The 139,038-nt window shown below is 58.9% G+C and overlaps 1 protein-coding gene across 4 annotated transcripts; it reads left to right on the top strand.

The window, feature by feature from the left end:
• Positions 1-23,739: 23,739 nt before the first annotated feature.
• On the top strand, positions 23,740-130,048 carry GTF2IRD1 (GTF2I repeat domain containing 1). Of its 4 annotated transcripts, none has more exons than XM_069485657.1 (27): positions 23,740-24,001; positions 58,997-59,125; positions 61,642-61,783; positions 64,144-64,299; positions 66,175-66,358; positions 67,118-67,428; positions 68,461-68,550; positions 70,199-70,282; positions 73,976-74,159; positions 78,830-78,855; positions 79,833-79,941; positions 80,773-80,810; positions 81,238-81,318; positions 81,899-81,988; positions 88,242-88,289; positions 89,853-89,918; positions 90,964-91,147; positions 94,519-94,568; positions 94,773-94,829; positions 96,167-96,250; positions 100,101-100,284; positions 100,978-101,006; positions 123,799-123,876; positions 124,139-124,331; positions 126,412-126,449; positions 128,653-128,789; positions 129,823-130,048. In XM_069485657.1, exons 2-27 carry the CDS (start codon positions 59,003-59,005, stop codon positions 129,889-129,891), a joined length of 2,835 nt encoding a protein of 944 aa, XP_069341758.1. In that variant the 5' UTR covers positions 23,740-24,001; positions 58,997-59,002; the 3' UTR covers positions 129,892-130,048. The 4 variants fall into 4 exon arrangements, with proteins under 4 accessions (XP_069341758.1, XP_069341756.1, XP_069341759.1 ...); XM_069485655.1 differs by having other exon boundaries at positions 64,048-64,299; XM_069485656.1 differs by lacking the exon at positions 23,740-24,001 and having other exon boundaries at positions 59,003-59,125; positions 94,519-94,581; positions 94,735-94,829; positions 129,823-129,938.
• Positions 130,049-139,038: the final 8,990 nt, after the last annotated feature.

Raw genomic sequence — 139,038 nt, 5'->3', positions numbered from 1 at the left:
CAAAAAAGACCGGACTGGTTTGAAAAGATCTAACTAGAATGTCCAGCAATGAAAAATCTAATCACTGAAATTAAAATTTCAGTAGGCTTTTTAAACAAAAGATTGGACAAAGCTGATGGGGGAATTGGAGAACTAGAAAGTAGATCTGAAGAAGTTACCCAGAGATGGAAAATGTAAAACACCAGTTGGTAATGTAGAATGTGAGCTCTACGGGGAGCTCACATATGCCAAATGCCTAGAATTGTGTCTGGAGTAGTGCTCGACAAATATTTGTGGAATAAATAAGAGACAATGAAAATAAAATGTCTGGCTGGCCATGGTGGCTCACCAGTAATCCTAGCATTCTGGGAGGCCGAGACGGGAGGATGGCTTGAGGTCAGGAGATTGAAATCAGCCTGGGCAAGAGTGAGACCCTAATTCTATTCTCTACCAAAAATAGAAATATTAGCCAGGTGTGGTGGCGACACCTGTAGTCCCATCTACTTGGGAGGCTGAGGCAGGAGGATCTCTTGAGCCCAGGAATTTGAGGTTGCAGTGAGCTGTGATGACGCCACTGCACTCCAGCCTGGGTGACAGAGCAAGACTCTGTCTCAAAAATAAAAAAAAGAGGCCGGGCAGGTGAGGTGGCTCGCTCCTGTAATCCTAGCACTCTGGGAGGCCGAGGCAAGAGGATCGCTCGAGGTCAGGAGTTCGAGACCAGCCTAAGCAAGAGCGAGACCCTGTCTCTACTAAAAAAATAGAAAGAAATTAACCAGACAACTAAAAATATATATAGAAAAAATTAGCTGGGCATGGTGGTGCATGCCTGTAGTCCCAGCTATTCGGGAGGCTGAGGCAGGAGGATTGCTTGAGCCCAGGAGTTTGAAGTTGCTGTGAGCTAGGCTGACGCCACGGCACTCACTCTAGCCCGGGCAACAGAGCGAGACTCTGTCTCAAAATAAATAAATAAATAAATAATTAAAAAAGAGAGAAAATAAAAACTCTAATATATGTCTAATTGGGTTCCTAAAGAAAATAGAATTGAAGAAAAGCATTATTTAAAGGGGAACCAGCTGCAAATTGATGAAAGATATGAATGTGAAGTACATTACAAATAAGAAATCCACACCTAGGCGCGTTATATGAAATACGCAGAACACCAAAGACAAAGATCCAAGCAGGACTCACAGGGTATAATCATAACGACTTTACTTTTGTCTCCCAATTTGTCCTTAAACCTCTTCAGGAGGTGGTCTTGCCCCCGCACTGGGAGGAAAGCGTGGGCAGGCCCCTCCACCTCACCAGGCACCCAAAGGTAGGAGACCACCGAGGTCACGTCAATTGCAGAGGTAGCCTCAATGCAGGACTTAAAATCCTAGGCGCCAGGAAGGCACCACAAACTCTGCAAGGGGCCTTAGTTCAGAGACAGCAACCCCACTCTCGCCTGGAAGATGGGATTCACCACACAGCTCTCCCCAAGCCAGCAGTTCTCAACTGGGGGGAATTTTGCCCTCTAGGGGACATTTTCAAGTGTCTAAGGACACTTTTGGTGGTCACAACGAGGGCCTGCTATTGGCATGTATTGAGTAAAGACCGAGGATGCTGTCAAGTTCTTTTTTTTTTTTTTTTTTTTTTTGAGACAGAGTCTCACTCTGTTGCCCGGTTAGTGAGAGTGAGTGCTGTGGCGTCAGCCTAGTTCACAGCAACCTCAAACTCCTGGGCTCAAGCGATCCTCCGGCCTCAGCCTCCCGAGTAGCTGGGACTACAGACATGTGCCACCATGCCCGGCTAATTTTTTCTATATATATTTTTAGCTGTCCATATAATTTCTTTCTATTTTTAGTAGAGATGGGGTCTCGCTCTTGCTCAGGCTGGTCTCGAACTCCTGAGCTCAAACGATCCGCCCACCTCGGCCTCCCAGAGTGCTAGGATTACAGGCGTGAGCCACCGTGCCCCGGCCTCAAGTTCTTGACAATGCAAAGGACGCCCAAACCATCAGCAGTGCTGAGGTTGAGACGCTGCCCCAAAGCATCCTCCCCTGCGATTTTCTTCTCATGAGCACCGGCCGCGGCTCCAGCTGGGAGAGCTGCCTGAGGCTGCCCTGGACGTTGTGCTCAGTGGCTGAGACCCAGGTTCACCTCTGAACCTTCCCTCCCCGGCCTCAGTTTCCTCATCTGTACAGTGGGAGCATGGTCCCCAGACATGGCGGGTTTCAGAGGGAAATGTTGGGATTCGTGAGTTGGGCAGGGGCAGGGCGATCACCCTTCTTGGGGTCACTCCTGGGACGGGGCCTGGGGGCACCTGGGTCCTGCTTGGGGAGGAAGACGAGATAGGACTTGGAGCATCAGGGTCTGGGTTGGGGCTTGAGCCACTGCGGACTGAAGCAAGGGCTGGGGTGTCCTCGTGACACCTCCGCCCAGTGTGGCCTTTGGAGAGCAGCTCCCTGGCTTGGGGCTGCTGTGACCACCCAGTGCAGCCCCACCGTGTCTGGTACATGGCGGGGGCAGCTCAGGGACTGGAATTCTCTCTTCGCCTGCCTGGGAGGCACGGATCGGACCCTCCAGGTCTGATGGGGCGACATTTGCCTTCTCCGCCAAGGAACCTCAGGCTGAAGAGCAGGAGGAAGGCTGGAAGTTGGTGACACCACGCACCACTGGGCCGGGAGACCCGCCAGCCAAGTCTCACCTGTGATGCTTCCCACTCACCACCAGGTGGCACCCTCGGCCCTCCCTTCGCTGCATGTCACTTCCGTGCGGAGCGGGAGACAGGCAGGGCCAGGTTCACAAGCCAGAACAGGAGGCGTCGGGACATCCCAGCTTCTGGCCCCCGGGCGTTCTGTCCCCGTGGAGGCCCCGACTTGGTTCAGGCCTCTCCAGGGGATCCATCTGCGTCCACTCAGCCCTCTCGGGGACGGCGCTATGTCCCCGCACGCGGCCTCCCTCCCTGCAGGGCGATGCTGCGCTCCCGGATGAGGGCGCTGCCCGCCCGGCCGGGGTTCTCCGCCCTCAGCTCTGCCATCACTTCGCCCCCGCCGGCCTCGATTCTGGGTGCGGACCCTGGGCCCTCTCCCACCCCCCAGGAGTGGATGCAAAATGTCTGGAGACTGAAGTTTGGAGTCCAGTGTAAATTCAGGAGGCAACATGGTATAGGGCAAATAACTGGGAGGCGTAGTTCTAGAATCTTCTCTGGAACCTTGGGCAAGGCTTTCTGTTCTTTCCCTCCAGCCTAGCAGCAGAGGGAAGGACCTGCTGTGACACCCGTGCAGACGCCCTCACCGCCCCCCCCTCTGGCTGCAGCCCCCGCCCTGCCCCTCTGACACACATGGGCGGCTGGGCGAGGGACTTCCCAGGAGCATCTTGGGTTGCCCCTCGCCAGGTCTGCGTCCCTGGACTCCATGATGTTCGTCACTTTCTGTTGTTTATTCCACGTTCTTGTCCCAACTCCCTTCCAGTGCCACACCTCGCCCCGCTCAGTGCAGATCCCGGCTCACACCCCACACCCTCAGGTAAGCGACCACACACATGCATACACAAATGCACCTACACACGTACACACACAAATGCACCTATACCCACACACACATGCACCCACACACATACATGTACACACTCGTATATACACATGTGTGTGCATGCATGTACATGCACACGAGCACTCATACACGTATGTGCACACACATACTCAAATGTACCTACACACATACACACATGCATGCACCTGCACACTCACATACACACATACACATGTGTGCATGCATCCACATGCATGTAAGCACACACATATGCACGCACGCCTACATACACACAGTTTCCTGCCCTCCGCCCTCTCTCTCCCCTTCCCAGCACGTCCCATGGTCTGCAGAGACGCAGCCACAGGGGGCTGCTCCGCCCCTGTCTCTCCACAGGGGAGGGCCCTGTGTTTGTCTTACCCCTAAGCCCCCCCCTTTTAAATTGACACATACTAACTGTATACATTATATTTATGGTGTACAACATGAGGTTTGATATATGTGGACATTGTGGAATGGCTACAGCAAGCTAATAACACATGTTGCCCCACGGTTGTGTCTTTCCTGTGTGCGTGTGGTGAGATCTAAAATCTGCTCTCAGCAACGTTCATGTTCACAATACACAGTCGTTGACTACAGGCACCATGTTGTGGGATGAATCTTTTTTTTTTTTTTTTGAGACAGAGTCTTGCTTTGTTGCCCGGGCTAGAGTGAGTGCCGTGGCGTCAGCCTAGCTCACAGCAACCTCAAACTCCTGGGCTTAAGCGATCCTCCTGCCTCAGCCTCCCGAGTAGCTGGGACTACAGGCATGTGCCACCGTGCCCAGCTAATTTTTTCTGTATATATGTTTCAGTTGGCCAGATAATTTCTTTCTATTTTTAGTAGAGACGGGATCTCGCTCTTGCTCAGGCTGGTCTCGAACTCCTGAGCTCAAGTGATCCTCCTGCCTTGGCCTCCCAGAGTGCTAGGATTACAGGCGTGAGCCACTGCACCTGGCTGGTGCTAGTCTTTTATTTCTTTCATTTTAACTATTTTTCATGATTTAAAAAAAAATTCTTTTTTTTAAAGACAGGATCTTGCTCTGTCACCCAGTCTGGAGTGCAGTGGTGTCATTGTAGTTCACTGTAACCTCCAACTCCTGGGCTCAAGTGATCCTCCTGCCTCAGCCTCCTGAGCAATTGGGACTACAAGTGTGCACCACCACACCCAGCTAATTTTCATATAGAGACAGGGTCTTGCTATGTTACCAGGCTGGTCTCAAACTCCAGATCTCAAGCAATCCTTTCACCTCGGCCTCCCAAAGTGCTGGGACTCTGGGACTACCGATGTGAGCCACTGCGTCTAGGCTACAAAAGTTATTGGTTTTAAGTCTTTGCTGGCTTTTTCATTTTCTCAGCCTAAAATCCTTATTTTTCTCAGTGATTACTTCGTCTTAACCTTCCAGGCATTTAATCGTCACAAAACCCTAGTGCAGCGAGCGCGCGATGATGGTCATCGGGCCTATTTTGCAGATGGAGAAGCACTTGCCCGAGGTCACACTCGAGTTGGGGGGAGGCAAACCCACAGTGTGCTTGGGGCCCGCCCTCTGCTTCCTCTGCCGGTCCAGCCCGGAGCCCCCAGTGACCCCCCGCAGGGCCGGGTGCCTCAGTCCCCTGGCTCCCTGAAGAGTCTCTCAGGCTGCCCGTGGGCCTCCCTGCCTTTTCAGAACTGCTTTTCCCAAAATCCTCACTCCAAGGGACTCAAGGGGCCATGGCTCCCCTTCCCCTGGGCCATCATTGACCCCTCTGCACAAGCGTCACCTTTGATTTACCGAGGCATGTGGCTGCCTGGAATCTCATGCCTCCCGGGCTTCCTCTAAGGACTTGCATGTTTTCAAATCTGGGGTCTCTGACACCCATGGCCGTGGCCTCAGGGCAGGTTATGCCAGGAACTTAGAGGGTCCTGGGCAGGAGGTCCCATGGAGACAGCCCCCCTGCTGGTGACCCCCTGGTCTGGCCTGAGGCTGGAGTCCAGTGTTGGTGCGAGGGAAGACAGGGGAGGGACCGTGCCAGGCTGCCCTGCCACTCCGATTTGCTGGACAGACGAGCACTGTTTTCAGCAAGGCTGTGTGTGGCACGGCTCCGGGGGGTGCCGTTTACGTAGTACCCATAGATTCTACCGTGCAGGGGTCCTCCTGATGGGTCAGAGAATGTATCCCCAACAGTGATTATCTTCGGGGTCACCTGTGATTGGTTCACACGTGAGCTCATGACACAAGCCAGCCAGGTAGATTCCTCCCCAGCACCCTCCCGCCGTGACCAACCCCGGTCACCAGGACCCCCGGAAGGTCCATCTCTCAGGCTTGTCCTGCCTCCTTGCCACCCCTCACCCCCAGCTAGAAAGAACAGAAAAGTAGTAGTTAAAAAAAAAAAAAAGAAGAAGTAGATATGTTAAAATAAGAGATGCCAAACAAAATAATACATGCTCCAGGGGGCCATGTGTATATGGTCTGAAACAGGCAGCAGTAATCTATGCACTGGAAATCAGGGCAGCTGCCTCCTGGGGGCTGCTGAGGGACGACAAGAAGGTTCGAGAGGACGCCTGGGGACCCGGCATGTCCTGTTCCTGATCCAGGGGCTGGTTACATTGAAGTGTTCGGTTTATGACAATCCCACATGCTGTATGCTTATGCTGTGTCTATTTTTCTGTATATAATAGTATCTCAATAAAAAAGTAAAATGAACAAACAAAAACGTAAGCATTCTCCTGCAGACAGAGGATGTGGCTTGCCCAGGGCCTAGATGGGGTCTGGCCTGCCAGCCAATTAATGCCAGTAAAAGGACTCAGACCCACTCTTCCCCCCAAGTCACTATCCTGGGCAGTGCCCCCAGGCTGTTCCAGATTTTCAGTAAGTCACACCACTGAGTTTCCCAGGCCTAAGAGACGGTGTGTCCTAGAGGTATTGCCAGGAAGTTGCCCATCCTGTGGATGCCTTACTCTGTGTTCTTGTTCATTCCCCCTTTTTTTTTATTTTTTTAAACACCTGGGGCACTGGCTGAGGCCCTTTAATTCCTTTAACAGCTTTATTGAGATATAATTCACGTACCGTACAGTTCTCCCATTTACAGTGCAGAATCAGTGGTTTCCAGGATAGTCACAGACCTGTGCATCTATCACCACAATCAATTTTAGAGCATTTTCATCACCCCAAAAAGAAATCCAGTACTGCTTAGCCATCACCCCTCCCCCAGTCCCTCCACTCCTCCCAGGAACAGCTGTGTCTACCTGGACAATGTTTTGCTTCTATCTTTTGGATGAAAAACTGATCATGTTTTCCTCTATGTATCTGTTGCCAAAAATTTCAAAGAGAAATTTGTGGCCCACCTCTGATTTTATCGTATTTTCTTGACCTTATTTTCCCTAATTTCCTAACTTATTTTTCGTTTTATTTTATCTTTGCATACATAACTTTTAAAAAAATCATAATTGGATTGAGTGGCATTGAATTTATTGACTAATTTATGGGAAAATTACATTCCCATCCATGAGCATGGTATATCTTTTCATTTATCTAAGTGTTTAAAAAAATTTATGTTCCTAAGTTAATTTTACAATGTTATCTATAAAGGTCTTGAGCAACTTTTAGTAAATTTATTCCAAAACACCTCATATTTTGTTGTGGGCTATTCAATAAGTGGTGCTAGGACAATTAGCTGTCCATATGGAAAAAGAATAAAATTAGATTCCCACTTCCCACATACGCAAAAATCAACTCTAGATGGATTAAAGAGCTACATGTGAAAAGTAAAGCTGTAAAACTTGTAAAAGAAAATGTAAAGTTGGGAAATGTATCAGATTGGAAAAACCCAAAACAATAGTGGCTTAAACAAACTCTCTCTTATTTAACATTATTTCTGTCTCAGGTATAATCACTCTAGCGGTAGGCAAAAAAAACAAATGAAAACAAAACCAGAAAAATTGTTATTCAGAGTGATGTCAAGAATTAGTCTCTCCTGCTCGCTCTCTTATCCCCCCCCATCGCGCTCTCTCGCTCCCGCTCTCTCTCCCCACAGCCTATTTTTTTTAATAGTACAAACTTTATTCACAAACAAGACTCCATAAAGTTCAAAGCAGGGCAGCCCACAGCCTATTACTGGCTGTCCTCAGCATCTGTCTCGTGTCCTGGTATTCATTCCTGGGTGTGTCCCGCTCCCCAGCTACACCTGGGCTTCAAGGGAACAGGGACTGTCGGGTCTGTCTCCTCGGCCCCAGGGTCTGCCACCGTGCCCTGCACATAGCAGGTGTTCTGTAAATACTGGCAGAGAGGAGGAGACATGAACCTGAGAAGCGAAGTGACTTCAGATCCCAAATGCCTTCTGGAGCACTGGCGACAGCAACCTCGACCCCATACAAGGAAATCCTGGGATAGGAGCCATGGGCCAAGAAGGGGATACCCCATGATCCCTGCCTTCTGAGCGCGTCCAGCCCCGCTGAGTGAAGGGCGACCCATGACAGTGCCCAGTGGCCGGGCGCCATTCGTGTGTCCAGGGCATGTGGAGTTATTAAGGTCCTACCATGTGTTGGAGATGTAGGCATCTGGGGACAGACAGTCCTGTTTGGCCAGATCCATGCTAGGCCACACATTGGACTAGGAGGCAGGAAAGCCAACAAAGAAGGAGACACCATTCCTGCTCTTGAAGCCACAGTCCAGGAGGGAAACCAGAGCATCCTGGGTGAAGAGACCCACCTGAGATGTTTGGGTCAAGGTAGGCAGCATGGACAGTGAAGGATGAAGCAGCTCAGAGAAGCGAGAGATCTGGGAAGACTTCCTGGAGGAGGCAGGTTGGGGCTGAGACCTGGAGAACAGAGAAGTAGGGCCTTCCCGGTGGCCCAAGCCCTCAGAGACCCAGGCCCTGGCTCACCCCACTTTTCCTTTCATTGTATCCCCATGAGGGTCTGCTCTCCCCAAATGTCCTGGAAGCTCACAGAGCACAGGTGACCCTACCGTGTGGGATACAGGGATGGGGTCAATTCTGCCACTGGAGCCCTGAATGACCCTAGACAAATCCCTCCCTTTCTCTGGGTCTCAGTTTCCTCATCTGTGAAATGGGCTCTTCATACCCATCCCCCTTACACGTTTGCTCTGCGGAGAAGGAGATCATGTGCAGTTTCTAAGCTCCTTAGAGATCACACCACTCACCCTCCTTAAATCACAGATGGGGAAACTGAGACCCAGCGAGGCTCAGGGCCCACCCAGCGTTCAGTCAGGCTCCACAAGCCCCTGCCTGTGACTGAGGGATGAAGGGAGTGAAGCTGGGTTCCTCCCAGAGTGGGGGGGTCCCCGCTTGGAGAGGGGGTTTGCTGTCTTCTTTGGCACCTTGAAAATGTTAATTGGGGGAAATTATGCAAAGGAGCCCAGATTGGAGATGCTCATTTGAATCTCAACGGGGTGGCTACATTAAACATAGCAGAAAGAAGGAGTTCAGTTTGGGGTTGGAGGGAGGCTGCCAGGTGCCCTGCTCCTGGGCCCCTAGGGGGACACCAGACCTCACATCCTGAGCGTGGACCCTGTCTCTAACAGCCTGGGACCCCCACCGCTGTGCCCTCTAGTCCCTGGAGTACAATCTTTTCTCACGCTGGACACTCAAGCGATTAATCTAAAAACCAGTCGCTCCTCTGTATATAACCTGCTAAGGCTCCCTGTTGCCCTCAGGGTAAAGCCAGGCCTCTTAGTCCTGCACTCAAGGCCCTTCCTGCCTGAGCCCCCAGCCTCTCCCACCACATCCGCAGCCCCACCTGGTGCTCCAGCTGAGAGTCAGCCCAGCCACAGGGGTGACTCAGCCCTGCAGGGCCACTCCTGCTGCCTGGAGCAGCTCCCCTCTCCCGCCAGGAGGCTACGACATCCTTCAAGAGACGCCTCCTGTCACAACTGCTCTTGGGATTGGTGTGTCCCCAGGTCTGGCCGCCCTAGACCACAGGTTCCCTGAGACCGGGGCCGTGTTTGGGTCGTCACGTGGGCCTGGCCCAGCCGGGAGCCCGCTCCTCTTCCTGCACAGAGAATGTTCAGGGTGCGTGACAGCCAGTGGTCGCAGGGCTGCCTCTCTGTGCCCCCGCTGTGCCCCCTCCCTGCGGAGACGGCTGCGCCAGGCCTTGGTGACTCTAGGCCCCCACCCTCACCTCAGCCTGTCCTCAAGGGCAGCGGGGAGGTGGAGGGGAGCGTGGAGGGAGGCTGGTTATTAATTAAAAAGCAAGTCATGCGCGGGGCCTGCCAAGGGTGTTAATGACGAGATCCAGCGATAGACCCCGGTTAGGTTTACTCAGGCCGGGCAAGGCTCCTGGGTCGGAATATCAATGAGCCCCCGGCCTCCGGGGCTGTGGCCCTGCGCTGACAGGGGCTGGGAGGCGCAGGGCACCTTGGGGAGGAAGACGGCAATGAAATAACATTTGCCACCGGGTACCTCTCACCTGGCACTCCCGGTGTGCCAGGCGGGGCCACACCCTGCCCGTCCACTGCTCACATCATCTCACGCCCAGCAGCCTTGAAAGATGGTCCTGTTTTTATCCCCACTTTGCAGCGGGAGACATTAGGGCACAGAGAGGTTTTGTAACTTCATGAGGTCACACAGCTAGCAAGTGGCAGTGCTGGGACATCAGCCTGTGCTCTTAACCACAAGGGACACAGAGGACCCAGATGAAGTGGGTGGGGGGAGTCCTCGGCAGAAAGGGAGAGGGAAGGGGCCTCGGATGGGCCAGGATTTGGAGGCCAAAGCCACCTGCCACTTCCTGCCTCCCCCCTCACCTGCCTCCACCTCCCTATGTCCAGGCTTCCTCCCGGGACCCTCAGCAGCCCGGCTGGGCTGCACCAACCCAACTCTTCTCTGTGTCAACCCTGGAAGGCGGTCTCAGCCCAGCACTAGTCCCCAGCGAATTAAAATAGGCCTGACCTAAATACGAGCACAATGTCAGCGCTGAAAACACGGCTGTGTCAGCACAAACTCCAACCGGGAGGAAACAAGCGCACTTCGGGATTGACACCCGCACCCCGGGAAGGGGCCAGGCTGCCCCAGGCCCAGGCCGGTGCCACCAATGCGTGACTGTGAACACTGATCAGCCCCTAAAGTGTCCCCAGTGTGTGCAAAGAGGTAGATGCGAGAGAAGGACACTGGCTGATGGGGAGGGAGTCAGGAGGGGGTTGGGCAGCCCTCAGCACCGCCGCTGTCTCCCAGGGGAAACTGAGTCTCTGAGAGGGGAGGTACCCACCCACGGCAGCACGGCTCTTGAGTGGCAGGAGTGGGGAGGCAGGTCTCTTGGTTTCGGGGCAGGAAGAGGAGCTGAGGGACAGAGAACAGGTTCCTGAAGCAGGAGCTTAGGGCCGTGACCCGGGAGTCCACGCTGGTGGCAATGGCTTTGACTGGCTTTGGCCTGGGATGGGCCCCTAAGGTCCAGGCAGACTCCCTGTCTTGCACCGTGTGCACCAGTGATACGTGAGCTGTGCTCACCTTGGCAGGGATGGCTTCTCGGGCCCTGCGGGGCCCCGTACCCAGAAGAACTCCACGTTTGGTTAAATAATCTGCTGTTGCTGTCTTGAAATTCTTAATAATTTTATCTCGAGTGTGCATTTTGTAAGAGAAGCCCAGTGGGACGGCAAACGTGACCAGGAGGGAGGAGCTACTTGGGGTGGGCAGGCCCCAGCTCCTCACGGCCACGTCGCCACGCAGCCCTGGCCTTGCCCCCGGGCACGGGGCTCCAGTAGACCGTGACAGACAGGCGTGTTCAGAGGGGCTCAAAGCGAGGACGAGGCCAGCATGTCACATCAAGGGGCCGTCGACAGCCTTGAGAGCTTTGTGTTCAACCAGAACTTGCTTCCAATGCAGAAAGAAAGCAGGGGGTGCTGCAGACCCCCACAGGGCCACGAGACCCTCTCACGTCCTTTCTTACTCATCACTGCACGTAGTGGCCAACCACGTCCTCCGAATGTGGTGACACAGGAGGACAGGGGAAGACAGGACAACTCGAAGCCTCTTCGTTACGCATCATAAGCCAAAGGTGGAGAGTTGCTGTGTGTTTATGTATCGGGAGCAAAATACAAACAGCTGAGTTATTTTGTGCAGCGTTCCCACCGTCGTGGCGAGAACGCCATCGCTCTGTGCACACGAGCGCAACACTGATCGTGTCCAGTCAGCACTTCTGCTCACGAGTGAGATGCTCTTACAGCTGCGTTTAAAACTAGCATTGGACAGTATAAAGACGAACGGTAAACAATGAAACGGTAAAACGCTAACCATTTAAAATTTCAGTGTTTCCTTACTAAGAATGACATTAAATAGCAAATAAAAAAAAACACTGTGATAAGTCAAGAGAGACTACGGAAGAAAAGAAAAAGCTTTGTATTTTAGAACCTTTAAGGACACATTTTTGTGTGCTTTCTGAACCACGTACCCCACATTTTCATCCTACAATTATGTCACTGGCCCTGGCCCTGGGTCCGAACCATTCAGAGCAGGAAGAGTGAAGCATGTTTTCTGTGGTTTTTTTTTTTTTTTTTTTTTCCTTTATCCAGTTCTTGGATGAGGAGGGGCCTCCTGCCCCCAGACCCGCCCTGTCCCGGGCCTCGTGGTGGAGAGGCGGCACATTTTCCGCCGCAGTCCAGGCGGCCTGGGATCCCGGGCACCGGCAGGGCCAAGCTGGCTGGGGAGGGAAGGGCTCAGCCCTCTTCGCAGAGGAACCACACTCTCCTGGTGCTGTTCCTGGCCCACCTGTCACCCCAGGGATGGGACAACCATCCCCATCTACAGGATGAGAAACTGAGGCTGGGGAAGGGAAGGTGATAGGCAGAAAGTTCCATGACTGTGTCAGATACACAGATATATATCGGGCCCGTGGAGTGCACAGTAATGGGGCCCAGGCCAGGGTGACTCCAACCCAGCGCTCTGCCTGGTGGTGGCCCAGTCGGGGAGCCCAGCTGGTCAGCACGGAGCACTGTGAGGGCAGGGTGGCTGGAAGCCTGAGCCCGCAGAGCCTCTAGGCTTCCGTGAGGCCAGCCCAGGAAGGTAAGTGGCTATGATCACTCCCAGGGTGGTGGCTCCAGTGGAGGTGAGTTGTCTGAACTAAGGGGGTGACATCAGGTCCGTCCCCTGTCTCTGCATAGCTCCAGGTGGCCCTAAATTGTGGTCCCCCTGAAGGCCTGTGTCAGGCCCAGGCCAGAGAGGAGGCCCCGATCCACCTTGACCAGAGCTGGCCCCAAGGGACAGGAGGGACGCAGGCGGGGTGGGGGGTGAGCTCGGCTCAGCAGAGCCCCGTTGCAGACACGGTCCAGGGAAAGAGGCCGGAGGGGCCGATGGAGCTCAGCCCTCGGCTGATGAAACCCGAAGGCAGGAGGAGGCACCTCCTGCAAGGAGGGGGGCCCAGGAGCTGGCCTGCCTGTGGGTGCTCACTAAGAAAATGGGGCTGGCCAGCAGTGGGGACAGCTCCCGGGCAGGTGCCTCCCTCCAGGCCTGCTGGATTGACTCTCCCGAGGGGACAGCAGGAGCTCAGAGTCAGAGCCCAGTCCCGGTGTGCCTCCTGAAGCCCACCCCTGCCCCCTCCCTCCCAGCCCCAGCACAGCCCTGCCGGGCCCTGACTCGGGTGCAGAGACCTAGAGAACCCTCAGATGAGGCCCTAGCCGGTGGGAACCTCTGGTCCCAAGGGAAAGGCAGGTGGTTTCAAAGTGCCGTGGGCCCACGGAAGCCCGGACAGGAGCTGCCCAGCCTGAGATCGGGGCTCCTTCCCGGAGCCCGAGCGGTGAACAGGGCATCGGCAGGCAGACGAGGGGGCAGTGAGGACACTCCCCCAGGTGGCCACCATCCAGGAGCCTCGGGGCTCTCTGAGTGCCCGGCTGTGCCTGACACACGTGTTCTGACAGCAGCCCCAGGAGCCTGCAGGGCCCGCCCACTGCACACGCGGAAGATCCTGCCTCAGGAGCAAGAGGTCCCAGCACTCCAGGTCCAGCCCTCCTGTCTCAGCCTGTCGGTGCTGCTGTAACGCAATACCTGAGACCGGGACATTCATAAAGAATAGAAAAGTATTGTCGGCAGTTCTGGAGGCTGGGAAGTCCAAGGTCAAGGCGCCAGCAGGTTCAGTGTCTGGGGAGGGCCCAAGTCTCTGCTTCCAAGATGGTGCCTTGAACATTGTGTCCCCACGTGGTGAAACGGATGGAAGGGCAAGCGAAGAGCCTAAGCTAGTTCCCTCCGGCCCTGCACGGAGCACGGCTAGTCCATTCGTGAAGGCAGAGCCTTTAGCATGTCATCTCTTCCCATAAAGGCCCCCCCTCTTAATACCACTATCATGGGATAAACTTTCAGCATGAATTTCGGGGGGACACCACCATTCAAACCACAGCAAAGCACCAGGTAGGCCCACCCACCCCTCTTTCAATCAACAAAAAGCTGTCGTGCTTCCTCAGGCAGTGTTCTGGGTGCAAAACATAGAGCGGAGAACCAGATGGACCGGAACCCCCTCGTGGGGACAGCCAGCTGGAAGGGAGCAAGAGGCTGTCACAGGTGACAGGAAGCTCTAGGTCCCGCAGGGCTTCGGATGGAGTGGACCTGGACAGACTGCTTCTCAGAGCTGGATGTTGCTTTCGGGGGACCCTAAGTGGGAGAGAGGATGTCCAGGGCGTTGAGGAGCACCCTAAGGGGGTCCAGCCGGCAGGGGCTGAGGCCAGAGCAAACATCTGACCAAATTAGAGAGTGGCCGTGCTCTGAGCAGATGAGCTGACCTGTGGACGCAGCCCCGGGGCCCCTGAGCCCTGGTGAGCCGAATGTGGCCTGGACTTGAGTCTCCAGCTTGTCCCCGTGACACAGCCTACCCAACCCCTGAGGCCCCAAGGCTGAGTCTAGACATCTGGTGTGTCTGTCCTCCCAGGTTCCTGGCCTGCCTTCCCCCAGGGCCCCTTAGGCTGCAGGGGGCCGGGGCTGGGGCTTCATGGTGTGTGGGGGGCCCTTACAGCTAATGCCCTGGAGCCTTTTATGTGCCCTGCACGGTTCCAACCTGTTGGCACCGAAAACTCAATTCCCACGGTAAATTCCCTGGGACGGGCAATCTCTTCAAACCCATGTGATCCGTAAGGACACTTATAGCCTGAGCAAGAGTGAGACCCCATCTCTACTAAAAATAGAAAAACTAGCCAGGTGTGGTGGCGCGTGCTTGTAGTCCCAGCTACTCGGGAGGCTGAGGCAGAAGGATTGCTTGAGCCCAGGAGTTGGAGGTTGCTGTGAGCTAGGCTGACACCACGGCACTCTAGCCTGGGCAACAGAGTGAGACTCTGTCTCAAAAAAAAAAAAAAAAGAAGGAAGGGAAGGACACTTATGCACAGAGAGGTGAGATTATTTGCCCAAAGACACCAGCTAGCCAGGGGCAGAGCCGAGATTTGCACCCCTAACCACTAGGCTAAACCATCTCTTTATCTCTTGGTTCCCTTTGGCTTCAGCTTAGATGGCCTGGCCCCTTTTAGATACCATTTAGGACGAAGCCGAGAAAAATTCATTAGCACGTTCGATAACTCCTCTCATTTGACAAAAGAAAAAACTGAGGCTCAGAGAGGGAAAGGGACTTGCCTGCAGTTGCACAGCGACCCCTGATTCCCTGCGGAGTCTCTGGAGCAGGGTGAACTGTCCCATTCTGTCACCTGGACACTTCCCTTCTGAGATCTCAAAGGGCCCTGGCCCTCAGTCTCAGGGGACCTGCCAGGGCCGGCCTTGGTGATCGGGCAGTCTGTGCCACGAGGCAGGTGGGAGCTGACATGCATCTGTGGTTACAGGGATGTGGAGAGGAGACTGGGAGGGCGGGACCCTGGCTCCTCTTGTCGGTGTACTCCTCCCCTGTCGCCTGGGGACAAGAACACATGTCTGCCTTCCTCAGGGGCCAGAGCGGATGAATTTACTTTGGCTTCCACCTGGGTTCCTCCCCCTGTCCTTTTCTAAGCAGCCCAGCCCCGAGGGTGCAGCTCCCGGCCGGCCGTCACCCTTCCCTGACCACTGCCCCCCTCTCCTAAACTTCCAAATGGGCTGGCCTCAGTGTGTCCTCTTGCTGTTGGCACCAAGGCCATTGTCTGTGACCTTGATCCAGAGCAGCAGCCTTTTAAATCAACTTCAGTGTGGGTTCAAGTAAATTAACATTTCCATCTCGGATGCACCCTCGGGGCAGGGTTTGCAGGGTCTCATGGCCACGTGGGCACTCCCGAGACCCCTGACAAAAAGCTTCCTTTTTCCTTTCCATGTGAGCCCGTCTCATACCCGCTATGTCCGTGCATGAGGGTCCTGTGTGTGGCCGGACGCAGTAGCTCAAGGGGAGGGGAGGCTGCAGGGACACCTTCCAGGTCATGGGGACAGGAGTGTTGTGCCTCTTTTTAAAATTTTGCAAAGCTGGCTGGGTGCGGTGGCTGCACCTGCAGTCCCAGCTACCTGGGAGGTGGGCGGGAGGATCGCTTGAGCCCAGGAGTTCAAATGTAGCCTGGGCAACATAGTGAGACCCCTGTCTCAAAATAAAGATATAAATAAATAAATAAAACAAAACATTTTTAAATGTATGTCCACCCCTTCGAGGTGCTGAGGTGGTTCCTCTGGGCTCCACCAGCTTCCTAGTTCCTGGAGGGTCCCCAGGTTGTGCCACATCCCCAGGGCCAGGGTCACCCGGGAGGTTGGGGGGTGGGCTACCGCTGGCGGAGGCAGGGAGCACAGGCAGGGCAGGCCAGCCGGCCCCAAGCTCGTGGGTCTCAGGGCCCTGGTGGAGGGGACCGGACGGGCCATCTGTGAGCTTTCCCAGGGCTCTGAGGGTGTCTTGACCCCACCGCCTTGAAGTGCGCCTGCATTCTCTGCTCATTTATTTATTTTCAGAGCAGGAAAGTGGATTTGAAATGCTCCTTCTGAATGTTTACCCCTGGGGGAACGTCGGGCTAATGAATAATGCAGCGCAGCGAGGACTGGGGGCCTCGTGGGCTCCATCGTGTCCCAGGAAGGCGCCAAGTCACCGCAGACGCAGACTGCAGACAGGCCCTGGACAGATCCCTGCCCTGCCACTTGCTGCTCTGTGAGTTTGGGCAGGTGCCTCTGAGCCTCAGTGTCCCCAGCTATGAGATGGGGTCATCGAGCCCCTGCTCGGGGTCGTTGTGGTTCCGTTCGCCACTCCCGGAGCGGCCCCGTGGGGCGCTGGGCCTGTCCCCACAGCTGCCTCCCCTCTGTCTGGGCATCGCCGCTCTTCCTGCCAGAGCTCAGAGCCCAGCAGCCTTTTCTAAACACGCGCTGAAGATTAGCACAGACGGAAGGTGACTCCAGGCTGCCGAGGGCCCAGGCCGGGTGGGGCCCTGGCGGCTGAAGTGGGCTCTTCCTGTTCCTGTCCCCGGTGACCCTGGTGCGGCTGTCTTAAAGGGGCCATTTGAATGCCTGCTCCTGCTCTGGGCCTCCACCCTCCCTTCTGGGCAGAAAGGGGGGGCCTCTGGATGCCAAACGTGTCTCTTGTCCCCCAGCAGCTATGCCTGGGGCAGTGTCCTGTCCCTCCCAAAGCCCCCTGCCAAGGCCCCTCAGGATGCCCACAGCCTGCAGTCAAACCCAGCTGGGGCGCCCTCTGTTGGTGGGGTGAGAGAAGGCACAGCCCCACCCCGAGCAGGCTGCTGAGCACTGGGCCCGAAGCAGGGACATCTCAGGTTAGACACGGGAGGGTGGGCGTTCAGATGGCCGAGCCAGCAGTGGAGCATCAGGTTCTCTGGAGCTGGGGTGGAGGGCTGGGGGGCCTGGCTGGGCGCGGGGGAGGGGCCACAGATCTCGGGGCAGCACCCACCCCCTCCCTGCAGCGCTGGGAAGTGACCTCACGCTACTCTCTATCATAATATTTACCAACAGCGCTGCAATTGAGCCAGGCAGCTCGGCAATTATAATCATGTTATCATTATTGCTGATAATTCTGATCATAAGCATAAATTAGACACAGGAGCAAGGCGCAGCGGGTAGAGCAGGAGGCAGGGACACCTCTGGGAGGGGGGAGGTGAGACGGGCCTCCCGTCCCCTCAGCCCCTGCCGCCCGCCCCCTCCTGTCTCTGGCCTTGTCCCCTTCTGAGGCCTGGCTCGGGGACATTGGTGACTCCAGGTGGGTTCTTCCCGCCAGGGTCCCGGGGCTGTCCTGACCACCTTACATGGAGTCCCACTCCGCCTCGCACAAACTATTAAGGTGCAATTATTACGGAGACGGTCGTTCCAAATTGATCTTTCAGTTACTCCACAGCTGCAACCATGGCGACGGCCCCAGCTCAATTACATGCCTCTCTCTGTTCTTTAAAGATTCCAGAGGAGGAGAATTGGAGGAGAGCGCGGCACAGGCAGCGGGGGGCAGAGACGCCGAGAGGCAGAGACCACAGAGACAGAGCACGGGCCTACGGAGACCCCCAGAGATCGAGAGGTGGAAATGGGAGAACTGACTGAGACAGAGAGAGAAATACAGAGGCTCAGAGACACCCCGAGCGAGAGAGACGCAGAGACAGAGAGAGACGACAGATCCCAGATAGCTGGGAGAGAGAAAGGCTCAGAGATAGGAACAGAGGAAGGACAGCTGCCTGAGACAGACAAAGACGCGAGACCCAGGGAGAGAGAGCTGGGCAGCCAGGCTTGGACCCAGAGAGAAGCAAAGAGAGGGACAGACAGAGGCCTGGCAGAGACAAGGACTAGGGACAGACCACCCCTGCCATTTTGCTGGTGACAGCTACATAAAAGGACAAGCAACCAACAGATGGAGAGAAACAGAAAAATAGAGACCAACAAGTCACGCTGGCCAATGAAGCCCGTTTTCATTCATTCATTCACGCAGCAAATGTTTGCAGAGCCCTACTGTGTGCCGCACTCGGTGCCAGGTACTGGGACGACCCCCTTCTGCCCTCACACGGGGCTGAGAATTTAACGGGTGGGTCAGATCCAATAATCACCCAAGCCATGCAAGATTTCCACTGGGCCCAGCGCTCAGAGGAGCTGAGGGGCTCAAAGAGCCTTGGTGGGGTGGCCCGGCCAGGCGGTCAGGAAGGCTGAGCTCTGGAGAGTGAGGGGCTGACCTGGCAGAGCACCCGGGCAGAGGGACATGCCCACCTGCTAATGGAAAGCAAAGATTTGGGTCCAAGGCCTGGGCCAGACCCCTCCCTGCGGGGGTGGGGTGGTACAGAAGGCTGGTGGGCAGAAAGGGAGATCCCAGGTGACGCTTTTTCCTGGGGGTGAAGGGGTGCAGCAGCAGGGTCCTGGGTTTCCAGAAAATCCTGGGGCAGGAGAGAAATATTTTAGCAGGTGCTGAAACTCCTGGCCCGATGGGTCTTTGGTGTGGAGCGGAGGGCGGCGTCCAGTTGGCTCACCATTCCCCATGGAGCTGGTGGGGTGTGGCCCTGGCGACCCCCACTCCCTCCACAGGCTGAGTAGGGTGCCCTCTCTGGCTCCCACACCCAGGGCCCCTTCATCACTGCACACACCCCAACTGCTCCCAGGGACAGGGACTGGTTCTGTGTGACGCCTGGCCCAGAAAGGGTGCTTCAGTGGAATCGTGTCTCAGGGCTGGTCTAGCCCAGCCAGATGCCAGGCTGGCTGCTAGTCTGGGCATTGGCAGCTGTGACAGAGGAGCTGACAATGGGAGCCCGGTGGCACGGGGGACGTGGCCCCACTAGACATGGCTGCGGGCTGGTGCCGTGTCGCAGAGTGTGGTTAAACCACAGATGCCAGACCTTGAATGGTCCTCTGAGAACATGAAGGCTGGTGAGCCCCAAACTCGAACGGGCATTGGAAAAATTTGGGGACCGTGTTCTAAAATGGAGAGTCCTCGGCCTCTCCCCTAGCTCCCAGCGTCTGAGCCAACATGTCTCCCGGAAGCGGCTGGCCTGGACAGGTCCCCTGAAGTCAGTGGCTGAGCCGAGATGGAAGATGCTCCCATCTGACGCCCCGTCCTGGCTGGTCCACTGCCCATGCCTGGTCCCTGCTCTGTGCCAAGCCCTGGGCTGGCAGTGGGCTCACCACAAGCCTTGGGCTGCATTAGGAACCCCCTCTGCAGGAAAGACAGCCGAGGGTCAGAGAAAAGACATGTCCCCAGATGATGCAGCTGCATTTCAGGCCCAGACCGATGCTCTTCTTGCTGTGCCAGGCTTTGCAGGGAGCGGGTGCCTGGCGGCTGGCGTCCCCTCTCCCCATCATCCTTCCGCTGCCTGAGGAGCTGGCTGGGACAGGGACCCTGTCCACTCCAGGCAGTGCGAAGAGGCTGAGATACACAGAGTGGAACCCCCCCAGAGCTTTCCGAGTGACCTTGATTTTTTCCCACAGTGTCGGGGAAGTTGCTTTGAAGCACTTTCTCCTCCATGTTTCCTGTTCTAGCCCTGAAGTTGTTCTAAACGCTTGCTAATTTATCACTGAACTTGCTTAGCAGAGCAGCTGCCTGGGATTTGCTGGAAAACCAAGCCCGCTGGTTCCCCTTGGGCTGCGGGGCTGAGTGCCAGGATTCTGCAAGCGGGGGGCCCTCGTGTGGATGATGGGAGGGCAGTGACGTTGTTCCCCACTTGTCCCAGCTCCTCCCGGCTCAGGCACCTCTCTGAGACCCTTCATCCCCCAAATGGGCACGATGGACACTCTCACCTCCCTCCTTGGGGATTAACAGAGATGATGCACATAAGACGTTTAGCACCGATAAATTAGAAGCATTCAATAAATGCTAGCTGTTGTCACCATTCGCATTTCCAGTGGTTGCTATGCAGAGTAGGGGATGGGAGCGAGCAAGGTGAGGGGTGGGGGCCTCTCCAGGAGCCTCTCAGAGGAACCAGAGGATAAAGGGACCCGAGAGTGACCCCATGCCTGCTTTTACCCAGAGCAGCGCCACACTTATCTCGTGCGCGACTTGAGCTTCTATGTGAGAATTTATTGCAAAAGGGGTTTTGTGGCTTAAAAAGGGTCAGAACATGATCCCCTTAGACCTGCGCGGCCCACTATGTGGCCGCTGAACACGTGAAGTCCGTCTAGTCCAAATGAGAGGTGCTGTTAAGTGTGCACGAGACTCTGGTTTTCAAAGACTTAGTATAAGAAAAAGAATGTAAAAGAGCTCCATTTTTAAATATTATTTCACGTTGAAATGACAACATTTTGGATATCTTGGGCTAAATAAAATGTCTTATTAAAATTAATCACCCGTTTCTTTTGACTTTTTAAATGCAGCTACTGGGAAATTTTAAGTGTCCGATGTGGCATACATTTGTTTATTTCTGTGGGGCAGTGCTGAGCTAGACCACGAAAGGGGCTGGACCTCGGGACCTGGGAGGGGGAGGCTTCAGAACTGCCCACGTCCTAACCTGGTCCTCCTTGCTTCCCAGTGTCCCCACCCCAGCTTGCCAGGGTCCCTGAAATCCCAGCACCAGAGTGTTATTTTGGGGGTTCTGGAAGCCTTGGAGGACTCTAAGAAGTTGCTCTGGGGATCAGATACCCCAGTGAGGGAGGGGATTTCTGTTTTTAGCAGCCTGGAGGAGCCATGGGTACCAAGAGCTGGCAGGACAGGGCCCAGGCAGATGATGAGCGCAGACAGCTGGGGAGACAGCCCTTGCTGGGGTTGGAGGTTTGGGTCACAGACACAGGGGGCCCAGCAAGCCTGTCACCTTCCCCCGACCCCTGGCCTGGTCCCTATGCCACCTGAGCACTCGCTGTTAGGCGTAACAGGTATCAGTAACATCTAGGCTACAGACGGCACGGGCCCTCGTCTGACGCTGTTTTACGGATCCTGCACCTGCCTTGGAAACACATTCCCATACCTCGGATCTTACTTTCCCTTTGGCTTCCATGATGGGATAAGAGCTCTGTTCCTCTGAAGGGAAAGAGGAGTAGTTGATTCCAGAAGACATTCAAGCCTCATTTTTAAAGGATGAATAGCAATTATCAGACAAAATAATAGTCCTAAAAATATAAGGAAAGCCATGGAGATGGCAGAAAGGAGTGGCAGGAAGTGGACCCGGATCCCGAGGTCCCACCTGCTTCCACTCCCTCCTGGGTTGCTGTGGACCTGCCCGCCCTCAGGCACTGCAACTGCAGCACCTGTAAGGTGAGGCTGCTGGGGCAGGGCGCGGTGGCTCGCGCCTATAATCCCAGCACTTTCAGAGGCCGAGGCAGGAAGGTTGCTGGAGGCCAGGAGTTCGAGACCAGCCTGAGCAAGAGCGAGACCCTGTCTCTACAAAGAATAGAACATTAGCCGAGACAGGTGGGGAGTGGCGTGGCTGCCCTTCTCAGAAGGAGTTAAACATGACAGAAATGTGAATGTTCATGACCTTGTCCTTAGACTCCCACCTCCTCAGGAAGAGCAGTTCAGCCACAAACTCCTAGTCTGACTTAGTCACTAGATGAAACCAACAAATAAAACAATTGAGAACCATCTTTTATCAAGAACCTACTATGTGCCAGGCACCACACTAAACATTTTCCTCTATTATGTGTCACCGAAGCCTCACAGCAACCTTATGAAGAAAGACCTGTCTTAGCTCCATTTTACAGATGAGGAAGCTGAGGCCCAGAGTGGCCAGCTGACTTGGCCTACAACACACAGCACACGTAGAGCCATGCGTCATACCCAGCTCACATGTGGCTGAATGTGGCCTGGGCACGCCAGTGTTGTACCACACTGTCCCCTGGTCTCTGCTGGGGTGAGGCTGGGGTGAGCCTGGCTGTTTGGGTGTCAGGGAGGAAGGCCACACCCACCCTGGGCAGGCCACAGGCTGTTCTGCATTCTGCCTGCAGAGGGCATTACCAAGGTTCCTCCAGGCCCTGGGGCCCAGGACTTGGGGTGGGGGAAGCATTCTGCCCAGAAACCAGCAGCTCAGCCAGATGAGCTTCCCCCAGCTGGGCCCACCGAGGCCATGCCCTGCCCTGACTCCTCCTGGGCTGGTGCAGATGTAATGGGGGACACCATAGGTCAGCAGGCAGGAGAGGGCTTTAGGGACCCTAAACGCAGCATGCCCAGCACCCAGCAGATGTTAAACAAGTGGGGGGCCATCGCCAGTGCTGTCCACCATGGGGGCCACACTGTGGTGGACAGAGGGGCTGCAGGAAGGGAGAAGTGTAGACTCTAGAGAGGGAAACTGATTTGCCCAAGTTCACACCAGCGGTAAGAGGAAGAGCCGGGATTTGAAGCCACATGGACAGGTGGCTTTCTGTCTTAGCCATGCTGCTGAGCCAGGGCCAGCACACGGCACTAGGGATGAGGGTCTGAAGGGGCCGCATAGGAGGGTGCCTCAAAGTGTCCCCAGGCCCTGGTAGGGCAAGGGGGCAGCAGAGAAAGGAGGGCCTCATTCCCCACCCCTGCTGCTCTGCCAGCACCCACTGTGGGCAGCAGGGCCCCTCTGGGCTCTGCCTCGGGCTGGGCGCTGGGGACACGGCCTGGGGCGGGGGAGCCCTGGTCAGCCAAGGTTAACCCTGACCCAGCACCTGGTGTGTGGCCCGCAGGAGGCCACGGGGAGACCTTGTGGCCTTTGCTAGGACCTGGTGGACTCTCAGTCTACCTTTGGCTCTCCTGAGCCAGGAGCTCCCTGGGGTTGGGACCTGCCTCAGGTGTGTCCCTCCGGGCAGCCCAGCCTAGCACAGGGCTCAGGGCACCACGTGGCCAATGACTGTGTTCCTTGTGCTGAATTAGGATTTATGGCTTTGGGGAGGATGGGAAGTGTGCTCCCTGATTCAGTAGGGCGGCCCTCGGTATGGTGTCGGGGGGCCAGGGGTAAAAGCCTGAGTCGAGGGACCAGAAGGGCGGGCTGGGCAGGCAAGATGGGCTCCGGAGTCCAAGTGGATCTGCTGTGACCTTGGGCTTGTCACTGCCTTCCCACACGTCCCTGGGGACAAAGGCTGAAAGAGGCACCTGGGCCAAGCCCTGGGAACGAACCTGGGCCAGACGGGAGGGCCTCGGCTCCCTCCCTTGGGAATGCCCCCGCACCCCCTCCCCGCGCCCGCTGGGTGACCTTGACCCTGCGCCCCCGGCCCCGCGCCCGCTCTCCCGCAGCCGCCGCGCCAGGACTCTCTAATCCGGCGCCGGGGAGGCCGAGGGCGCCGCCGCCCCTGTCGCAGGCCGGGGGGCCGAGGGCGCGGCGCGCTCCCCCCGCGGTGCCCAGGCCGGGGCGCGGGGCGCGGGGCGGGCTAATCCCGTATGTAAATGGCAGCCAATGGAGGGTGGTGTTGCGCGGGGCTGGGATTAGGGCCGGGGCGAATGGCTGGCAATCTTACTGGGATTACAGAACAAAGAGCCTCCCTGCGCTCCCGCTCTCGGCTCCGCTCCCCGCGCCGCCCCGCCCTCCGCCGCAGCCCGCGCCGGGGGTGGGGGCCGCCGCGCGCCAGCCCCCCGGCCGGCCGACCCCCCCGCCCCCTCCCCGCCGCTCCCTCCCCGCCCCGCCGCGCCGCCGTCCTCGCCGCCTGCCTCTCCTTCCCCCATTCTCCCGGATTAATTAAGGAGGCAGCGGCAGGAGGCTGAGTCCTGGCCGCGGGCCGGGGCCGGGGCGCCGCTGGCAGGAGCGCTTGGGGATCCTCCAAGGTAGGAGAAACTTTTGCGGGGGGCGGGCGCCGAGGCCCTGCTCCCCTTCTCCCCGCCACCCCCCAGCTCCGGGGGCCCCCGCCCCTCCCCCTCAAGGTGTTACCGGATCTGAGTCCGGCTTTTGGGTGCACGGGGAGGCACGTGACTGGGATTATAATTCGGGCCGGGGGAGGGGAGGGACGGCCGCCCCCACCTGCCGGGAGGGGGTGGGAGCCGGGAGCTGTCACCCCCGGCCCTTCCCGAGGTGGGGGGCGTCCCGGGCCGGCGCCCGCAGGCTGCTGCAGTTGGCGAATGAGGTCAGTCGTGCTGCCCGCGGCGGCGGGCTCCAGTGTGGGAGCAGAGGGGGCTGGGAGGGCCGCGGCCCCCCGCCCCCCCTCACCTCCGCCCTCCCGGGCTGGGCCGGCCCCCTGCCCGCGCCCCGCACTCACCGGCTGTGTCCTACCCCGAGAGCACTGCCCCAGCACAGTGGTTCCTGCTGGGGTCCCCAGGGAGGGGGCTGGCCTGAGTGGTGGCAGCTGAACCCTGGAGTGGGGGCTGGGGGACAAAGGGTTCAGAGGAGCAAGTTGGGGGTGCCTGGTCTATGGGTGGTCTCTGAGTTCCTGCAGATGGGCAGAGAGGAGAGGAGAGGAGGAGGGCCCACCCCCCATCCTAAGTCCCTGGCAAAGACAGCCTTGAGCCCGGCCTGCAGCCAGGGCCAGGGGACCATGCCCTGGCCTGGGCCCAGCGCAGGGGGGCCCGTGCAGCTGAGAGTTCTGCCCTTCTGACAGTGCTGGAGAGGGCTGGAGCTCTGGCATCTGGCCTGGTGACCCTCCCTCCCAGGACCAGACTTGTGGTGGGAGGCTCCTGGGTCCCCATCACAGCTGAAGTGAGGGTGCTCGGCATGTAGGAGTCTACCTGCAGGGCATGTTGGGGGGGCGCTGGCTCTTGGACGGAGTGGGGACAGTGATGTGGGCTGTCCCAGGATGGGCCTGGGGGGCATGGGCGGAGGGCAGCCCTGGCAGCCTTTAGAGGAGTGGGCATTTGCAGGGGCTTCTCGTACTGCTGGGAGTACAGGGGAGGGGTGGCCACACCACCCTGGTCCCCTGTGGCCATCATCTGCCTCTGCCTCTGTTTGGTTGCCCTGTGGCCAGGACCGTTCGCTCCTTGGCACTGGCCTGGGGACTTGCCTGGGGCCTCGGGACTTGGGAGGTGTCTCGGAGCAGCCCATTTATTTCAGCAGCGTCATTCCAAAGGGAAAGGGCACTGGCATCGATTATTTATTCGGAGCAGGAGGAGGTGGGAGGCTGGTGGCTGCTGGCAGGGAGGGACTGGGCACGAGGATGGAGGGGGGCAGGTGGCCATCACAAACCACCTATTGGGGCCCAGGAGGGTGTGAGGTAGACTCTGACCCCTTCTCAACAGGCACCTGCGGATGAAGGGTCAGGCCTGGCCCCGGAGTGACAGGATGTCGTAACCCCCCACTTGCTCGTGTGTTGTGGCAGGCTCAAGTCCACACCCCATTCTGTAGCCTGCTCTGAGGATGACCTAGAAATTGGCAGTTGTGACTCAGAGGGTCCCAGAGGACCCCGGCAGAGGAAACGGAGAAGGGTCAGTGCTGTGCAGACACTCGTCACCCGCACACTTGAAACGTGGGGGAACTTAGGGCCGAGGGGTGCAAAACTGGGTCTTGAAGACAGCGTCGTAAAGGGCGTGCTTAACCTACTTAAGAGAACTCTCGGAGAAGGGTCATTTATTTGCAATGTGCTAATCACAAGCAATTTTTATCTGTTCATTTAAGGCAGCCTCCCAGGAGCCCGGCCAGCCTGCTGACGAGGTGGCAGTCGGCAATGCTTGGTGCTTGGAAACAGTCTGAAAGGCAGACGTGATGGGGGGTCTTGGAGCGGGCTGTTCTTGCAGCTCCCTGACTCCAGAGACCAGGGTGTCCACGGTTTGGTAATGACTCGGTTGTCGGAGACCCTGGCTTAGGAACTCAGGTTGACGGCTTGGGACACTCATGTCCTAAGCGTGACCTTGGAACCACAGACCGCAGCTCCCAGAACATTCTCGTTCCGGGTCTGGTCTCTCCCATCTGCCCAGCCACTGCTTCCTTGGCCCACTCGCTGAATCCTGTAATCTTGCCATTTTCCTGAATGGCCTGACTTCCTCCCACCCCTGGCCTCCACCTACATTGTTCCTCTTACCTCGAAGGTTCTCCCCACCTTTCCCGAAAGGTGGCTGGGGGGGCTTCCTTCAATGGCCCTGCCTGCCTAGGGTGGGGGTTGTAGAATCTGCCTCTCTCCTCTCCTCCTTCAGCACTTGGCTTAGCTGTTGTGTCCTCGGGCTGGAGCCTGCCTTGTTCCCAGGGCTGGCCAAGGTGCTACCTCTGTCCCTGGGACATCCTGTCCTTCCTCTGTCTCCACATTGATCTCACTCAGGTATTCACCTCTGACCTCACAGTTGCGCTGGGGACAGGCAGGGGTGAGGCCTGCTTCCCGGATGCTTGTTGAATGACTACTTGTCTGAGTGAGTGAATGAATGAAATCCTGCTAGTGAGCCTTGGCCCAAATTCCTGAGCAAACTCTGTCCTGTTGTTCCTAACTTCTCATCTCTGGGGCAGGTTCCCACTTGGTAGGAGTCCCAGGGTCTTGCCCTGAGCTTCCTGGGGCTCATTCTCTCCCTGTGACCCCAGACTGTGTCTTTCCCCAAACCTAAGCCTGGGGCTTTGCTCCCAAATGCCATCCTCCCTTTCTCTCAGTTCTCTGGCTCTGTTTGTGGGCATCTGTCTCTGACATGCCTGGCAGCCAGGGACATGGCCGGGTTCTTAGGGACAAGCCAGGAGTGTGTGCCCTGCAGAGGCCTCAGGGGGCAGCCAGGGAACAAGGCCTGCGCGGTTAATTCACAAACACCAGGGAGCACAGCGGGACCTGGGCCCAAGGGCTTGGAACCCAGGCTGGGGCCAGGTTTGACTGAGGGGCTTCCTGGAGAGTGTGGGACCTGTGGGACAGGGACCTGGGGAGACTGGAAGGGGATTCCCGGCAGGAATTCTCAGCAGAGGTGGAGCTGTGGTGGGGGATAGTTTTCTGGAGGAAACAAACCAACCTGGCCTGAAGACGGTGGGATGTGGCAGGTGGTTGTTGCTGGGGAGGTAACAGGGGGCTTCTGGTGTGGATGTGGGGGGCTCCAGGTGGGGCAGGAGGGGCCAGCCCAGGCCCCACACCCTGGAAGGGAGGCAGGACCCACTACTTTCTTGGCCTACTTTGGAGGTTCTAAGCCCAGGTGTCTCCAGGTGTGACCGAGGGTCTGTTGGCCCGTAGGGGGTTTAGGGGGCAGAGAACCATGCAGTAAGCCCCCTTCACCCACGCTAGTTTGACGTCTCTAACCCCACCTCCCTTCCTGCAGAATGTGTCCTCGGTCCCATTCCTGCCTCTCTGGGCTGATTTGGTCTCAGGCTTGTGGCTTCACGAGTGGAGGCTGAGCAGGGTGGGGCCTGGGTGCCTCCTGCCTGGGACCATTTGTGATTCTACTGTTCCCGGGGCGTGGGGGCTGGCGGGGAGGACATCCGGTCATTTCAGACTCAATGCCCTGGGTCACCGTTGATGACAGCAGGGGCCGCAGAGCCCTGTGCAGCTGGAGCTGAGTTAGGTTTCCGAGTGAGCTGGGTGAGGCTCTACTTACCCTGCACGGGCTTGGGGTGACCGAGGGGGTGTCTCGGGCAGCGAGCAGAACTCCCGTCGCAAACACCCTTCCTCTTGGCCCTGAGCTCGGCCTGGCTGACCCGGAGCTATTTGTGTGCCCACCTGTCTCCCTCCTTCAGGACCACCTGCTCTGGGTTGCCGGATTTAGCAAATGAAAAATACTGCTGGCTGGTTCAGTGTGGATTTGAGGCGGGCAGCACCTAGCGCGGTGTTTGGGACGCACTTCTGAAACTTACCCGTCATCGGTCTGCAGTGCAGGCTGAGCTGGGGGTCTTGCGTTTTATCCGGCAGCCCCACGGCTGCCGGCTCTGGGGTGGTGAGGCTGCTGGCGGCTGAGGGGGGCTCGAGGGTGGCTGACCCTGGAGCTGGGGTCGGGGCTCGAGGGAGGCTCGGATGGTCTGGAGCGAGGTTGAGTCAGGCGGAGCTGATGCCTGGTCCCTGTAATGTCCCTGGTCAGCTCTCTCCAGTCTGTGGCCCGAGGGTCCAGTTCTCCTGATAGCCCGGGTGGCATGGAGGGTGTAGTTGGGGTGGTCTTGGGGCGCTTAGCGACCCCCAGTCTGGGAAGCTGTGGTCTTCAGGGTCTTCCGGCCAAGGTGGTCTATACAGAGATGCTGGGAAGAGGGGGGAAATTGCAGGCAACACCCTGTTAGACACCAAATGAGGATTTTCGTAGGATTTGCAAAGAGGCCTGAGCTCTGGGAGACGGTGTCTCTGATGGTCCCTTTCCAGGCTGGGAGATGCCGCCTCTGGGGTGCTCACAGGCTTGAGGGGCTGCCCCCTGGGGGGCGTGAGGTGAGTACAATACGGTGGGAACCGTTAATTGCCTGCGCCCCTGCCTGCGCCTGTGCTGTGGCCCCTGGAGTGGGGGTGGCCTGGAGGTGAGGGGTGGGGTCTGTGGTGCCTGTTCCTGCCCCCCCAATCTGGGCAGCTGGCTCGACTGTGAAGTTCTGAATGTGATGGTTCTCCCCGGCCTGCCCGGGCCCTGGGTGGCACCATGGGGGTTCCACAGCATGGGTGTGTGGGACAACCTGGGTGCAGGTCTGGAGGGGGGACAGGGTGGGAGGCCAGAGGTGAGGGCCCCGCTTGGCGTCCTGGGCAGCTTGAGGATGCTGAGTGAGGCACGTGGGTGGGGAGGGCGGGTGAGCTGGGGGTCTGGGGCCTTTTCCCTCCCAGGCCCCGTGGCTGGGGGAGACCCGCTGGGCTGCTGCTCTCCTAGCGGGTTGGCCAAGGATAGGCCTGTTTGCTGGTTGGGGTCTGGGGGTCTCGAGGTGCGTTTTGTGGCTACTGCAGAGCCACTGTAAGAGGGAGCTGTGTCTGTGTGTCCGTCCGTCCTTCTCTCCACCAGCCAGGGAACAGCTTGGAGGGCACCAGTCTGCGGAGGTCTCATTAGCTCCTGGCCTCCACCCCCGGGCTGCACACGGCAGGGGCTCACTCTGCATTCTGTGACGAATATTGTCGAGCTGCGAGGGCTGTCCAGCCCCATGCCCACGTCATGGGGGCTGTACGAGGAATGTGTCCAGGGCACACCCGTGGGTCATCTAGCCCTGCGGTCCCCAATCCCCAGGCTTTGGACTAGTACCAGTCCGTGGCCTGTTAGGGACTGGGCCACAGAGCTCTACCGTCCCCCCCACCCCCATCTGTGGAAAAATTGTCTTCCATGAAACTGGTGCCTGGTGCCAAAGAGGTTGGGGACCGCTGATTCAACCCATGAAGACACAGAGCAATCCCATTGCCCCCAAAGTTCCCTTGAGCCCATTTGTATTCTGTCCCTTCCCCTTGCCCCAGCCCCCACTGATCTCTTCTCGCTAGGTTTGCATTTCCAGAGTGTCACATAAACGCACTAGTACAGTAGGCAGCCTCGCAGTCTGGCTTCACTCGGCACGATGCGTTTCTCCGTGTTGCCAGGTGCTCTGGGAGCTGGTCCCTTTTGGTTGCTCCGTAGTGTCCCATCGTGCGGATATGCCCCATGTGTCTGGCCACTCTCCTCTTGTGCACATCCAGGGAACCAGCTTGCAAGCCCTGCACCAGCTCGGGACCACCCGCAAGAAGGGTGCCTTTTGTTAATTTCACAAAGGCACTGTCTAGCTGGCAGGGGCCCTGCACCCCACACCCCGCACCCCATCCCTACGCCGGCCCCCACCACCATGGAGAGCTGACTCTGAGCCAGGAGAGCTGCACATCTCTGTCCTCAGAGCTGGAATTTCATCCTCCGTTTCTGGTGACTCATACAGTGAGCCCCACGATGAAATTACACCTGCCTGCCGCTGCCTCGGGGCCTCTGGCCCCAGCGATCCTCCCGCCATCCAGGTGGGCTCCGGGACAATTGAGGCAGTGGGGCCAGGACAGCTGGGGGTTGAGAGCAGTACCAGGGAGAGCAGCTGTCTGTGCCCTGGGGGGTCTTGCCTGTCTCCTGTGTACCCCGTCCCCTGGGGAGCCTGGGGGTCCCTGGCAGTGTGTCTCTGGTCTCCACTCCTGCAGCTATTTAGCTTGGGGTAGAAATTCCATGTTTTCCTGAAATAAGGGCAGGACTTCTGGGGGTACGGAAGGAGGGAGTGAGGCTGCTCTTGCAGTCAGGAGCTTGATTTAGGGTCAGACAGAACAGGGCTGCATAACCCTGGACGAGTGATGTCACATCTCCAGGCTCTAAACAGGAGAACATCTGGTTTTGGGGCACCGGGGAAACTCACCCGGGGTAGCACAAGCCCCTGGATTTCTGCAGAGCCCTGGAGGGCTCGGCACCAGCTGCCAAGGGGCAGGAGGTGGGGACGGGTGGGGCTCCAGCTGCCAGGTCCCCTTGGGCCAGAAGAGGACCACTTTTATTGGAGTTACCTGTCAGGACTTTGAGTAAAATTTTGGTTGACAAAACATTTGGGATCCACCACCGCCTGTGGTCGGCCCTGCGTGAATAGTAGCCATAGTCACACACGAGATTGCAGTTGGTCACAGAAGCTTCTGGTCAGGCCGATTCCAGCCCACCACTTGCCCACAGCGTGTGACTTGGACGGTCACGTAATTGGCTGAGCTCTGGTTTGACCGTCTAGAAAGTGGAGGCAGCGGCCAGCACCTTGCGGGGTCTCGGGTGGGCATTGTGAGTGGAGTGGGGACTTTGTCAGTTTCTTGCTGGCAGACTGGTAGATTTCCCAAGGCTCGAGGCTTCTTAGGAACACGGAGCTCCCTGTGTGATACGTGGTCTGCGTGTGTGTCTTGAGAGATTTGGGATTTTTTTCCTTGTTATTTGTGAGGTTGTTGTCGCCTTTCCCCGATGAGTTGGGTCACCCCTGGCATGTCGCCCCCATGCCCCACGTTGCCTCTCAGCCCTACTGTGTCTCCCGAAGTCCTCGAAGTTAGACCCCTCGGTCCGACCCTGGGGCCAGCACTCCGTGGAAGCCTGGGAGAGGCTGGCCCCGTGTGGGCACAGGCTAGGCCTGCGCAGAAGGGCCCCTGGGTGTTCTTGGGTGGCTCCCTGGAGCAGGCAGGACCCCTGCCCACCCACCCAGCTCCAGGGTGGTCCTGGCAGCTCCGAGGGGGTCTTGTGACTGGGCCAGTCTGCTGTCTGTCTCATGTTTATCCAGGAGCTGGTTTTTCAGGTGTGGCAGCTTTTAGCAGTGAGGCCCCGGCTGGGAGAGGCAGGGCCTTGGGAAGGAGGTAGTGCCCAGCTCCCCGTGGGCACCCTGGCTCCCAGCCGTAGGCGCAGCCGTCTGGGCAGGGGTGCCAACCACATCCTCCCTCTCTGAGCCTGCTCCGCTGACCGCCCGCCCTGGGCCAGCCTCCCCCCACGAGGCGCTCTGTTCTCAGCACATCCAAGGGAGAGATGCTGTTGGTGGCCCTGGGTCAGAGGCCAGTGTCCCACCTTCACGAGGCTCCTTTGGCTCCTTCCCCACTTGGCAGCAGGGTGCAATGGAGCCGTCAGGGCCACCGAGGCCAGACAGACCTGGGTTCAAATCCCAGCTTGACCACTGACCTGCTGTGTGGCCTCAGGCAAGTGATTTCCCCTCTCTGAGCCTCATCTGAACAAACTAGGCTAGTTTTCCCGTCCAGTATTGGAGGGTTCTTGGGGGAGATCAGTGTGTTCAGCTGGGGGAAACTGGCCGCCATCCCGGTTAAACATTTTTTCAATGTGCTGGATGATGTCCCCAGAAGCTGGCCCTACGGGAGCCCCACTCCCGCCCAGAGGGGAACCGGACACCGTCATTCTGGCTCTGCTCTTACCTTCTGTCCCTGTGGGACACACTCCCTCCGCCCAGGGAGCGTGGGGCATGGCACGCCTTAGCGTCTGCTTCTGCAAGCTTGGAAAGCCCCCAGGGTGGGACGGGCTAGCCCTCTTGGCCTGTCCGCCCCTCGGGTGTGGTCAGCGGCCATCGCACGCACTTGTCAGATGCCCGGCCCTGCCCCGCGCTGGGGCTACCCCCCTGGGACAAGCCCACTCCAGGGTGCAGCTGAGGGAAGCCCGCAGGAGCGGTGGGTTCAGAAGGAGGAGTAGTCAGGGTGGACATTCTAGGGACGCCCGGGGCAGAGATGGGACGAGACGGTTGGGATGCGTGTGGGGGTCCAGGCGAGGACCTTTATCTGATCGCCTCATTCCAGGTGGCTCGGGGCTTCCCATTGCCCCTGGGAGAGACCACAGGCCAGGCGTGGCCGGGCCCTGCCTGTTTCTGTGCCAGCTGCGAGGAGCTTCCCTCAGGTTCTAGAACATACTGTGCTCCGTCTTGCTTCCCCAGTATGCTGTTGCTTCTCCCTACAGCGTGTGTGATGCTCCCTGTCCCGGCTGATTCCTGCCTGCGGGACTCAGCTTGGGAGTCACTTGTGGCCGGGAACTTCCATGCCTGTCCTCCCCGGGCCTGTGCGAGGGCCCCCCAAGCCTGCTCCGTGCCCCCCGTGGCCCGCTTCGCGGACAGGGTCCTAATCGCCCTTGTGCTTGTCTGTCTCCTTCACAGACAATGTCACCTTGCAGCGGTCGGGCCGTGCTGTGTTGTCCCTCGGCGTCCCTGCCCTTAGCCCCCTGCCTGGCGCAGACAGGTGTCTAGTACAGGCTCGTTAAGTGAGTTAGAAGCCAGCTCAGGCCGAGCGTTCTGGGTGGGGTCCCTCGAAGTTTGGGGGACCTCCTCCACCCTCCAACACCAACTCGCTGCCTCCGCCGGCCTGGCGGTGGCTGTCAGAGGCTTCCGGAGGGCAGTGGCGCTGGCAGTGAGGGACACCGTGTCTGTCTGAGCTGGGTACAGCCCAATTTGGGGAGTTCCCTCCGTGAAGGGCAGCTGGTGTGGCGGACAGAGCACAAGTGGGAGCGTCAGGACGGTTAATCCCCTGGGCTATTTAGACACGCGTGCTGGTGTGCGTGCACGTGTGTGCGTGCGCATGTATGTGGCATTCCGGAGGCCACCGGTGGGGACCGTGCCGGATGACTTAATATTCTGCTGGATCCCGACCAACAGCCTGGGACGGGCACTCCCCAGTGTCCACAGCCTCCTTGTCCTGGCAGGTGGCAAAGAGAGGTGACGCCCTGCCAGTTAGGGGTGCATTGGGTACAGGGAATGGCAAACCTGACCAGTAAATATAGTAAATATGTAAATATTAAACGTGGCAGAGTTTAGACGTTAAACCTGACGGAGACTCAAGCAAAGAAGGGTTTGCTCATTCCTCCCAAGAAAAAGCCCCCGGGTAGGTGGCCGGCGGTTGGGGTGGCGACTCGGTGGACCTTTAGGGGCTTAGCAATGTTTCCAGGGACTTGGTTCTCTTCTTCCCTAGCGTGTTGGATTTCTTTTGTTTTTTTAGTTTAGTTTAAATTACTCCTTTTAAGTGTATAATTCAGTGTTTTTTCATACACCCACCGACTTGTGCAGTGTTCATCACTGTCTAATGTCAGAGCGTTTTCATCATCCTGAGAATCTCAACCCATTAAGCAGTCACTCCCATGGCCTCCTCCCTCCAGCCCTGGCAGCCGCTCATTTATTTTCTGTCCCTATAGATTTGCCTATTCTGGGCATTTCATATAAATGGAATCATGTAGCATGTGGCCTTTTGTGTCTGGCTTCTTTCAATTGGCGTAATGTTCTCAGGGTTCATCCACATGGTAGCGTGAGTCAGAATTTCATTCTTTTTTATGGCCAGGCAATATTCCACTTAATGGGTATACCACGTTCTGTTTGTCTGTTCATCAGTTAATGCACATCTGGGTTCTATCTACTTTTTGGCCATTATGCGTAATGCTACTCTGAGCATCCATGTACAGGGTTTTGTGTGGATGTTCGTGGTCAGTCCTCTTGGTAAAATACCTAGGAGTAGAATTGCTGGGTTATATGGTAATTCTCTGTTTAACATTTCTTTTAAGTTTTTTTTTTTTTGAGACAGAGTCTCACTGTGTTCCCCAGGTTAGTATGGCATCAAGCTCACAGCAACCTCAGACTCCTGGGCTTAAACAATCCTTCTGTCTCAGCCTCCCGAGTAGCTGGGACTATAGGCATGTGCCACCATGCCTGGCTAATTTTTTTCTATATATATTTTTAGCTGTCCGGATCATTTCTTTCTATTTTTGTTAGAGACGCGGGTCTCACTCTTGCTCAGGCTGGTCTTGAACTTCTGACCTGGCGCAGTCCTCCTGCCTCGGCCTCCCAGAGTGCTAGGATTACAGGCGTGAGCCACTGTGCCTGGCCCTCTGTTTAACATTTTGAAGAACTACCAGTCTGTTTTCCATACTGGCTGCACCATTTTACATCCCCACTCGCAAGCTATGAAGGTTCCAATTTCTCCACATCCTCGCCAGCACTAGTTATTGTCTTTCTTTTTCGATTATAGCCATCCTAGTAGGTATGAAGTACTCATTGTGGTTTTGATTTAGTGTGTTGGATTTTGTTCATAAAGATGCCTGTGCCTCATGGTCACAAGGTGGCTACATCCCCTCCAGCCCTCACATCCGTTGTCCAGATGGAGAGAAGTTGTTAGGGCGGAATAATTCTCCTTATCGACTTCCCCAGCATTGCACAGTTTAGACCTAGGTCCTATGGTGTCCTCTAGCTGCCAGGGAGCCAGGAAGACAGAGGAGTCAGCCTCCCGGCCTGATGCGGGAAGAAGGAGGTTGGGAATGGTAGTAGGTGGGCTGACCCCTAGTCTTTGGAGGGATTGTGGAGCCCACCAGGAGTCCTCAGACTAGGGATGAGGACAGAGATCGTGGGCAATTCTGGGCTCTGCCCCATTCCCCGGGGCCGAGGGGACCCCACCTGTGGGGGCAATGTCAGTCACCTCCCATGCCCACCCAGCTTGCCTCCTTTCTGCTCAGCTCACGAAGCCTGCAGCCCAGGGATCACTTATTCCCACCTTGAGGCCTTGGTCCCTGTCACCTCCTGACCCAGAACGAGCTACAGGCGTCTCACCTTCACAAGCCGGCCTGGACTGGAACTCTCGTACCCAGCCAGTGGGAGTGGAAAATGATGCGGCCATTTTTGGAAACAGTTTGGCAATTGTTTATTTATTTCTTAGTGTCCTTTGTTAAGATATTACAGCATAAAATTCACCATGTTAAAGTGTACTGTCAGTGGCTTTTAGTATCTTCACAAAGTTGCTCAACCCTCACCACCATCTAATCCCCAAACATTTTCATCCCCCTGGAAAGGAACCCGTGCCCCATTGGCCGTCTCTCTGTGTCCCCTCCCCTCCCCCAGCCCTGGCAACTGCTAATTGCTGTCTTTATGGATTTTTGGCAGCTTTCTATAAAGTGAAGCCAACGCTTACCATATGACCTAGCAATCCCATTCCTGGGTATTTACCCAGCAGAAATGAAAGGTTCGCGTAAAAACCTAAAGAGAAATACCTACGGCGGCTTTGTTCGTAATCCCCTGAAACTGGACACAGTCCAGATGTGCACCTGGCGGTGAGATAAACACACCGGTACCTCCATGTCGAGGAATAGTGGTCAGCAGTGAAAACGGACAAACTCTTGGTGCACCAACACCGTGGGGGAACCTCAGAAGCGTTTGCTGGCCGGGCACTGTGGCTCACGCCTGTGATCCTGGCACCTTGGGAGGCAGACGTGGGGGGATCACTTGAGGCCAGGAGTTAAAGACCAGGCCCAGCCTGGGCAGCATAGCAAGATCCCATCTCTATAAAAAAATTAGGCAGGTGAGGTGGCATGCACCTGCAGTCCAAGCTACTCGGGAGGCCGAGGCAGGAGGATCGCTGGAGCCCAGGAGTTTGAGGTTGCAGTGAGCTGTGATTGCGCCACTTCACTCCAGCCTAGGGGACAGAGCAAGACCTTGTCTCAAAAAAGAAAAAAAAAAAAAGTGTATGCTAAGTGGAGGAAGCAGACTCGGAAGGCTGCATCCTATGTGGTTCCATCTATGTGACATTCTAGAAAATGCAAAACTAGGAACAGCAGATCAGGGGTTGCCTGGGGGTGGGGGTGGGTGGGGGTTGACCAGGGGCCCTGGGGAGTTTTTGGAGTGATGGACTGGTCATATTTTGATCATGGTGGCAGTTACATGACTGTGTTTTGTCAAAACTCATAGAAATATATCCCCGAAAGAATGAGTTTTACTGTGTGTATATTACACGCCGATTTAAAAACCAGCCTGGACTTGGAACCAGCCTCTCCAGAGTTAACCTTGTTTAGAATTAATCCTTCCACTTGTTCTAGTTGGTGTTGCCTTTCCTTCTACCTGTCGCTGCTGAGTTTGGGTCTGTGTGTCTGTCTGGCTAACGTGACAAGCCTGGGCTTCAGTGGGGACCCCTCCTCTTCCCTTCCTTGGGCTGCCTTCCCTTTCCCCGTTCCTGAGCTTCCCGGATGGGGTGATCCATGAAATGTTAGAGCTGGAGAGGGCCTCAGAATATGTTGGCCTCTTCTCCTTTTCAGATGGGGAAACTGAGGCCATGGGGCTGGGAAGACACTTGACTCAGGTTCCAGAGTTAGGAGAATCGAGATGCAGAGCCACGTCCGTGAGTCTCGGTCCGGGCTCCTTGTCCTCCTGCAGGTGTCCCGTGAGCCTCGCTTGTGTCCTGCTCCTGGATCAGGGGCTGGACGGGCCCGCGGTGGGAGGGCACATCCAGCCTCCTGGGGGAGGCTTTGGAGCAGCCCCTGGTGGACGGGGCAGGCGGGCGCAGGGATGTGAGGGTGGCTGAGGCATCCAGAACACCCCAGAGGACAGCAGAGTCCGCGATGGAGGCTTGCACGTGGCTAATTGTGGTGAGGTGTGAGCGTGGTCGGTGGCCCCAGGGGACAGGCAGGGGACGAGGGGCACCGATATCTGCTCTTTGGAGCCCCTGAGTCACCTGGAGTAACCCCCAAGCCTCCTAACATGTCCTGGGAAATCCCAGCGGACGCAGTCCTCGAGGTGGGGCTGACAACTTGAGAGCTTCGTACAGGAGGGACCCCAGGAGACCCTGGGGACAGAGAGGTATCTTGGGCGGTGTCCCCTCCCAGGAGGTGTGAAGCCAGTCTCGGTGCCGTGGCCCCCAGGTTTATTCTGGTGTTGGTGCCGGGTCACCGCCTGCGAGGGCTGAGTCTCTTGGGACTTCTGTGAGCATGAGGTGGGGGTGGCTTCGTACTGGGCGTAAACCTGTGGCTCCTTGCTGCTCTGGTTTCTTCGGCTCGGGGTCCCCTGCTGCAGACGAGGGGTGGACTGAGTGACCCGGAGTCTGGGGTCCAGTTCCAGGAATTCTCCTGTGCTGTCTCCGTGACCCAGCCAACATCCCAGAAAGCCCAGGACCTTGGCAGCCCAGGACGCCGCCCTGGGGCCACTGCCCTGTTGATGGCTCAGAAAATGGCGTCTTCCTCCCTCTGGGGTCCCTTCTGGTTTTCAGGGCCCACAGTGCCTCCAGGAAGCCCGACTCGGGCCTCACCCAGAGGGGAGGCCCCTCGCCCTCCACCGGGGAGGCAGAAAAGACGTGTTTGGAATAATGCGCCCGTTGGGAGAGACCCCCCAGCCATGAGTCTGGACAGTGGGGCTGGCAGTGAGCCGTGCCTGGGGGCTGCTCAGGGGACATCATGGGGGGTGGGGGGTCAGGCGCGTGTTTGCTCTGGATCCCAGCAGGCTTCACTTTGAAGCTGGCCCCTGACTCTTCTGCTGTGTGACCTTGGGCAAGTTGCCCAGCCTTTCTGAGCCTCCAGGTCCTCGTCTGTAAAGTGGGGAGAGCGCTGTTGGGCCTGCAGGCTTGCTGCAGGGGTTGCGAGATGCCCACTCGTGGTGTGGCCCTGCTGGTGACGGTGCTAATGCTGCCGTGGGACTGGCTGCCGGGAAAAGTAGTCCCAGGGCCAGCTGGGCCCGAAGCCCAGGTGGGGTTTGGCTAGAAAAGGGATCATCAGCCCCTGGGGCCTGGCTCTCACCGCCCCACCTACGCTCTGTCTTTGTCAGAGGAGGAGACTGAGGCCCAGAGAGGGGGAGCAAGTCACCCAGCATCACACAGCCACGTGGGGGGCTGAGCTGCCACCAGACCCCGATGTCCTGGGTGCTGGCCCCGTGTGCGCTCCTGAGACCACCAGTGTCTGGTGAGGGGCTGCCCGCTGTCGGTCTCTGGGCTGGGCTCTTCTGGGTTCTCCCATCCCTGGGGTTGGGAGGGAAGAGGCTGCTGTGTGGCCAGAGGCTCAGGTGAGTCCCGGGTGGTCTCGGGTGGATAGAGGTGGCCAGTGGTTGATACACCCGATGGACCACACCTGCACTAAACAGCCTCCCCCGAATGTGTGGCAGAGCGTCTGCTCTGGAGTTGGACAGCACCGACCCTGGCACATCACCTAATCCCTAGGCCTCAGTGCTCCTGTCTGTGAAATGGGTCGTCGTGTGTATGGTGGTGCTTGTGAGAAGGGGCTGCTGACACGTACCTGTTACTGTATTACTGAATCCCAGCCCAGCCCGGCCTGGCAGACCCAAGCTCCTGGTGGACGTCTGTGCCCACGCTCCAGTCACCCGGGTTGGGGGCTGGCAATGTTCTGGGTCTCCATTTATAAACTTCAGCCTCTCTTTCCCCGCCCAGGAGTCCGGAGCAGGGACTGGGCCAGTTCACCCCCTCCCAGGCCTGGGTCACAGCAGGTGCGGTGAAAATGCCGTGCAGTTAGTTGGTGTCCTGCAGCATCTGGCAGCTGGGTACGCTGCCAGGTGGCAGGGGGGATGGGGGACCCAGGACTGGGAATGGTGGAGCCCCTGGAATGGGGGTACAGGCTGAAAGGGCCCTGGGGGGGTGGCATTGGGTGTAAAGTGAGAGCACGAGGGGAAGGGCCGGAGGACACCTGGGTGGGGGCGGGGCCTGGGTGACTGTGACGAATGCTCTGGAGTGGTCGGGGCAGGTGTGGAGGCCAACACCAGGGGAAGGGGAGTGGTGGTCCTTCCATTGGGGACAGAGGCTGGAAAGGCCCTCGGATAACTTCTAGCGCAAGTTCTCAACTGACAGATGGGGAGACTGGAGCCCAGACGGGGCGGTGCCCAGGCTTCCCCTAAGGGTGGCACCTGGGCTCAGAAGCCCGGTCTCATGATCTCTGGGGCACCCCTTCCTGGGACCCCTGCCCCCACCCCTAGCAGCCCAGAGGTTGGGGGGCCGGGTGGGCAGAGGCCGGCAGCGGGAGGGTGAGAGCCAGCCGGCGCCCTGGGATTAGATCACCCGCGAGTGATCAGCTTTTCTTCTGCCCGGCCCTTTCCCGACAAGAGAGGGCCTGACGCTGCGCACCGCGTTGTTCTGAGAAGGCATGTTTACGTCTGGCGAGGGGCTCTCGGGAGACAGGAGCCCAGGCCTCCCGCAGCCTCGCCCCGGGGGCTGGCACCACCCCAGAGCTGGTTTCTTCCCACCACCCCCCGAGCTTTTCTGATGCTGCTTAAGAACAAGCAAACATCTACACGCTGTGCAGATGAGCCGCCAGAACCGGGGCGGACCAGGTGCCGGGGTTCCCTGGCACCCAGCTGAATGCCAGGCCCGCATTTCCCACCCGGGGCCCCCCACGCTTGAGGGGGACAGAAATGCCTCTCTGAGCTACCCGAGTTGATGTCAGGGTGATGTCGGGGAGGACAGCAACTCTGTGGGTGACATCAGCACGAAGCCACCATCCCCATGGCTGCTGCCATTTGGTGAGTGAGCGAGACCCCCAGGCCCAGCGCCAGGCCCTGTTCACGTGTCCTGGTGGGGTCCTGGTGGGGTCACCAGCTGGTAAGAGCTGGGTGGGAGCTTGAACCTGGCTTTGCCTGACTCTGAAGCCGGTGTGGTTTCCCCTGCCTCACAAGGGGGGAGTGGACTGGTGCAGGCTGGAACTGGGGGCTGCTCCGGCTGGTGCAGGCTGGAGCTGGGGGGCTCCGAGCAGCCAGGTGCCAGTGACGGTGGGAGGGCCCTGCAAGCCCGGGAGGTGGAGCCTGGCCGAGCTCCCTTTGTGCCCCTGCACTGCCAGGCTTCCTCCCTCATCCTCTCCTTCATCCACCCAACTAGTATTTCTGTTCTAGGTTCTGGGGGGACAACAGTGCCTAAAACAGATTCCCCCTGTTCTCTAGGAGGGGCTGGGAGACCACCACCTCCCTCTGTCTCTTGGCTTGGCCTTTGGGCCCGGCCTCCACGTCCTGCGCACGCCTTCCCGCCAGCAGCAAAGGAGCTGGCCTTGGGGTGGGGCTAGATTGGCAGAGGGCCTGGGCATGCGGGCTTTTGGCTGGAGATCGGGGACCCATGGGTAAGTGCGAGGAGACCCCAGGGGTCAGGGGTCACTGTCTCACTGGGCCTGTGTCCTGAACTTGGAGGCTTTGGGATCCTTCTAGAAGGACCTGGGAAGCTTGGCCTGTAGCCCAGGGACTGTGCACGTTCTCTGTCCAGCCCTCCTGGTTCGGGTTTCCTCGTCCTAAAGAATGAGCCCCAGGGGCCAGGCATGGTGGCACATGCCTGTAGTCCAGCTGCTCGGGAGGCTGAGGCAGGAGGATCGCTCGAGCCCAGGTCCGAGGCCGCAGTGAGCAGTGATGACACACCCCTTTCTCTACGTGCTTTCTGGCCCAGATACCCACAGCCTCCCCTGCCCACCCAGCGTGTTGCCCCCGCCCGCTGCCATCCCAGCCTTCCTCGTAGGTTCCTGGGCCTCCTCCCTGACCTCTGACCTCCCTGCCCCTGGGTCCCCACGCCGCCTCCCCTGACTCATTCTCCCTCATTTCCTCCTTGAATGCCCTAGTTCCCCAAGGTCTCACCTTCAGTTTCCCTCTGATTTCTCCCGCTACATTTGTCTTGGGCGGTGCCATCCATGGAGGGGGCCTTGCTGCCCCCATCTGTCTCACGTCTTGTCCCTCAGCCCAGAGACCTCCCCCAAGCCCCCCCAACCCTTCACCCACAGGATACAGATGAGCCCTGGGCCCTCAAGCTCAGCGGCTCAGCCTCCTCTCTTCCAGCCTCCTCGCTGCTGTTCCCTGCAGGCCAGAGGCACCGTCATCTATTGATCACCAAGGGTCATTCCCCTTTTGGGATCACCCCACCCCCTGAGTCCCAATGCTCCGTCCTCTCCCTCACCCCCCCCCCCCCCCCGCCCCACCCTGCCGTCTGCTTTAGGCCTGGCTGGCCCTGGCCCTGGGCTGTTCCAGAAGCTCAGTAGCTACTGGTCTCCTGGTTCCAGGCGTGTCCCTCCAGTTCATCTGCCACATCCTACCGGGATCCCTGAACTGCTCACACCCTTCAGTGGCTCCTGGTGCCTGCGTGCTGACCCGCCCTGTGACCGTGCTGGTCTCTTACTCACCACCTCCTACCCTGCCCCGGACGCTCCAGCCACGCAGAGCTGGCCTGTCCCCGGCCACCCACTCCCGCAGCCTCTGGCCGAGTCCTCTGCCCCGCGCAGGCCTGACCACGGCACGCGGGCGGCCCACGTTGGTGGTTGGGTTTCCTGGGCAGCCAGAATGTGGCACTTCTTCAAATGCGTCCAATATTTTCTCAGTCTGTTTCCAGGGAAGGTGGGTGCTGCAGGGGGAGGAGGAGGCGTCCCCTCGGAGATGGCAGGGCCTGGGCACGGTGCCCACCTCCCCTCCTCACCTGCAAACACTGCTCCCCGGGATGCTCGGGGTGGGAGGGGGGGCTCCCCTTACCGCCCCCCACCCCCCGTGCTGCTTCCATGCCACTTATTTCTATCTTTAAGTGAAGTATAATTTACTTATAGGAAAAGACATAAATCTGAAGTGTCCAGTGTGACGTATCCTCACGTAGCCATCACTCCACTCAAATCATCACGCTGCATTTCAGTCTTTTTTTCCCCAAAAGTCTATTTTATTGTCACTGTCCTGTCTCCTCCCAGCCTGAGAATCCCACAGGGGCGGGAGCACCTGCTGTAGGTCCCAGGGCTCTGGGGGACAACGAGTGATGGTGTTGATGCGTGTGAGCGGGAGGCCGGTCCCCACACGTGTGTGCGACAGAGGCTGTGGGAACGTGTGGGTCTGTGAGCCCGGCTAGGGGCCCTGCTGCAGGGACACACGCCCCCTCCTCTGCTCGGAGAGGCTCAGCCGTCCCCCAGCCAAGGGCCTCCGCGGGGAGCTGCGGCCCTGCCGGAGAGGCCCTGCCGGCTGGCAGCCTGGAGATTAGTCTCCAAGGCCACGACGCCAGTTGCCATAGGCACGCAGGCCCGCGTCAGGATTGCAATTTCTCATCCTGGTCACGCAGGCGGCGGCCGCCCCTGCCCGCCCGCCCGCCAGGAGCCAAGAGCTGGGCTTTAAATAACGGGGTGGAAACCTGAGCCCGGGAGCTGTCTGCACAGAGCCCGGCCTCCCTCCCCTCCCGGCGGGGCGGGCACAGGGGGCAGCCTGGACCCCTCTCACTGCCCACAGGGTCCCTACCGTCCCCTCCAGGGTAGGAGAGAAACGGAGAATGCTGATTTGGGGGTTCTCTGAGTGCCTGGAGCAGGGGCCCGGCCTGAGCTGGGAGGAGACGATGCCCTGGTGAACCCACTCCTCCCGATGAGAGCTGGGAAGCCCTGCCTTCCAGAAGCCTGGACCAAGGGCAGGGGAGGCTTCCCACAGCCCGGCCACAGACCTGCCCCTCCACCAGCTGCTCCCGGGAGAGGGCAGGCGGCTCCTGCGGGGCCCCTGGCAGGCGGCGTGAAGTGTGTGCTCCCCGGGCCTGCCCTCTGCCCGGCCTGGGGCCCTCTGCCCGGCCTGGGGCCCTCTGCCCGGCCTGGGGCCCTCTGCCCGGCCTGGGGCCCTCTGCCCGGCCTGGGGCCCTCTGCCCGGCCTGGGGTGGGGCGGCTGCGTTGGGTGGTTGGTTCTGTTTTGTTTTAAAGAATGAGGTTTCTGTTATTTCTGTCCACACTGTAAAAGTAATACCTACCGACCTTGGGCGATACACAAAATGCAGGAGAGTAGAGGGACGTCGTCGGTGGAGCCGCCCTGCAGACAGGGCCCGTCGGAAGTTTGCGTCCAGGCTCCTGCGCGTGTACCTGGGGTCGTTGTGTCAGCGTTGGTGTCAGCTGGTATCTGTGTGCGGCTGTACTAGTGGATGCACGCAATGAAAGCTTTGGTGAAATGTCTTTGCACGTAAAGTTTTGCATTTTGGGTAATTTACTCAGGATACATTTATAGAATTAGGAGGTCTGGGGTGGAAGGATGGGACCATGGTTAAAATTAAACCTCTTGAAACACGTCATAATGTCACCAAATCACTTTGATGAGGGGACTGTGAGGCCCCCTGCTCCTGGGCTGGTGGTTCAGGAAGAGCTCGGCCATTGGTGTGGAGTCTGGTCTCCAAGAGACATTCCTGGCTGGCTCTTGCAGCCCCTGCCCTGGTGACAGGATGGGGCGGGGGGATGGGGGAGGCTGCAGGTGGAGGCCCCGGCCTCTGGGCAGGACTGTGCCCTCACTACTTGCAGGGCAGAATTAGAAAGGGACAACTTGGCCTAACTGGGTGTCCCAATACCTGATATCTTTTACAATCTTTTTATTGAGAGAAAGTTATTTATTGCAAGTGAACACCTTGATAAGCGTTTATACACCGAACCGCTGACGTAACCAGCACTCAGATCAGGAAACAGAACGTCATCAGCCCCCCAGAATCCCCTCTCGCGCCATTTGCAGCCACTGCCCCCCGCCCCCCCCCCCCAGCAAGACAAACGCCGTCCTGACTTCTGACTTCAGAGTTTGGCCTGTTCCTGAACCTGACGTCCGTGGAGTCCCACAGCGTGACCTTGACCTCCTGGGTTCTTCCGTCACATCTGCGGGGTTCAGCCCCGGCGGTGTGTGCCGTTGCGGTGTGTTTGGGTGTCTGGTGACGTTTCCAGCAGACCGGGCCCCGGGGATGGTGGCACTGGGAGCACACGTGGGCTGTACAGAAATCAGGGCGCTGCCTGAATTATTGCCCACTTCCAGAGGAACAAGGCTTGTTTCCCTAAAGGAGCTTCTCTAGAGAATAGGAAAGAATTTTCGAGTCGCAGAGCGAGAAGCCCGCGGGAGGGCACGATGCATTTGGGCATGAACCCGGGCTGCGTGTGCAGAGATCTGGGATGCAGTTCGCCCCCCTGGGCCTTGGTTTCCCCAGATGGACGTGGAGGTGGTTGGATGAGGGGCCCATCCAGCTCAGTGCTGTGACACCAAGTGTGTACCTAGAAGTGCTGAGAGGTTGTTTTCTAAGGTGTTCGAAGTTTGCTCGTACCATCCTTGGCTCCCTTTCTAAGTAGAGCAAAAGTGAAACTGCCTTTGACCTCTGCCCGAATTACCCCAGCCCACCGTCCTTGTAGATAGTGTCAGCCTCTCGAAGACGCAGAGACCCTCTGAAAGCCCTCGGGAGGTGGGCACCTTGACACCCCCCGGGGTGGGAACCCAGTGCCCACGAGGCCGCTTGTTCTGTTCTGGGACAGTTCTCCCAGTTGGGAAGTGTTTCCTTGTGATGAATCGAAACCTGTGTCCCCGACACTTCCGCCAGTGTGGCGTGAGTGACGCTGGACTGAGTAGGACGTGAGGAGCCAGGGCTGAGGACGGGGGGAGGCGGCGCGCATCGCCAGCCCCACATAGTGATCTTGGCATGTGCTTGGTAGTGCTTGGGAAATAGGTATGGCTGCTGCTGTTGCTATTTTTTTTTAATTGTGGTAAATCGCATGTAATATAAAATTTGCCTCCTTAACCGTTTTTAAGTGTACAGTTTAGCTGTGTTAACTAGAGTCACATTTTGTGCAACCAATCTCCAGAATTATTCTCATCTTGCAAAACTGAAACTCTCCACTGCCCACCTCCCCCAGCCCCTGGCAGCCACTAGTCTGCTTTACTTTCTGTCTCTGTGAATTTGACCACTCTGGGTGGCTCCTGCAAGTGGACTCATGTCCTCAAAGTTCATCTGTATTGTAGCATGTGTCAGAATTCCTTCTTTTTTTAAAATTTTTATAGAGATGGGGTCTCGCTATGTTGCTCAGGCTGGTCTCAAACTCCTGGTCTCAAGCGATCCTCCTGTCTGGGCCTTCCACCATGCCTGGCCAGAATTTCTTCCTTTTTAAGGCTGGATAATATTCCATTGCATGGATATACTGCATCTCCCTAATCCATTCATCCATTGGTGGACACTTTGTTGTTTCTGGTTTTTGGCTATTGTGAATAATGCCGCAGTCCACACGGGTGTACAGCTGTCTCTTTGAGACTATTATTTTATTGTTATCACTACTGCTATAATAAAGGATCTCAGCCCTGGAATGGACCTAAGAAGTAACTTCTTTCAACCCCTTACACTTGCTTGAGTCCACCCTCCCAGAATCCTCCCAGTTTCAGGCTTGGATGCATGCTGGGATGGGAGGCTTCCTACCTTCCAACACTGCTGACCGAGGGCCCGTAGGTGTGGCTTTGTGAGGGGGATCATGGCGGGAGGAAGGACGACCCGGCATCCTCTGTCTATAGCTGCTCCAACGGAGGCAGCAGGTAGAGGCCACAGCAGGAGAAACCTGGGTGGGTGCTGGGACACCCTTTTCTCGGTGGCGAGGGTTGATGGGAGTGCAATTCATCGGGGAGTCTTGGAGACTGAGGCCTTTAAGAATAGGTGCCAATTCAACTAATGCTGCTGTTTAATCCTCCCGACAGTACAGTAAGGTAGGTGTGATTTGCCCCATTTTACAGATGAGGAAAGTGAGGTTCAGGGAGATGAATTAACTTGCTCATTAGACCAGCTTCCTGCAAGGTGGGGCTTTTCTCTCGTTCTTGAGTGGTGCCTGCACCAGAGCTTTTAAAAGTTTATTGGATTGATTTGTTTTGATTGATTGATTGAGATGGAGTCTTGTTCTGTCACCTGGGCTAGAGTGCCGTGGCGTAGCCTAGCTCACAGCAACCTCAAACTCCTGGGCTCAAACAATCCTTCTGCCTCAGCCTCCTGAGTAGCTGGGACTACAGGCATGCACCACCACGCCAGGCTAATTTTTTCTATTTTTAGTAGAGACGGATTCTGGCTCTTGCTCAGGGCTGATCTCAAACTCCTGACCTCAAGCGATCCTCTCTCCTCGGCCTCCCAGAGTGCTAGGATTACAGGCGTGAGCCACCGCGCCCGTTCTGTTTTTATTTATTTCTATTCCACCTTATCCCAGAAGTGATTTGAAAGACTTACAAAGAAAGATAAAATATAGTAAGATGACAGAGAAGGAAGTAAAACAAGAGTGGTGGCCTGAAATGGAACCAGAAGCGAGTCTGAATTTGAAGATGCGAACCTTGGACTCTGTTCCCAGTAAGAATGTGTTCAGTTGCAAGGGACTCGAGAAGCAGGCTGAGGAGGGAGGGGTTTCTCTTATACCAGGAAGCCTGGAGGCCAGCGGTCTAGGCTGCTTAGGACAGGAGAGGGGCTGGCTCCTCCTTCCTAGGCGGTGGCTTTGGGCATTCTGGCCACCGTGCAGGAGGACGGGGAGTGGATTGGGCAGCCAACACCTGCTCTGTAGGAAGCTCTGCCTTTTTATCTGGGAACGCCTCCCTGGCCAGGCTGCATGGGAGCACTGGAATGGGAGGGTTCTGGCAGGAGGGGAAGGCAGGGGGAAGGCAATTGTGTAGTGCCTGTCTGTCTGCCTCGGAGTCGTAGCATACTCAGCCGGGCGTGGTGGTGAGTGCCTGTAGTCCCAGCCACTGGGGAGGCCAAGGCGGGAGGATCACTTGAGCCCAGGAGTTCAAGTCTGGCCTGGGCAACATATCGAGACCCCATCCCTAAAAAAGTAAAAAAGAGAGAAAGAAATAAGACACATTAGACAAAAGTTGAACTTGATACAGATGAGAGAAATACAAGATAACGTCTCTTTCCTTCTCGAACATGAAAGCTTTCCAGATCTGCTTGGTATTGTGAGAAATGCTAAGTCCCCCAAAGTACAACTGGTTTTGCAATCTCTAGGAAATTTTTTAAAAGCCAGAGAAAGATAAATTATCCACATTACTTAAACAATTTTTTTTAAATGTACAAGAAAGCCTAGCTTATTTAAAGCTCAGAAGACTGTAATTCCATCGGTAACAGAATTGTTATGCATTTTAAATATGATTAAATCCCAAATTGGCGACTTCTGACTAAACTGTAGTTTCGAAATTAATATAGCCCATTTGCGGTAATTCTGGGCAAAACAACTTATACATAATACATTTTTATATTTTCAACGAACGAAGTCATTTCAGAAATAGAGGACTTTTTCAGAAGAATTACTTCTATTTTAGTCTTCTCAAAGTTTTCACTTTCCCTTCCATAGCTTCCATTTTTTTCGGAACATTGTGCCTCCTTAGGCATCGCGGTAAGGGGGTGACGGGACTGGAGGTGGAGCCCCCAGAGTGAAAGTAAAACAAGGAATCCCGGCACACGCAGACTTCTAGGTTCTCGCTGTGGGTAGGTCGCAGCGGGGGATGTGGGCTCTCCGGCTGACAGTCAGAAAGGGAATCTTGGTCTATGATAAAATAGACCAGAAAACAAAAACAGGTGACTTTACAACTGGAAAAGGCTGGCGTAAGTGGGATGATTTAGCTGCAAGTAAAAGAAACCTGCACCAGAAGTGGCTTAAGCAGTGTGGACATCGATTATCCAACCCGAAGGCCGGGGGTGATGGATGCCGGGTCCTGAACGGCCAGGTTCTTCCCTGGGTCGCCCTGTTGTCCTCCCTGCGACGCCTTCACCTCCAGGCTGGCTCTTCTCATGGCTCCCAGTTGGCTGTCATGGCTGGGGACATCCCTTGCAGGAGAAGGACATCCCTGGTTTCCGTCCCTAAGAGCAAGGACAGCTCTCCTAGAAGTGCCCCACGTCTCAGTGGCCAGAACTGGGGTCTGTGCTTCTCCCTCCACCAGCCCCAGTGAAGGGAATGGGAGTGCCCTGCTCTGGGCTTTAGGGGGTCTCCAAGATTCGCCGCCAGGGCTGCGGGTGCCCAGCTGCTCAGAGATACCAGGACACAATGGGGGGCACTCCGTTAGCAGGTAGGGGGACAGACTCAGAAGACAGCCATTGGGGCCAGAGCCAGGGTTGGGACTTGGGTATCTTGACCACGCTACACACTGCCTACCACTGCACTGCAGCCCTGCAAGACCCCCTCCAGCTGCTCTGCCACGGGGATGGGTGGGCAGTGGGGGTGGGGCAGGAACCCAGGGCCCCAGGGGAGCCCCTGGGACAGGAGGTGGAGTATCTGGTGGGAGGGTGGAGCTGCTGGGGAAGAAAGATGCCCTCTCCCCAAGAAGGGGATAAATCTCTTTTTTGTTTGTTCTCTCAAGCTTCTTTTTCGAGAAACACAAGCATATGGCAGCGGATGGTGCGGGGGCCGTGTTTGGGTGGTGTGTGCGCTTGCCTTTGCCTTTTGCGTGGTTGGGTGTATATTTTTCTATCGGCTCCAACACCCCAGCTGGTCCATAGGGCAGGGAGACTCAAGTCGCAGGCGCTTCCCCAGTGTCCAGAAAAACCTAGCCCTTTCCAGTGATGCTTCCCATGGGGAAGGGATTGGAGAACTTTCTGGCAAACTCAGGCCCGAGCGTTGCAGCGGTCTGAGCTGAGGACGTTCTCAGGAGGTGGGGTATGGGCAGTGAGGGGGCTCTAACATCGTATCACACGCTTGGTGCTTAAAACAACAGAAATTTCCATTCTCGCAGTTCTGGAGGCCAGAAGTGCAAAATCATCACCATCGGGCCAGGGTCAAGGTGTCGGCAGCCACGTTCCCCCCACAGGCCCTAGTGGGGAGTCTGTTCCTGGTCTCCTCCAGCTTCTGGTGGCTGCCAGCACTCCTGGGCTTGTGGCCGTATCACCCTCGTCTTCAAGGCCGTGGTTTTCAAATCTCTGCTCTGTCTTCACTCGGCCTTCCCTTCGGGATGTATGTCCAGTCTCCCTCCACGTTCTTCTTGGAAGGATACCTGCGACGGCATTTAGGGCTTACGTGGATAAGCCAGAATAATCCTCCCCGTCTCAGGATCCTTAATTCAATCACATCTGCAAAAGTGGTTGTTCCACACAAGGTAGCTTTTAGAGGCCCCAGTGATTAGGATGCGGCTGTCTTTTGGGGGTCATTTTTGAGCCCACCATGAGTTCCTAAGGGCAAGTTCAAGCAGACTCTTATAGACAGGCTCTCCCGTAATCTGTGCCAGCCAGGAAGAAGTAGACGGTGGAGATCCCAGCAGACTCACCGCTTCTCTGCCCACCTCAGCTCTATCCACGTTGGGGGGACCTTGTTGACGTGTGTGGACACCCCAAACTGTTTATCTAAGCTCCATCCACCTTCCCTGTCAGCTGCCTGTTGGGGCAGTGTCTGTGTGGTCTGCCCTTGGGGTGTATCAGTTACCTCTGACTGCGTAACAAGTAGCCCCAGACTTAGCAGTGTCAAACAGCAGTCATGTCTTATTTTAATCTTTCACAGGTTGGGGGGGTGACTGGGCCTAGCCAGGTGTGTTGAGGTCATGTTGGTGATGTCCTGGCCCTCTGTCCCTGGGCCTGAGCTGGGATACAGCCGGGGTTCCTTGGGCATCTCTGGCACCACCTGGAGTGTCTGTGGGGTGGCGTCAGGATGGCCGGGTTTTGTTCACGTGGGCTCAGAGTCCAGGGCTGAGGGTCTCAGAGTGAGTGAGCCGCCAGGGAAGTGTGGCGCCTGTTGGGACCTGGCCGTGGAGGTCACATGGCTGTACTTCCAGCACACTCTGTTGGTTCAAAGGGAGTCATTATTCAAGTCATATTCAAGAGGAGGGGAGTAAGATGTCACCACTCAGAGGAAGTATCGAAGGATTCGCTATTGTGCTTACAACCGCCACAGGAGAACAGGCCAGAGAAGAGGCCCCAGGACCCCCGATGGGCATTCGTTTGCCAGGCGGATTCCAGGGGTCTGAGTGCCCAGAGGATGCTCTGGAGTGGGCACAGGCCGCGGCTGGGCGTGTCCCCCTAGGCGTGCAGACCGCTCCAGCCCGGGCTCTGGGGCCAAGGCTGGGACCCAGGGCAGAGCGTTTCTCCTGGACAGCCCCGGAATCTGACCGCATCTGTGTTGAAAGAGCTTCGGCGATCTCTGCCCCCCAGCGCCTCACCACGGACCCCACGCCGCGCCGTGCTCACTCCTGCCTCAGGCCTTGGCCTGAGCCGTGCCCACTGTCTGAGGGCCCCACCCCTTGCCACCCACCCTCTTTGTGTCTCTTAATTTTTTTCCAGCCTGCGTGCACAGCCCCTGCCCTGGGAGGGCTTTGCAGGCCTTGCTGCGTGTAGCAGGCCGGTGCTCGGCAGGCCTGGGCGCACATGGGAGAAATCGGGCCTGTTCTCCAGGAACCGGTGCCTGTGGGGGCTCAGATACTCCACATCCCGGAGGAGGAGGGACGAAGGGGCTGTGGGCACCCAGCCGAGGGACAGGCTAGGAGGCGTTGACGTGCCTAGCAACAGCTAAGAGGGGTCCCGCAAGGGGCAGGGGCGCCTCTTACCCAGGGCATAGCGGGTGCCAAGGCCAACCCGGAGGGCAGGGTGTGTCTGGGGGCCTGCAGGCGGGGGAGGACAGGGCAGTTTGCTGTGTGGCCTGACTCCTGGTGGGACGGTGAGCCCCTTGAGGACGAGGCTTGTGTCCTGCTCATCCCTGTGTCCCAGCACGGCCTGGTCTGTGCGTGCTCTTGGCGCACTCGGGTTGTGCTGGCGCTGGCCCCAGGAGGACTCGCACTCGCGTGTGAGTGTGCACGCGTGTGTGCGTGTTGGGTTGCTGGTGCTCGCACTCACCCGGGGGGCAGAGATGTCCTTGTCAGGTAGCCCCTGCCTCTCCTTCTCTAACCCCCCTAGCACCATTCCAGCAAAGGCCACTGAGTGTCCACTGTAAGCTTGGGACGGACACTCCAGACGGGACACTAAATAAGAGCAACCAATCATGTCTCTCTTTTCCCTCCAACATTCTTATTATATTAAAATACACATAACATAAAATTTATCATCTTAACCATTTGAAGCACACAGTTCAGTGTATTAAATACCTTCGTAGGTTGTGCAACCATCACCACCGTCCATCCCTAGGACTTTTTCATCTTGTAAAACTGAAACTCTGTGCCCATCAAACGGTTTCCCCTCCCCGACCCTGGCGACCACGCTTCTACTGTCTGTTTCTGAATTCGACCACTCGGAGCACCTCCTGCACGTGGAATCGTGCAGCACTTGTCTTTTTGTGTCTGGTTTGTTTCACTCGGCATAATGTCCTCGAGGTTTGTCCGCGTCGTAGCACGTGTCAGAATTTCCTTCCTGGTGAAGCTGAGTAAGATTCCACTGGGCATGTGTGTCACCTTGTGTTTGACCCATTCGTCCATCCCTGGAGTCTTGGGTTGCTTCCACGTTTTGGCTGTTGTCAATAATGCTGCTGTGACAATGAGTAGACAAAGCTCTTGGAGAGCCTGTTTTTGGTTCTCTTGGGTTATATAGACAGAAGAGGAGTTGCCGGCTCATGTGGTAGTTCTATTTCTGATATGCTGAGGAACCACCATACTGGTTTCCATGACGGCTGCACCAGTTTACATCCCCACCAACAGTTCACAAGGGTTCCAGTTTCTCCACATCCCCACCGACACTTGTCATTTTGTCATTTTGGTAGTAGGCCTCCTGGTGAGGGTGAGGTGATACCACTGTGGTTTTGATTTGTGTTTTGCAAGTGGTGATAGTGATGTTGAGCATCTTTTCTTATGCTTATTGGCCATTTGTATATCTTCTTTGGAGAAATGTCTCTTCCAGCCCATTTTTCAATTGGGTTGTCTTTTTGTTGTTGAGTTTGAAGAGTTCTCTATGTATCCTGAATATTTATCTCTTATCGGATATACTGTTTACACATATTTTCTCCCATTCTGTGGGTTGCTTTTTTACTGTATTAACACTGTCCAAGACTTCTCTTTGCCTGTGGAGCAAAGGTTGTGTATCTCCAAGCCAAGCTTCTTCCCTTTGCCTCTCTCCACGGAAATGACACTCTTCCATTCATGTGCCCAGAGAACTCCTATTCACCCTTCAAAACCCATCTCAATTGTCATCAACTTAGGGAAGGCTTTTTGGCAGGCCTCTGCTTGCCCAAAATTAAGTAGATAAAACGTTTAAATGAAGTGTGGGTAACCCCTTTCCCCCATGTCAAGCTCTGTGCCCAGGCAAACTTTTCCACTTGTCCTCATTGCATGATCCCGTGATTCTTAGTGGACACGCTGGCCCTGTGAGTTCCAGGAGGGCCGGAGGGGCCTGGCACAGAGCAGGCTCCTGGTAGGTGTTGAATGAATGAGTCGGGGGTGGTGGGGCAAAGATGGCCAAGGAGGGCACCCAGGGTGCCCCCCCACCCCCCTTCAGGGCCTTGCCACAGGCCACCAGGCCTCCAGCTTCTGTGGAGCTGGTGTAGGCTGGCCCCTCCCCCTCCTTCCAGCTCTCTGCCTGGGACTGTGACCCAGCGGTGGCCAGGTGGAGGTGACTTCTGCTGTATCCCACTGTGACCCAGCTGGGTAGCCAGTAGGCACCCCCGTAGCTCTCAGGGCTCAAAAGTGTGTGTGAAAGGGATGGGTGAGTGAGTGAGTGAGCCCACAGGGGAATGGATGGGTGCGTGCGGGGTGTGGAGAAGGCCTGAGAGCCCCGACTGAGGCACCCCCGCGTGTGTCCTGCTGCTGAGGGCCTGGCCGCGCCAACGCCCACCTTGGGGGACGTGGAGCTGTTTGCTTCCCCTCCAAGTTCGAGCCCTGGCTCTGCGGCCCTGCAGATGCAGAGCGGGTTAGAAGAACCCCCTCCCGGTGGCTTTCTGAGAATGTGGTGGAGTGACAGATTGCACATTGCAGCGGAGTTGGTGACGTTTGTTTCTTTGGTTCAGCCCCAAGCTGGTGGGGACAAGTGATCTTCCCCAGCCAGGGTAGCCCTCTCTTGTCACTCTGCCGGGGCTGTTCGTGTGTGTGTGCACGTGTGTGTGTGTGTGTGTGTGTCTCCCTTTCTTAACTGTCCCCATTCTTTCCATCACTTCAATGTGCTCTCTCTCCCTCTCTCCCCCTGTCTCTCCCCCTCCCACTCTCCCCCCTCCTTCATACACACACACACACACACACACACACTCTCTCTGCTTCTTTAAGCATGTGATTTTCAGAAGCTCTGGGGATGCTGGGTGGGGGGAGGGGAGGGGTCTGGGTGCCCGAGCTCCAGGGCAGGCCCAGGAAGGAGAAACCGACGTTCGGCTGCCCCCTCCTGGGCCCCCCAGGCAGGAAGCAGATGCCGGGTGGACTTTGCCACTCACTGGAGGCCAGGCCCGGGGTCAGGCAGAAGGGTGTCGTGGAGGGCAGGGGCGTGAAGGTTGTGGCGTGGGGTCGAGGGAGCCGGGGTTCAGCCAGGGTGACCTGGGCTCAGATACTGGCTTTGCCATATCCCAGCTCTGGGGTGTTTGGGCAGGAATCCCTCCTCTGGGAAGTGAGAGGGCCCGGGAGAATTAAACATGTCCCGGCACTTGGGAAGCAGCCCTGTGACTCCTTCCCTCCGGGTGGGCCGGTCCTCGGGCTCTGCTAAGCCCACGCCAGAGAGTGGCGGCCGAGCCCCTGCGCCAGATGCCAGGTCAGGCCACACTTCCGCGGCACTCGCTGTTTTGGCTTTGGACCCCTCTGGCGTCACGTGAAGGCGGCTAGGGTGGTGGGGGGGAGGGGTAGTTTTTAAAATAGGCTCACCTGGGAGGCCTGTCTTTCGGCCTGTTCTCTTGCCTGCACGCCCTTTCCCACCTCCCACTGGACACACTCCCTGGGGGGAGGTCGGCACCTGCCAGACGGGGCGCCTGTCTGCCCAGACGTCTGGCCGTGGGCGGCAGAAAGGACAGGTGCCAGGGCAGTGCCCCTCCTAGCCCCCTGGCCCGCTCAGAGCGCCCGGTGCCAGGTGTCTGGGATCGGAGGCCCCAGCTGAAGTTCTCTCCGCCCTCACCCTGGCCCCAGGGCCGGCTACGGTGGGCTCTCTGGGCTGGACTCCTCTGGGTGCCCCCCGGCCTGGAGTCAGGGCTGCCTTGGGTCAGCACCAACTCAGACACGGACAGAGAACTTGGCTAATCTTTGGCTCGGGGACCGGGCTGGCCTCCAGCTCTGAAAGCTGCCACTGTCCGGGCAAGGAATCCCTGGCCAGGCAGGGGGCCGGAGCAGGCAGGAAAAGCTGAGCTTCTCGGAACCTGGAGTCGGGAACCTCCCCCGGGCATCACCCAGCCCTGTGCCTGGCTGCCTCTCAGAATCCCCCAGGAACTTACAAGTGCGACGTCCTGGGCCCACTGCCCAGGGAACCTGTCACCTCAAATCTTTGGTGGGTGGGGTCCAGGAGCCGGGGCATTGGACCCGCAGGTGTTGGCGGCAGCTGTGCTACCCGCAGCGGGAGCTGGTGGTGGGGCAGGTATGGCAGGTCTCCCGTGGCTTGGGGACCCAGACCCGGGCTCTTCCCAGCCGACTTCCCTCCACCGCCCCAGCTCTGCCTGTTGTGGCTTCACAAAACAGGCTTGCACCCAACCGTTGGAGATGATCATGGCTTCCGGCTGGGCGCGGTGGCTCACGCCTGTAATCACAGCGCTTTGGGAGGCTGAGGTGGGAGGATCACTTGAGGCCATGAGTTTGAGACCAGCCTGGGCAACATAGCGAGACCACATCTTTGCAAAAAATGAAAACATTTAGCCGGGCGTGGTGGCGCAGACCTGCATTCCCGCCTACTCTGGAGGCTGACGCAGGAGGATCACTCGAGCCTGGGGAGTTTGAGGCTGCAGTGAGCTATGATGACGCCACTGCACTCCAGCCTGGGTGACAGAGCGAGACCCTGTGTCAAAAAAATTAAAAAAAAAAAAAAGTGACTTCCTCTCCCCACCTTTATCTTCCTGGATAAATCCCTGGCCGCCTCCTTGTCCTCCCCATTCTCTGTCCCCTTCCCTGAGCAGCCCCCAGCCCCGCCTCTCACCTTATTAAAGGAAGCTGAATTTTTTGGCCCCAAAAGATGGCTATTTAGCATCCACCAGCGCAGTGCTCATTAGCACCTGTCTGCGTTCTCGGCTGTTGAGAAGTGTCTGGGCTCCCGGTCCTGTTGGTCCCTGCGTCGTGGGGTTACCTGGGACTGAGGGGTTTCCTAGGACACGAACTTTCTGTGCTAAACCCGGGAAGTCCTGGGCAACCCCGGGCGAGTTGGCCACCCTGGGTGTGTGTCAGCTCTGCATTTGACCAGCTGGTCTTCCTGTCCCCTGCGTCCCCGTGAGTGGGGAGCGTGGTCCTCCCTGCGCACGTTGACAGCAGGGACATGTCTGGAGACAGACACGTTGGCTGCAGCCTCGGGCAAGTCCCTTCCTCATCTCTAAAATGACCGATGCTGTAGCAGGGACAGTAATCCACACAGATGTCGCCTCTGGACATTTCTGACAAGTGCCCCGGTCACGCCAAGTCTGCAGGTCCTGGGGCCATGCTTCGAGGAGCACCTGTCCCGCACACCTGTCTGACCGAGCAGCCCCCCTCACTGCGGCCGTGGGAGTGTTAGGACCCTGACACCGTCTGATTTTCCATCACGTTCAGTTCCCTAGACTGTGCCTCCTTCGTGATCCGAATATGTCCAGAGGGACAGTCTCCCATGTTGCTGCTTTCTTCTAGAGAGCCGGGCGCACCCACAGTCATCGGACCCTCTGCTCATGACTCGTGAAGCTCCCGGTTGGCCAAACAAAAGGGAGCATCTGTTGGTGCTCCACGTATTTATTGAGCGCCCACGAAAACCCACGCAGGCGCGTTCTAGGGAGGTCACGCTCCAGGTGGGAAGTTCAGGCAAGAGGTATGGGAACAGGTTGTTTCTGATCGCAGCACGTTCTGTGCAGAAACCAAGGAGCCCGGTGGCAAGTGCCGGGGCTGGGCTGCTGGTCTGGCTGGGAGTTGGGGAAGGTGCCCCGGGAGCTGTTGACGGGGTGAAGGCGGCAGGCGAGGAAGGCGAGGAAGGCCTCGGCCTGGAAAAGCCCTCCAGGGGGGCAGCCTCGAGTGCAGAGAGGGGGCTGCACGTGGTGTGTTTGGGGGACAGAGGGAGACGCCGTGGGCCCAGTGCACAGGGGGCAGGGCAGGGAGGGTCCACCTTGGTCAGTCTGTGTGCAGTGGAACCATCGGATGCTTCCGAGCAGGTTGGCAGCGTGAGGTTTGTGCTTCCTGAGGTCCCTCTGGCTGGTGTCTGGAGGAGGGACGGTGGGGACAGAGAAGGGACAGGGAGACCAGTGAGGATCCTGTTGCCCTGGCATGGCCAGCAAGGCTGGTGGCCTGGACAGGGTAGTGGCCCTGGAGGTGGCCCTTCTCCTGGCTCCCCTGTCTCCACTGACTGGCGTGTGACTCCCCAGGCTGTGGCCTTTGTCTCCACTGTCTGCTCTTCCTGGGGACTTTTCTCCTGTTTATTCCCAGGCACCTGCTTCGTGGCCAGCTGCCTGTCGTGCTTGGTGTCCTCTGTCCCGTATCGTTTCCTTTCCACGGGGCGGTTTCCCTCCCCTGGCTTTCTGTTTAGAACCAGCCTCGCTTTGCAAATGAGAAAACTTGGGCCGGGCGCGGTGGAGCACGTCTGCAGTCCCTGCTACTTGGGAGGCTGAGGCAGGAGGATCGCTTGAGCCCAGGAGTTTGAGGTTGCTGTGAGCTAGGCTGACACCACGGCACTCTAGCCAGGGCAACAGAGCGAGACCCTGTCTCAAAACAAAACAAAACAAATGAGAAGACTCAGGGTTTCAGCGATTCACCTGATGTGGTCCGAGCAGACCTGGGTCTCCTCTTGGCTGTCCCCACACCCAGCGTTCTTGCTCCGGCCCCGTGGAACCTGCCCCTCCCTCCCTCGGCGCTGGGGATTTGCAGGGAGTGGCTTTCTCACCCCTCTCCAAGTGCACCCACCTGGGCTCCAGCTCAGGACAGAGGGTCCTGCAAGCCCCGATGGCCGGGACAAGGAGTCAGGGGACAGCCCACCACCCAGCCCCGCTTCCCTCTCTTCATCCCTCCCTCCCTGAGTCCCTGATTCCTTCCTAAATGGATTAGGACCTTTGCCGGAAGGAGCCGGCGGCTGTCTGGGCAACCCGGAGGCCAGGGCCGGAGCGAGCACTGGCTGGTGCCTCCTGCTCTGCCCTGATTCGATTTGGGCCTCGGCAGCTGGGAGGCTGGCGGTCGCAGGCCTTTCTGGGAATGGCTCAAGGGATGGGCCGGCGGGGGACGGCTGAGGGGGCAGCCTTCAAGCTCTCAGGCAGGCAGACCTCTCAGCTGGGTCCTTTATGGAGTGTGGTCACACACAGACCCTCAGATGGGCTTCGTGCCATGGAGTGTCCCCAGCCATGGCCACTGGCCACTTGTTGGTCCATTAGCATGTCCCATCCATGGCCTGTGTTCTATCCATGGCCTGTCATACCCTCAGTGTCGCTTAATACCATAGATTTCAATCTTTTATAAAATTGCAAGGCCTCAGTCTCTGGTTGGGACCACACACCTTGGCTTGTCACTCGTGCTGGGCACTGAGGTGGGCCCTGGGGTGCAGCGGTGGCGGGCAGACCTGGTCCCTGCCCATAAAGAGCTTATGGTCTGCAGGGACAGCCGCACCAGCAGAAGACACCCTGGGCTTCATGCCCTTTGGGGTGCCGCCCCACGGTCCCCCTGCCTGGTGTGTGCAGGTGGCGGGCAGAGGGCAGGGTTCACGGCCCGCTGCATGCCTGCGGCCTGCTCCTCGCTCACTCAACTGCCTCCAACGCGCGGCAGGGGCTGCGCACGGCGCACCGGGGCCAAACCCGGAGAGGGAAACCGGGGGGCCCCGCTCTCTCCCCGTCTTCGGTGGGTGAGTGGCAGCTGGCTGGGGCAGGTGCTGGCGAGGGGGCAGCCTATGGGTGGCCCCCCATTCCTGATTCCCAGGCCAGAACCAGGAACTGAGGGGGTCTGAGCTTTGTAACTCGTGGTGCCCAGTTCAGGCTGGGTGGCATAGGGGCAGCGAGCCTGTGCCACGCTGGGAAGCCACAACAAGAGGCCTCGGCCCGAGGGAGCCCCAGTATGGAGGAGGGTGCAGCTCTGGCCTCCAGGGGCCCCATCACCACGGGACAAAGTCCTGCCTTCGGGGACGCCTAGTGTGCGATGAAACGGCCTCTGCCCTGCAGTATCTTGCTGCATCCCTGGGGCTCAGAGGCCTCAGAGCAGCGGCTGTGCCCTTGGGAGCATGTGGTTTGACACAGAAGTGTGATGGAGGAGCTCAGAGGCACCTGGGTATGAGAGGTAGGACAATCGGGGACTTCCCAGCAGGGTAGATCCCCTCTCTACAAAAAATTTAAAAAATTAGCCTGGTATGGCGTGCACCTGTAGTCCCAGCTACTCGGGAGGCTGAGGCAGGAGGATCTCTTGAGCCCAGGAGTTGGAGGCTGCAGTGAGCTATGTTTGCACCCCTGCATGCCTGCCTGGGTGACAGAGCAAGACCTTGTCTCATAAATAAATGAATGAGTAAATAAAAGCCGTGGGGCTAATCAGCAGATGACAGCAGGGCCAGGAAGGGCACCTGAGGGGGAACTGAACCTGCGCAGGCTGGGGAGGCATGGAGGATGTTGATACGTCTGGGGGGGGTGGAGTCTAGGGGACCTGGGCCATGGGGTGTGAGGGACTGCGTTGGGGCAAGGGACAGGCATCCAGGCCAGGAAACCAGAATACCAGGCTGAGGAGTCGAGAACTAACATAGGCAGTAGGGAGCCACAGAGGGTGTGTGAGCAAGGGAGGGCCGTGGCCAGAACTACACACCTGGGGAGAATTGGCAGTCGGGGCCTGCCCAGCAGACTGGTCCTGGTGCTGGGCTTGGTTTGGGGAGTGCAGACTTCAGGGAATGTGCCACTGGATGTCATTATCGTGCCATCTGTGCCCAGGCCTGGCAGGCTCGAACTCTATCACTAGTAAAGGCCTTTGGGCCAAGGGAAGGCCAGCCCTCTCTTCCCCGCCCCTGGGAGTCCAGGGCCCAGACGGGCAGGGGCAGGTGGTCACCACGTGTGCCATGCCCCATGCCTTGTGCCCACCACGCTGCCTCCTTCCACCAGGCGACCATGGCCTTGCTGGGCAAGCGCTGTGACATCCCCGCCAACGGCTGTGGGCCCGACCGCTGGAACTCCGCCTTCGCCCGCAAAGACGAGATCATCACCAGCCTGGTGTCTGCCTTAGATTCCATGGTGAGTGTCCCTGCCTGCCCGGGAGGAAGGTGGGACCCCCAGCCCTGTGGGGAGACGTCAGAGCTTGATTCCTACCTCGGCCACTCAGAGGAGCTTTCTCTGACCTGAGCCTCAGTGTTCCCATCTGCAGCTTGGGCCACGGTGCCTACGTCAAGGGCGGGAGGCTTAAGTGACATCAGGTACATAAAATCTAGCCCTGGAATAAACGCTGGCTCCTGACTCTCATCTCCTCGTCCCCCCACTCCTTTTGCCGTCCCATCCTGTCCCGGGATGCACCCCAGGTCCCCCTCCTGGCAGGTTACCTGGGGGGAACGGGTGGGCAGCAATGGAGTATAGAGCCGCAGTCCCGACATTAAAGCAAGAGCTGTCACTGCATCTTGGCCTGGGAGAGAGAAGCGGGGCCTTGTAAATCACTCCTTTGCCACCGTTGCCTACGTACCCAGACCTGTAGCAGTTTATCCCAAATGAGGACATAATAATGTCATTTTCCTCCAGCCTTTTCCTGGGGGAAAGTTCTGTGATGGAGGGTAGGTGAGTGTTTAAAAAAATCTATCTGGCATCAATTAGGTGCACCCCTGCATTTTAGGATGATGCAGTTGAAGTTCAGAGAGGGTAGTACCTTGCCTGAAGTCACACAGCATGACCAATTTTTTTAAAGCGGACTTCCGGGTGCAAAGCCTACAGTTCCTTGAGGACAAAAGGCCTCCTTCAGGCTGTTCCTGCTGTAAATGGCTCAAGAATGGCTTAGGTAGAGCGCATGGACTAGCGAGGGAGCAGCCCTGGGGAAGCTGGCTGGATGCCACACTGTGCAGAGTGGCCTTCATGAGGAGGGGCCCAGGAGCCCAACCGTGTGTCCCCACAGCACTGTTAGCTTGTTGGTGCCACCTCGGGCAGCGATGACCAACACTATGGCCAGTGGCCACATGTGGCTATTTGCACTCAAATTCTAATTAGTAAAAATGAAACAAAATAAACAATTCAGTCGTTTGTTTGCACTGGCCTCATTTCAAGTGCTCAGGAGCCAGAAGTAGCTGGTGGCTATGGTATTGGACAGGCCAGAAATAGAACGTGTCCGTTGTCACAGAAAGTTCCACGGGGCGGTGCTACTCTAGGGGGTGTTTATTAAGCGCCTCCTGAGAGGAGCCGATGGCCCCGTGGGTATCCTGGTGGCTGGAACAAGACAGGCTCCCCCTGTCCCTGGGCCCTTTAAGGGTTTCCTGAGGGACCTTCATGGGTGACAATGACACTTGTTTGGCAGGACTTAAGTCTGGCCTCCTCCAGGGCTCTGGGCCAGGTCCTTGGTGGTCTGTAGGGGGAGTGGGCGGAAGGGACGCACAACTTCCCCCCACCCCCATCCCAGCCCCTCTTCCCCGCGCGCCCCCCGCCCTGGTTCTCCGTGTGTCTTCGGGCCAGTCGATTCCCTGCAGTGGCCTTGGCTTCTTCAGCTGAGAGGTGACCTGCCTGGAAGGATCTCTTCCAGCTCCGCGGGCCTCTCCTTCACTGGAAACAACCGAATTTATTTGTTTCATTTGTTGTTAATGTTCTCCAGTGTCACTGCAGAGCAAGGAAACAACACGTTTCCATTTTCATCTTAAAGAGCAGAAAATGAATGCCCCATGGAGACCCTGTGGGGCAGGCCCGCTGGCCCTACGCCATCCCCAGCTTCCTCACTAGAGCAACCCCGGGCTGGGGCTGGCCCAGAGAGGTTGAGGAAGCTGTCCTGGGTCACACAGCACAGAACTGTGATTAGATGCCAGACTTTATAACTATCAGCTAACACCACCTGCCTCAGATAAAAACCAGCATTTGTCAGGCGCCAACTGCATGCTACATGCTTGACAGGCAGGCGTCTCCTGGGGGTGCAGGTGAGACCCGATGCTGGTGGTCTTGGTTGCACGGATCCCCGCACTCGGGCCTCTGTGCAGTGGGGCTGCCAACCTCGACTCTGGGGGGTGAGCAGCCAGCTCGCCTGTGTACCCGCACGCAGTGTCCTAGTTTGCAAGTCCCTTCCCTCCAGCCAGTCCTCGCTGAAGCCCCACAGCTGAGCACGGCGCGAGGCTCGGAGCTGGGCTGCCTGTCCCCAGTTCTGCAGATGTGGAAACGAGCCCGGAGAAGGCTGTGACTTATCCCCGTCCCACAGCAGGAAGTGGCCGAGAAGGGACCGGAGCCCCCTGTTCTCCTGGGGTGCATCCATCCCACCACCTCCTCAGGACTTTGTGGGAGGCCAGCAGAGCCCAGGGCGGGCTTATCCCTGAGGCCGGGACTTACCTCGAGCAAGGGGGACGTCTGCTGGGCAGTGTCCTCCTCCAGCCCCCATAGCCAATCCTGGGGGGTCACTCATTCATTCCTGCTGCGGAGTCTGGGACCAAGAACGGTGGAGGGGCGCCCTCTCCCTGGAGCTGCTGGGGGGTCTCGGGCAGCTGGGAGCTCACATCCCAACCCCGAAGCTGGCCCGGGGGCTGTCCTGGAGCGGGCGGGGTTGGGGGCCTCCCGCTCACACCCCCTGCCCCCCACAGTGCTCAGCGCTCTCCAAGCTGAACGCGGAGGTGGCCTGTGTCGCGGTGCACGATGAGAGCGCCTTCGTGGTGGGCACCGAGAAGGGGAGAATGTTCCTGAACGCGCGGAAGGAGCTGCAGTCAGACTTCCTCAGGTTCTGCCGTGAGTACCCAGGGCTCTGCAGGGCCGGCGCTTGGCCCGTGTCTGGGTCCCAGCCGTGCCCAGCTGGGGGATGAACTGGACCAGATGGGTTATCCCAGCCTCCAGTGTGGCGCTGCCGGGGAGGCCACGGTTTTTGTTGGAATCATCCGGCAGCCCGAGTCAACAGAGTCCGGCTGCTGGACCCCGGGGCGGCCCGGGCCGGCCACCCGCATCTGCCCATTTACAGATGAGAACACTGAGCCTGGGGTCGCTGCCTGGTTCTTCCTCTTGACCATGTGTCCCCGAGCGCAGGGACCAAGCGCACTTGTTCCACCAGGGTTTATCGAGTGCCTGCGTGCGCGGCGCCCCATCCAGCGCCAGCTCGCTCACCCTGACGTCAGCCCTGTGGGGCAGGCATTGTCATTGTCATTGCCATTGTTACCATCTTGGTGCCACCTCAGGGAGGCTCCTGGGGACAAAGTGACCGAGCACATGTCCGGCACCTGGCGCGGTCGGGCAGGAAGTGCATGAGCTGTTAGTGATGTCATGAGAAACAGCGCTCCAGGCCAGGCCGTGCCCCGGGCGCTTCGTTTGTTCCCCCGGCAGGCTCGGGAAACGGGCACAGATTTACAGACCAGAGACTGTGGTGGCACACCTGTCCCCAGGCACCCGTGGCGGGTACATGGTGGGGGTGGGGCTGGAGCCAGGCGTCTGGTTCTGACACCTGTGCCCTCTCTGCTACGCTCCCTCCGAACCCGCGAGGTGCAGAACAGGCACCTCCAAGGGCCTTGCCGGGGCATCCTGGTCACTCTCCAAAAAGACCAGCCCCTCCATCTGGGAGCCCCGAGGCAGAGGGGTCTTTCTGCAGCCCCCAAATCTCCGCTGTTCCAGGGCCTTCAGGGACCCTCCTAACCCAGCCTGTGCCTCTGGCGGCCCCTTGTACCCAGGCCCGGCTACAATGCTGAGCCGTGTCCCATGTCCTTTCTTCCTTTCTGTCTTGGGCCTGCTGCTGCCCCAGCTGGAAGCCCCGCTCCCCTCTGCCTGGCAGACGTGTCCCAACCCCCAGATGCTCCACGCCTCCCACCCAGGCCTCTCGGTGCCCCTCACCCCTGCCCCCGGCTGCAGTTGCTCCTAAATCCCCGAGGTCAGCTTCACCTCTGTGGCGAGCGAGGGCCTGGCCCCAGCACGGAAGGCCAAGGCCAAAGCCGGCACGGGAGCCGTGGCCTGGGACGCTAAACCCAGGGCATAGCGTGAGGTCAGGAGAGCAGGGGTCCGCGTCCGGCTCTGCCGCTTGCTGCCTGCTGGGCCCCAACCTGCTCATCTGTGAAAGGGGAGGACGTGGGGTGGCCCGAGGGTTCGACGAATCCATACCCGACAAGCGTTAGAACCGTGTCCGGCACTTAGTTGACACTCAGTCACGCTAGCTGTCATCATTACTGTCATTAGCATTCACACTGCATCCCTAGATCAGCCACCTCGGAGAAGGGCGTCCCCGGCGCTGGGTGTGTCATGACTGGGGTGTAGCCATTTCCCCAGCCCGCCCCACCCCGCTCAGCCCGCAGAGTCTGTGCCCTCGCCAAGGCCGGGCGGCAGCTGGGCAGGCAGGGTGGCCCCTGGCAGGACCTGCGACTCCCCAGCCTCCCAGGCGGGGGCTAGGCGGGGGCCCGGGGAGGGCGCACCTGGCTTCCCAGAGCTGGGCAGAGCCGCTATTTATAGCACCGGGAACGCGGCTGGTTTATTTCAAGCTTCACAGATCCCAGAGGAGAGCAGGCTCCGAGCTGGGAGGGGGCTGTGGGGCCCTCCTCAGCCCCTTTCCGAGGCAGCTTCTAGTACATTCTCCAAGGATCCACCAGTTCTCCCAGGTCCCCACCTGGCCCAGCCTGGCAGGAACCTGCTCTTTGTAGCCCACGGCCTGCTGGTGGGGTCCCCACTGTGTCCCCCTTCAGCAGAGCAGAAAACTGGGGCCCAGACTGCTTAGGACACAGTGTCAGTGTCAGCACAGAAAGGGGCGTGTGGGGCAGACACTCATCGCACCCAGGTCTGAGCCAGGCCAGCTGATCTCCCGTGAGCGTTCACAGACGGAAGCTCAGAGAGGGAAGGAACTTGCCCGAGGTCACCCAGCAAGTTAGAGGTGACGAGGGATGAGACCCAGGCCCTGTGCTGGGCACTGGGAACTCTGAGATCTGGCCCTGGCCCTCAGCGGGGTGGTTGGGGCAGGGCTTGCTCACTCGTTAATTTTTCATTCATTCATTCATTCACTCACTGTGCACCACATTGGGTGCCAGGCTTCAGGGCTCAGCACAGGGCAGAGATATCCGAGCCTGAAGGTCAGGTGGTGAGACAGGTGCTCACCGTGGCCTTGCGTGCTCTGTGTCCCACAGGAGGGCCCCCATGGAAGGATCCGGAGGCAGAGCACCCCAAGAAGGTGCAGCGGGGCGAAGGTGGTGGCCGGAGCATCCCACGGTCCTCCCTGGAGCACGGCTCGGACGTGTACCTTCTGCGGAAGATGGTAGAGGAGGTGTTTGATGTTCTTTATAGTAAGATCCTTCCTCATTCCATTTGGGGCCCCCAGGGTGGGTGGGAGCCCCAGTCCCCGCCCAGCGGAGGAGGCCCCCTCTGCCCACCGTGGGACCTGTGCAAAACTAGACCCCGAGGCAGGGGACACTGCCTGCCCCGGCCCCGACTCATCCCTGCCCCCCACGGTGTGGCTGTTCCACCCCGGCCCGGGTTCCCGGACACCGTCCATCCCCACTGCCCTGCCCTGGCTCAGGGCGCTGCCACCCTCCCCTAGAAGTGGCCCTAGGCTCGCTGTGACCTCCAGGCCGACTCCCTGCTACCCTCACCTGCCCTGTGATCAAGGGCGTCTTCTCAAAGCACAGGTCTGACCATGAAGGTCTGCCCTCCACGGCCTTCGGTGGCTCCTGTCACCCTCAGCGTGGTGCTGGGTCCCACCATGCCCATCCCCGTCCCCCTCCCAGCCTTGTCTCCCCGCCCAGGGGCACAGACCCTATTGATCCGCCTCACAGAGCCACTTCCTGTCCTCCAGCACACTCTGGCTCATGTCACACGTCCTCGCCTCAGCACCACCGTGTCTTTTGGGACTGCCTCTCCCGTCCCGTGGCTGGGGGACCCCTGCATCATGCCCTGAGGCTCAACTCTGGAAGCCCCCTCCCCCTGGCTTGGGCCCCTCTGGACACCTGCAGTGCCCTGTCCCCTCACTAGCCCAGGAGCCCAGGGTCAGCGGCTGTGTCTGCCCTTTCTGGCTATCCCCAGTCTGCATTCCAGGGCCCAACAGCAGCAGGTGCTCAGGTGATGTTTGCTGAATGACTGAGTGAGAGCTGACTGCTCGGCCAAGTCTTTCCTGCAGGGAGAGGAGTGGAGACCTGGCCTCCCCTGGGAAGTGTCAGGTTGCAGAGAGTCTCAGGGCCCCAGCCGTAGCCTTCATACTCCCAAGGTGACCTTGGGCAGGTCCCTGTGGTCCCTTAGGTCCCACCTCATTTATTTCTGACTTTTTTGATCCCTTCCCCTACTGCAGCCCTGGGTTTTATGGAGCAGAGGTTTGCGAGGAAATTTACACTGGTCCAACGTCAGGAGGAGGAGGCCCTGTGGGGCCAGGGGCCCAGAGGCCCTGGGTGGGCACGCTGGCCACCTTGAGATGGGAGGACTGCCACACACGGCTGGCTGTCCCTCCGTGGACACTTTGGCCAACTGCACGGCCTGTGCCCAGAGCCCCCGGTGCTCTTGCCCACCCCTGGCGTCTCTTGACCTCCTTGGGCAGAATCCCGGGTGGCCATGAGGGGACAGGCCTCTTTCTGGCCCTGGCTGGGGACTGCCACGTGGGGTGATGACAGATGTCCTCACGGCCATCCCCCAGCCCTTGGTCCCCAGCCCATCTCCCCTGCTCTGTCCCACCACTGCTCTGCCCCCAGGTCTTCTCGGTCTGTCTGTTCCTCTGTCCTGTCTCTTTCTGGATTCCCTCCGTGCTCCTCCCCTCCTGTCTTTCTTGCTCTCTCGCCTCTGCCTCCCTCTCTCCTTCCGTCCCGCTTTTTCCTTGCAGCCTGGCTCATGCAACCCCCTCTTCTCTGTCCCTTGTGCCCTCTTTTCTCTGCCATCCCTTTGTCTTCCCCACCCCCTGCCCGAGCCCCTGCTGGAGCCAGGTGCCCCGAGTGGACAGGGGCCTGGCTGGGGAGGGACCCCTCAGGTGCAGGCGACGGGGCCCTGTGCACAGCCCTTCCCGCCCTACCCCTGCCTGTACGGGGTTATTCCGAGTGGAGTCTGCAGTCGCCAGGGGCCTGCGGGAGCCCCGCCCCGGGGGGAGCCACTCCGCATGGCCCAGGCTCTGGGGCGCACCGGCCCTGGCCCCAGGCTGGCTGTCCTCTCATGCCAGGCCCCCCTTCTCGATGCCCCCACAGGTGAGGCCCTGGGAAGGGCCAGCGTGGTGCCGCTGCCCTACGAGAGGCTGCTCAGGGAGCCGGGGCTGCTGGCCGTGCAGGGGCTGCCCGAGGGCCTGGCCTTCCGGAGGCCCGCCGAGTACGACCCCAGGGCCCTCATGGCCATCCTGGAGCACAGCCACCGCATCCGCTTCAAGCTCAAGAGGTGAGTGCGGGCAGCCTGGGGCCGGACCACGAGCATGGGCCAGGGCAGGCCAAGAGGACCACAGGTGCCATCTGGCTCAGCCACCTGCGGCCACTTACCCAGCCAGGGGGGAGGGAACTTAAGACACCCAGAGGGGATCCTGGTTGTGAAGGCTCCCAGTCTGAAGGCAGAGGTGAGGCCAAAGCGTGGTCACAGAGCAGGATCTGAGCCGGCTGTTTAGTGGCGGAAGTTTCCCCGAGGACTCTGGCATTGCCAGGAGACTAGACGAGACTTGGCTTGGGACAAAACGGCACTCACGGCATTCCAGGTGTCGAAAGTGGGAGAACCCGTGTTATGTGCCCACTGGAGTTATAAATCGGGTTAATTAGGGACAGAGGGGAAGGGAGGTTGTTTAGGCTGGGCAGGGTGGTGTCCTTTGGCAAGAGGACAGCCTGAGGGCTTAAGATTGAGCTTGTCTCTGCAGTGCACAAGCAGGGAAGAGGGGAGGCGACAGGAGAGGTAGTCCCTGCCTCTGACAAGATCTTGTCGGTGGGCTGGAGAAGAGGGCAGGCCTAGGACGTCCAGTGGCCTCACTGCGTGGCGCTGGGCACAGCACGGCCACCTGGGGCCCCACCCCCACCTGTAAAGTGGGGACTAGCTCCCGTCCTGCCTCCTCAGGTGGCTGTAGTGTTCCGCAGAAGGTGGGGCCAGGGGACTGGGGAGGGACAGGTGCAACAGGCAGGTGTACGAAGCTGTCCCTGTGTCCTCTCCTTCACCCAGGCCACTCGAGGATGGCGGGCGGGACTCCAAGGCCCTGGTGGAGCTGAACGGCGTCTCCCTGATCCCCAAGGGGTCCCGGGACTGTGGTCTGCATGGCCAGGCCCCCAAGGTGCCACCCCAGGACCTGCCCCCCATGGCCACCTCCTCCTCCATGGCCAGCTTCCTGTACAGCACCGCGCTCCCCAGCCATGCCATCCGAGAGCTCAAGCAGGAAGCGCCCGCCTGCCCGCTCGCCCCCAGCGACCTGGGCCTGGGCCGGCCCGTGCCAGAGCCCAAGGCCCCCGGTGCCCAAGACTTCTCCGACTGTTGTGGTAACACCGCCCCTGGGACCTCCAAGTCTGGAGGGTGGGATGGAGGCCACTCATGCGGGGACATCCTCCCAGGGCAGGTTGGGATGCTTGGGCCCTCCCAGGCTGGAAGGAGGCAGGTTTGGGCAAGGGGCTGGGGCTGGGCAGACGGTGTCCTGACCCAGGGCCCTGCTCAGCCACCTATGACAGTGTCCTTAGCTTGGGACCAAGACGCACCTGGCGGACTCTGTGAGGAGTCTCTGAAGGGAGAAAGCGTCTCGCTCAGCCCATATGCACTTAATGGGCACCTGCTACACACAGCTTGGATTAGGGCTCTGGGGCGTAGGAGAAGGAACAGCTGAGTGTGAGGGAGACCTGGGCTCCTCTCCTGGCTCCTCTGCTGAGGGCCTATGTGACCCAGGGCAGGTCTCTACCTCTCTGAACCTCAGTTGCCTCATCTATAAAATGGGGGTGCTAGCAGTACCTGCTTCCCAGGGCTGTTATCACGATTAAATGGCAGATCGGCGGCGGCAACAGCAGCGTCTCCTAAGAGCAGGTTGGAAATGCGTGTTCGCGGGACCCGCCTGTCTGGCTGAATCTGAAGCTTGGGGACGGGGCCCGGCAGTCTGTTTGGATAAATCTGCCAAATGGTTCCAGTGGGCTCAGGTGTTTTATACTAAAGCACTGGGTCCAATGCTGGGCGCATAGTAGGTGCTTGTAAGTTATATCAGCTGTATAACTTGGAGAGGAAAGGACACCCCCTCCACAAGTGTGTGGGCTGACCAGGGTTTAGGACTTACACACCCGGAACAAGTGTCCCCACCTGGAGAGGGCGACCTCCAGCGTGCGGCCTCGCTGATCTGGCGTTAGGGTGGCAGATTCTGGGGCAGAATGTCTTAGGCCTCTGGTCAGGGAACTTGCCTTGAGTTCGTGATCACGGCGCTCAGTTCTGGGGTCTCCCTGGCTGTTACCCAGAGCCGAAGCCTGTGCCCCGGTGCTGGACCTGGGGAACACCTCTCGGGGCCCAGCTAGAACCTGTCCCTTTTGCTTGTCCAGGACAGAAGCCCACGGGACCCGGTGGGCCTCTCATCCAGAACGTCCACGCCTCCAAGCGCATCCTCTTCTCCATCGTCCACGACAAGTCAGGTAGGATAGCACCCGCGGCGGCGCCGGCCAGGTCGGATCAGGGTTGGAGGTGTTGCTCACTGGGTTGGAAGCGTGTCCTACCTGCACTGTCCCCCTGAGGGCCGGGACTGTGGCCGACACCTCTCTGGGTCTTTGTGAGAAAAGGAGGAACGGCTCTGCTCAGGGGGCTGCGAGTAAAGCCAGGGTGTGATGGTTACTATTGCTCTGTGATAAATGACCCCAAATGTGGCTTAAAACAACGAGCATTTACGACTTCACACTTTCCGGTGGTCGGGAGTCTGGGAGCGGCTGACCTGGGCGGTTCTGGGTGAGGGTCTCTCGTGAGTCTGTAGCCAAGGTGTTGGCCGGGGCTGCCGTCATCCAAAGGCTGGACTGGGGCCGGAGGGGCCGCTTCCAGGCTCACGGGCCTGGCTGGCGGCAGTAGGCCTCGTTCCTCGCCACGTGTGCCGGCCTTCAGGGCTGCCTGGGCGTCCTCACAAGGTGGCAGCTGGATTCCTCAGGGTTCATGATCCAAGAGGAAGGAGGAAGCCACATGTCTTTTATGACCCAGCCTTAGAAATCGCTGTTACTTCTGCCGTATTGTAGCCATTAGAAGCCAGACACCTGATCCATCTTACACTCAAAGGGAGGGGAATTAAAGTCCACCTCTTGAAGGAAGGAATTATCAAAAAAATAAAAATATAGATTTATAAAGTACCACATAGAGAGACTGAGAGCAGGAAAACTTGGGATTCAGTTGTACCGGGAGGGAATGAATGAAGACTGCAGCAGTTTTGCTTTGTGGAGGTCTCAGCCTCACCTCCAGTAAGAGGCTCTTGAAGAAAACCCAGTGTCCTGGGATCAGAATGGAGACGCCCCCCCACCCCCCACTGCCCCAAGTGAGACCCAGCCCTGCAGGGAAGGGACCTGGAAATCCAGGTGGAGCAGCGTCCCAGGGGGCCAGTGGGCGAGGGACACAAGCTGGGGTCGAGCCTCACTGGGTGATCTCGGGCAAGGTGCTCAGCTTCTCTGAGCCTCAGTTTCTCTCTCTTGCAAAATGGGAATAAATCTATGTTCAAAGATTATCATGAGGGATTAAAGAGGATATGTATTATATATATAAAGTACTTAGCGCAGGTAAGCACGTAATTAAAGATATTACTTTTACTAATTATAATGAACCAAATGATCGTTCTTGTAATTAATATTAAATCGAGGCAGGGGGTTTGGTTTTGTGGGAGAGGCCAGCAGGGCTGAGGGTTTGGGGGAAGCTGACAAGACCAACGCCAGGCGAGACCTGAGGCATAGGAGGCGCAAGGGTTCGATCTTTGACACCCAGACTCGGGCTGTCACTCCCTGGGGAGGACCCCTCTCCCCCAGCCTCCCGCCTGTCCGGGGCAGGACGGGGCCCAGGGTGGATGGGCGGAGCCCACGTGGCACATGGCTCCCAGGGGCGAGGACAGAGGCAAACTTTGGGGCAAGAGGAGAGAGCAGGTGGGGGCGAGGACCCTCAAGGCACCCTGGATTTGTGCAGGGTCTGAGGTGGGCGGGGGCGGAAGAGCCAGGGCCGGCCTCGGGGGCTCTGGCGGAGAGAGGCGGGTGTTCACGGTGGCGGGGGCAGTGTGACGTCCCGGGGCCCTGCTTACTTGAGCCTCCTGTGTTTTGATAGAGAAGTGGGACGCCTTCATAAAGGAAACCGAGGACATCAACACGCTGCGGGAGTGCGTGCAGATCCTGTTTAACAGCAGATATGGTGAGTGGGCGGCGCGGCCGCCGCGTGGCCCCACAGCCGTGTGGAGCATTCATTACGTGGCAATCACTCGTGTTCCCCAACACGACAGCGGGAGCCATATGCTGGCACCCGCGCGCCGTCAACGCTCATGTCACCCAGCGCGGGCTCCTCCTGTCTGGGTAGGGGGTGGTTGTGTCAATATTTCCCTTCCAGATTCTTCAGGGGGCGGAACTGATGGCAGAGCCCCAGACCCGGACTCCGCCGTGGGAAGCAGGGCGGGGAGGGGTGGATCGCCCACGGGGGGGACTGTCCAGAGGGCCCAGAGAAGTCTCTGTTGGCCTCACGTGCTTGCGGGTCCCCACGGCACCGTGCCGCTTCCTGCCCCCTGCCTTGGCCTGTGCCCCACACCTCAGTGGGGCAAACTCCTCATTGTTCTTTGAGACTCAGCTTGGCAGTCACCTCCTCCAGGAAGCCTTGGGGTCCCCAGCCTGGGCCTGGGAGGCCCCCGCAGCCCTGGTGGTTTTCTCTCTGTTACGCGTGCACTTGATGTGCCTCACCTGCTCTGTCTCCCTGGGGACCAGGACAGAGCCAGGCCCAGAGCAGATGTCACCCCCTGCACGCTGGGCAGCAGATACAGGTGGCGTAACCGGGGCAGGCGTGGGGTGCTCCAGGCTGGCGAGTCTCAGGCCAGGAGGACGGCCCAGGCGCTGGTGGCGGAGAGGTGGGGCCTCGGGCCCCCTGCTGTCCCCCTCACACCTGTCTTCCTTAATCCCGGGCTGTCCTCGCTCCTTTGCCCAGTCTTCAGTGAGCCCCGTCTGTAAACCCCACTCAGTGGTCAGACGCAATGTGTCCCTTGCCTGGGTGGGTGGCTCTCTGTCCCTGGGGAGAGGACACAGGCACCCACAGACTACTCAGGGACCACACAGGTGTGACGTGGCTAATGACGCCTGAGTTGTGCAGACCCCTGCCACAGGGATGTCCTCTGCACAGGGACCCTACCCAGAGTTGTGGGGACCATGGCACCGAGGCGGGAAGAGGGACTCGGTGGCCTCGGGAACTCCCTGCACACTGAGGTGGGAAGAGCAAGCCTGTGCCAGGAGTCGGTGGGCTGCCCGGGGGACGGCGGGTCGGCCTCCCTCACCTGGGCACTCTCCCCAGGAGCTGACCGGCGGGGCTCTGCCTCCCCCACCCCCGCCGCCAGCATCTTTCTTGCTCCTCCCTCCTGCCCTCTCTCCCCTCATTGGTCTTCCTCCCTCCCTTTCCGCCTTCCTTTCCTCCCTTCTTTTGTCTTCTCGCACATTCCCTGTCCATTCACTTGCCACTCGTGCATCTTGAGCCCCCACCTGTGCCCAGCCCTGTACTGGGGGTGGCTCAGCTGACTGTGGTCTCAAGGTGCTTCCGCAGCAGCTGAAGGTGTGTGTGCAGCACAGCAGTGAGCAGGGGCGTAGAGTGGCGGGCACAGGTATGCAGGAACACATGGTGGCTGAGGTCTGGAAGAGAGGAGAGCTCAGGGGAGGTGATGTCTCAGCAGGCTGCAGGAGTCAAGGCTGGCTTCATGGAGGAGGTGCCCTTTGGTTTGGACCAGGAGTGGGGAGGCCCAGGGACGTGGGCTGGGGCTGAGCGAGACTCCGGAGGCGTTAGCGAGGACTCAGGGGTAGGCTGGGTGCCTTTGATGTGGCCCCCCCAGCCCACTCCCTGTTCCCCTCTGCTCAGTAGCTGGAAGGGCCGTCCGCACCTTCACCTGAGTCCCTCCCTGCCCCGGGCAGGTGTGAGCCTAGCAGGCAGTTGGTGGGGGGACTGGGGAGGAGCCGGCTCTGTCTGCCTTGGGAAGGTTCCACCCCGGCCGGCAGCACAGTGGCCCGGGCGAGACCTGGGCGGCCGGCAGTCTTCCGGCCTGTGCACACGCTGGGCTTTCCAGGATGCTGGGCTTTTCCAGATGTCAGCCCCTGGGCCAAGTCCAAGGAGTGCTGGGTGTGGAGTGGTCAAGGCCTTGATCCTCCTCAGGCCGGAGCTCCCTCTGCACGCTCCGTGTAGCTGCCCCGGGGAGAAGGACGCTCCCCCCGAGAACTGGGTGACTCCACGGGTGGGGACATGGTTTGGCAGCTGGAGGCGTCCTACAGACCCTGAGTGAACAGCCTCTGCTCCCGGCCCGTCCTTTCAGCCACCAAATCTGGGTGAAGTGGGCCAGCGATGGGATGAGGGGTGTAAATGGGGGAAAAGCAGAAAAAGAAGAAACGGTGGAGACTCCAGCCTTCGGGAAACCTCAAGGACACTCGCCTGGGAAGATGTTGGGGCCAGCTGGGGGGCTGAGCCCGCAGCCCCAGCAAACCAGACGACAGAGGAGACGGTTCATGTGGACTCGAAGGACTGATCGCTCAAGGGCTGGGGCTGGGCTGGGGGAAGGGAGGAGGGGGAGAAATAGTTTGACAGCTGTTGAGATTTCGAGGGTTTAATTTGACAACAAGCTAAGTGTGACTTCACAGTGGGATCTGGCTGCCAAAGCCACCAACGCAGACTTGGGCCCCATCAACAGAAAACAATGTCAGCGGCGCCCACTGGAGGGCCAGACAGCTCTGTCCTGCCCTGGCCAGGGCGTGGCGGGAGGGGGTCCAGCTCTGGGCTGGCACTTGCAGGCACACAAAGAGAGCGTGAGGAACAGCGAGGAGACGTGGGACCCCTGAGAGAGGACAGTGTGACGGTCACACGGGGAGGCGAGAGTGGACACCCAGCACTGCCTGTCCCTGAGACCTCCCAGGCCCTGGGGAGAATGGAGACCTGTGAAAGCACCAGCCCGTGTCAAGCATGTAGTAGGTGCTTAGGAAGTATTTGGTGGGCGAGTGAATGAAAACCTGGAGCTGGGGTGAGAGCGAATGGCTGAACGGTGCAAGGCCAGACCTCGTGATCTGGAAGAACAGCACACGGAAGCAGGTCCCCAGCCCCTGTGCCGTTGGCAAAGGTGTCGGTGTCCTGTTGGTGGCGCTGGTGAATGAAGGGCGCGCCGAGCCCCTCCCACGAGGAGAGGACACACCTGTGCCCACCTGTGTGGCCGGAGTCGCCCCGCCAAGGGCAGACCTTGAGCCTGGGCACGTCCTTCCGCCATGCATGCATTCCTCCCCCAGCGCTGCAGGGAGCTACGTATCTGGCCCCGGCTAATGGCAGGGCTAGGGCAGTGACAGAGCCTTGCTTCCGTGGCGCTCTGTTCCGGACAGCGAACACGTAGGTAGAGATGGGTGTGGACGCAACGCCAGGTAGTGATGAGGGGGGGACGACAAAGCCATTGGGGTGGGAGGGGCAGAGACTGCTTTAGGCACATGAGGTGCAGTTATGTGACAGGACGGGGGAGGGCGGCGTGGGGGCCTCCAGGAGAGATCTGGGGAGATGCCCCGCGATGGGTGTGCACCTGGCTGGGTGTGCACCTGGCGTGGGGGAGGCAACAGGGGGCCAGGGGGGGGTGGAGCAAGCCAAGGGGTGAAGGGGACAGATGAGGTCAGAGGTGACGGGGTCACATAGATAGGACTTCGGCTGCACTGAGATGGGAGCCCGTGGACATTTTTAAAAAGCCAAGTGACATGATTTGATGTTAAGCAGGATTTCTCTGGTCGCTGCACGGCCAGAGTGGTGTCGGGGTGGTGGGAGGTGATGGTGACCGTAGCCCCGGGGCCCCGCATGTCCCGCCCCTCCGTCTCGCGCTCAGCCTTGCCGTTGCTCTTCCAGCGGAAGCCCTGGGCCTGGACCACATGGTCCCCGTGCCCTACAGGAAGATCGCCTGCGACCCAGAGGCTGTGGAAATCGTGGGCATCCCGGACAAGATCCCCTTCAAACGGCCCTGCACGTACGGGGTCCCCAAGCTGAAGCGGATCCTGGAGGAACGGCACAGCATCCACTTCGTCATAAAGAGGTGTGGGCTCCGCTCGGGGTGCCGGGGTGTCCGGACGGGGCGGGGCCCTGGGAGGGGCGGAGTAAGGGGGTCCTCGGACTTGACACAGAGAATGTGGCGGGCCTGGGAGAGAATTTCCAGCCGTGTGGCCTCTTCTCTCTGGGCCTCTTGAGGCGCGAGTGGGAAGTCGAGGCACGGTGCCTGGCCCAGTCAGGCACTTGGTGAGTTCCTAAGAAGCGCTGTCTCCCTCCCGCTAAGGAAGACCTGGGGCCTTTGGGCTTCCTGCTGTCACAGAGGCCACCAGAGCTCAGGCCGGGCTGGGCCAGCCTCTCCCGCTCCCGTCTGCTGGGAGTTTGAGCACCTCTGCTGTCCTCCCAGGCTGCCGGCCCGTCCTGACGCATGTGTGAGTGGGAGAGGCCAGGGGAGATGGACTCCAGAGCGGCAGCCCCCAGGGAGTCCCCAGGGCACCTGCCACCCCAGCCTTGTCCTCCCACCACGCAAGCGCCAGAGTCCCCAGGCAGTGCCCAGACTTCCTGGCACGCTAGAGACAGAGGGCGGCCAGAAGCTGTGTGATGCAGCCTCCTGCCTCCGGGCAGCACCGCGCTGGGCCCTTCCCAGACGTCTGTTCCTGGACGCCCCCTGAGGGTGCGCTCCCGGGGTGTTCGCACTCGCCACCTGCCTGCTGCCGCGGGACTGAGCAGGGATTGAGGGCGGGGACTGCGCTTTGTTCACTGCCGAATCTGCAGCACCTGGAACAATCCCTGGGCTGTAGTCGTTGCCCAGCACGTATTTGCAGAGTGAATGAATGAACGGATGCTTGTTCAGATTTGGGCTCTTGCCTTTGAGAGCTTCTCCGTAGCGCTCAGGAAATAAACGGGAACAGGAGAGAGAGAAAAGGGTGGGTCGGAGGAACCAGGGTGGTTGGTGCCTCGGAGAGAAGGTCCCGTGTGTGAGGACACAGCTGGGGGTTGGGAGGGGACTGCGGGAGGAGAGTGTGGCAGAGGAGTTGGCACACGCCCGTGGCCCAGATATCCAGGGCTGTGAGCAGGCAGGGGCCAGAGCAGAAGTTGGGGTCACTGAGAGCGTGGCATTGTCCCAGGGCCGTGGGAAGGACCCCTGCAGGGTTGCTGGAGGCTGGAGCCAGGATCTGGGGGACTCTCTGGCTGCTGGGGGAAGAGTCTGGGGAGACAGGGGCAGAGACTCCCGAGGACCCCGAGGCTGTAGCCCAGGCCGGCAGCAAAGGGGCTGGGGCGGGACCTGTGTGATGGGCGTAGGGAGAACGTAGCTGGTTTGGGGACATGGCTGGTTTGGGGACATGGGCGGAGGGAGAACGCAGCTGGTTTGGGGACATGGCTGGTTTGGGGACATTTCGAGCTGTGATAGGATTTGCTGTGGATCGAATGTGGGGGGTGGTTGGGGAAGCGCGGAGACAAGGACCACCCGAGTCTGAGTTTACTGACTGGGGGGTGGGACGGTGAGTTCACCTCGGGTGTATTAAATTGGAGACGCTCAGGACACGAGAGGCTCAGGGGACAGGTCTGGGTTAGTGAGAAAAATCCGTGGGCTGTCACCGTAGGCTGGGAAGAGACCACCGGGCTGGGGAGAGAGAGATATGAGAAGAGGGTCCAGAGAGACCCCAGGGATCCCCACGTTGGAGGTCGGGGCCAGGGAGGGTGAGAAGGGGTGGCCGGAGGGGTGGGAGGGAAGCCAAGGGGGGAGACTGTTCCGAGGTCAGCTCTGACCGTGTGGGAGCGGGAGCTCGGAACCCTTCTCCGGCCCCCAGGACAAGACACGCTCTCGCTACCCTGCCCGCAGCCACCTGCCGGCCTCGGTGCCGCTCTGGCTTCCCACGCCCCGGATCCCGTGCACCCTTGGGCGGCTGTCCCCGCACGTGAGCTTCCTCCCCTGCCGCCTCCCAGCCTGCTGGAGCCCCCCTCCCCCGCCTGCAGCGGCCCCTACCCGCCCTCCCACCTGTCTTGTCTTTCGGGGCTTGCTTTCCTCTGCCTCCAGAAGCCCTCCCTTGTCCTCATTCGGAAAGAATGTCACCCTCCGGCAGCAGGTGGCTTCTCCTTCCCCCTTAGCGCACTCCTCACCTGCTCGCATGTGGCAGTGGGACCGCGTCCGAGCCGCCTCTTGTACCCTCACAACACTTACTGGGGCCTCACTTGATAAATGATTCTGGAGGGGAATTGAAATCCATTGCCCTTTGGTCAGGCAGTGCTTACTTCTGTCTAGCTTAAATCTCTCTTGCTGCTGCCTAAGTCCTTTGCCCTCAGTTGGTTCCTGGCGGGAGGCTAGGGTAGAAGAAAGCGGTAAGGGCCCCCCTGCATCCCCTCACGTGCCTGAGCATGGCCTTAGGCCCTCACTGTGGCTGATCTTGAGTTCCCCGCTCCTCTGTGCAAACCGTAGCCCTCTTCACCCTCCACCGGTGTCTGCCAGGCACCTGCAGCCCTGCCCTTCACTGGGCTCTGCTGAGGATGTCACAGAACAGCAGGCACAGTCGCAGTAGGCGGCCACCCATGGGATGAGCTGAGGACACATCGAAACACATTCCCGGGTGTGCAGGGCCCAGCAGCACCGGAGCAGCAAGTCTGTGGGGCTTCCTGGAGGAGGCGGCTTTGGCGTCAGGCTGGACCAGGCTTAAAGCCACTCACTTGCATCCGTGATAACCTTGGACAAGTGGCTTCTCTTCTGAGCCTTGGTTTCCTCATCTGTAAAGATAGGGACAGTGCTGTCCCCCGACCCCAAAGGTTTTTCAGCATAAAATGGGGACATGGCTGTAACAGCCTGGCGTGTAGCACAGGCCTCTTCCTTCACCACATTTCCTGCGTGATTGGAAGCATAGCTAAGTGGCCCGCGTTCAAATGCTTCCCGTTTCCCAGCTGTGTGTCCTTGAGCAAGTTACTTAACTGCTCTGTGTCTCACTTATATAAAACGGGCCTGATACCTGTCCCCGCCCCATAGCGTTGATTGGAGACTAAGGGACTTGGAACAGCGGCTGCTGCGTTCTGAGCCCTCGGTACGTTTTTCTCTGTTGCTCACCCCAGACTCGTCAGTTAAGCATCTGAGATGGTCCTGGCAGACGTGGGTCAGGAGAGGGCTTACGGTGGAGTCGGGAGCTGGTCTCTGCCCTGGCCCAGTGTCTGTGGGCCGTGCGGGTGGGGGAGGTCAGGGTGCTCTCGGCAAGGCCTGTGGGTCTTGTCGTTGGTGGAACAGGCCCCTCACCGCAGCTTGTAGGTCTGGCCTCAAAATCCTGAGGCCTCTGTTCCCACCAGCATCTAACACAAGCCCTGAGCATCTGAGTTCACCCCTCAGGGGCAGAACTTAAGTGGAGAAAGTATCTGGAGAAGATTCTAGACCTCGGGACTATGCTTGGAGCCCTGACAGTCAGTGTGTGTCAAGCCTTCTGGTCTGGCAGCCGTGAGGGCATCTGACCTTCTCCCTGACATCTGTCCCCGCCCCGGGAGTGGTGTGAGCCCCTGGTGCTGTCCTGACCCCCCCCCACCCCCGCCACGCTCCCCATACACAAATAATCCCGTGGGTGATAGAAGCGCAGTGGACACTGGCAGCCCCACCGTGGGTGGGGGGCGCTGAGGAAGGGGCCCAAGACCAAGGACACGGTTTCCCCCAGAAGCGCTCCCCGACGCTGCTTCTCGGCCCTGTGGGACCCAGATGTGTGGGCCTCCGGGAGCAGCGGGGGTCCGGGCCTCCCAGAATGAGCACGGAAGGTGCACCCAGGGGCGCTGGGCGATCCAGGTTCTTTCCCGGGACTGACTTTTTTGCGTCTGTTTGAATTTCAGGAGGGACCCCCCGGGGGGTTGCTGGGTATGTGGGCTCGGACACCCCCTCATTCACCCCATGTCACCTCCAGAGCCTGAGTGTTGTCACCAAGGCCTCATCTTCTCGTCCAGCCACTCCGTGGCACGAGGCCTATGCTGCAGCCCCCAGCCAGCTGCCCGAGACCCCCGACCCGGCGGGCACCGGCTGGGTGGAGCTGAGGGTAGAACGGAACAAGGCCGGCCCTGGCGGCAGGCAGAGCCCGGCCCCTCCCTCGCCCACCTTTGCTGCGGCCTCGTCTTCCTGGCCTGGGCCCCCCACCCGTCCCCTCCAGTCCATCCCATGGCAGTCGGGGCTCCTCGCTGCCCCCGGGTAGAGGCCGGGCCTGAGCACAGCACCAAAGGCCGTGCCTCCCCTCCCCCAGCCTCCGCTGGGCCTCAGCTTGCCCTTCCCTCCTCCACGAAGGGTCGGCCTCTCCCTGCTTGGGTCCCCTTGGTGTGAGGGGTCCCCAGGTCACCCTGCATGGCCATTCACTATGCCCTTCACTGAGCCAGACACAGAGGGGTTGGGTGATGACAAATGACTCATTCACCGTCAGGCGCTGGTGGGGAAAGGGCTTGAGTCGTTTACCCGGGGCCAGAAGAGGCCCCCAGGGTGTGGTGAATAGGCTGGAGCCTCCAGGACCACCCGGGGCCTGGCCGGTGCCTTCCTGGCTGTGGGGAAACGGTTTGGGATGTTCTGTTCTGCGCCGTGGCGTCTCCCTCGTGCACACCAGCCTGGCGCCCCGATCTGCAGCTGTAGCTGTGCGTGGCGGACTCAGGGGTGGTCACCGACGGGGGCCTGGAGGCGTCTCCCTGACCCCAGCGAGCCCACGAGCCCGCACATTCTCACACTCGTCTCTCCTCTCTCCCCAGGATGTTTGATGAGCGAATTTTCACAGGTATGTGGGCACCGCCTAGTCCATTCTGAAGCCTCCAGGTTAGTGCCCCAACAGGCCCTGAGCTGTCATCACGCTGGACCCAGTTCCCTTGAGTCCCTCCCCTGGTCTGTGGCTTTTGTGTCCTGGGACGGACAGCCCTGGGCTCCCAGGTGCCACAGACCCCTGGGACAGCCCCTCGAGGCGTGGGAAGCCCCGGACAGGAAAAATAAAGCTAAAGTTTGCTGAGCACTGACACGGGCCAGGTTCTCTTCTAAGCTGTTGGCATATTTTATTGTAATTTAATTTAATTCCAACGGTCCTGTGAAGGCAGCTCTGTTCCTACCCCCCAGTACAGGTGAGGAACGGAAGCCCCCTGGGGAGCAGTGGCCCCTGGCTGCGCCCTGGGCAGTGCGGCTGCGGAGCCTGTGCCGGTGGGCAGCGCCTCGGGAGGGAGAGGTGGGCTCCGCCTGGGGCAGCAGAGGCAGCACAGATCTCGGGGTGCGAGGGACCTGGGTCCCAGTTCTGGTCCTGCTTCCCACCAGCGTTGTGACCTTGGACAAGGTCTTACGAGCCTCAGTTTCCACATCTGGGCAATGGGAGGATGAGAGTGCCTTCCTCTGGGTTCCTGGAGTAATGAAACGAGAGCCTGGTGCACCCTTGGGGGAACCTGGCCCCTTCCGGACGGCTGGTTCCGCCACAGTGGCGGCTTGAGGGCCGCACAGCCACCTCTGGCCACGGCCTCTCCTTCCTCCTGCCCTTGTCCTCCCACATCCCTGGCCTCCGCTGCCCCTGGGGCCGCTGTTCCTTCTTCCCAGGGAGGCGTCTCCCCAGGACCCTTCCTGGCTGTCATCTGGGCATGGAGCCCGCGAGGAGAGGCAGAGCCAGACCCCGCCCCCAGGCAGCCCCCACGAGCGTCACATGGAGGCCCCTGCCCAGGTGCCCCACAGGCAAGAGGAGGCCAGAGGGCCTCGTCCTGACCTCCCTGACTCTCCCCACAGGGAACAAGTTTACCAAAGACCCCACGAAGCTGGAGCCAGCCAGCCCGCCGGATGACACCTCTGCGGAGGTGTCTCGGGCCACCATCCTCGACCTGGCCGGGAATGTGCGGTGAGGCCCTGCCCCCCTCCCAGCCCTCGGCCACCCCCACTCCGGGCTGGGGCCGTGTTCCTGCAGGGGGGGACGGGGCCTAGGGTGGCTCCCATGCCCTGCAGGCACATGGGTAATCACGCGCAGACAGGCACGCACCCCACCGCGGGCTGGGAGACTCCGAAGCGAGGGGAGGGGAGGACGGAGATGCCGCCTACTCCTTCCACCTGGACGACTCTCACTCATACCCCTGGGATCTGGCTGATGTCCCTCTCTCACAAGCCTCTAAATGCCACACTCGGTCAGACGCCTGCCCTGGTGCCCACCAGGCCCTGCCCCCAGCACACGGCCTGCTCACCACCCACCAGTGCGTCCCACCCAGGCTCTGAGCTCCTGGGGCCAGGGCTGGGCCATTTATCCCAGACTGCCCGAGACCAGCCCCAGTTCCCCCTGCAGAGCTCTGGTAGACGGGGGGGGACTGACCAAATCCCGGGGGCCCCGCCCACCTTCACTTCCCAGCCCCTCTCCAGACTGCCTCACCCCTTCGCGGCTGGCAGCCCCTGCAGCTCCCAAACCCCTGCGCTGAGCACGGACCAAACCCACTGTGCCGAGCCCGGGCCTCGCAGCTCCCAGCCGGCCTGGAGGGTGGACGCCCAGACGCTTCACCCCAGGCAGCCCTGGGAACTGTGGGCCCTGAAGACAGGGCCCTGGGGGGCCAGGGGTGATGTGCCAGGGGTGTGTCTGAATTGGCGGTGGCTGCTGTGGGCCCCTGGCCGCCTGGCGGGGCAAAGCTGGGGCAGGGCAGCCCTGCAGAGGGCTGACGCCGCGTCATTTCGTGGCTTCCCTTCACAGGTCAGACAAGGGCAGCATCTCTGAAGACTGTGGGCCAGGTGAGGAGGAGCAGGACCCGCTGTGTGCGGTGGGGCGCAGGGCCGGGAGGGTGGCCCCCAGCCGCGGCCCGCAGCCGTGGGGAGGAGACCAGCCCTGACCGGGAGCCTGAGTGCTGGAGTCTCCCGCCCACCCCTGCCCCCAGGCCTCACACCGCCAAGGCGCAGGGCATGCTGGGGGCCACGGAGGGGCGTGGGGCGTGGGGGGTGGCGCCCCAGGTCCCGGCATCAGCACGGCTTCCCCTCCGCGGGTCTGCCGCTAGGGCGCCCACCCGGCCTGCATTCCTGGTCTGGGTAGGAGCTGGGGCTGACATGACTTTCCCTGGGGGCTCACTAACAAGTTATAGATGCAAGAATGTTCTGGAATGACTCGCCCTGCCCGGCCAAGCTCGTGCCAGACCTGACCGGATCCCTCGTTTCCTCCTCACAGGAACCTCCGGGGAGCTGGGCGGGCTGAGGCCGATCAAAATCGAGCCAGAGGACCTGGACATCATTCAGGTCACCGTCCCAGGTGAGGGACAGGCGCTGGAGGGCCGACCTGCCCCAGGGATCGAGTGGCTCGAGGAGCGGGGCTCCTGGCCCATGGGGACAGAGCTGTCTAGTTAGCCCCTCAAGGGCCTGTCCTGGCCAGGAAGGGGTCTCCAGGCCATTTCTCGGGGCGATTCCCAGAGCAATGAGGGTGGCGAGTGCTTTGTTCTGGCTGTGCCTTCCCTCTGCGTTGGGAATCGGTGCTCTCAGCTCTCACCTTCCAGAAGCTTCCCCCAACCATAACCTCTCTGTCTCCTGGGGTTTGCAAGGCCGGAGAGGAGAGAAAAAGGCACTGCAGGGAGAGGTGGGAGTTTGACTCCAGACTCGGACCCCCACCCCAGCTCCCCGCCAAGCCTCACTGTCCCCCCCTGGGGGGTGGTACTTGGCGTCTGGAAGCTCCACACGGGGGTGACTTCCGGGAGCCCACAGGGCTCCGTGCCCACCCTCCCAGCGCACCAGCACGTGGCTTCCTTAAGGATCCTGCTCTGTGGGGGTCCCCGAGGGACTGTGACGGGGGTGGGACGGGCAGGAGATGCCCTTGTCATTTGGAGTTTTGTCTCTAGACCCTTCGCCAACCTCTGAGGAGATGACGGACTCCATGCCCGGGCACCTGCCCTCGGAGGATTCTGGTTATGGGATGGAGATGCTGACTGGTAAGAGTGGCCAGCGGCTGGCGGTGCTGGGGACCCACCTCCCTGGGGAGCATCAGGGAGGGGGTGGGCCAGGAAGCCCCCAGGCTTTTCTTGGTGCCGACCACCTCTTACAGGGGAAACCTAGGACATGCCCGACTCCCCTGCCCAGGCCGGGCTCCTTCCAGAAAACTCGAAAGCTCGATTTATAACTAGTTACTACAGCCTCCCTAGGAGCTGCCTGTTTGTGTTAGTTTTTGGTCATTTACTCAACAACTATTTATGGAGCACCTGCTGTGTACCAGGTCCTGTGTAAGGTGCTGGGGACAAAGCCGTGAACCAAACCGACAGAGGTCCCTGCTCTCGTGGGGCTGACGTCCCCATGTGGAGAGACAGGCAATAAGCAAATATTAATAAATACGATAGAAAGTCAGATGGTGGCAAGTGCTGTGGGGGACACAAAGCCAGGAGGGGAAGCGTTGGGGGCATGGGGTGGGTGGTTAGGATCAGGGTGGCAGAGGACCTCACTGAGAAAGTGACATAGGCACAAAGACTTGAGGGAGGGCCATGTGGATAACAGGAAGGAGCTTTTCAGAGGGAGTGGCAAGTGCAAAGGTCCTGAGGTCACCTGTGCCCAACATGTCCAAGGAGAAGGAAGGAGACTTGAATGGCTGGAGCAGGGGGAGGGGAGTGGAAGGGGAGGTCAGAGAATTGGTGGGGTGGGTCATTTAGGACAAGGACATCAAAGAAAGACTGGGTGCTTCACTGAGGAGATGGAGACCTCCTGGGGCTAAGATGGGACATTTTAGCAGGGTTTACTCTGGCCTTGGGGTTGCAAGTGGGCAGCAGAGAAGTGGAGACAGAGACAGAAACATACTCTTGCACTAATCTAGGTGAGAGAATTGGGTTCTATATATTTTGGGTTTTTTTTTTTTTTTAACTTTGGAAATGTTCAAAAACACACAAAATTGAAAAGACTAGTTTAATGCATCTCACATACCCAACTCCCAACTCCAACGATTATCAACAGGTGTTATTACAGATAATAAAAAGAGTTACAGGCATTTAAAGTTTTTAAAAAGTAAATCATTGTAAAGAAAAGTAGTATACAAATGGCAGTACAGAAGGTTCTCGAATGTGGCAGAGGGTGATGGTAGAACTCAAATGACCTGGAGTTCGGAAAGGTGTGTAACGGAGACGCAGCCAGGCCGAGATTGACTCCTGGTGCTGGTCTCCCTTGTGCGCGAGGTCCTGCTCGGCTCGTGGGGCGGGGAGGCCGCGAGGGCAGCGCCCGGAAGCAAGTAGACAGCATGGAAATGAGCAGCGAGCGCAGAGTCCTCCAGGACTAGTATTTGGTGGAACAAAGCAGGCACAGAAGGACACGGACAGTGTAGCATTTGTCTGAGTCTGGAAACACAAACGGTACCCTGTGGCGCTAGAGATGTGCACACATGGAGTATTCGGATAAACACGTACACAGTGGCTTCTCCCGAGGAGGGAGGGAAGGGAAGAAAACAGGAACCCAACAAAGCAGACTCCGACTTCATGATGTTTTGTGCAAAAAATCAGGTACAAATATGGCAAAATGCCAACATGCATCCCTTCTGGGTGACGGGTACGTGGGTGTTTGTTATAATAGTCTATATGCTTTTCTGCACTTTTTAAATTTCTCCTCTACCAAAAATAAACAAATGACCAGAAAAATACATACGAAGAGTTCCTGCAAGCCCAGGCGGGTGGTGCCCTGTTCATTGGTGACAGAATCAAGGCAGCACATCTCTGTGCCTCGTTGGCCTTCATCTTCTCCATCGGGGAGAATGTTCTAGAGACGGGAGTGAGGAAGACACAGGAGCCCAAGTTTGGTAGGAGAGATGAAGAGTCTGCAGGGAAGACACGACCGAGGCTCGTGCTGCGGATGAGTTTGGATCTCCTGAGCCCTGGGTTGAGTCTCGGGCTACCTAAAAATGGTACCTAAAAGCCACCGTCTGTAGCACGTGAGAAGTCAAGGTGGACGGAAGATGAGCCGACAGTGGAAACCAGCCTGCGGAATGAGGGTTGACGCCAGTCACAAGCAGTGGACTGTGTGGGTCGGTCTCGGCGAGGTTCTAGAGCAGACTTCAGTGAGCAATTGGAAGGGACCCAGTTTGGGGTCATTCATCAGGAGTGAATGGACTCTTAGGACAAGCATTGGAGAAGCCGGGCTGCAGAAGGTGTCCCGTGGTGTCCTGGAGGGCTGGGTCCCTCCTCGGATGGTGATGGGTTCCTTGGATACAGGTGTGGAAGGCAGCGAGGTCACGCAGTTTGCAGATGCCCCAGGAAGCAGTGAGCGGTCCCCGCCAAGATGATGTTCCCGCGGCCTGGGCTGGAATCCACAACGGAAAGACACCATTCAGGGACACATGTGTCAGCCTGTGTTCCCTGTATAGTGTGTGGGATGTTTGCAGGGGCTGCCTTTGAGAGCGACACCCGTGTGAGGGCAGGGCCAGAGGGAGCAGAGCCACGAGACAGCCCCAGCGACAGCCTCCACCAACCCCGCGGGGGCTCTGGGGCCAGAACGGCGGCCCCTTAGCGCTGTTCCAAGTTGAGCTGGGATTTCCTAGGCTTTGTACCCCCACCTCAAGCACTCAGGGGTGCGGGCCTCCAGGAAGGCCGTGAGCTTGGCCAGGGCGGTTCTCTGCAGCACAGAGAACCTGTGTCCTTGAAGGACTGTCCTTGAAGGAGCGACTGCTGGGGGCTGTCTGCGGACCACACCCCCTGACGCTGGGCAGCAAGTTCCTCCTTGCACAGGCATCCGGGTGATGCAGCCCAGCATCGGCCACCGCGGGAATGGATGAGTAGCCAAAAAACAGAGGGAGACCTCGAAGAAACACACACAGCTACGGAGAAGCGAGGGTGGGAGAGAGACCACCTCTCTCGCACCTTCCGACTGGACGGGGATCCTGCTGAGCACGTTGAGATGTGTCCTCATGGTGCTGGTAAGATGGCACAACTGGCAAGTTACGTTTGAAGGCAGTTTGTCAGCTTGAAGAGCCGTAAAAATGAAACACCCCTTGGTGGCTCCAGGAATCCAGTCATAGGAAATTGTCTGAGGTAGGGACAGCGTTTCCTGCACAAAGGTGTTTGTGGCAGTGTTAATGACGGCGGTGACATCCATTGGAAAGAGCCTGTCCAACTATGGAGAGACCATCAACAGTGTCCTGGTGGGCTTCACACAGCTGTTAAACACAGGCATCAAAAGATGTGAGTGACGTTACGTGGGCGCGTACGATGTGACGTTAAGCAAAGATGAAAAATGGGTTGTTCTCTACTGACAACTCTATCACACACACAATCACTGGGGGAAACAGGATATACCAAAGCCGTAGCTGTGTTGGGGGAAATGATTTGTCTTTTTCAGTTCCTAAATCAATTATGATTGCACTTTTTTGTAAAGAAGAAAAAATATTATTTGTCCAGGCACAAGCTGGGCGTGACTTGATAGCAGGCTGTGGTGGAACCTTCTGGAGAGTTTAGGTGGCCACAGGCTCCAGATGAGCTGGCAGTGTGGCCTGGTGGCTGAGGAGTTGCCTGGCGCCTGGCTGGGTTCACGGTGCTGTCTGAGAGCGCCGTGGGGGTCTCCGGCACAGCACGGGAGGCCACAGGCTGCGTGACACTGGGGAGCCGTGGGGCCCACTCATGAACACGGTGCCCTTTCTCTTGGAAAGGCTCCTGCACACCTTGGTTTGACAGAGCAGCAAGGCTGCTCAGCAAGGTTAATCCACCTCCCCAAAGTCACACAGCATTGGGCTAGAACTCAGGTTCTCGGATTCTCCATATGGGGCTCCTTCTACAGCCCCCCACTCAAAACCGATGAATTAGGAAAATTCTGGGATTTTCTGGACCACCGTGGATGGGAGGGTTTTGTGTGTGTGCTTTTTCTGTTTTCACATGCACAGTGTAAAACAGTTCTGTGACACGGAGCTGTGTGACACACAGGGGATCACTCCCGGGGTGCCCTCCTCAGGCAAGTGCCAGCATCCGTCCTCCTGGGCGTGTTTGTTTCCCACACACGCGCTGACTTACCTTTAACTGCTGCTTTGTACAAATTGTCCCATGTTCTCACGCAGCAGCCCGGCAGGCACTGTGTCAGCACGTGGCTGGTCATTTATTGAGGTTGTTTCCAGTTAGGTCCTTGCTGTTGAAACCAGCAGAACAAGGAACACGGGGACAGGCTTGGGGGCAGACAGTCCAGCCCTCCAGGCCTGGGCGGGGAGCCAGGCAGGGTCCCCACATTTAGAATTTGGGCCCCCACAGTGCACAGGTCGTCTCCCGCTGCCTTTGGAGAGACCCCCAGGAGTGGACTCGGCCAGCGTGCGTGTCAGGGACCCGGCGACAAGGCTGGCCAGAGGCCCCTCCTTAGACGGACCCACGGCCGCCCGAGGGGCCCCTGCAGGTGGCTGGTCTGATCGTCCCTGCCTGGCTCTGCCTGTGTGGTTGCTGCCCCCGCGGAGGCCTCTGCACACACGGCAGCTCAGAGTGGGGACAGACCCCCGGCCAGGCGTCCCCTCTGCTGTCCCACACAGGCCACCGGCTTCCGTCACCAGGGGGCCTACAGCTACCTGCGACTGCTCATCGAGTACCCTGGCCCAGGCGACCCCCTGCCGGCCTGCCTGTGCCTTCTGTCCCCACCATGCTCCCGTCTCCCTCTCTGCCCCGTCTGTCTAGAAATGGCAGAAATTGTTTAGGGTCCCTGAGAAGCTGACCCCGAGACAAGGCTCTGGGTGCCTTCACTTCTTTGGGAGATCCCAGGGAACGCCAGTTGGGCGCGGAGGTGGGCCTGGGACCACGGGGTGGGGGTGGGGGGGGTCTCATCAGGCCAGTCACCCCCGTGGGCCGCTGAGCCGGCCGAGGAACCATCAGCCTGTGTGGGTTGCCACCTCAGGGTGAACGTGGGCGAGGAGGGAGCTGCCATGCCCCGTCTCTGGCTGAGAGCCGTGTCCAGAGTGCCCACTCTGCAACTCGCGCAGCTCGAGGGTTCTGCTCCCTCAGCCAGAATACAGCCTCCAGGCAGGACCACGTGGCACAGCGTCTGCGGCCTGGGATGTGCCCGTTTTCCCAGGAACGTGGAGGCCTGACGCCCAGGGCTGGGCTTCACTTTGTGCTGGCACTAAGCACAGACGAAGCCTTCCAGCACCTTCCAGCTCGCTCTGGGCTGAGCCTCAGGCATCAATCTTGCGTCCCAGCCGTGGGCTCACCTTCCCTCCATCCTGAGCAGGCCCTGATGGCTCGCCCTGTGTCAGCCCCTTCCCCCGGCGCGGGCTCCCACTGGGACAGGAGTCCGTGCTGTGTGGTCGTCCCGGGTGCTCTGCACAGGCTGGCAGCCAGCGGGCCGGGGTCCAGCCCGCTCTACCGCTCAGCTGCTCAGCCGCAGGCTGTGGCTGAAACGGGCGTGTAAGGGTCAGTCCTGCGTGTGACAGCAGCCGGCCACACACAGCCCTGCCGCCAGCTTCCGGGGTCACCGCACCCAGCCTGTTGTTCCAGGTGTTGAAAGCCCCCTGGTGCCTTCCCCCAGTCCTGGAGCGACACCCCTCAGCCCGCCACTGTCAGGCCACCCCGTCACTCGCTCCCCACTCTCCACACTTGCTCTTCCTCCTCCAACTCTGAGTTCACCACCCGCACGGCGCTCCCCCCACCGCCCGTGCCCCTCCCGCCCCACCCTTTTCCTGGATGCTGGCGTCCAGCCCAGGTGTGCCCCTCCCACAGGACGCCTCCCCTCCTCAGTCTCCCAAGGTCAGCAGGGACCCCCGTGCCGCCCCCGTACAGGCCTGGCCCCTGCCTCCCCAGGTGCTCACTGCACTCCTCACTGTCCGGGAACAAGTTTGGGTCCAGGCCAGAGCCAGTGCCATTGCATCAGAGAGGCCCTGCCCACCTGCCTGGTACAGTGCCACACCCCCTGCCTGCCTCTCCCTCTGTCCCCTGTCTGGCATCACCGCTATCTGGCATCATGTGTGACATCTGCCATCACACAGGGAGGACGGTCCCTGTCTTATTCCCGCGAGTGCCCAGTGCCTAGAGCAGACTGGCTTGGGAGTCGCCGCTCAGCTCGCTCTCCACGGGGAGGCCAGAGCAGGCGCCTGTGTGGAATCGAGGTCCCCGATCCCGTCTTGGGGGGCGCTGTGATCTGCTCCGGAGTCGGGGCCCACCTGCCTGCCGTTCCCCACCGGTCTGGTCCGACGTGGGGGATGCAGGCCCAGGACGTGATGAATGTGGCTTCCCAGCGTCCTCTGTTCTCTTTTAGACAAAGGCCCCAGCGAGGACCCGCGGCCCGAGGAGAGGCCCGTGGAGGGTGAGGCCCCGTCTACCCCCACATCCCGCCCCCACCCCACCCTGCCTCGCCTCCCCTGTGTCTCTGGGTCTGCTCCCTCCCTCCACCCCAGCCCTCTCCAGCAGCCTGGCGTAGGGGGGAGGAGATTTGTAGACCTGTCTTCCAGAACCAGGAGGTACCTGGCCACAGGTGCAGGCTCCTCCCGCTAGCAAGGGACGTTGCAAGGCTTTGGTTTGGGTTTTGGTTTTGGTTTATTCGTACCCTACTCCTATAAGGATTTGAAGACAGGGGTCTGAGCCTAGTCTTTCTGAGCAAGTAGAATTGAGGCCTGGAAGCACAAAGTTGGCTTTGTGTCCAGCAGACATCCTCATTCTCGGGAACACTGCTGCATCCCTCCCTTCTCAGAGTGGGAATAGCACAGGAAGGGACACCGAGGTGAGGGTGGGTCTGTTCCATCTCTGCGGCATCTACCCCTGGAGTGGAACAAGTGGGTGTCAGAGCAGAGAATTGTCACTTCCCCGAACCCAGCCTGCCGGGGAGAATGGTGAAGTCTTAATGGAGGCCCACTGCCACCTAGTGGCGGCCTACTCAATTTGCAGGCTTAGTGTGCACTTTTTTTTTTTTTTTTTTTTTTTTTTGAGACAGAGTCTCACTCTGTTGCCCAGGCTAGAGTGAGTGCCGTGGCGTCAGCCTAGCTCACAGCAACCTCAAACTCCTGGGCTCAAGCGATCCTCCTGTCTCAGCCTCCCGAGTAGCTGGGACTACAGGCATGCACCACCATGCCCGGCTAATTTTTTCTCTCTATATATATTTTTTAGCTGTCCATATAATTTCTTTCTATTTTTAGTAGAGATGAGGTCTCGCTCTTGCTCAGGCTGGTCTCGAACTCCTGAGCTCAAACGATCCGCCCACCTCGGCCTCCCAGAGTGCTAGGATTACAGGCGTGAGCCACCGCGCCTGGCCTACACTTTTTTTTTTGAGACAGAGTCTCCCTCTGTCACCCTGGCTAGAGCGCAGTGGCGTCATCTGTAGCTCACTGCAACCTCAAACTCCTGGGCTCAAGCAATCCTCCTGTCTCAGCCTTCTGAGTAGCTGGGACTACAGGCAAGTGCCATGACACCTGCCTAATTTTTCTAGTTTTAGTAGAGACAGGGTCTCACTCTTGCTCAGACTGATCTCGAACTCCTGAACTCAAGCGATCCTCCTGCCTCGGCCTCCCAGAGTGCTAGGATTACAGGCGTGGGCCACCGCGCCCGACTGTACCCACTATTTAAGTCACTTACGGAGCCAGTCTAGAGAGTGATGCTTACCTAGAGAGACCGTCATTCCTAGGCCACGAACCTTCCAAATCCCCACCCGGGCTGGTGATGCCCTAGACCTCATTTCTCAAACAGGCGTGTGAGCCAGGAACGGGGGGCCTGCCTGGGGGTACCGCTTCTGAGGAAATAGGTTACTCACCCCCGCCACCCCGGCCGTCCACATTCCAGTGTCCCACCACAGGGTCATTCTAGGTGGCAGCAGAGCTGGGACACGAGGCGAGAAGCTGCCACCGGGAGGCTCAACAGGCTGCCTTTTGCCTTCCAGACAGCCACGGCGACGTGATCCGGCCCCTGCGGAAGCAGGTGGAGCTGCTGTTCAACACGAGATACGGTGAGCAAGGAGTGGGCCGGGGCCGGGGCCTCCCAGCCCTCCCTGCGGCCACCCTGTTTCCAGGGGGACTTTGGGCCCACGGCCCCCCACCCCAGCTGCTCCCTGCACAGGGACGAAGGAGGGCAGGGAGGAAAGGGCCACCCAGCCATTTCCCTGCTCCGGTGTCCCACAGAGACTGAGGCACTGCCGGAGAACCCCACCCCTCTGAGATGCCGTGCCCCGGCCTCTGGTCAGTGTAGTCCCGCTCACACTCACGCTCACTCTGACACTCACGCTCGCTCGCCGGCTCACTCACCGTCGGCCTCAGGGCAGAGAGGCTGCTGTCTCCACTGTAACAGCACTGGCCCTCTGTCCCCACGGACCGACGGCCTCACCCGGGGTCCCCAGGAGGACTTGTAGTAAGAACTTTCCCACTCTGGAGTCCAGGGAGAGGACAGAAGGCAGGGAGAGGTTAAGCGCCTGTGGTTTGCCAGGCACGAGACCAGGTGCTTCCGACATGCTCTCGTCCCATCCTCGTGAAACCCCCAAGTCCTAAGACCCATTTTACAGATGAGGGAAGACAAGGCCTGGTGAAGGGGTGGGACTTGTCTGAGGCCCCACGCTGCTGAGTGGCAGAGCCCGGCCTGGGCCTCAGATCTGGCTGGCTCTCCAGGCGTGCTGTTGGGCCACACCAGGGCGTGTTTGCGGTGGCAGGAGGGACGCTCTGGAGACCCGTCCCAGGAGGATGAGGACACGTGGACTTGGGTGGAGCCGGCGCTGGGTCTCAGCTGCCGCACGGCCTGGGTGTGAGGGTGTGGACTGAGCGTGGCCTTGGGGTCCTGCTGGTTTGGGGCCTTGTCCCCCGGCTCTGCTGCTCTGTGGCTCTGTGACCTCAGGCCAGTCCCGTCCCCTCTGAGCTCCAGGTTCCTTGCCTGCAGGCTGGGGGTGACGTCTCACTCCTCAGGAAGGTTGGCAGCTGCAGCCCCCCACACAGGCGTGGGAGACGGGGGTTGAGGCTCATGGCCCCGTGGCTCTGGGTGGCCCTACAGCAGCTGTGTCTCTGCAGCCAAGGCCATTGGCATCTCGGAGCCCGTCAAGGTGCCCTACTCCAAGTTTCTGATGCACCCAGAAGAGCTGTTTGTGGTGGGGCTGCCTGAAGGCATCTCCCTCCGCAGGCCCAACTGCTTTGGGATCGCCAAGCTGCGGAAGATCCTGGAAGCCAGCAACAGCATCCAGTTTGTCATCAAGAGGTAAGGCCCGGCCAGGTCCTCGGGGCCACCCAGGCGTGCCCAGCATCCGGGAGTGGCACCAAGTGACCGTCTTCTCCTTCGGATTGACAGAGGCTTTTTCTTTCCTTTATTCTTCTTTTACTCTTAAACAGCGGGGCGTGAGATGGGGTTTGGCCTCAGTTGAGTAGGCACGAGGTTGCCCAGGCCCAGCCCAGGCCGGCCAGACCCAGAGCAGCCAGCCTGACCCCTCCCAGTCTCAGGAGGCAGCGCCCGCTCTTCCCGGATGCAGAGTGGCAATTGCCCGCCGGCTTGTGTGTTCGCTGGGCAGCTGTGTGGGTGTCCTGGGCCAGGGGCATCGGGTGCTGCAGTGGGCAGTGTCCCCTCATCCCGGGCCTGGAAGGTCTGGGGGGGCTTGTCCAGGCCCTTTCTGTTTCCTTGGGTATCTCGTTTTTGTCAGTGAGGGCCCAGCGTGGCATCAGCGTATCCAGCCTCTGTGCCCAGCTGGGGAAAATCTCTCTGGAGGAGGCGGTAGGAAAGGGGAGAGGGGGCCGGGCGCGGTGGCTCACGCCTGTAATCCCAGCACTCGGGGAGGCCGAGGTGGGAAGATGGCTTGAGACCAGGAGTTCAAGACCAGCTTGAGCAAGAGCGAGACCCCGTCTCTACTAAAAATAGGAAAATTAGCCGGGCATCGTGGCACATGCCTGTAGTCCCAGCTACTTCGGAGGCTGAGACAAAAGGGTCACCTGAGCCCAGGAGTTTGAGGTCACAGTGAGCTATGATGATGCTACTATACTCTAGCGGGGGCAACAGAGCAAGACCTTGTCTCAAAAACAAAAAAAGAAAGAAAAGAGGAGGGGATCGGGGACATGTTTTGTGCTTTTGCTTCTCTGTTACTGTCATATCTTGTGAATTTAGGCTGGTTTGGTTGCAAGTGGCAAGAAGGAGGAAACTCAGGGCGTTTGTTCCCCTGGGGAACTAGACGGCCCCCAGGCTGGGAGGCTCACAGCATCATTCGCACCCAGGGTGGCGGGCGAGCACTGAGGCCCGCTGGGGCCGCGAGCTGTCCTGCAGGGCCTGGTTTATACCAGGAGGGTGACACCCCAAGAGGCAGCAGCAGGTGTGGGGTTCTTTCCTTCAACAAGTATGTCCTGAGCACCCACCATGTTCCAGGCTGCAGTCCAGTGGCCAACGCCACCAAGTCCTGCCCTCGAGTTGCCAATCCTACCAACTGAAGTCACAGTATAATGTCAGGTAGAGATAAATGCTGTGACAGGTCATAACTCAGAGTAAGGGAGCAGAGAGGGGCAGGAGGAACCTGCTTAAGGAGGTGATGTTAGAACAGAGGCCTGAAGAAGCGAGGGAGCCAGTTGTGCAGACAAAGAATGTTCAGGCAGCAGGGACAGTAGGTGCAAAGGCCCTGGGGTAGGGCCGTGCTTGTGATTTTGAAGCTCTTTAGGCACCCTTGTGGCTGGTGCAGAGTGAGCGAGGGAAGGGTAGTGAGGGGTGAGGCCCAAGAGAGAGCAGGGACTGAATCACACAGGGCCGTGGGCTGGCTTAAAGAGTTTGAATTTTATTTTAAACTTAATGAGAACTCACTGGAAGGTTTTGAGGAAGGGTGAATAATGTGGTCTGTTTGTTTTAATTACTCCAGCACAGGGTGGATGGTGATCTGGGGGGTGTGGGCGGGACAGGGGCCAACGAGGGGCCGTCAGCTTGGGCCCGATAGACTGGGCATGGTGGAAAGTGCCAGGTTCAGGCAATGTTTGGAAGACTGGCCTGACGGGACTTGCTGATTATTGGGTGTTGGGCTCTGAGTGGCTCCAGGGGCCTTTCCAGGGAGGGGGCAGGCCGATGGATGGCCGGTGGGCCCAGGGGAGGGGTCGGGGTGGGAGGTGGGAGCTGGCGGCGCTCAGGAGGGCCCTCAAATGCGGGGGCTGCTTGCCATGCCTGTCCCCTCGGCCAAGAGCCAGATGCACCCGGCCGTTCGAGGGTAGGTAGGAGCCGAATCACCTGCCAGTCCCCGTGAGCCGCCCCCTCCACGGCTCACCTGCAGGGACAGCCAGGGCACAGGACGTTTGTTAAAGCCGGGAGAGCATTCATTCCCCCCCTGCTATTTGGAAGGGAGGCGGGTGAGCTGCCGGCTATGTGACCGCCTGGAGAGGCAGCCACTGGGTTTGCTCATCCGGTGGTGGCTGGCTCTGCTATTAGCCGGACGGCACTGTGACCACGCTGGCCTGGGAGCTGGGAGCTCCGGTTGGCATCTGATTCTAGGGTGATGGTTGGGCAGTCACTTCCTCTGTCTGGACCTCAGTTTCTCCACAAGGAGAAGGGGATTGGATGCAGTCCGAAGCCTTTTCTAGCTCCTGGGCTGCGGTGCAAGGACGGGCCGGGCCTCCTTCCTCCCCCAGCCCTGGCCCCGTGAGCCCGGCCCTGTGCTGGCACCAAGGCAGTGCCCAGGAGACGCTGCCAGCGCAGGCTGCCGGTCCTCACCCGCTGGCCGCCTGGCCTGGGCACACCCGGAGTCCGGCCCTTGGCCTCACTCGCAGGCAGGGTCTCCTCTGTGCTGTTGCTTGGCCACCCCGTGACAGAGAGCGAGCTCCTCACCTCTCCGGGCGGCCTCACCCTGGGACATGCGCCGCCAGCCCTGAGCCCGGACCCTGCATCCCTTCCCCGTGACGTCCTTGGGGAGATGGAAAGGAGTGGCTGTGCCATGTGTCCCACCCCACCAGCCCCTCAGCGCCCCCGTGGCCAGCCTGACTTCAGTGCCCTCCGCCTGCCGCAGCCCCCAGCGCCCTCCCCGGCCCCTCAGACAGGCCTGCTCTGGTGGGCAGGGTCGCGCTGCAGACGGCCGTTTGGAGCCAGGGCCGTGAGGAGGGTCGGCAGCGTCTGTGAAGGGCGTTGTGGAGCCCGTGGAGACAAAGACGTTAGTGCAAAGCCAGGCCCGGTCCCCCAGGCTCCTGACCCCAAAGCCACATGGCATCTCTCAGGCCTTCCCAGCGCCTTGGAGCTCTTGCTACGTAGTCAGCCCCGACTGTTCTGCACTTTAAATCAACCCCATGGGAGGCCCCCTGAGGCTGCGTACTCTGTCCCCGGGCAGTGGCCCCTGTATGTCGGCCCAGAACCGATATCGAGGGTATTAGCCCACCCAGTCTAGGATGGGTGAGTCTCACTCCCGGCTGGACCCCCCGAGGTCCAGTGCAGCCCCCCAGATGCCACACGTGGGCCGGCAGGACAGGTGCCCTGGGGTGGCAGGAATCCCAGCTTCGCCTGTCCAGAGCCAGGGGTGCCCATTACACAGATGTGTAGACTGAGGCCCAGAGGGGCGGGCCGGGCAGTCCCAGGGATGCTTGGTAGGACCTGGGTGATGGCCGCGCTCTTGTGGTGTTTTCCAGGCCCGAGCTGCTCACCGAGGGAGTCAAAGAGCCCATCACCGACAGTCAAGGTACCTGCGCAGGGTCGAGGCCGAGGCACGGCGGGTGCGGGAGGGCCCCAGGCTGCTGCCGCCACCCCTCCCCCTGCTTCCTGGTCCTGGTTCCGTCCTCCCCCGGCATTCTCCCCGCCCTCCATCGGGTTTGCCCCCACCAGTCCACCGCTGCGGGTCCCAGGAGCTTCCTCCTCACCGCAGCTTCTCTCCCCCCGCCCCCAGAGAGGGATTCCGGGGACCCTCTTGTGGACGAGAGCCTGAAGAGACAGGGCTTCCAAGGTAAGGTTGAGCTCAGAGTGAGGTCAGCTGTCCCAGTGCCATGACCTTGACCTGGTTTGGGTTTGGAGGGCCAGGTTGGCGGTAGGGAGGGGCTGGCCCCCACCTCAGGGCCTGAGGGGCCAGGTGAGGTGGGCTGGCAGCTCGAGTTACAGACTCTGGGCTAGGAGGGTGCGGGGGGGTGGGGGTGGATGGCAGGGGCAGTCAGCTGCCCTCTTAGTGCTTCGCGATCAGAGGAGGGGAGGTCTCCGAGGGCAAGGAGGGCTCCTTGGAGGAGGAGGACTAGGGCTGGGCCCGGAGGGGGTGGGAGGGGAAGGGAAGACGGGAAGTGTGTGAGTGAAGGCTCCAGGGGGTCCGCAGGAGGGGGCCGGGGTCTGAGGGAGAGTCAGGCCGTGCCCTGCGGAGCCCCCCGAGTGAGGGCAGAGGCCTGTCCCTGCTGTCAGCAGGGCACGTGGCTGAGACAGTCGTCCACGTCCACGTGGGCAGCCCTGAGGAGCTGGGGCTGTGGCTGCGAGTGAATCCCTGCGGGTGGCTGCTCCCAGGAGGGGTCAGCGGGACCAGGGGCAGGAAGGGCCCCAGGGGTGGGGGAGACCCAAGTCCCAGGGGCAGCTGCTTGTGGCCTCCAGTCTCTCTTGCTCCTTTTGAGGCAGCTGGAACCTTCTGTGATGAGGGGATTCTCTCCCCTCGTGCCCAGCCCCCTTAGCAGAGTGGGAGCCTCACCAGGAGCCCGGCCCGTGTGCCCAGAGATCACCTGGTCCTCCCTCCCGCCCTCCCCCAGTCGCTCTTCCCCGGGGCGGTGCCAGGCGGTGCCAGGCTCTCTGAGGTCAGGGCTCACGGTGGCCCAAGGCCCCCATGGCACGTGCTGGCACGGGGGGTCCTTAGTAAACACTCTCTGGGCGAGCGTGTGACCACTGGGAGCCGCTGGGCCGGCCCCCACCTCCACGGGGACTGCTGTCCTCACCATCCGGCCGGGCTGCTGGGTCAGCCGAGCTCGTGTCCCCGCCTCGCCTCCCGCCGTCTTGATGAAGCTCGGGCCCAGGAGTCTGCGCGTCCTGGTGTCTCTCACCTCTAGGGCTTATTTATTGGTTTGGAGATTTTCAAATGTCAACAATTAACTTAATTTCCAACTCATTGCTGTTGTCGCAACAGTGTGCGTCCTTCCGGAAAAACACACATCTCCATCAAGATGTCAGTTCTGAAGGGCTCTGAGGGGCCCACTCCAAGGATCTGTTAATTGCCAGAGAAGGAGTTCCCCATAATTAGAAAATCATATTCCTTAAAAGTCACCAAGTGCCTTTTAATTTAACAGCCCAAATTCATAATTGTTTTTCACTTTGCAGAAAATTACGACGCTAGACTCTCACGTATCGACATCGCCAACACGCTAAGGGAGCAAGTCCAAGACCTGTTTAATAAGAAATACGGTGAGCTGCGGGAGGGGAGGGAGGCCCAGCCGGTGTGGGCAGGGAAGCAAGAAGCTTCCCAGTTCTAGCTGTTTCCAGGGAAACCGTTTACCCATTTACACGTGTTTCTTGAGCACTTACTATGTGCCAGGCCCTGTCCCGGACCCTGGGGACACAGCAGTGAATAAAGCAGATAGTCCCTGCCCTCAGTGGCCTTGTAGACCAGTGAGGTGAGACACACTTTCAGCAACTGCACGCAGAATCTAATAGACGGTGAGGAAGCGTTCCACGAGCTCTGCAGGAAAGGAGTGGGCTGCTCGAGAGAGAATAACGCATACTTACCCTAGATGGGGGACCTGGGAGGACTTTTTGAAGAAAGAACAGAAGGGTGGTAAGGAGTTAATCAAGCAGAGATTGGAGGATGGGCATTCGCTGGGCTGGGAGAATGGCATGTGCAAAGGCCCTGGGGCTTGTCTGGAGAAGGCACAGAAAGCTGAGGCATGTGTGCCAATCGGGAGGGGCCCAGTGGAGTTTGTTGTGGGGTAGGCCACACCGCCCAGGGTCTTGGAGGGAGCCATGGTACTGGCTTTGTATTTCGTCAGGACTGAAGTGCCCAGAGCCACTTTGCACTTGTAAAGCACCCTCCTGGCTGCTGTGAGGACAGTGAGTGGGTGCGGAGGGTAGGGATGGACTCGGGAGACCAGCTCAGAGGCTTCAGCGATGAAAGGGGTTAATTGGCGCATGATTCCCTTACTCTGACTGCAGAAGAGATCACCCCCATCTTGGTCACTCGAGCTGCCACAACAAAACACCTTGGACTGGGTGGCGTATAAACAGCAGAAATGGATTTCTCACATTCTGGAGGTGAGAGGTCCAAGATCCAGGTGCCAGCAGATTCAGTGTCTGGAAAGGGCCCGTTACCTAGTTCGTAGACTCTGTCTTCCTGCTGTGTCACACGGTAGAAGGGACAAGGGATCTCCCTGGGGCCTCTTTTACAAGGGCGCTGATCCCATCCATGAGATCTCCAGCGGAGAGGCCACAGGGGAGCTGGAGCTCCTACTCGTCGGTCAGGGCTCCTGAGACGTGTGTCCCGAGAGAGGGGGAGAGAGAGAGAGAATGCCAGGAAGAAGCTATCGCCTTTTATGACCCATCCTCAGAGGTCACACAGGGTCACCTCTGCCAAGCCCTGTTGGTTGAGGCAGTTATAAAGTCCCACCCAAGTTCAAGGGGAGGGGATGCAGACTCCAGTTCTCTATGGGGGAGTGTCCGTGTTGCATTTAAGAGGAGCTCGTGGAACAGGAGAATATTGGTTAGACAGTATAGCTCACCGCAGCTCATAGCATGGGCAGTTCAACAGTAGAGTGGCCTTCAGGATCAGCTGGATCCAGCAGCTCAGGAATGTCTTTGGTGTTAGAGTCACCTCAGGCTGGCATCCCATTTGCTTGTAGAATGTCTGCAGCAGGTCCAGGCATCCCATCAACATGCTCCGGAAGAGAGAGGTTGGACTCCTCCACCAGCTTTAATGGAGCCAGGTCATTTCTTTCCCAGAATTCCCTGACGGCCCTCCCCTTGTTTCTCACTGGTCCTCACTGAGTCACATGTCCATTCCTTACCCAGTCCCTGTGGCAGGGACACATCCTGTACTCACTGGCTTAGGCCTGAGTCACCTGACCTGTCACTGTCACAAGGGTGGGGCATTTCCCTGATAAAGGAGGGGGTGGCTCACACCACCCTCCAGGGACAGGCAGACACTCAGACTGTCAGGCAGGGGGGAGGGGCAGCGCCCTCACTGAGGGAGGAAGATGATGGGTTCCGTGTTGGGCGTGTTGAGTTGAGCCGTGAGCGGAGGTGACCCGCGGGCAGTTGAATGTCCAAGTTTGCTGTTCAGAAGAGGCTTCTGGATGGGACATAAAAACTAAGCCACCGTCAGTGAAAATGCTCCGTGATAACGGTAGTGATGGATGCATGTTATGATACGCTTGTCCAAGCCCGCAGAATGTTCAACACCAAGAGTGACCCCTAGTAAACACTGTGGACGTTGGGCGATAACATGTGAGTGTAGGATTATTGATTGCAACAATTGCGTTAACCCCACCCTGGTGCAGGGTGTGGATGGCGGGCGAGGCTGTGGTTGGAGCGGGGTGGGTGTGTGGGAAATGTCCACACGGTGAGTCCTCACTCAATGTTGCTGGGCGCTTGGAAACTGCGGCTTTGAGGGGAAAGACATCCTTGTGTAATAACATTGTTTCATTTGTTCCATTGTAAGTTGATGAGAAGGAAAAATTAGTTTTATTATATGTCATTTCACCTAAAGACGCAGTTTCCCAGCATCTGGCGATGATGTTCCATGAGGACTTACCGTACCTTCGTCTCCATTTTGCTGTGAACCTAAAACTGTGCTAACAAAAGAAAGTCTTAGCTGGGCACGGTGGTGCACACCTGCAGTCCCAGAGACCCAGGAGGCTGAGGCAGGAGGATCGCTTGAGCCCAGGAGTTTGAGGCTGCAGTGAGCCTTGATTTTACCACTGCACTGCAGCCTGGGCGACAGAGCGAGACTCTGTCACTAATAAATAAATAAATGAAGTATTTAAAAAAAAAAAAATAGAAAAGAAAATTAGGCACAAATGTAGATGGGACACCCATGGGGGTCTAAAGAGGGCAGGAGAGAAAGGCCCAGACCAGGCAAAGGAGCCCCTGCTTAGAGATCAGGCTGAGGAGGGGGATGGGTGGCCAGAAAGAGGGAAAACCAGGAATGTGTGACATCACGGTCACCAACTGGAGGGTTTCAAGGAGGGGAGACTGGTCATCTGTGTCGGATTTGGCTGCAAGAACCGCAAGTGTCTCCTGGATTTGTCAACACAGAGGCCATCGGTCATGGTAGCAAGAGCCGGGGAGGTGGAGAGAAGTCGGGAGGTAGGGACGGCCGTGTTCCCCTTTCTGGATTGTGGGTATACGTTTTCATTTCTGTCTGATTTCTTTATTTTAAAAAGAATCTCTTTGCAATAGCTTAGCAACTAGTCAGCAACGAAGTCAGGATAAAAAGTTAAAACTGCAAATCCACAGAGACAGAAAGTAGATTAGTGGTTTCTGGGGAAGAGAAGATGGAGAGTAACTGCTACTGAGTACGGGGTGTTTTCTTAGGGTGATGAAAATGTTCTGGAATGAGATAGTGGCAATAGTTGCGTAGCCTTGTAAATATTTTTAAAACCACTGAATCGCATACTTTAAAATGGTGAATTTTATGGCATGTGAATTATATCTCAATTTAAAAAGAAAAATCAGGCTGGAGCAATGGCATAAAGCCAGGGGTGATATGAAGGCTCAGAAATTCTATACTTCCTAGATGTGGGGCACACATCAGGCTCTGAGTTTCCTGGGAGCCAAAGCAAAAAGGGAAATGGAGTCAGTTATCCAATTCCCAGTGTCCGTGAGACAAAAATGAGCTTATTGTGCAAAAACGTTCAGTTTCTCCTAGTGCTGAGACCCGCACAGACTTTTGCCACATGTCTTCATGAAGGGGCAGCTTGTGGTGCTGGGGGTGATGCTTTCAGCAAGCCCCCCCAACGGGCACGGCAGGGAGCTCCATCGCTCTGCCTGGGACAGGGGTCCCCCCATCCAAGTCTGAGAGATGTGGGCTGCAGCTGAGCCCCACAGTCTCTGCGGCCACAGCACCTGCGCCCCTGTCCCTATGGGCAGTGGCAGCCCTTCCCCAGGCTGTGAGGAGCATCAGCCCCTGCTACACGAGAGGTTTCCAGAGCCTGTCACTCTCCCACGTGGGCGCCCTCCCGTCACGCACCTGCGCCCGTCCGTGCACGCGCACCCTGCGCTGCCTCCGGCCCCTGACGGGCAGGGCCGTCCCTCTCGCCCACAGGGGAAGCCTTGGGCATCAAGTACCCGGTCCAGGTCCCCTATAAGCGGATCAAGAGTAACCCCGGCTCAGTGATCATCGAGGGCCTGCCCCCCGGAATCCCGTTCCGGAAGCCCTGCACCTTCGGCTCCCAGAACCTGGAGAGGATCCTTGCCGTGGCTGACAAGATCAAGTTCACGGTCACCAGGTACTCGGGGGAAAGGTGAGGGAAGGAGGCAGGACTGGCGCAGACCGGGCTTGCACCAGGGGATCCTCCGTCCCTCCCCGCTGGACGAGGCGGCCTTCCTGGGACCATCCTGGGTTCTGGGGGTCACAGAGGGACAGCAGGCCAGCCAGGGTGGGTGGAGCCCGACAGATGTGGGACCGGCCACCCACCATGGCAAGGGCAGCCTTGTGGGCGCCTTCTACCTGTCCAGCAGCACCTGCTCACTTGCCCCTAAGCCCCAGGAGAGGCTTTGCTCCCGCGTCAGTGAGGAAGGACACAAGACAAGTGATTCCCTTGAGGTCACAGGCCAGCTGGGGCAGAGCCCGCACGAGGCCACAGGCCAGCTGGGACAGAGCCCGCACGAGTCCCAGTCACCCTCCTGCAAGGTGGCACTGCCAGTGCTGGGCCCTGCTGCACTGGCCCCATGTCCCACGCACACAGATCGCCTGGGCTTCTTGTTAAAATTCAGACTCTTGGGTTGTGAGGTGTAGGCTTAGGTATAATAAAATAATAAAAATAAAAAATAAAATAAAGGCAAACTGTGCTGCAGTAGGTCTGGGCGGGCCCCAAACACTTGTCACCAGCTCCCAGGTGAGGCCAATGCTGCTGCATCCGGGGGTGGCTGCCCCGTCCCCCAAACTCTCCCCCAACACCCCTACCTCTGTTCTCTTCCAGGCCTTTCCAAGGACTCATCCCAAAGCCTGGTAAGAGGCGCTGGCTGGGGGTGGGCCGCTGGGCATGGGTCCTGGCCACGGAGCTGGGGCCAGAGGCCGGAGTGAGCCCACTGTGGGACACAGGTTTGGGGCCTGGGAGCAGAAGCCAGGCCCCTGCCCTTCTGTTCTCCCACCTCACCTGGGCACCTGCCCCAGGTAGACGGCAGAAGGCCAAGCTGGAACCTGGGCCCAGGTCCTGGGGCAGAGAAAGGGGTGGTGGCACTGGTGACTTCTGAGCTTTGCCTAGTCCAGGTTTAGGAGGGAGGGGCCAGGTGGCGTCAGTGCCTCCCACTCCTCCTGGTGCAAGGGCCTGGCTGACCTCGGTGACTAGGTGAGGTTGGGGGCAGGTGGGTTCCCAAGCACAGAGGGAGGGGTGTCTTCGTGGGGACGGTGGGCGTGGTGGTAAGACGGGAGGGGGCCTGCCCGGCCTCGGCAGTCACTGCAGCACCTCTCCTGACCCCCTTTAAGGTGCCCACCCACCCCTGTCTCCTCCGTGGGCTGCCTCCTGGCCCTCCCAAGCCCAGAGTGAGGGTGTCCCTGTGGGGGCAGCATGCCACCTGGTGAGCACTCAGGGCTGGCCAGAGCCTGTGCACGGGGAGACGGGGAGCCCTGCCAGCTCACCCCGCCCCCGCCCCAGCCCGGCAGCCGCTGCCGGGGCGTGCGGTGCAGAACCAGCCGGACTGCGCGCTTGGGGAGGCTGTGCCCGTGTCCTGGGCGTGGGGGCGGCCACAGCAGTGCCGGAGCAGGGGAAGCCTGCAGCGCAGGGATGTGATTTCACAGCCACCCTTAAGCCACCCCTCGCCTGCCACAGTGAGCCTGACCCCTCGGCTCCCGGGGGCTGCTCCCTCCTATGCCCAGGCCTGGCTTGGTGGGCTTCTGGGGACGGGGCAGAAGGCCATGGAACGGGAGGGGCAGACACTGCCTGGTGTGCACGGCTTACTGGGGCGGTATAGCGACATGGCCACTGCCATCAGGCCACGGGGACCCCAAGACGGGGGTCGTGAGGATGAGGGGTGGTTGGGGAGGTTTCCTGGAGTAAGGAAGGCCCCAGTCGGGCCTCAGGCTAAGATGGGACTTGGCGAGCCAGGGCGGGGGGGAGGCGTTTGGTGGGGGAACGCAGGGGCGGGAGCTCACTGGGCCCCAGAGGTGTGTTCCCAGAGCTCTGAGAGGTGCAAGAACGATCAGGTGATGTTAGGAAGGTGAAGCTGAGGGAAGCAGCAGCAGCAAGATGCAGCGGTTGTGGACCCGGCGGACACCTGGCCGGGAGGTGTCTGGCCCCGTGCTGAGCACTTCACGCAGGTGCATGTCACCTGTGTGTCAGGGGGTCCCGGTGGGGCCAGGCGGTGTTGCAGGCACTGGGGTTACAGCGGTGGCCGGACAGAGGAGGCGTCGCGTGTGCTCATCACGTCTGTGGGGCAGGCGCTGAGCCCGCCTTCCAGTGGAAACCAAAGCCCGTGTTCCAGTGTGTGTCCTGTGTCCCAGGCCCGTGCTCTGCAGCAGCTCACCGTGTGGCTCCGGGATCCGTCTCCCACACCATGGAGAGGCCTGGGCCAGGCCAGAGGCAGAGGTGGAGCCGGGGGACTGCCAGGGTCAGGTGGCCGACACGGAAACGGGTGCTTCCCCAGGAAGCCGGCTGGGCACAGCAGGGCCGGACAGGGACGCGAGTGCTCATGTGCTCCCGAGAGCATCGCAGGCCGGGGACTTGCAGAGCTCCCTTCTTGGTGGCCAGAGGAACCGGGACATACCTTCCCCAGGGCCACCCAGGGCCCCTGGCCCGTCCCCGCCCTGGGACAGATCCTGTGGACCTGCCGGGCTCCAAGCTGACTGATGTCACCGCAGAGGGCCACAGAGTCAGGTTCCAGCCCTGGCCCGCCCTGCCCTGGGTGTCTGCCTGCATTGGCGCCAGCACTGGGCAGCGTTGGTCCCCTTCTGTGGGCAGCCCAGAAGGATGGCCCCGGCCCCCCTCTGCTGATGGGGAGTGGAGAGGTGGTGAGGTGCCCCTTGGCCAGCCCTCTGCCCCCCGGCCCCCCTTCCAGAAGGAGGGTCCCCTGTAACGCAGGTGCTCCGGGGCGGACACTTTTTCTTTCTTATGTTGCGTGTCCTTCCAGGGACGCGGGCACGTTTCTAAATGAGCTTGGAAAGCAGGAAGGGGACAGTCACCATTGACGCCCGACCTGTGCCAGGCTGAGTTCAGCACTTTGCATTGTCACCTTTTTCTGTCCCCTTTTTACTGAACAAAGAAACCAAGATTCAGGGAATGTTAAGTGACTTGCCTGAGATGCCTCCGTCCTTGTAAGCGCTGGCTCACAAGCCTGGCGTCCCTGTGGGCAGAGTGCAAGTCAGAGACACCACGGAACGGGCTGTGTCAGGCCCTGGGGCGGAAACCTGGGGTCGAGGGGGTGCCCAGCAGTGTCAGGGCAGACCGCGGAGCCCCGGGGCCCTTCCTGGGTGACCGCTTGCACTGAGCAGGGCTCGCCCTCCAGCTAGGGGAGCTCGGTGGCTCCTCTTGCTGTCTGAGCTGCTTCTAGAATGTCAGCTTTCACCGCTGTGGGGGCCGCTTGCCCCCACCGTCTCTGTGCCTGTCTGCCCACGGGGCGTGGAGGGTGGCAGGCTGCCTGGAAGAGGAGACAGGGAGGCGGCCCTGGCCCCAGCCCTCAGGGATAGACCTGCCATTCCTGGCCAGGCATCGGCACCCCGGGCCGGTGTCTGCCTGGAGGGGCCGGAGCCCACGGGCTGGCAGGCCAGCTCCACACTCACTCACAGCGCTCGTCACGCTGGGCTGGCCTGGGAAGGCGTCCAGCTCCCAAGGGCCTCGGGGGTTCACCAGAGGTCATGAGTGCTGCTTCTGCCCCGGAAAGGGCTGTTCCCGAACCGTCTATCTTGCCAACCCCGGAGCCTGGTTCAGGCCAGCACCTGGGGTTCCAGGGCGAATCCGAGCAGAAGCTCACATCTGCTGAGGGAGGCAGAGACGGTAGCAGGCCCCTTGGTCCCCAGGCCCAGGGCACGTGGAGGGTTCGCAGACAGTCTGCTTTGGGGTGTGGGTACCCGGCCGCATGTGGCCCTCGGGAAGGCACAAGCCTATTTAAGCCCCTGCACTGTCTGGCTGGCTGTGTGACTCTGAGCCTCCACTTCCTCACCTATAAACTGGACAGAGGCACACCTGCCTGGCCAGGTGACAGGTGGCAGGGCCAGATGGGCTGGGAGGACTCGTCCTCCTATTGCCCCTGAGTGAGCTGTTTATAAAGGTCTCACCCTGGACCAGCTACAATGGGAAGCTCAGCCCATGGGGTGGTGGTGGTTGCTATTCTTGGGGCTTGGGAAGACTGCCTGGAGGAGGTGGCTTGGAGCTGGGCCTTGGAGGTGAGCAGGATGGTGTGTGGCATTGACACAGGGGATAGCCTGAGGGGAGGCACAGTCGGGGTGTCCAGGGGCCAGGCAGCCACTCCACATGCCTAGGGCACTGGCGGGATGGAGCCAGGCTGGGAGGGTGTGGCATATCATCCCAAAGAGGCCGGCCTTATCTCAGCACAGTAGAAACTTCCAGAGGCTTTCTCCTTTTTCTTTTGTGCTCTCCGAAAAGTACGGGATGGACCTGAGTCTGCAAACTCAGAAATGCAAGACATGTAAACTTCGTTGTTCTTCTAAAATTAAACTAGACTCCTACCAAAACCCCCAGTGCACGGTGGCAGAAACTTAACCTGAGTCAGTTTAGGGTCCCTGTTTCCCTGGGCCTGTCTCCAGGCGCCAGAGGATTCCCAGTGCCAGGAAGTCCTGGGGAGGGGCCCATCGAGCGTTGGATGTCACATGTCCACAGTGGCACCCGTAAGACGTCTGTGGACAACCGGCCATGCCCTCAGGTGCACAGAGTCCCTCCTGTGCCTGCCTGTGAATGCCCGCGAGAGCCCGGAACCTTCTGTGAGGCCTGCCCTGTAGCACCCGTGCTTGGAGAAAGCGCATCAGTGGATTCGCCATGCAGGGATGGGATGGTGGGAACCAGGTGGTAGGGAGACAACTGCAGCGCCCAGCGGGGGGTGCGCAGGGGGTGGGCTTGGGAAGGGGGCATGGACTACCCGGTGGGCAGGTGCCGTGAGAACAGCTCTGAGATTTTCTAGGTCACTTATCAAAGGCTCCCATGGAAGCCTTTCCTAACAGAACCATCCCGAGAAGGTGAATTCAGAAGAAGGGAATTGTGCTGTGAAGATAAATCAGGCGCTAAATCGCGAGAGCCCCGCTGCAGCCTGGACCTGTGGGCAGAGTGGGCAGGAGGCACAGCCGCTCCTAGGCCGGTTTTGTTCTGGTCTTAAGTGTTGTCCCAACTGTGTACATCACATCTGCTCTCAGGGCCTCAGTTTCCCCCGTGATGTCTAGTGGCCCTTCCTGCTCTGACATGCTGGGTGGGCTCCTGGCTAGAGAGGAAGACGGACTTGGACTTGGATGAAGCCTCGGGGGACAGTAGGTGGATTTCAGGCCTCGGGTCAGGGGAGCTGCGGGCCGGGGCTTCACGGGATTTCTCGGGGAGGGGTGCTGGGAGGAGCGGGCCTGATGGGAGGGGCCCTGGTGGGGGGCCTAGGGCTGCAGAGCGATGATGGGGCCAGGGCCCCCCCATACTAGAGTGAACCTCAGCCCTGCTTTTGGGGGGCTGAGGCCACCCAGGCTCGACCCTGGGGGCCAAGCACCCTTGGTAGCTCCTTGCTATGTCGCCAGGCCGCCCCACCCGCCTGCAGCAGGCTGACCTGTTAGGGAGACTGGGCCGGGAGCCAGGGAGGCAGGTGGCCAGAGACAGCAACCCGGAGTTGGCTTTCAGAGTTCCAGGCATCCAGCCCTTGGGCACAGACATGCACCAAGGGCCACAGGTCCTCAGACACCTGGCGTGTGGGTGCAGGGAGGGCTCAGCACAGAGAAGAGGCCCTGGGTGAGCCTGGTGTTGCTGCTCGGCTCCCAGCTCTGCAAGGTCAAGGTGGACGGCTCCCAAAACCCAGAGGGGCCCGAGGTCATGAGCACCTGGGACTGTACTGGGGGGCGGTGCGGGCTGTGCTGGGAAGAAGGTAACTGAGGAAGGAGAGGCCTCTGCCTGGGTAGCTGGTGTGATAGTAGCCACAGAACATTCTAGTAGGTCATAAAGACTGCATTTCCTGCAAGTATATGCCCCTGGTAGGGATTTGGAAAACACAGAAATCTGCCGGCCCAGATGGCTGTTCACTTTTATGATGATACATTTCTTCCAGATTGCCCCCAAGCTTATTAATTTTACATCTCGCTGTTGTTCTTTCTATAAATTTACACACTTAACCTTAAAACATAAACATGTTGCCATGTCTTTAAAAAGCTTTGTGACATTGCCTCGTCAGGCTGCATTGTGGTTATGTAACTACCCTGTCCCCCAGGCGTGGACGTTGGGGCAGCCCCTCACACCATGGACACCTCACACCCACGTCACGCTTAGGATTTACTGATGGCCAAGCCCACTCTCGTTACCAATTGACATCCCCCCAGGAACCAGTCTTACAGGGGAGAACTGAGGTTCAGAGAGGTTAAGACACTTCTCAAGGTCACACAGCATGTGCATAATGTGGCTGAGAGTTGAACCTGGGTCTTTCCCATTTAACTTTGGAACCCAGGGCTGGCTCTACCACTAGCCCATGTCTTGGTGTCTGCCTTACGGTGAGTCGTGATTATCCTTCCCCACCCCTCTGGCGCATCTATCCACACTGGGTGGCTCTTTGCTGCCCCCTTCTGGCATCCAGTGGCTATAACATTGGTCCTGCCCGTGTAACCCTTTAGGCTCGTAGTTAATCCTTTGGGGTTCGTTTATTTGTCCAACAAAGATTTACTGAGGCCGGGCATGGTGGGCACACACCTCTAGTCCAAAGGACTCTGGAGGCTGGGGCAGGAGGATCGCTTGAGTCCAGGAGTTCGAGGCTGTAGTGCCTGCAACTAGCCACTGCACTCCAGGCTGGACAACATGGCAAGACCACATCTCTTAAAATAAAAAAAAAAATTATTCGGTGCCACTCTGTGCCAGGCAAGATACTATAAAATAGAAAAAAATCTCCTGCTTTGTGCTGCTTATATTTTAGTGGGGCAGATGGATAAATGAGAACAAAGAACGTCATCTTAGGTACTCACAAGTGCCGTGGAGCTGCTACGACAGAGATACAGGACTGTGTGTCACAGGACAGTTTTAAATAGGCCACCAGGAGTTAAGCCCTGAAAGAAGCCGGGCCGGGAGGGACACAGAAATCTTGGGCGAAGTCAGGAGTCCGCCCTGGACGTGTGTCGAAAGCACAGCCGACGAGATTGCTGATGCAGCGGATGGGGGGGGGGTGAGAAAATGAGAGAGAGGTCAAGGGTGGCCTCAGGATTCTGTCCTGAGCAGCTGGAAGGACAGAGTTACTGTGATGGGGACACCTGGGCGAGGGGTGGGGGCAGGATCTGAGCCAGAGGCAGGTTTGGCTCCCAGGTGGACAGGTCTGATGGCAGGGAGGGCCCCTCTGGGGACACGCCGTTGGGAGTCATTCTGCTTTGAACAAATGTAAGTCTTGAGCCTGGGTCACGGCGAGGTTGGACAGGCAGAAGGGGCCCAAGGGTGAGCCCCGGGCCCTCCAGCACTTCCCGGCGTTGCAGAGATGAGAAGGAAGAGGGAGGAAAACCCCCAGAGGGTGTGAAGCCCAGGGAGCCACTGAATGAAGGAGGTGGTTGGCTGGGCCAGCTGCTCCCTCAAAACCTGAGACCGGATAGTCTCAGGCTGAGTAACCCGGAGGTCGCAGCGGCGCGGTTAAGAGCAGTTTCGGGGGCAGTGGTGGGAACCGGGGTGGAGCGGTGGGCTCAGGAGGGAATGAGGGAAGAGGGGTCGAACTCGCCAATGACAGATCACCCTTTAGAGGGCAGGACAGGGGGTGGGAGCCCAAGGGTGGAGTGGGATCCAGAGAGGGTTCTAGGGGTGAGAACAGCAACAGCGTGATCTCTGGCAGATTTGATGGGGGTGGCGCAGAGAATGGCGGAGGAGGGGCACCCTGCTCAGACATGGGATGGGTGGAAGAAGGGTGCCGAGGGCTCCTGCCGCCTCCCCTCGCCTGCTCCTCCTCTGGGGCAGGGACGTGCAGGGTGGCAGGGCAGTGGACTGTAGGTCCCCACGGGAATGCAGGAGGAGATGGTCAGGGAAGGACACAGGACACGGAGACCTCGGAGGGGCCGTGGCTGTTGGGGCCGGAGGGAGGGGAGGAGGTCAAGGCCAGTGTTGGGCGGGGAGGGGTGTCTTGGAAGGCGCTGGGTCCGCGCAGTCGCAGTCTCCGGAACTGTGGATGGGAGCGGGCTTGGTTTCTGCACCGCAGTGCAAGCTCAGCGCCACCCTGGGCAAAGGCCAGCCCTTCCTCTCCCTGGGCCGAGGCGCAGCCCCTGCAGAGGTAGGGAGCAGCGACATCGTCCCTCCGGCGTTTGCTGAGTGCCCATGTGTGTGGCGTTTCCACGCGCAGCCTCGTGGACGCCTCGCAGCCAGCCTGTGAGGGCGATGCTGGTGACATTCCCATTGTGCAGCTGGGCAAACTGAGCCTGAAAGAGGCAAAATCACATAATGAGCGCGAGGCGGAGTCCCTGCCCGCTCTGTGCTGTCCTGCAGCCGGGGTGCCGGGCAGTGCGGCAGGGGTAGCGACAGCTGCTGCCGGAATCATAGAGGGCCAAGACTGGAAAGCCAGGGACTCGGGCTTTATCTTGTGGCTTTGGAGGTTGTTTCGGTCAATGAAATGATACAATCAGATCTGTACTGTCTCAGGGTTACCATGGTAACGACGCTTCTACAGACTGCGGGTGGCCGGGAGAAGGCGAAAGTGGGGCGGACAAGCCAGAGAGAGCTGAGGACGTCTGAGCCCGGGCAGTAGGCAACTGGGCCCGGAGATGGGTGGGGTTAGGACCTAGAGGTGGCAGTGGGCTGTGAGGAGGGCAGAAGGTTCCAGAAGGGTGATGGTGGTGCCTGTCCCCAAGGCTGGGTGTGCACGCCTACGGGCCGTCACAGGGGCCCACGTGCAGCTGGAGTGGTGCTTGGTGCAGACAGGGTGGCAGTGGGGGTGGGGGCCATCGGTGCAAAGGGGGCGGCTGTGACCACCGCTGGGAAGCACAGGGCTGGCAGAGGGCCCTGGGCAGGGCCCCGGGGCACCCCAACCTCCTGGGGGCCCTGCAGGAGGAGGAGCCTTGCAGGAGCAGAGGAGAGGGGACAGAAGGACCCTCGGGTAAGAAGAGCTGAGTCAGGAGCATCGAGGCAGCTGCTTTCAAACCTCAGAAGAGGCAGCAGAGTCCATCTGGGGAACACTGCGGGGATCAAGGAAATAAAGAACATTCCAGAACTGTTCTTTTTTTTTTTTTTTTTTTTTTTTTTGAGACAGAGTCTCACTCTGTTGCCCAGGCTAGAGTGAGTGCCGTGGCGTCAGCCTAGCTCACAGCAACCTCAAACTCCTGAGCTCAAGCGATCCTCCTGTCTCAGCCTCCCGAGTAGCTGGGACTACAGGCATGCGCCACCATGCCCGGCTAATTTTTTCTATATATATTTTTTTAGCTGTCCATATAATTTCTTTCTATTTTTAGTAGAGGTGGGGTCTCGCTCTTGCTCAGGCTGGTCTCGAACTCCTGAGCTCAAACGATCCGCCCACCTCGGCCCCCCAGAGTGCTAGGCCAGAACTGTTCTTGAATAGCAGTGGTGACAAAAGTAAAAAGCTCTGTCAGGTAGTGAACTCCCTGTCACTGGAGGCATTTAAGCAGAGGTTGAGCTGCCACTCACCAGAGAGGCTGCTCACTGAGGGACTCCCTGCAGGAGAGGAGGACGGGACACACTGGTCTGGCACTGGTCTGGCCCTGGCCTGGGTGGGGGGGTGGGGGACTCGACCAGGAAGGGGGCGGCTCTGCCCACCGGATCCACTTCCCTCTGCTGCCCAGCCACAAGCTGCCCACAGCCCCCTGGGTTTGGGCCCAGCCGCCCTGCTGCGCCTCCCTGGTGGGCAAACCCAAGGGCCCTCTCAGGACAGCCTCCTCTCCCTTTAGTTGTCCTCAGACCCCCAGGGGTGCAGCCGCCCTCCCGGCCGACTTGAGGGGACGCTCTGGGCTGGCCCCCCACCTCCCCTTCCCCAGAGCAGGGGCTCCGGACCCAGGGACAGAGCAGAGCTGCCGACTTCCTGTGTGACTCCGGCAAGTCAGGTTTGCCTGCCTGGGCCTCGGTTTCCTCACTCGTGAACTGGGAAGCGTTGCCCGCACCACGACTGCCTTCCGAGGGGTCCCACCCCGGGGCGCACGGCTAAAGCGAGGAGGACGAAGGGCCCACCGCGAGCGGGAGGTGGCGAGGCGGAGAGGCCGGCCAGGCCGGAGCGTGGAGGGCCTGGAAGGCCTGGCTTTGCAGCGTGGACTGGACCCTGCAGACCCGGCCTTGGCAAGCTCTTCCGCTGACGTCCCCGCGGCCGAGGAACCTGAGCACCCTGCGGGCCAGGGCCCACGTTCTCGGGGGGCCCCAGCTTTAGCTAGCAGGTCCCCACATAGTCAGCTTTCCACGTCGATTTTGAGGAAATATGTCCAATTACACGCTGCTGAGGAAGATAATCCCACTTCACTAGCACCCCAGCATAGTCCGCGGCCCACTTGGAGCAGCCCAGCCGTGGGGACAGGGCCGGCCAAGCCGAGGGCTGTGATCCCATTTACGGGGGGTACAAGTGGGGAAAGCCTCCAGCCCCAAATGCAGTGACACCACTTGTCATTGTCCCCTTTGGTCTCCTGCTAGGCCGCTCTTCTGTGGGTCCCCTATCCCCCAGCAGGTATTATGTGGGACGGGCCTTCTGGAGAGGAGGATCCGAGAGGGTGTGGGCTTGACCTCAGCAGAGAGCATCGGGAGGGCGGGGGAGGGACTGAACAGAGGCCAGAGCAGGAACGGGTCACTTTTTGTCTCCTTGGGAACCAATTCCGCCACTTCTGAGCTGCATGATCTTGGATAAGTTAACCTCCTATCTGTGATCATGGATAAGTTAACCTCCTGTGTGTGATCTTGGATAAGTTAACCTCCTGTGTGTGATCTTGGATAAGTTAACCTCCTGTCTGTGATCTTGGATAAGTTAACCTCCTGTCTGTGATCTTGGATAAGTTAACCTCCTGTCTGTGATCATGGATAAGTTAACTTAAGGTCTCTGGGCCTCCATTTCCTCACGGTTATGTGGAATAGGGACACTCTCCATGGTCCTCTCTTCTCCTGCCCAAGACCTGAGGGTCATCTCCTTGTCCCCAGTCACACGCTCACCCTCCTGCCCCTGCCTCCCTGTCCCAGCCTTCCCCACCCCCGCCACCCTTCCCACTCTGTCCTGCCCCTGAGAGCTCAGAATAAAACCGTCCTTTCTCACGTTTCTAAAGATATCACCATTCCAGCGCCAGCCACATGTTTCTCCACTTCATTATCTCTGCTTGTCTGTGTTAATTAGGCTTCGGTAATGATCTCCCTTCTGCCTTCCCGGGAAGAGCTGGCATCTGCGGGGCGGGGCTCGGAGGCCTTTGTGGGCGGGGGAGGCCCAGCGTTGGCCCAGCGCCGCCTTTCTTCTGGGGTGGCAGAGGGGGCCGGGACAATGGGACGTCGGGAGGCCCCGCCCACTTCCTGGCCTGCGGGGACTCAGCTGGGGTCTTGGCAGTCCCATCCTGCCCCTCCACATGTGGGAGAGGGGACCTCATGTTCAGTGTGGCTGTTAGACGGGGCTCCCAAGTGTCCCCGGGGAGCGGGCATCAGAGTCTTCTGTGGCATTCTAGAACGTCTCTCAGAAACTGCCCAGCTGAGACCACCCAAGCTGACAGGAACAACCAGCGCCTTTGCTGGGGCTGGAATGAGCTCAGCACCAAGCGGTGGCCGGGCTGTGCTGAGCGGAAGCTCTAAAGGCTGATAAATGTGTCTCTGGGCCACAGACGGGGTGGGGGGCGGGGCACTAACCCTGGCCCAGCACGTGGCTTTCCCGGGCGGACCAGATCTTAGCAGCCTCCTAGGGTGGGGTCTGGTGACGAAAGGTTGGGAGGTGGAGGTAGGGGGACACACAGGCCTAGCCCTCTAGGAGCCCCCATAGCTGCTGCTGCCGCGGTGGGAGGGGTACAGCCCGCCGAGGACTGGCGAGGCCCTGGCAGGGCTTCTAGAGCACAGCACAGTCGCCAGTCTGTGGACAGTGCCGGGCTGTCTGGGCCAGGCACTGTGCTGGGTGCTGGGCTTTTGTTAAACACTGATTAAAAAACAAACCCTGGCCGGGCACGGTGGCTCAGGCCTGTAATCCTAGCACTCTGGGAAGCCGAAATGGGAGGATCGATTGAGGCTAGGAGTTCGAGGCCAGCCTCCCCATCTCTACAAAACATAGAAAAATTCGCCTGGTGGCCACGGTTTCACACACCTGTAGTCCCAGCTACTGGGGAGGCTGAGGCAGGAGGGTCGCTCGAACCCAGAAGTTTGAGGTTGCAGTAAGCTATGATGACACCACTGCACTCTAGCCCAGGTGACAGAGTGACACCCTGTCTCAAACAACAACAAAACAAAAACCCCATGGAGCTAAGATTCGGGGTGGGGGTGCAGAGAGTAAACGGGATTTGCTGACTATATGGGTGTGAGATGTGAGTGCCAAGAAGCAGGGCCTCGGGTGGCAGCGATTGTGCTTATTGTTAGGGGACTGCACGAGTATACAGGCAGGGCACAAGGCTGGGGTGGGGGCTTGGAGTGAAGGCCTGAAGGGGCGGCAGGGAACAGCATCGCAGGCAGAGAGAACAGCAGCTGCAAAGGCCCTGAGGTCACCTGCCAGGGTGTTGGAGGGAGGGGGTCAGGGGAAATGGAAGGGGAAGATCATGTGTGGCCGGATAAGGACGTTGACTTTTGCTCCCAGTAAGCTGGGAGCCGGCGCCGCGCTGAGCAGAGGAGCAACAGGATCCGACTTGCTTCAGCAGAACCGCTGGCTGGGCTGAGGACAGACAGGCGGAAGCGAGGAGAGACACGGGCGGTTGTAATGATAATCCAGGCGCGGCCCGGTGGCAGCCGTGGGCGGTGAGTCATCGGCTCTAGGTGTATCTTGGAGCTACAGCCGGCAGAACTTGCTGACGCTGAGAAAGAGAGCGGTCAGGCCTGACCTCAGGGATTCGGGCTGAGCTGCAAGGATGGAAGAGCCAGTAGCTGAGACGGGAGGAGCCGGGTGGGGTCTCGCGCGGGAGGAGCCCGGGGCACAAGCCGGGGCTCGGGGGACAGGCCCAGGCTGGAGGTATAATTTTGGGACTCGTAAGATACAACTGGTATTTAAAGCCCTGAAAGAGATGAGATCACCCAGGAGCCAGTGGGCTCAGAGGGCGGACCCAAGGCCCAGCCCTGGTGCCCTTGAGCCGGTGAGGCCAGAGGGACACAGGCGTGGGTGCCACCCTGGAGCCCGAGGGAAACGCCACTTCTCCCTGTGTCTTGTTGCCTGGAAGATCCAGGCCTGGGGACCCGGCGGCGCATCTTGCAAGGACCTGGCGCTCAGGCTCAGAGCAGCGGTGGCCTCTCAGCAGGACTCGGGCTCCCTGAGGACAGAGGGGAAAACTGCCTTATCTGGGATCATAGATGCCACACAAGCCGGCCAGGAAAAGAGGGTCCCCTCTGTGCCGCGTGAAGTGGGCAGCCCTGCGTCTCCGTTGTCTGCTCCGTGACACTGAGCAGGTTTCCCGTGACCCGTGGGCTGCACTCGTGGGTGGGGGCAGGCGGGCGCCGGGGCCTGTGTCAGCTTCCTGTTGCTGCCGTAGCGAATTACCCAAACCCAGTGGCTTCAAACAGCACAGACTTGTGGCCTTACCGTTCTGGAGATCGGAAGTCTGAAATGAGACTTGTGAGGCTAGAGGTGTCCGGGAGGCTTCTGGGGCTCTAGGGGACAATCGTCCCTGTATCTTCCAGCTCCGGAGGCTGCCTCCGTCCTTGGCTGTGGCCCTTGTCTCTGTCTTCTTCGTCATGCTGTGTCCTCCTCCTGCTTCTGACCCTGCGACCCTCTGATAAAGCCCCTGTGGTTCCATGTACCCCCTGGGACCCGGGATGACCCTCCGCTCTGGGGACCCTTCACTTACAGCAGCGAAGTCCCTTCTGCCACAGAAGGAAACGTTCAGAGGCTGCCGGGACTAGGACGTGGACACGCTGGGCGCCACCACGCAGCCTGCACAGTGACCGTGTGGGAGAGGGCCCAGGGACCTGGGAGACGCCCAGGGAGGAGGAACAGATTTGGGGGGCCCGTGGAAGGCAACTGGAAAATGTGGGTTTGGGGTTGTGGGTACAGAGAGAGGCCAGAGGGACGGCACCGTGGGCTGGGCAGGAGGCAGAGCTGCCCTTTCCTCCCCGACGTGCGGAAACAGGTGACAGTGAGCCGTCACCGTGAAGACAGGCCAAGGCTTTGGGCACGCCTCCCGCTGTCCACAAAGTCAGGACAGAGAGAGGCTGTCCCGCAGGGTGGGTCCAAGTCTGGGCCGAGTCCCAGCTCCCCACGTACCCGCTGGGAGCCTGGGGCAGGTCACCTCTCCGTGCCACAGTGTGCTCGTCTCTGAAATAGGGACACTGACGGGGCCAGCCTGCAGGGATGAATCCATGCAAGGATCTGAGAGCTCAGTGTCTCTCACGTTGGTTTATTCAGCGCCCGTGACGTGTCGGGCGCTGTCGTAGGTGCTGGGGCTGTAGTTGTGAGCAGACAGAAGCTGACAAAGCCCTCAGCCCGCAAGGGGCATCGTTCTCACGTAGTTGGCTGCTGTTATCGTCACTGGACAACTGCGACCCGCAACATACGTCCTCCAAAGCACCCCCCACCCCCCCCCAGGACACGCAGCAGGTCATGCTCCCTCCCGCCCTGGCCTGAGCGCTCAGCCGCCCACAGCTGTCCTCCTATCCCAAGAGAGGCGTCGATGCCCTGCCCGTCCTGCTGGGTGTGCACCATTCTGCGCCCGGACAGTCTCGGCCACAGTTCAACCTAGGCCTTTGCCGGCCTCGGGCCAGTGCCACCTGGGCCCGCTCAGCTGTGTAGCTGGGCCCACGGGGCAGGAAGTGGCTACCCTCGGGAAGGGCCGTAGCTGTGTCTGGCCCCGGGATTGTCTGTCCAGAACTGACCCAGAGAACAAAATGAGTGTGTTGCTCTGCCCAGCCTGGCTGGTTGAGTTTTAGGGTCGCAGGAGAGTTTGTGAGAAGGCCGTTGAGGAGCTGGTCTCTTTCTCAGCAGTACCTGGGTGCCAGAGAGACCTGGGTGCAGGTCTTAGCACCACCCATTGCAGACTGTGTGGCTGTGGTAGTCTTGGGCAGGCACCTTGACGTCTCTGAGCCTCAGTTTCCTCATCTGTAAAATGGGATCACACGGGGGATTTGCATGCCAGCATCTGGCAGCCCAGGGGGCAGTGAAAGGGCCTCAGCTAGAGAGTCCCCTGCCAGCTGGGGAAACTGGGCGGCCTTTGTCCCAGCCCTTTGTGGGTGCTGGGGGTCAGGGGGGAGCTCGGAGCAGGTGTGGCCCATCCACCACCCACCCCAGGGAGGGGAGGTGGGCTGATGGCACAGAGCCTGGTCTGAGGGAACCGGGGTGGGGGAGGGCTTGCTTTCTTCCCTCCTCCTCCCCAGCAGACCCCACGCACGGAGCCGATCGACCGTTATCCCTGGTTGTGACCCACTGCCACCATAGATCCCAGCATGTAACAAGGGATTGATTGATATAACTTCTTATTTTGAAGTAATTTTCAATTTACAAAAAGTCACCCAGATAATACGGAGATTTCCCGAATGCCCCTTGACCCACGTGAGAAGTTACCGTCTCACACAACCACGGCGCACTTGTCAAAACCGAGAAACGAATGTGAGTCCACAACGATGACCAACGACAGCCTTTCTGTGGGTTGCATCCACTGTCCAGTAATGTCCCTTTTGTGTTCCAGGATCCAACCCAGGAGACCATGTCGCATTCAGTATTCATTTATTTTTATTCCTCCATTTGCGTTTCCCCACGTTCTTTGTTCCCTCGCTAGTAAATTCTGCCTCGCTCGAATACCCAGGAATCCACCACCACCTACAAGTTAGAACAGTTCCAGTAAAACACCCACGCTGTCCTCCCTGCCCAGAACAAACATCCTGAATTTTATGCTTGAAATTATGAATTTTATGTCTTATCTTTTCCTCCAACTTTTTATTTTGAAAAACTTCAAAACTGTAGAAAAAGATGAAAGAATAGTACGATAACTGCCTGTGTAAAGCCTTTCTTTGGATTCACTGATTCTATTTTTTTGAGACAGTCTTGCTCTGTTGCCCAAGCTAGAGTGCCGTGGTGTCAGCCTAGCTCACAGCAACCTCAAACTCCTGGGCTTAAGCAATCCTTCTGCCTCAGCCTCCCGAGTAGCTGGGACTACAGGCATGCGCCACCATGCCCGGCTAATTTTTTTCTATATATATAATTTTAGCTGTCCAGATCATTTCTTTCTATTTTTAGTAGAGACGAGATCTTGCTCTTGCTCAGGCTGGTCTCGAACTCCTGAGCTCAAGCAATCCTCCTGCCTCGGCCTCCCAGAGTGCCAGGATTACAGGCGTGAGCCAGCGCTCCCCGCCCTGATTCTTAACATTTTGCCATTTTCCCCTCCTTCCTTCCCCCTCTCCCTCGCTCTCTCACTGACACACACACCCCGTTTCTTCCCGTCTCTCCATTTGAAGTAAGTTGCAAACATCTTGACTCTACATGCCTAAATATTTCAACGCGCATCTCCTGAGAACAATGGCGTTCTCTTACACATCCACCGCGCTATTATCACACTTAGGAAACGTAATAATTCCCTGTCGTCTAATATGTAATCTATTTTCAAATTCCCAGAAATGTCTTCTGTGGCAGTTCTCCTCCATGATATAATCACCGTTCACAAGTTAATTTTTACAAAGATTTTATTGCATGTAATGTTTGCCTGAGCAAAAATTATTTCATTCTGCTTATATTTCTGCTTTTACAGTGATGGTATCTTATTCTGTCCAGTCTGGGACTTGCTTTTCCCCTCGCTTACATTTCTGGAACGTAATGTCGGAATGTGTAGCTGTAGCTGGTTTGTTCTTGCGGCCCTGTAATCTTCTGTGGGTGTGACTGTCCCACGATAGACGTACCATTCTCCTGTCTCCCTGGAGGGTGAACGTCAGCTTTCTTGCCTGTCTCCCAACTAGACCCTGAACCCCATGTTCCTCTTTGAATTTAGCAGAGGCCCCACACCTCGAAGGTACTCAGTAGGTATTGGACAAATGAACAGGAGTTCAAGTCTTGGGTTTCCCACTCTCTGGCTGTGTGTTGTTAGACAAATCACCAAACCACTCTGTGCCTTATTTTCTTCGTCCGTCAAATGGGGCTAGGGATCCCATGCCAACGGGTTGCTACAAGCCCGAACGTGTGCTGCATGTGGGTCGGAACACATGCTGTGTGTATAGGCGTGAGAGCCGTAATCTGCCTTCCCCAGGGGACAGAGAGCAGTGTCCCCTGGCAGCAGGGAGTCTCTGTGCTCCCACCCAGACCCAACACCACTGCCCCTGCCATGCTCATGACATCAGAGCTGGCAGCCCCCCTGGTGTCCAGAGGACAGTGAGTCCCAGCAGGTGAGAGTGACCTGCCACTCAGCAGACACCAACAGGTGTCAGGTGCCATGTCTAGCACTTTGCAGTCACCATCCCAAATTCTTACAAAACAGTCCTTGCAACCTGGGCACATACTTATCCCCACTTCATGGAGAGGAAACTGAGGCGTGGAAAATCGGAATCGCCAGCCGGGTCTCATTCCTTGCTGCCTCCCAGGACGGGGGAAGGGTGGACCTGAGCCCCCCAGGCGGAAGCTGCAGAGCAGGACTGGGGCCCACACTGCCCCCGACTGGCACCTGTGCCCACAGCTGCCCCGGGGCGGTGGCTTGGTGGCAGACACCACCACGTGGATGGGACAGAGGGCAGCAGGGAAGCTGGCTCACCTCCGCCCCCCTCTGCCCTGGCCTTCCCTGCCAGGGAGCCCCGGCCGGCCGGGCCAGCTGAGGCCTCACGCTGTCCCTCCCTCCAGGACTTCCAGGAACCCGACTGTCCTGAGTCCTGCTGGGGCAGAGGTGGGGGCACCGGGGACTGACGAGCTCAGCGGTGTCTCCCTCCCTCCTTCCCCGAGGCGGGACATCCCCAGGGAGGGCGCGTGCTGTACGGGTGCGGGTGCGTGTGCGTGTGCGTGTGGCAGGCCCAGGAGCAGCCACTGGTTCCCTCCGGGGCTCGGCACCCCCTCCCCCGCCCCGGGCCGTAAGTGCACTGACAGCAGCGGGGAGACTGTGTCCCCCCGCCAGCAGCCTCCCCCCGCGCTGTAATTTTGGATCTGGTGATCTATGGCTCTGGCGTGTCTGGGTGCCGAGAGGCTCGAAGGCGTCCTGGGGACCCAGAGAGTAGTTCAGCAAGCTCAGTCCCAGTTCCAGAGGGTTCCCTTGTAAAGTGGGTCAAACCCAAGCAGCCCTCGTGTCCTCTGTGTCCAGGGCTGGGGTGGCCGGAAAACCACAGGCAGGGGGCCCAGGCCTGGCAGAGGGCCCCTCCTCTCGGCAGCGGGACCTGCCGTCTCTGAGCCTCACCTGCCTCACCCATAGCACAGAGCTGGCGGAATTCCTGGAGAACCTTCTTATCCTGGGAAGGTCTGGTGCCAGGAAGGGGAGGTCGTGTGCAGGGTGCGGGGCTTAAGGGGGGGACATGGCTTGTCCCCACCTGCCTTCTCCTGACAGTGGCCCCTGCTCCCTGCACGAGGCAGCCTGTTCCACTGAGGCAGGGATCCCCCCGGATAGCCACACTGTCCACTGGAGGGCCAGGCACCCCCGGTGTCCCATATGCCTGGATGCCCCAGCCCAGGCCTGGCAGAGGGCTGGGGCTCTGTCCGTGGAACGGGACGGGAGGGGGGTATTGTAACCGCCCTGGCACGTCCCGGTCTCGCCCCTCTCAGCCCTCGCCTTGCCGCTGGCTGCGTCCCTCTGGCTGAAGTCATCGTTCTGAGCTGGAGACCTCAAACCAGGTGGGGACAGGCCACGGCTGGCCAGGGCGCTTGTACTTTGTCCTGGGAGGGAGCTGTGGAGCCAGCCCGCATTTAAACCAGTGGGTTTAAGTTGTGTACTTAGCATGACTGTGATTCAGCCAGCCGGGCTGTGTCTTTCCCCGGGCAGAATTCAGTTAATCCTGGGCGGACAGACAGCAGACTGGGGAGGGCGGGATGAGAGCTGCCTGCGCAGCAGGGCCTGCGTCAGAGAGGGAGGAGACCGCAAACCCAGAAGGTGCCGGAAGAGGCAGGAGAAACGCCGAGGGTTGGGGGGTGCCTGTCCATGCAGGGTGTCGTGGCCCAGGGGCAGTGGTAGCAGGTCAGGTCACTGCGGTGGGGACAGGCCCAGCAGGGCTTTCTGGACAGTACCAAGGCCAGACCCTGAGGGTGAGCCCCTCCCACCCCGGCATGCTTATTAGAAAGGGTACTTGATGCGTTTCCAAACACGTTCTCTCCACGATGGGTAAAACAAACCCTCTTCTATAGTACTTTTTTGTGTGTGATGTTAGATTCTCCCAACAGGCCAAGATTTCCATTTGAGGGATGTAGAAACAGGCTCAGAGAGATTGAGCGGCTTTCCAAACGCCACACAGCATTAGAGTTAGAGTCAAGATTGCCTTGCTGTCTACTGGGAGCTCCCCCGTCTCTGGCCCTGGGGACCGGCTCCCTGCACACTGTATATAAGCACCCGAGCAGGTACGCTGAGGACACCGCCTGACATTGAGTCCTGCCATTTCCAAACGGAGACATTCGGAAATGTTTGTAACCGTGGTGTCCCTTACAGCCAGCCCGGGCTCAGGGGGGCTCGGGGAGGTCCCCCCAGAATAGGTTTGCTGACTCGGCGTTAGAATATCAATAACCAACCCTTCCGTCGGGCCAGGCGCTGGCGTCCTTGCGCTCACTCCCTCCTCACGGCAGCTCTCTGAGGACTTCACTGTTGTCATCTCTGAGTCACAGACGAGGACATCGAGTGGTCAAGGGGTTGCCCAAGGTTGCAAGCTGATAGCAGAGCCAGGGTTTGAACCTGGGTAGTCAGCGTCTTGGGGAGACCACGGGGCTGTGGCCACGGCCCTGCAGGGCCCTGTGCTTGTGCGCACACCCCGGTGTTCTCGGCAGCTCTCTGGGCCGGTTCCTGATGCCTGTGTTGCCCGTGAGCAGCCTGGACTTGCCAGGGCCGCCCTGTTCCAGCCGAGGCCGCCGCCGCCCACAGCAGTCCTTGGGGACATCCCTGGAGACGGGCGGTGATCCGGATGGTGGCTGTGTGGCAGTGCAGACAGGAGCCTGGCTCTGTCGGGGAGGGGGTCTCGTGACCCACCAGCTGCCCACCGAGGGTCCCACTCAGCCGGGCCATCCGGGTCAAGGAGGATCTCAGCCTTCCTCCTCGGGGCTGACCGGCGTGGGTGGGCAAGCTTCCTCCGTCACAGACGGTGGCCACGGTTCATGTCGTGGGAGAGGGCGCTGGCCCGCGGACCTTGGAGCCTGGCACCAGTGTCTGTTCAGGTTGGCACGTTGCCCCTTCCCTGCAGGCACGGGCAGAGCGGGGCTGGGGCACAGGCACAAACCCAGCGGCAGGTCGCAGAGAACGGCAGGTGGGGGCTCCTCACCTGGGGCTCAGGTTCCCTCCCAGACCGCGGGTCACCCCTCTGCCCACCCGGCCCAGGGAGCTGCCCTGGTTTCTCCAGAGCTCTTCCCGCTCCAGCCCCCGCCGGAGCCTCCCCTGCCCTGTTTCCTTCAGAAACTCCGCCTTCGAGAAAATGTGATGTCTTCCCTCTAAATGAAATAAAAACAGAGGTGGCAGAAGCGAGAGCAGAGACGGGGAACCTGGGCGTCCTTGCTGAGGCCTGAGGCTGAGCTGGAAGGATCCGTGGGCGAGGTGTGTGCGGCCCGGCACGGTGTCGCACCTGGTACATGCCGAGTTTGCTCTCGGGGTTACCGCCACAGGCACACCCTGCCCGGGCCACACCCCAGAGGTGTTCAGGACGCCTCTCTGCTGCCAGCCCCCCGGGCAGCCCAGGCCCCGCTGCCCTGACAGTCCCAGCTCCCACCACTCCCGGCCCCTGCCTGGGCCTGTGCGCCCGGGACAGAGCTGCCCTGGTGTCCTGTCGGCTGCCCCATGCGCCACTCCTCCCTGACAGCTGCGGCCTGGGATGGGGGCGCTCCCTCCCCTGGACCAGGCGAGACCTGGAGGGAGGGGCGGGTTTCCTCGCCAGCGAGGTGTGTCGAGCACCTGCAGGATGCTGGCAGGTGCATGTGTGTCTTGCTCACCTGTCGCTTGCTCGGGGGTCGGGGGGATGAGCCCCCACGTGTGGAAGAGGCTACATCGTGGAGCTTGGGGCCCCATGTGGCTGTCACCTCCTTTGGGAGGCCGTCCCTGGCCCCGGCTGGGGCGGGTCCCTGCTACATGGTCCCAGGGTGCACGACAGTTACGGGCTGTCCTCTGTGCTCTTCGAGGGGCAGCACGGCGTCCAGAAGGGCTCGAGAAACACTTATCCAGGGAAGGACACAAGCCCAGGTTTCTGACTTTTGTGCCTCTCCATGGCGCCACCTCTCCAGGGCAGAGGACAGCGTGGGGCTCAGGTCTGTCCTGCCCTGGTCTCTGCCGGTCCACACCGCCCTCCCGCAGCGGGAGCCGGCGAGGGGGGTGGCAAGTGGGTGTGCTCTGCAGACACAGCGTGAACCGAGACAGCCACACCTGTCTGTGCCACTTCCAGCAGCCACGGCGACCTCAGCTTACCGGGCTGGGTCCCTGGGGGCTGCCCCCTTCCTTGCAGGCCAGCGAGCTTGGTCAGACACTGGCCGCGAGTCCTGCCCTGCCCCCGGCTCAGGAGAAGGAGACAGAAGCTCAGGATGGTGGGTGAGAGAGCAAGAAATGCAGAGGAAAACACCCTAAACATCAACCCCACCCTTGCCACAGATGGGGAAACTGAGACCTCAGGAAACCCAGGACACGCAGTAGAGTGGAGAGACCGGGGTTTTGGGGTCAGAGTATTCCTGGTGCTCAGCAGCTGTGTGACGTTGGGCACATTTCTTGACCTCTCTGAGCCTCCTCTCTGAGCCACTGTGGTGAGGGGCGGTCATGGTCGTGTCTGGGAAGCTGCCAGCGCAGCGTCTGTCTACACACCGGTGTGCGGTCCAAGCCGTGCGTGTGCTGCCGTGCCGCTCAGAGTCCTGCCACCAGAGGAATCCTCGGTGGCAAGGGGACAGATGGAAAATGCCCGCTGCCTCCCCGCAGGCTCCAGGAGCTGGCCCTGGGGCCCAGGACCCACAGTTTTGTGTGCGGGACCTGGAGTAGGGTCGGGTCTATTCTTGCCACGTCTGGGGTCCTGAAGACCACCTGGAAGGGCCGTGTTGGGACGTGGGGGAAGAAGGAGGGTCCTGGGGGTGCTGAGCTTAGGCTCTTGGTGCGGCTGAGTAGGGAGGGGCATCCCTCCCCAAGACAGGGACACTGGAGGGGGATGTTGTGTGGGACGTGGCGTGTCTAGGGCGCCCGGGGGTGGTCGGCCTTGGAGGGAGACACAGCAACTCCAGATTCCAGGGGCAGGAGTGCGGGTGGAACGGGCCGGGGCGGGGCCCTGCAGGGATCGGGGGGGGGCCCTGGGTGGCAGGTGAAGGGGCGCTGGGAGCAGGTGCCGGCCTCAGGTCGGTGTGGGGAGCGGCAAGCCGCCTGCCCCATGGGCCACCGCACTGGAAGCTGGGGTTCCTCCCGGGCGGGGTGCGTGAGGCCTGGCGGCCGTGGGGTCTGGGCAGCATGGAGCCCCAGCCCGGGAGGGGCGGCTCTGAGCCGGCCTCCTCGACGGAAGTGAGTCCTGCCAAAGGTTTTCAAGATCAAAACAGGAGTTGTTTTGTTGCAAAGACCCATTCTCTCTGCTGTGCCCACAACGCCCTGCCTGTGACCAGCTCCTCCCACCCGCCCCCAGGGGCCCAGCAGTGTGGCCAGGCGCTCCCCAGAGAGGGGGCTTCCCATACCCCCGCCCCCTCCCACCCTGGCCCAGGCCCGAGGGCTCCTTCGAGGCTCTGCCTGGACCCTTCTCTAGCCCGGCCCTGCCTCCGGGGCTGCGTGGCCTCGGCCGGCCGCTCCTCTGGGCTATGAGAGGGGAAGGCCGAGCTCACCCAGGCACCAGCAGCTGCTGGCGCGACAGCTGCCTGGGCACCTAGCAGGGGGAACACAGGCCCCACCCCGCTCCCTGGCGCAGTCCCCTTCCCCAGTGCAGGCCTTTGCCTGCGAGCAGCCAGGGTGGCTCCTAATGAGCCAGCCCCTATTCACAGACCTCGCTGGGCCTGTCACTGTCACCTCCCCTGTGCCACCTGGAAGTTTAGCCACAGCCAGCACACGAGACCTTTCACCCCTCAGTCCTGTGCACAGCCGTCCGCCCGGGTGTCTTCCCACCTCCACCCCAGGTCACTAACTGCTACCGCTAAGCGTCCTGCTCTCCTGGGGGGCCTCCCACACTTGCTCAGACAGGTGGACACCCTGATCCCTGCCCCTCGTCCTCCAAGTGTGTCCCACTGCACTCGGAGGGGTGCGAGCTGTGACCAGGGGACACCCCCTCTGGGCCTGTGAGCCCCCCGGGGAAGAGCCCTGCCTCCTGCCGACGCGGGGACAGTGTGGGCTGGATGGATGGACGGACGGACGGACGGACAGCAGGCCAGAGCGCGGCTGCAGGGCGGCGGGCGGTCCCTCCACGCCCCCTGGGAGAAGGAGCAGGTTCGGTGGCTGGGCCAGTGCCGACTCCCGTGCCCCTGTCCTCCTGTTGCAGATGAAGACGACGCCAACAGACTGGGGGAGAAGGTGATCCTCCGGGAGCAGGTGAAGGAGCTCTTCAATGAGAAATACGGTCAGTGCCGCGGGCCGCCCTCCTGAGTGGCCCCTCCCTCTGCAGCCAGCCTGGCCTCCGGTTGTCCCCAGCTGGCCTGCCTGCGCCCCGGGGACACGCAGCCCTGGCCCTGGCGTGCGTGGTGTGTGTGTGTGTTGACTGATACGCTCTCCGGGTGTGACAGCTGCTGAGCTGGGGCGCGCCAGATCCCAGCGCCTTCCCTAGCGGGCTCTGCCACTGACAGGGGACATCTGCCCTCACTCCGTTCCCCTGTGCCCTCTAGGTGAGGCCCTGGGCCTGAACCGGCCTGTGCTGGTCCCGTACAAGCTGATCCGGGACAGCCCAGACGCTGTTGAGGTCACGGGCCTGCCCGACGACATCCCTTTCCGGAATCCCAACACGTACGACATCCACCGGCTGGAGAAGATCCTGAAGGCCCGGGAGCACGTCCGCATGGTCATCATCAACCAGCTCCAGTGAGTGGCCGGCACCCGGGGCGGGGACGTGGGGCGGGGCCAGGGGAAGGGCCCTGCCCGGAGCTGGGAGGGGACACGGCAAGGCCGGCCCAGCCAGGGGTCCGGGAGGGAGGGGTGGGGAAGGGAGGCAGCTCTGGCTTCCCCCGCACAGGTCCAGGGTGAGGAAACTGACACCTACAGCAAGGAGGGGGGTGAGAGTCGGGGTCACGGTGGGTCAGCTGGGATCCAGCCCCGGGTGTCCTCATTCCAACCCATTTCTGCTGAAACACACGGCCTCGACAATCACGAACATTTACTTATTTTTAGAGTTTTAATTAAGTTTGACTTTTTCTGACTATACCATTAATTTTAATATATTTAGAAAATAATCCAATACTCCCAACACCCAGAGATAACCACTGTGCATGTTTTACCAGACATCTTCACAGTCTTTTTTAAGAAATACAATAGGCCAGTCGCAGTGGCTCCTGCCTGCAATTCCAGCACTTTGGAAGGCTGAGGCCAGGACTAACCTGGGCAGCACAGTGAGACCCTATCTCTACAAAAAGTTAGCAGGAAATGGTGGCGTGCCTGTAGCCCCAGCCACTTGAGAGGCTGAGATAGGAGGATGGCCTGAGCCCAGGAGTTCCAGGTTACAGTGAACTATGAATGTGCCACTGCACTCCAGCCTGGGCAACAGAGTAAGACCCTTTCTCAAAAAAAAAGAAGTTTATTTGATTATTTTCAGATTTAAAAACAATACACACAGCAAACTTGGGAAATACAAAAAAGTAGATGACCCATAATTCTCCTCAGAGTCGATGCTGTGGTGCATTTTTTTCCCTACATATATTTTCTTTCCAATTTTATATTACATATTTCAGTTTTATATTACATGCTTTAAAATTAAAATAATATTTGCACGTGTCCACAAAAAGCAAGTTATCCAGAATCAAATAAAAAAATAGAGGTTTCCCTCCCTCCCGAGGATAGCTCACCCCCTGAAGAAAGTCCTGGAAAATGCAGGAAACTATACAGAGAAAATGCACCCCCTGCCCCCATAACCATACCTCCCAGAGACAACCACCAAAGACATTCTGGAGTTTTCCTTCCACTTTTCTTTGTATGCCATTAGATATCCTTTTGGGAGGCAGTGAAACTGACATCACATGGTATTTATCTGTAGGCAGTAAATAAAAATTGCTGTTTCCTGTCTGGCCATCACGACCTTGACATTGACCTTGTGGGCACTTGAGTGCCACCCATGGCTGTGTTGATTCCCTTTAATGACTGGCCAATCGTCAGTAATCTAGATGGATCATAACATCCTCTGCTGATGGAAATTTAAGTTACTTCTCTGTTTTTTTTTGTTGTTGTTCATATAAATAATGCTGCAAGTAAAATAATCAATAAAATTAAAATTAAAAACTATTTTTAGGCCAGCCGCAGTGGCTCACGCCTGTAATCCTAGCACTCTGGGAGGCCGAGGCGGGAGGATTGTTTGAGCTCAGGAGTTTGAAACCAGCCTGAGCAAGAGCGAGACCCTGTCTCTACTAAAAAATAGAAAGAAATTAACCGGACAACTAAAAATATATAGAAAAAGCCGGGCATGGTGGCGCATGCCTGTAGTCCCAGCTACTCGGGAGGCTGAGGCAGAAAGATCACTTGAGCCCAGGAGTTTGAGGTTGCTGTGAGGAGGCTGATGCCACGGCACTCTAGCCTGGGCAACAGAGTGAGACTCTGTCTCAAAAAAAAAAAAAAAAAATATATATATATATATATATATAAAAAAATAAATATATATGTATACACACATGTATATATATATTTTTAAATAACACTGTGCCGAATATCCACTTGCATAAATCTAGGCACATGTTTCTGATCTCAGGTGATTTGCCTGGCCGGGCCCATCATACACCTGCCCTGGGGGGCAGGTGGGGATGTTCCGGTTTTCATTTGGGTCCTACCTGGCTCCAGCAACAGCGGCAGCATCTTACCTGCTGGTCTCTCATGGGGGGTGTTGCCCATATTCAGGAAGCAGGTGAGAAGGAGGGAAAACCTCCTTTTCTAACTGCGACCTCATTGCTTTCTTTTTCAGACCTTTTGCAGAAATCTGCAATGATGCCAAGGTGCCAGGTGAGTCAGAGGCTGAAGAGGCCACCCTTCTGCCTCGTGGGGACCAGGGTCTGTTGCCTTCAAGAAGGCAGAGACAGGTGCGTCCAGGTGGGCACACAGTAGATGGCCGACTGCCTCATAAAAAGCATACTCCGTCCCCACCCCGCACGCTTCCCCAGGGCCGAGAGCCCCTGGCAGACCCCAAGAAGCCTGCAAGACACGGTGTGTCCAGTCAGCTAGCGAGGACAAGGGGCAGGCTGGGTCCCGGAGGCTGCCTGGGTAGGGGAGGGGTGGCACGTGACGGACGGGGGTGAGGCGGGCAGGTGCTGCCCAGGGCTGGCTGGGCCCCCTGCTCTGCCTGCGTTTGCAGGGCACGCAGACCCTCTCGGCAGCACCTGGGAGGCCGGCTGGCACGACGGTTCTGAAGGAGCAGGCGTGTGACGGGACTTGGGAGAACGTAGCCCTGGGCGATGATGATGAGCACCTGGTTAGGCAACACTGCTCTAGTCCTGGCCTCCTTGTACAGCTGGGACACTGAGACCCAGAGAGGGGAAGGGACTTGCCAGGGCCACATAGTGAGTCAGAGGGTGCCTAGAGCCTGCTGTCGGGACCCTCTCTCTGAACCACAGGCCACTGTGAACCACGGGCCCCAGTGTGGCTGCTCCATGGGGACCGGGATGGGACTCAGAGAGGCCACTCCCCACCCTGACTCCTAAGACCTGAGCCCTGACTCCAGCTGGGTCCGGGTCCACCTGGAGCTCCACAGCCTGGGGTGGCACAGCCCAGCGGAGGCCACCGCCTCCTACCACAGGCCGATCGCAAGGGTCGGGCATGGCACTAGAAGGCCGCGGAGTGCGGAGGTGACTGGGTTTGACAGCTGCTCTCGGGTCAAAGGCAGAGACACAGAAGGCCCGTGGAGGGCTCAGGGAGGAGAGTTTGGGACAAATGCTCCCAGGGTGGATGCTGTCACCTACATCCACCACTCCCCCCACAACTCCCCCCACCGTGGCCATCTGTCTTTAGGGTCTCATGGTGACCCCAAGGTGGCCACAGCCCATGGACCAGCCTGGGACAGAGGGTGGCAGCCAGCACCTCTGACTTCCTTTTCATGTGACATCTCCCACAAAAATCCCTCTCTGGGCACAGCCTGGGCTCCCCCTGCACCCACGCTCTTCTACTCATGCCGCCTCGCGGCCCCCGGGCCCTGGGCTTTCTGCTCCAGCCGAACCGACGATGGCCCTGTGGGCCCAGCCTGCCCTTACTGTGTCGCTAGGACCTTCTGGATGGCTGAGTCAGGTGTCCACACGGTAACCGGTCCCCTCCATCGAGCCCCAAAGGGTGCTTCCGTAGCACACGGTCGCAGGTCTTTGTTAAAAGTCTTACACTTTCACATCAATTTCATTCGGCAGCAGCGAAACACCCGCCAAGCCCCGTCCGAGCTGGGCTTGGTACCCGGCTCTTTCATGCATATCTCCTTTGTGTCTCATGTCACGTTGTTTTCTCCATTTGGCTCAGAGTGGTTGACAAATTTTCCCAGGGTCGCACAGCTAGTTAAGTGGCCACAGTGGAATTTGAACTTAGGACTTCTGATTCTAAACCGGAGTTTCCTACCACTGGGGCACTGCTTGTCCACTTGTCGGACCTGTGACCTGTCAGCTCACACCAGCGGTAACCACAGCAACCATATGAATACCAGTTCTAGTTAGTGAGCACTTGCTGGGGGCCAGGCGCTGTGCTAAGGGCCCTGCACATGGTCCCCTGGGATCCTCCCAGCACTCCGGCAAGGTCTCACTCATGTTTCACGGCCCAGGGCCACTTGGGGACTTAGAGTCCACTTGGCTCTGGAGGCCGAGTTTTCTCCCCACACTGTCTAAGGCTGCGAGGGCATGCTGGGCCCAGGAAGGGCCCTGGGGGGCCTGGGGAGGCCGGGAACCCAGGCTGGGTGGTCTGGGGACGCTATAAGAGGACCTGGGGATGAGGACACGGTGTCGGCAAAGGCGGGCAGGTGAGCGGTGAGTGGGAGCAGGGTGCCGGGGCAGGTGGACCCTCAGGCCTCGTTACGGAAGGAGGCTGGACAGGTGCGCCCTGGCCACCCAGGGGTCGGGAACCTCGAATGCTGAGAAGGGGACTTGAACCCTGAAGACAGAGGCCTTCCCCAGGGAGGTCGGGAGGCCGAGACAGAACGGCCCTGGCATCCAGTGTCACCAGCCTTTTCTCCCACCAGCCAAAGACAGCAGCATTCCCAAGCGCAAGAGGAAGCGGGTGTCCGAAGGCAACTCCGTCTCCTCTTCCTCCTCGTCTTCCTCTTCCTCCTCCTCTAACCCAGAGTCTGTGGCATCCACCAACCAGATTTCGCTCGTGGTAAAGTTGCACAGATCTGGACTCGACCACTCTTCTCTTTGGCCCTCGCCCCTCACTCGGGCAAGGCCATCTGCTCCAGGATGTGGGTTCGGGGTACGGGGAGGCACCGGGCTCTGAGTAGGGCGTTCCACCTTTGGGGGTGCGGACGCGCCTGCCTGTCCTACCCGTGAGACCGTCTGTCCCTCTCACTGGGTGTGCACGGGCACCCGGGCAGGAACTCACATCCCCACTGGGCAGCCGGGCCAGCCAAGGCCCGGGAGGGAGATGGGACCTGCCCACGCCCCTCAGCAGGGCTCCCTGCCTCGCCACCACCCTGCGGGGTGTGGGTGTCACCCACAGTGTGTAGAGGAGGACACCGGGAGTCAGAGGGGAGGTGGACCCACCTGTGGCCCCAGCGGCTCCGTGCTGCGTGGAGAACTCCCCTCCAGAGCTCTGTCCTGCCATGGTGCTGGGGTGGTTCTCTCCCACCAGGGAGGAAAACCTCATTAAGGGCACGCTCTGGGAAGTTCTGATTTCCAACTATTAGCTTTGAAATCCTGAGTGCAAATGGGGAGAATATTTGAACACAGTTGAAAATGATTTTTGGATTTCTTTATCCTCTGACTGTATCTCCCTTCAACCCATCCTGGAGAACCCAAGGGTGTGGGCTTTGCCTTGGTCCCCACCGAGGTGTCCACGTGCCTGCAGAGGGTCGGTCCCTAGCTCCTCCAGCCCCCAGAGAGACGGCAGCTCCTTGGGAGCGAGGCTGCGCTCACAGGGTGAACACCTGTGCTGAGCCAGGCCTCACCCTCGGGCCCCCAGGCCTGTTCCCTGTGACCAGACCCTGGGACACAGGTGGGGACAGTGAGAAGGCTCCAGCCTAAGCTCCGTGGCCACTGCTGAACCCTGGACAGGTCACGTCCCCTCTCTGGGCCTCGGCGGCCTCAAAATAAATAGCATCTGAGGAAGCCCTTCAGAAAGCAGAGTTAAGTGTTCTGGTGTTCTTTCCGCGTCACCTGGAGTCCTAACCCGGTACGTTTGTCCCTCTCTCTAGCAATGGCCAATGTACATGGTGGACTATGCCGGCCTGAACGTGCAGCTCCCGGGACCTCTTAATTACTAGACCTCAGTACTGAATCAGGACCTCACTCAGAAAGACTACAGGAAATGTAATTTATGTACAAAGTGTATATTCGGATATGTATCGATGCCTTTTAGTTTTTCCAATGATTTTTACACTATATTCCTGCCACCAAGGCCTTTTTAAATAAGTAAAAAAAAAAAAAAAAAAAAAAAGTGTTGCCTTTGCTCTTAACTGTTGCACGTTCTCTCTTGGGATTGCGGCCACAGCTGTCCCTGGGGCTGAAGTCGGGACACTCAGCTCAGGTGGCCTGCCAAGCCAGCCCTCCTCCCTTGCCCCCCTTCCTCGCCACAGCAGCGGTGGTGTCCCTGACAGACCTCACTCCTTTTTTGCTGCTGGGGACATGTGACCTCAAGACGAGAAGCTATGGAAGGCAAAAGTGCCACAGACAGACACGCCTCCTGCTGCCAGACAGCGGCTAGACCACAGTCTGTCACGTGCCAGCTACATACGGCCACCTCCCCCCTGCAGCCTGTGAGCCGGACCTGTGTGGGACCTGTGTGCGGAGGGACAGCCCCTCGTCCCTTCTGCTGGGGGCTGGGCCAGGGCAGGCGGGAATGGCCTCAGGGAGCACAGTGTGTCGGGGGACACTGCCTTGACCCCAGGAACTCCGGTGCAGGCGAGAGTGTTAAGTATGAGCATCAGAGAGCGGCCCGGCCCAGGGCCTCCCCGTGGCTGGATGGAAGGCGTCTTGGAGAGGGGGCTTGGGGGGGCTCGAGAGGGGGCAGGATTTTCCAGAGAGCTCTGGGTATTTGGGCAGCAGAGCGCTGGGTCCCAGCTGTCTCTCAGACCACTGTGGTGGCAGGTGGGAAGTTGGAGGAAGGGACAAGACTGGAGGCAGAAAGACAAGTCGCAAGAGCCCGGCAGTCCAGGGCCTGGCACGCGGTGGCTGCCCATTCACCCTACAGGCATTGACTGAGCCCGCCCTCCCATCGATGGGCATGTGGGCTGAAGGTCCTGATGGGGACAGGTGCCCTGCAGCACAAAGCAGGGGGACCTCACCTAGTGCAGAGATCCGGAAAAGTCCTTGAAGCTGAGACACGAAGAGCAGTCAGGCGGTGGCGGACAGAGGGGCGGGGCAGGGTGGGACGGTGCTCTAGGGCAGAGGCGGAGGCTGGACTGAGGCCCTGCGCATCCTGGGAATAAGAAAGAGTCATCAGAGCGGAGGGAGAGCGGCTAGAGGTGAGATGGAGGGACAGATGGGGACTCGGTGAGGGCCTCCGTCAGGGCGGCTGAGGGCGGTCAGCAGGTTGTGCCTGCACGTGGTGGCAGGCTGAGGGGCGAGCGGGGCCGGGATTCCGCCTGGGTTCTGCTTGCCCAGCCATGCAGTCTGGGGCGGGGCTGCGGCCTTTCTCACCGGCCCACGTGGAAGGCCTCAAAGGCCAGGCCCTGGCGATTTCCGGAGGGAAAATGAGAGTCACCCACAGGGTGCCCAGGGGAGAGCCAGGCCCGGATCTGCACCTTCGGAAGGTGCCCCTGCCTGCAAAGGGTCAGAGGAGTCACCTGGGAGGCCACGTGGGAGGCCCTGGTAGTTCCAGCAAGAGGTGGCAGTGGTTTGGCCACATGCAGAGAGTGACAAGGTCAGCGGGCATGGGGGGTGCTGGCAAGTGGAGGGGTCAGAACAGCCCCGGGATCTGGTTCTAATGGTCCAGCTGGGGTCCAGAAATGAGGCCTACGGCTTGGAGGAACTGAATTCTGAGTACATGATCAGAACAGGCCAGGGGCCGCTACCAGCCCCCAGGGTCAGCCCCATGCCCAGAGCTGGGAGGAAAGGGCTTGTCCCAGCCTTCCGGCTGCGCTTCCTCCTGAAGAGATGCCAGAAGCCGCAAGCCGGGCACACCCCCAAACTGTTCCTCTCTCTGCAGGCGCCACAGGGCCCGCCCCCCACACACATCCCAGCCCCGGAGCCACCAGGCCCTCTGCGCCATCCTGCCTTGGAGGAGGCCCTCCTCTTCCTCTCCAGGATCAAGGCAGAGTGGCCCCTCCACTGGCTGCCCTGGGTGCAGAAACCGCCTGTGAACTCGGGGACAAGACGGTCTGCAGCAGCCCAGCCCCCTCTCCCGTAACCCATCCCCCCATCACATACTCTGGATTAAAACCCTCCTCTGCTCTCTCCTCCCCACAGCAGAGTGCAGATGTCTCGGCCCCTCCCAGCCTGTCCCGTTCCCCAGTCCCTGGCCGACCACCTCGGGGGTGTCCTCTCCGACCGCTGGCACCCGTCAGTCAGTTGTCTACACCCGCCCGCTGCCCCAGCCGCTAAGATCAGTGGCCAGAGCCGTAAATGGCTCCCACCCGACCCCACCAGGACGCCCCATCTGTTCCCTCCCACGCTCAGGGCGCAGGTGGCAGGCCATAGAGGGCCGGTGTGGCGAGCCCTGGCGCCTGTGTGGGACCTCATTCCATAAAAGCAGAAGAGTGGACGCCCCCCCAAACCAAAGCCTTTGAACTGAGAGGTTGCCTTGTGTCGTTCCCTGACCCCTGTCCAGGGAGCCCGGGCTTTGCGAGGTGTGTCTGGGGGGAGGACACAAGACAGAGGACACAGGACGTGCGCCCACCGTGCGCCCCCAGCCCCCGTCGAGGCAGGAAAGCCTCACCGAGTATCTCCTCGCAGAAGTGCCCAGATGCTGTTTATGCAACCTCTCCAGAAATCTCAGCGTACTGTACTTTTTAAAAAGTGATTTGATTCAAAGCACTCATTCTTTAATTAAACTTCATTTAGCTGCCATCTGTCTCGGTTCAAAATGGCTGCGTGTTTTGCAACTCTAAATGAGAATTGTTATTGGATTTGTAAACACATCCCCAAAACCACAAAACACTTTGGAAAGTAATAAATGAGGGATGTGCGGGAAGGAGTGTTAGGAGCTGCATCTTAAATGTTCTAATTGCCGGGGAATGCATTCTGGTGGGTACATAATCATTTTATATACAAATCTTTGTATAAAAATCTGGTATCAATGAAAAGATCAAGATTATAGAAAATGCTGAAATTATATCTGGCTGAAAACAGTAATAAAGCCATAATGGGCACAGGGACAAAGCTGGTGGGGGGGGGACAAGAGAGGGGCAGCAGCTCTCCCCCACACCTGCTCCCCTGGGGCTGCGCTCCCCCACTGCCCAGGTGCCCCACTTGTTGCTGGAAAGAGGAGGGCGATCCTGACTTCTCCCGGCAGGGGTTTCCCAACAGTCCCACGAGGTCCCTTTTTGTAGGGAATCAAAGCTTTATTAAGGGCCGTCTACTGACACGGAGGTGCAGGGCTCCCACCTCTCACCTGGCGCAGGTAGAAGGGAAAAGGTGTAGAGGAATGGTGGCCCCTCTTTCAAGGCATCCATCCAGGTAGTGGCACAATGAAAGCTGAAAGCCCCTTGGGAAAATACTATTGATGGCTTTTCAGTGGGGAAACTGAGGCTCGGAGGTAAAGGACTCGCTTGAAGCACGAAGTCGGAGGAGGAGCTCACCTGGAGTCTGGCAGCCCCGGGCCGGCAGCCCTGAGGGCTCAGTTCTGGGTGGTGGAGGTCTGTGCGTGCAGACGTGGGAAAAACAAGACCCCAACAGCCCCTGTCCTCTCTGATGTCACCTGCAGCGCTGTCTCTACCACCTCCTCAAGCACCCGCCCCCTTGCTTTCCCACTGTGCCTGGCAGCTCTTTCACCCAAGTGGCCCCTCCTCCAAGCGCCCTCTCCAGTCCACCCCGTCTACAGATTACCCCCTCCCACCTCGTAATTTTAAACTTTCAACTCCTTTTTTTTTTTTTTTATTTTATTTTATTTTATTTTTTTTGAGACAGAGTCTCGCTTTGTTGTCCAGGCTAGAGTGAGTGCCGTGGCGTCAGCCTAGCTCACAGCAACCTCAAACTCCTGGACTTAAGCGATCCTCCTGCCTCAGCCTCCCGAGTAGCTGGGACTACAGGCATGCGCCACCATGCCCGGCTAATTTTTTGTATATATATATTTTAGTTGTCCATATAATTTCTTTCTATTTTTAGTAGAGACGGGGTCTCACTCTTGCTCAGGCTGGTCTCAAACTCCTGACCTTGAGCGATCCACCCGCCTCGGCCTCCCAGAGTGCTAGGATTACAGGCGTGAGCCACCGCGCCCGGCCCAACTCCTTTTTAAAAGTCATCATTTTATTTCTACCAATTATAAAAACTTTGTTTTCGGTGTCATTAATTGCCTGTCTGCCTGCTTTAAGCTTGCGACGGCAGGGACTGGTGTCCACCATTTAATCACAGCACCACCCTGGCGCCAGGACTTGGAAGGTCCTCACTAAATACGAGCCAAGTGGATGATGAGTAACTACACCAGTCTCCATGAGGAGCAAAAAACGAGAGCTCCCTTAATTCTTTTTTTTTTTTTCTTCTAATTGTGACGGGGTCTTGCTCTGTCCCCAGGGCTGGAATGCAGTGATGTCATTATAGCTCACTGCAGCCTCCAACTGCTGGGCTCAAGCGATGCTCCTGCCTCAGCCTCCCGAGTAGCTGGGACCACAGGCATGTGCCACCATGCCCGGCTAGTTTTCTTATAGAGATGGGGTCTTGCTCTTGCCCAAGCTGGTCTCAAACTCCTGGCCTCAAGAGATCCTCCTGCCTCGGCCTCCCAGTGTTAGGATTACAGGCATGAGCCACGGTGCCCAGACACTTTATTTTTTTTATTTTTTTTTTTTTTTGTTGAGACAGAGTCTCACTTTGTTGCCCAGGCTAGAGAGAGTGCCGTGGCGTCAGCTTAGCTCACAGCAACCTCAGACTCCTCGGCTTAAGCGATCCTACTGCCTCAGCCTCCCGAGTAGCTGGGACTACAGGCATGCGCCACTATGCCCGGCTAATTTTTTCTATATAGATTTTTAGTTGTCCATATAATGTCTTTCTATTTTTAGTAGAGACGGGGTCTCGCTCAGGCTGGTCTCGAACTCCTGACCTTGAGCAATCCACCCGCCTCGGCCTCCCAGAGTGCTAGGATTACAGGCGTGAGCCACCGCGCCCGGCCGTGACACTTTAACTCTTTAAATCCACCTTCTACAACGGTTCCAGTAACCTCCTTCCCCAACCTCACCCCCAAATCCAACTCGGGGGGATCCATCGCTGGTGCCTCTGCCTGGTCTTCTACCACTGGGCCTTGCTTTCTCTATTTCTGGTCACGTGTTCGGACTCCAAAAGACCTGTATTTCAACGTCAATGTCCCCGCACCAGCGCACCCACCAGGCAGGAAATGGGATCTGGGATAAGCCCTGGGTGCAGCGGGAGCGGGCAGAGGACACCACTGCAGGAGGTACCAAAACCACTCTGCCTTGCCTGTGCTTTTGCAGATAACAGTAAAAATAACTACTGAATAGCTACCATATACTAGCTGTCTACAGCGTCACAGCCATTATGCAAGACCTTTTGTGTGCGCTGTTAAGCCCCGCAACCCTGCAAGGTAAATATTATTCCTTCATTTCACAGATGAAGAATCACAGGTTCAGAAAGATCGAGGGCTGCGTCCAGGGTTACACAACCAGGAAGGATTAAGCACCAAGCCAGTACTCAGAGCGAGAGCCACCAAGGGCTGGCTGCCCCAGGGTGAACCCTGCACACAGCAGCCATGGGGTGGGGGGAGGGCTGGGGGAACTTCTCTCCTGGCTCCTTCCGGGCATGTTTGAAAGAGAATCGTAGAAATCCATTTGAAAAGGAAAAAAGAGATGGGTATCAACTGCCAGCTAGTTCAGGTTTGCTCAGACCAGACCTCCCACAGCAACAGGAGGTCACAGCTGGAAGGACCAGGGCCACAGGCACGCGCGCGCGCGCACACACACACACACACACACACACTTCCAAAAAAACTGTTAGAGGTGTTGTCACAGTCTCACAGTGTCACAATAATAGCACTGTGCTTGGCTCACAGATATTAAGAAATTAGCATGTGAAAAAGAAAATGAGGCAGCAAGAAGCCGTCCTCCTCCCTGGCTCTGACAGGACGGTACCTGCTCAAGCACAGCCCTGCTGGCCTCCGCTGTGCCCAGGGGGAACCCACGGGCCTCACTCTGGCATCACAGGCCCGGCCCCAACAGCTCACTCCTTCTCTGTCCCCCAGGGGGCCTTGGGATCCAGCTCACGCCAGGAATCCCAGTGCTTCGGGAGGCCAAGGTGGGAGGATCACTTGAGGCCAGGAGTTGGAGGCCAGCCTGGGCAACGTAGCGAGACCTTATCTCTATTAAAAGATTAAAAATAAGTAAATAAATAAAAGGGATGTAAGGGAGCTTGTTTGTCCTTCTACCATTTGAGGACACAGCAAGAGGGCACCATCTATGAGAAATGGTCCCCTTACCAGACGCCAAATCTGCCTGCGCCTTGATCTGGGACTTCTCAACCTCCAGAACTGTGAGAAATAAATACTTATTGTTTATAAGTCATCCAGTGTATGGTATTTTCATGATAGCCACCCATACGGGCTAAGACACTTACGCTGCCCGTCAGAGCCAGGAGGTCAAAGTGATCACGTTGTCTTCCCAAAAGCCCATACACCCATTGCTACATGAAATAAGCCACAGAGGACCGATGTTGAATGATCCCATTTATACGAGGCATCCAGAATAGGTAAACTCAGAGACAGAAAGTAGAATGAGGTTACAGGACTTAGGAGAGAGGGAGTGGGGAGTTATTTAATGGGTACAGAGTTTCCATTTGGGATGATGAAAAAGTTCTGGAAATAAATAAATGATTACAAAAAAATGCCGCTGAATTGTACACTGAATAGTTAAAATGGTAAAGGTGTTATATAGATTATGCTACAGTAATTTTTTTCTTTCTTTCTTTCTTTTTTTTTTTTTTTGACAGCATTTTGCTCTGTTGCCTGGGCTGGAGTGCAGTGGTGTCATCATAGCTCACAGCAACCTTAGATTCCTGGGCTCAAGCGATCCTCCTGCCTCAGCCTCCCGAGTAGCTGGGACTACAGGTGCATGCCACCACACCTGGCTCATTGTTCTATTTTTTGTAGAGATGGGGTTTCTCTGTGGTGTTCGGGCAGGTCTTGAACTCCTGGCTTCAAGCCATCCTCTCGCCTCAGCCTCTCAAAGTGCTGGGATTACAGGCGTGAGCCACCATGCTTGGCCAAAACAAATTTTTTTAAGCACTTTTTTTCTTCTTTTCTTTCCATGTCAGATGGGTAATGTGGGTTTGAGGGAGGCCCACCTCACAAGTGAGCGTGAAAACCCAAGCGTCACGCTCAAAGCACTCTTGCTGCCGAGTGGAAGGTGGTGGCCTCTAAGTCACCCACTGGTCATCAAAGTCAAATTCCTCGTTCCAGTTTCCCCAGCACCCACCCACGCTGGGAAAAGCAGATAGACTGACCACACCGCCCTCAGGCTGCCACGCACACTCCCACCCCAGTCTGGTCCCCGGGCCGCCCAGGTGACCCGAAGCCCCTGGACACTTACTGGGGATCTTCTGGGAGACCCAGGCTTGCCTCAACCCAGCCACCCCAGCAGGTCGGGGGAAAAAGCAAGTCCCCCCACAGCACCGTCCTGCTCACCAAGTTCACTGCTGCCACTTTGGAAGCAGAAGCAGAAGGAGGTAGCTGCCTGAAGAGTGGGGGTTTTTTTTTGACGATGATGGCAGTGCCACTGCTGGGTAACATGCAAAGTGTCATCACAGGCAATGCCACCTGTAGGCAGCCCCTGCTGCCCCCTGAGTGGCTGCTGGCACAGGGGAGAGGGCTGGTGCAGGGCCCAGTGGGGACCGAGAGACTCTGTCTGAAGGAGGAAGCAGAAATTCTATCCGCGGTGGACCGTGGGGATCTGTTTACCGGGCTGTATCCTGCCGCTAGCCAGCTGCTCGGGGGCCAGGGTGGGCCCTGCACACAGAGGGGGCACTGGGGGCCAGTGCAATGAAGGGACAGTGCTTGAGACCAGGGACACCAGAGCCCGTGGATCTTCAGCCAGGAGGGGCCCGAGGCCCCAGGGAAGCACAGCCCCTGCCCAGGGTGACCTGCGGAAGTGGGCGGCTGAGCCAGCCATGGCACTGCCCAGCCCAGCCCACTCTCCTGGGGCATCAGTCTCTGGGCCCAGGGGAGGAGGCCTCCCAACTGTTCCTCAGCGGGTGCTTTGTTCTTTTCTTTTGTTCTCTCTCCTCCTCCCTCTCTTTCCTTTCTGGGAAATCTGATTAGAACTTTGAAAGCTGAGCCATCTTACCACCAAGTTGCCAGACTTTAGCACATAAAAATAGAGGATGCTCAGTTAAATTTGACTTCCAGATAAACAATAAATCATTCTTCGGTACAAGTACGTTCCATGCGATATCTGGGACATAACTTGTACTAAAAATATTCTTTGTTGTTCAGCTGAAGTTCACATTTGCCCAGGCTTCCTGGATTTTATCTGGCGACCCTACCTTAGGAGCCACGACTCCATTAACAGTCTCGCTTGGTCCCTGTGCAAAGGCTGCAGAGAGGAGGCCTTTGCAGGGTGGGGGACAACAGTCACACCCGGTTTCAAGAGTGTGGCCGCTTCCCTCCCCAGGCTCCCCCCGAGCCTAGCTGTGCCCTGCGAAGCTCAACCGCCATTTCCCTGCGTTCTTTCTCCTTTGAACAGTCCCCGCGGCTCTCTGCTCGGTCCCAGCCTGTCTGAGTCTCCAAGAGCAGAAGCAATCCAGGCACCTGCTGCAAGATGTAGAGAGATAAATGAGGAAGCGGCTCAGACAGCCAGAAAGACAGGAAACCCCTGGCTGCCTCGAGAGAGGAAACAGGATCAGGCCAGCAGCACTGTCGTCCCCACCCCCACCGCCACCGCGTGGCTGCACAGGGGCCTGGCAGAGGGCAGGCGCCATGAAGGCTCAGGGTGGCAAGAGCTGCTGAGCAAGGAGGCGCGGATCACGTGCACCGTCAACTGCACGATTCTGTTTGCAGCTGGGCTAGACACCCGGCTCCTGTGTGCCCGGCTCAGCTGCAAGCCCAGGGCCCCAGAGAGGGGAGGGCACCTGGGCCCCGGTCCTGAGAGTGAGGACCCACCTCTGGGGAGCCTGGGGTCAGGGCCACATGCCACAGCTGTCTTTCCTCTGGCCCCATTGCCCGAGGCCACAGGACAGGGCCCTTGCCCTGGACAAAGCTCTATGGGGAGCTTCCCCTGGCCACTTCCCTCCTCTGCCAGGCTGCACCTGCCTCTCTG

The sequence above is a fragment of the Eulemur rufifrons genome, chromosome 14 (genome assembly GCF_041146395.1).
Source record: "Eulemur rufifrons isolate Redbay chromosome 14, OSU_ERuf_1, whole genome shotgun sequence".
In the NCBI taxonomy this organism is placed as follows: Eukaryota; Metazoa; Chordata; class Mammalia; order Primates; family Lemuridae; genus Eulemur; species Eulemur rufifrons.
The sequence above is the reverse complement of the archived record's forward strand: the minus strand, read 5'-3'. Positions and strand labels throughout refer to the sequence as shown.

Bases quoted from the DNA above. Each gene is read 5' to 3' on its own strand.
- GTF2IRD1 (XM_069485655.1), top strand. From the start codon at position 59,003: ATGGCCTTGCTGGGCAAGCGCTGTGACATCCCCGCCAACGGCTGTGGG. The intron at 74,160-78,829 runs GTGTGGGCTCCG...CTCTCTCCCCAG, and splicing joins ATCCACTTCGTCATAAAGAG to GATGTTTGATGAGCGAATTT. The intron at 94,569-94,772 runs GTACCTGCGCAG...CCCCGCCCCCAG, and splicing joins GCCCATCACCGACAGTCAAG to AGAGGGATTCCGGGGACCCT.